The sequence below is a fragment of the Hoplias malabaricus genome, chromosome 6 (assembly GCF_029633855.1).
Source record: "Hoplias malabaricus isolate fHopMal1 chromosome 6, fHopMal1.hap1, whole genome shotgun sequence".
NCBI lineage: Eukaryota > Metazoa > Chordata > Actinopteri > Characiformes > Erythrinidae > Hoplias > Hoplias malabaricus.
This window is the reverse complement of record NC_089805.1, coordinates 29,397,674-29,534,621: the sequence shown is the minus strand read 5'-3', so window position 1 is coordinate 29,534,621 and position 136,948 is coordinate 29,397,674. Positions and strand designations below refer to the sequence as shown.

The 136,948-nt window shown below is 38.8% G+C and overlaps 1 protein-coding gene across 1 annotated transcript; it reads right to left on the bottom strand.

Annotated features, from left to right (window-relative positions):
* Nucleotides 1-18,526: 18,526 nt before the first annotated feature.
* angpt1 (angiopoietin 1) lies at nucleotides 18,527-104,391 on the bottom strand. The gene is made up of 9 exons (XM_066674445.1): nucleotides 103,959-104,391; nucleotides 71,053-71,208; nucleotides 70,530-70,651; nucleotides 65,677-65,909; nucleotides 52,084-52,211; nucleotides 48,548-48,649; nucleotides 42,698-42,864; nucleotides 25,303-25,433; nucleotides 18,527-21,349 (listed from the first exon to the last, which is right to left on the bottom strand). The coding sequence occupies exons 1-9, from the start codon at nucleotides 104,334-104,336 to the stop codon at nucleotides 21,186-21,188; spliced, it is 1,581 nt and encodes a 526-aa protein (XP_066530542.1). The 5' UTR covers nucleotides 104,337-104,391; the 3' UTR covers nucleotides 18,527-21,185.
* Between the last annotated feature and the right edge of the window lie 32,557 nt (nucleotides 104,392-136,948).

Sequence of the window (136,948 nt, the reverse complement as noted above, 5' to 3'; positions counted from 1 at the left end):
ATGCAGTGCAGTTTCTCACAGAAGACAGAGCTCAGGACACAAAGTAAGTATGTAAGCAGAGCCTCAGGGATGAGTGTTACATGATGTAGACCTCGTACGGTCATAGGGTCATCCTGGTCATGGGTCAATGCCATAAATAAATTTTTTTTTCTCAGCAAACTTGAGGTCATTGAGACTACCCCATTATGTACTCTATCTCCGGACAAAAAGCAGCAGAAAAAACTGTAATAAACACAAAAATACAAGCTTGGGCCAGAGAACACAGCTGTCCAAGGGTGGTCTTGTTCAAAATGAGACAGTGCACTCAGTTTTAGTTTATGGAGCCGACTATAAAAGTGACTGTTGCTGAATGAACAAGAAACATCTTTCTTTGGATGGGACTCAGAACATAGCTCTCTCTCTCTCTCTCTCTCTCTCTCTCTCTCTCTCTCTCTCTCTCTCTCTCTCTCATACGTTTTTCCACCTCAGCTTTCTACATCATGTATATGACTGGACCAAGTCATTCCTCCTCGGAGGAATTAATATGTTCCTCATACCAGCCTCATACCCAGCCTCAGGTGCTTTCCATTCTGGCAGAGCTCTAAACTGATTAATGGCCTTGGTCATTACGATGGATGGTCACCTTGTCCAGAAGGCCAGGTGTGAACTGACTCTCCATGACGACAACCTTTTCTTGGACCAGAACTTCCTGAGCCCACCTGGGCCGAGACCCTCTCTCTGTCTGCCCACACAAGCTTCAGGGGGCAGAGTGAGAGCACCTGTGCCCACCGGAGCATGTCCTACTTCCCCGCTTCTCCAGAGCTCTATTTGTCTTTCATTCCCTCTGAGCCGCTGGTTGTTCCTGGCCTTGTTTTGTTTGGCCATTGCAGCTAATTGAGCAGACTCAGACCTGGTTGCACCATCCTGACCCAGGAGAGGGTGGGGGAGGGGATGAGTTTGGGGTTGGTGATGGGGGTTTTTTGGCTTACATAGTTAAAAAGCCTGCAGTATAGTTTGACTTAGTGTAATTGGATTTATGTTGTGGCAGGCTGTCTTTGATTAAAGGGATCATTAAATGCTAAACGTTGACAAAAGAAAGTGCCAAATGCTTGGTTCTGGCTGGTGCTTTTTATATACATTATGTCATTAGTAGAAATCTAAGTGACCCCAGATTTTTCCCCTCAGAATTAATGATTGGAATCCAGGGCAAAGCCAGAAAGTGGGTTTAGGTCCTTCACTTTAGGGAGAACCAAATATATAACCATAAATAAAAGCTCAAATCCTGGAAATACATTTTTAACATATAATAAATTTTGGTAGGAGTACTTACAGGGATATAAATGACAGAATAAATCTTAAGGATATCTGAGCAATCTGAGCTCCACTGTAGAACTGCTGACTTCGTAATGCATTTAGACAAAATAATTCAAATGATAATCTTCAAATTCATGGACAAAGTACTATACACATTTTAAGCAGAGCTTTACCAATTTTTACATTTTTCCTGATGATGATATGACTACCATGTATTTACCAACCTAGCTTATTATTTCATACTCTACAAAAATATCTTTATTACTTCATAATCTATGAAGCTGTCTTTATTCTTCACAGGTAAAACTTACCACATTCAGTGTTCTCCACATCTATTCGACTGGAAACCAAAATACTGACTGCTCTGTGATGGACTGGCGTCCTGTCCAGGGCATGCCCCTGCCTTGCACCCAATGATTCCATTGAATGGATGAATGAAAAATATTGACTTTCCTCTTAGGCAAGCTTGCACTCTCTACTGGAGTTTCTTTGGTTTTCTTGCATGTTCTGCAGCATTCTGTGCCAGAAAATCTGTGTTGTATTCTTTCCAAGTGCGTGTTTAAACTGTGTGTGGTGTTAATTAGCTGATGCTCTGTTTGTATTTCCTATAATTAAGTGCATTGTGTATTGTACTTCTTAAAAAAAAAGTTACTAAAGATTACACTGAGTGTGTGAGTTGACTGTTCAAATAAACACAGAGCGATAACAAACATGTGGCACATCAAAGTGAACAAAAGTATGAACATTTGCATAATATCAGCACTTATTTATCACTGCCATAGAAAATGAATAAACACATGTTCATCATAAAAAAACCCAACTTATTTTGTGAGGGAATAGAGACAGATAAAGAGTGAAATGATACCAAATAAACTCTTAAATGTGAGCTTGAAGGCAGCTCAGATATTGAGCACCCCGCTGCAAATTTGAATAAGAAGCAGTTAAGAAAGAGGCCAAATTCAACTTCATCTCTAAAAACTGGGATTCACCAGGGTCCTGTTTAGGACCTGTGTCAGCAGTCAGCAGGTCTGTCTGATTCCTTGGTGCCGTTCTGGTGTGGTGATGTGGAGATTGTTTGTGTGTAGCTCTGTGCTGAGTATTGAGTTCCATTTGTGGTAGAACTACCTTATTTTGGCAGCAGAAGGGAGAAGCAGTATTAAAACATTTAAAAGCATGGGGAAGTATTATCAAAACTGTAGAAAATTCTCCACAGTTAAAACTGGACAGCAGAGCTACTGATAAATGGAAATAGCAGATGTATGATTCTTTGTTGCAAAGGTGAAGTCTCCGTGTCTTTGCATGTGATTACTAATATATCAGTCTACTTAGTTACGCCTCTGTGATGATGAAACACTGAGCCTGCTACAATGGCCTTGAATGGCCCTCACACATCTGTCCACAAAATAGTAGTGGTGTTCTTCTATGCTGTTACATTAATATAAATTCTGAATGCATTATTCATGGAGTTTCTTTTGATCTTGTGTAGAAAAAGCAAATGTGCTTGCTAAGATCTGCACTGTGTGTGTTCAGACATTCTCTTCTCATCTTAGATTTTCTAATGCTAATAATAATATGGTCTCATGAGCAATGTGGTGCTCACACTCAAATTCTCAGAGCAAATAGAATATATCTGTGCATGGATGTCGTTAGACCTACTTTAGGGGGCTGTAGCCACCCCCTAACTCTTCTTTAGCTCCATGGCTAAACTAAATAGATAATGCGCTTTTCATTGCTTGTCATCTTTATTAAGCCAATCAGCAGCCAGAGTTACATGTCCACTGTTGAGTGCTGCAGCCAATGGAGTCGCAGTGACTTCTACAGGGGGTCTTGCGGCGGCACTGAGAACAGCAGTTTAGAGCAGAAAAACAGAGAACTACAGCTCTGCTTTTAGACAGAAATAATATTAGCAGGAGAAACTACATTTAATTCTCCCTCAACCCATCTCAGATGAATTACACAAAAATCACATCAGATTAACAATATACTGCAGATTAGATTATATATAGATTAACAATAACATTAACTGACTATTATTAGATAGTAAGACAAATATGAGTCCTAAATAAGCAATTAATTCCATGACATTTTGACTGAACATATGATAATGGATGAGACTGACTTTTAGACTTGTAGGCCAATAAGAATCTTTCACTTCAGATCTTATTGTAATTAATGAACATTACTTTAATAATGAATAATACAGTTATTATTGTTGTTATAATCTGCTAATACAGTATTCGCAAAATACATGGACAGATTTTACTTTGCCATTGTTCTAAAAGGCTACTGGGAGGCACTAGCAGTCCTAATGGCAGTTGGCTTAATAAAGGCTTAATAAGCAGGTAGTGTCGCAGTCACACAGCTCCAGGGACCTGGAGGTTGTGGGTTCAAGTCCCGCTCCGGGTGACTGTCTGTGAGGAGTTGGTATGTTCTCCCTGTGTCCGCGTGGGTTTCCTCCTGGTGCTCCCGTTTCCACCCACGGTCCAAAAGGTGGTAGGTGGATTGGTAACTCAAAAGTTTCTGTAGGTGTGTGTTGCCCTGTGAAGGACTGGCGCCCCCTCCATGGTGTATTCCCGCCTTGCGCCCAATGATTCCAGGTAGGCTCTGGACCCACCGCGACCCTGAACTGGATAAGCTGTTACAGATACTGAATGAAAGTGCATACTGGCCCCATGCTGGCCTCTGCATTCCTTACTTTGATTTCAGAAAACTAAGAGCAACCCTGCTCACACGATGTAGAAAAGAAAAACATAAATTGAATGCCTGTTACAATCTTTAATTAACTTGAATTCAAGTTGAAAAGCCACTGATGCTCTATTTGAATTAGCAGTATACTAGCAGAGGAAACCTGATTATAGATGAAGGTAAATTAAACCTGCTGAAAAAGCCAGTTAAAATGTTCATGCATTAAACACTGCAGTATTTAGGACAGACTGAATTGTGTTTATGTTCTTTCCTGACGTTATGACTGTGTATTTTACAAATACCTGTATATAATGAGTTAATAGTTGGTCACAACTCAGTTGTTTATTTTTTTTTTTTTTGTGTAAATAGGGCAGCTCCTTGCTTTGCCTGTTTTATACCTCATCGAAGAAATTTTCTGCTATGAGGCAATTACCCTAGACCCCCCTGGTTAAAGCTTAGCTCCTCTAATCATTCTTCTCTAGTGACGGCCCTGTATCTTTGCCTCCAAACCACATAATCTGAGGCCAGGTATTCACCACAAACAAGGAAGATTAGGAGAAGACTGACAGTCACAGTTGCATTGGTCAAAATCTGCATACCTTTCCGATTACTTGAAGCTTGTTCCATGTTTTTGCACTATAATTCCGAGCAGGAGCACATAATGCTTTGCAAACCCATGATAAACTTGAGCATAAGCACTAGAAAGCTGAGAGAGCAAATATTTATTTTGTATGAGAGCAACGGAACTCTATGAGTGCTGAATGAATAGTGTTTTCACATTTTCAGAAACTATGCTCTCAACTTTTGGCATTAAAATTATATAGTTTACCCCAACATGGATTTATCCCAAATTCCATTTTCCTGGACATTCAGACATCGTCCTGTCCTGTCCTGACCCAGGAGAAAGGAAAGCCTCCAGACTGCCTCGACCTCCTGATAGTCAACTATATCAGTACCTCACTTCCTGCATTTAATCCAATAAAGCTCTCTTGCAACATGCCTTACTGATTGTGCTTGGCTGTTTCACAGATGCTCATAAATTAACAAAAGGGGCAATAAATTAGCTCCTATGTGAGTAAATTAACTTGTGCAGGGTCAACTGTGAAGTTTCCAAGAGATAGAGAGAGAGAGAGAGAGAGAGAGAGAGAGAGAGAGAGAGAGAGAGAGAGAGAGAGAATCCCATGTCCTGCACACACAATAATAAAACACACAAACACACACACACACAGAGAAGAGCACTTTGGCCAGATGGAATCATCATGAGAAGAAAGCTGTCCTGATCAGTTTAATTTATTAGATCTGTCTGTCTTTTTATCAGTTGTTGGAGTGCATAGAAGGAAGAAAGAAAGTGGGAGAACAAATGGTGGAACCCAATTTGGAAAGAACAGATTGTATTGTTTCACTCCACCACTAGAGTCTGGCACACTGAGCCTCAGATCACTGATGCATAAAGGATGGAGACTAACTAACCTTCCTGGTTTTACAGTTTTTATTTAAAGTGCATTGTAACAGGCATATATCCAAAGGGGGGCTGAGGGGTCATTTGACCTACCCCCTAAGAAACCACACACTTAAAGCATGTCCAAAATTCTATGTCAGGGTTCAACTTGAACAATTTGCTTGGTCAGGACACCAATGGTAAAAATGACTCAGGAAGGTGCTGTTTTGAATTTGCTTTATGCCTCTTTACAACTGGAAAAATGCTGTAATCCACGTATGTGTAGTGGATGGTGTTGTGGGTTGGTAAGTGTTTGTAGTGCAGTGCATGATTCAAAGTGTCAGTGAAATAGAAGTATCCAACAAAGTGAGGGTGGAACTTTGTGGGGCATTTCTGATCCAGGCCCTGAAGAAAAAGAGACAGAACCTCTACACTACTAGTCCAGAATGATGCTTGTGTGATCTCATGTTTATGAGCCTTAGAGGCTGCTTACTCACCAGCAATGCTAACAATACACAAGTACTTTATGTCATGGGGGGAGCCTTGGTCTAAACATTGAGAAGCACACTTGGGACCGAAAGTGTGGTGGTTCAGCCTTCTTGACCAACAGAAAAAATAAAAAAGGTGGGAATGAGGGAACAGTCATTTCTCCTCCTTCAACATCCATAGTTGAAATGTCTTTGAGCTGTGGCTGTGCACCACTCCAGGTGTGTGTTTGCTCTCAGCCACTTCTCACTAGGTTTGAGTTCACTGCCAGGCATGAGTTAAATATGGAGTCCAAATATTGTTGAACTGCTGTGCAATGATGAAAAAAGCACCTTTCAAATGTTCTAAAATGCATAGGTGAGATGTTTTTTCTTTTTTTTTCCCCTGATGGTGTCAATATTTTTTTATAATAATAATATTAATAGTCATCATCTTCTTTGCCACTTAAGTTCAGGGTCGTGGTGGGTCCAGAGCCTACCTAGAGTCATTGGCCGCAAGGTGGGAATACACCCTGGAGTCCTTCACAGGGCAACACACACACACTCACACATTCACACCTACGGACACTTTTGAATCACCAATCCACCTACCAATGTGTGTTTTGGGACTGTGGGAGGAAACCGGAGCACCCAGAGGAAACCCACGCGGACACGGGGAGAACACAGTAATAATAATAATAATAAATATTTTATTTTAAAAGCATCTTTCAAGACACCCAAGGACACTATACAGTAAATAATGAAAGAGGTAAACAACATAATATATATATATCGACTAGTGTTATTAATAACCAAGCAAGCATATGTACAATAATGTTCTAAAGGGTTGTTTTGAGAGGTTTAAGTCCAGTTTAACTCAAATATCTTTATTGGCTTGAGCTACTGATTCAATCCCCTAGATCACCGATCCACAGGGAATGGATTTATGAGTGTGTTCTTGAGTAAGCCTCCTTGAGGAGATCCATTACACAAAGTAGACCTCTGAATCTGTTCTGTGGAAGTCTACAGTTAGTCTCTTTAGGGGGGAGTTTGTGCATTGATCCTAAATCATTGCTTAAACTACCCTGTGAAGAACAATATCATAAAATATGCTGGTACATATGTACAAATGTACATATGTCATAGGAGTAGAGAAGTCTAATAGAGAAAACACACATCCAGGAAGGGATTCATTAGTTACTTATTCTTCTCTATCATATATATCAAGCATGTAATGTCAGTTAAAAAGTTCAGAATCCGGTGTCTAGACAATGACACACTTTTTTTGTTGTTTGGGATCTGAATGTCAGCAGATGAAACAGCTACAGAATGTGTAGATTATAATTGAATTCAGCACTGTGTGACACTTAACAGCTATCTGTTAAAGGGGACATATTATGAACAATCACACATTTTCAAAACAGACTTTTTTTTTGTAGGCTGGCAGTCCATATATCCTTTGGATACTATCCAAATCATTATCATTTAAATGAATAGAGTAAAAGATGTTTCATTAAGACACCAGAACCGTGTTAACTTTTGGAGAATTTTATATAAATTGTCCCCTTTTAAGAACATATTATAAAATGCCACAGAGGGAGAAATATAGCAGAAAATATATTAGCACAAAAACATACTATTTGTTTTGGGTTTCTTAATGTATACTAGTTGTTAGCAGTAGCCATACTATAAAAGTCTCAAAGAAGCTCTAGATTTAGGGGGCTTTTATTTAAAGAAGAATCTTAAAACTTAAATCAAAATTAATGTCCAAGTCTATCTATCTATCTATCTATCTATCTATCTATCTATCTATCTATCTATCTATCTATCTATTTTTATTAATGTTTTTATTTTTTAAATATCTATAATATCAGAGCATGTGGATATTTATTTATCTGTACCTTGTATAAATTATCTACATGTAATTTACAAGCTCTATGTGACTAGGTTCAGTTGAATCACCCTAAAAATTATTATTGCTGATGATGTAGCCTAGAACTGAAATTTGCATCTTTTTGTGACTGGACAATTGTGTGGCGATATCAACGAATCAGCTACATTTGGGCTCTGGGGACTTGATTTACATTTTTCCCTGAACTATGTCTTTGACTGCTCAGGTCCAACCAAACGCCTCAATACTCAGGAGAGAGTGTTTTACCTTGCAGCAAGACAATGAACCGAAACATGCAGCACAAAAAACTATGGGCTTTTTCAGGGCCAAAAAGTGGAATGTTCTAACTGGCCAAGTCAATCACCCAACCTGAACTCCACTGAGTGTGCATTTCATTTACTGCAGGCAAGAATAAATGCAAAAAGGCCCAGAAAGTAAAAGGGAATGTGATATAGACCTGGCAGAACATCTGTAGGGAAGATGTGAAGAGTCTAGAGAAGTCTATAGATCACAAACGTAAAGCAGGCTTTTATTATGTTGGGTGATTCACTTGTACTTCTCTGAAATGACCAAGCATGTACAGGAACGTTTATCCAGTTATGTTTTTGATTCAAGATGACAGTATACAATTCAGCCTCACAGTCATTGTTTCATTTCAGTGCAGAGGAGTATGAAATAAAAGGGCTATGATGTACATAATTATTCCAGATTCTGCAGAAACTTCTTTTTGGTGTTGCTGTCATAATCTCAGCATTGCTCAAGCATATTTTGTAGCTTGAATTTGAAAAGCGGGGTTAAATAGGTGTGACACTGGGCACCAGAGTCCTCACCATCAATGACACCTCATTATCTAAATGTAGGCCAAGGCTTCTGTGATGTATCTTGCACCAGCTGACACAGTAGGATGAATCATTTTATCATCTACTTTGAAAATAATGTTTTTTACCCGGTTTTCTCCCCAATTTAGATTCAGTCAATCACAATATGCTGCCAAGCCTACTCTGTTAAAGCCAGCACACGTTTCCTCTGAGATGTGTTAAGCTAGCTATCACTTCTTTTTGAACTGCTGCAAAAAAAAAATCCATTGCAAAGATTAAAGGCTGACTTATGCTTCTGAGTTGAAACACACTGTACCCTATGCAAGTATCCTAAGCCAATGCAAGCTTGTGTGTTGGTGTATCACTCTTTAATAATACACCCAAAACACAATGGCTGAATTTCAAATATCTTCATCCATTCTCTGAAGTTGAAGGTAAAAAAATAATGGTTTCTACATTTAGAAACTGCATGGATATTAAAGCTATCTATTTATATTAGGCTTTAAAAAGTCACAACATTTACATTCCTCACAATTTGCTGCTCTCCAGTCTGTTTGGGTGCTAGAAACTGGTCTAATGTGTTTACAAAGCCCCAGTGTCAGTAAATCTGTACAATAACAAAGGGTCTTGGTCAGGTATTTGTCTCTCTGCTTTCTCACAGCAGAGAAATGGCATCTGGAGGTTTTTAAGCCAATGGAGAGAACCACAAACATTGAAAAGCACAAACCAAGATGAGGATATTGCTCTATTCCTGCTCTATAAGTGGATAGTAATAACTTATTTTTGCTGTTTCGAATAACTTAAGATGGAACTAAATTTACTAAATACCTAAATTTGTGAGAGCTCTGCATGGACGTTAGCACAATGCTGCAAAACTAAACATCTTCAAACACTGAAAAAACGTACAGGTTTTTAGTTACATTTCAGCCACATACAAACAACAATTGTTTTTATTCCTCAAACATACCATTTGACCTTAAAAGAGCTTGTTTGATTCAGAGCTTCTGAACCAAACAAGAGGGTTGTGTTTCCCCACAACATTAGACATTTTCTTAAGCTTCATGCATCCCTGCCCAAAATTTTGCAAAACTTACTGTCTGAGTGCAGTTATTTTACATTTATTTTCTGCAAAATGTACTATGTAGGCAGTAGGCACTACACTGAGGCCAGACATGGTGCTCTACTCTGAAAGTAAAAGGATAGTTTATTTCATAGAGTTAACGGTTCCATTTGAGGATGCAGTAGATGAAGCATTCGAAAGGAAGCAGCTGAAGTATGCAGACTTGGCAACTGAGGTGAGGGAATGTGGGTGGCAGCCACTTGTAAGACCAGTGGTGATAGGATTTGTAGTCAAATCAGCCACATCCTTGCTTGTGCATTTGGGCATCAGGGGGCGGAAGGGCAGCTGGGAAGGTGTTTTCAGAAACAGCTGAAAGGTATGGTCAGTGGTTGTGGATAAGGACAGTACAGATTACTTGGGGAAATGCACTGTAGAGGTGCTACTGAGATTGTTAGTGATGTAGCATGTAAAGTTCACATGGAACTGGTGGCACTGACCATGCATTAACGGTGCCATGGGGCTAGTTGCAGCCTTACTCACCAGGGAGGCCAGTGTGAATTTACAGTTGTTGATGGTAAGTGGTAAGGTAGCACTGTAAACCTGGCTTGGAGGGAGGTTTGTCTGGGACGCCAGACTTCACTGTTGAGCCTTCTGGAGGTGTCATGGGCTTAATCCAGCGAAACACCAACAAGAGGAGGTGCCTACCTGATGACCCTTGTGAAGAGCTAGTGATACAATGGGTGGTTTGTGTATTCATGGGCTGGGCTCAATGAGTAAACATAGTTGTTAAGGACAGCAGGTTGCTGATCAGATCATAAATGGCCACAGCAACCTTAGTGCTGAGGTGTAGGATTCAACAGGAATTTTGGTGGCTGCAGGTAGGAAGAGAGTGTGGTGGGCCCTATGTGAAGCTCAAATTGATTGGCATAAGATATTTTACTTATCTTTTGCATGATTATAATTAATCTGCAAAATTCACGTAGACAATAGGGCACTATTTGGGACAGGGCCAAATAGAAAATAATTAAATACAATGCTGGAACTTTTTCCTGCCTGGTTCCTCATAGCTAGTTTTTTTTCACCAGAGATGGCAGTGTACTGTATGTCCTTCAAGTTCTTCCACATCTTCATACACTCTGTGACGTCCAAACAATTGTGTGAGGACATCTCTTGCCATGAATTAGCTGCAAGGGTGTAGAATTAGCATGGATCGAGGTGACATGTCACCACCAATATCCAGCAATTACTGAATGGTCCCCAGCAATAAGTTAACCCCCCACCACCCAAAAAAACAAAACAAAAAAACAAACAAACAAAAAAAAAACCCAAAAAACAAACTGGAGGTAAAACTTTCCCGTCAAAGACGAGTATTACTGTGCAAAACCCAGGTGCATTGTGGGTGACACATGGGTGTCAAAAGAGAGTGAGGATGGCAGCACAAAAAAGGAGCACATGAGCTATTTTTCAAAGAAACGTGTAAGTCACTTAAAGTAAAGTTTGTTAATGAAATGTGTCCATCATAATAACAGCAAGCTAAAATCATCTGTAGTTATGAATAACATGGTTTGGAAATTAACTGCACAACAAACTGCAAAAAGAAAAAAAAATGGCGGGGAGTGTATGTGGGGCGTGGGGGTTGTGTGTGGTAGATTTATAGGTCCCCACCAATGTCAAAAGCAAATCTATGCCATTGACTAGCTGCCATGTTTGTCCAACTGCAGACCAATCACAGTTGATGCAGTCTGTTTCACTGTGTAGGGTATGCGACCACGTTGTTGATTTGATGCGAAAGGATCAATTGGCCTTAACACCTTAACACCAACTTTCTTTGTTTATTATTTACGGTATGGTGATGTTTTAATATATTGAGTTAAATAAAAGCTATGCAGAAGGTTGACTTAATAACTATTTATATGCCACCAAGCCAGCACAAGTCCCTGAGTTCTCATAGTGTTTTACACAGTGTATATGAGGAGGCATGACATGTTTCTTTGTGTTTCACTATCCTTCCCCAGCTCTGAAATTTAAAGATCACCATAGGCCACTAACACCATTCCACAAACAAACAAACAGGGGTCGTTTCTCAGCACAAGCCTGAGTGAGGAAGGAGGGAAGCACTCCCCTGAGCCTTGCTTGTGGAGGAGAAGGGAGTAGAGGGGAGGGCAAGGGCATGGGGGGTTCCTGATAAACAGAGGCTTTGACGGCCCTGTGCCCCGGAGCTTAGCCGTAACTCATCTGGCCTTACTAATCTAGACAACCCCCCTCTTTCCCCAACACCCTTCCATTACCTCAGCCTACTCCTTCTTTCACACCGGTCCTCCAAACCAAACGTCATGCTCACTCTTCCTATCCATCCATCACGGTGAACACCTATCGGGCTCCTTAAAGCAGGGGTCCCGAAACTCCGACTGTGTGTTTATACTTCCAGTTCCTTTTTTCCCGGACTGCTTTGCGCTCAACGAATCAGGAGGTTTTGTTTGTGATGGACGTGGTCTCGGTGGGGAAGTCTCCAGGGTTGCTGCTCTATAGCCAGACCCAATCTATGTTTCTTAAGAATGACAGGATGGTGCCAGTAACCACCACTTGCACTTCCCAAATAAAGACCTTGGGATCAAGTACCGTTGGCCTTTCACTATGTTTTAAGACTGGAGGACTGTCTGTGTCGCAAGAGAGCCGTGAATTTTAATCAAGTTTTGTTTGTTTCATGAGGAAGAGGCCATTTATTTAACACCTGGTGCAGCGCCAGATCCAGAGTCAAACAGATATTATGCTATTCCAACTGACTTTAAAAGAAGCCTGAGCTGGAAAGTCCAGTAGTGCGAAAGGTCCCTAAGTGTAATGCTGGAAAGAACAGGCCCAGCAGTCTTTCAAGGAAATCTTGATAGGTATTGAGTTATCAGGATTGTTTGCTGTGGTTCTGAGTGTTGGCCACACGACACAAACGTAATATCACTGCTCTTGCTGTGGTCTGTTTCTATTCAGTGTTCTGTACTATTTTGACAGATGACCACTTCACCCTAATCTCGTTTCCCCTGGTAAACAGCTGCCTCGGAGCGTAGAAAATGATATTCACCCCCTCGTAACTACATTATCTCCTCCAGTAAATTAGATATCACAACATCGGCAACAACTGCACTGCTCGGAACAGGTTGAGACTGTATTATTGAAGTGAATATTACATTTTCCTAAGACACCATACACCACCCAGCTCGAGGGCACCCAAGTTCAGTGAAGTTGGCTCACACGCACTGCTGACATCAGAGGATATTCACATCAAACCCACACCACACTGATGTACTTCTTCCATTCTCTGAGTGTTTCCACATTCTTAAGATCTGGCCATTGAAAGATGATCGCATGAAATACCCAAACCTTTGTTTTATCTCTATCCAAAAAATAAAATATTTCCATAGTGATTTATAATATTTCTGTCAGAATTTATGTTTTCAGCTCTGCTTAATATTGCTCAACTGCTATTGAACTAGGGTAATGATCTGATCCTTGTAGGAAGATTGAACTGAGCTGGGAAATATCCCAAATGTATTCATTGATGTTGAGGTTCAGGATCTACAGCGGCACATCCAGTGCTCTAAGAAAACACCAGTAGGTTCTTTATTTAATTTACTAATTTTCTTTCTTTTTTTTCTACTTCAATTTATCGTTAATACTGAGAAGTTGCCATATTCCCTAACAAATACAAACATCTCTGTATGTAAACTAGAGAACTAAATATCTAAAAAAAAAAAGTTAGGTGCAGTCTTCCATTTTTCCAGAATAGTTTTTGTCTATTATTAACTTGCTGATAAAATAAAATAATATAAAATAGACATGTTTTGAGTTTGTCCTCTTTTCTGCAGATATGACTATAACTCATTTTGACCCCATCCCTGTAACGACTGAGAAGGAAAAGGAGGTGGACGTACATGCAGGGAAGGACTTCATTAACACGAACAAAGAGTAAACAAAACAAAACCATCAGAAAACCAACACGAGCAAGAAACAAACAAGAACAGGACTGAACAGAATGTGGACAAAAACCAAAAGGGTGTGTTCCTGCCTTATGCCCAGTGACTCCGGACCCACCGTGACCCTGAACTGGATAAACAGTTACAGACAATGAATGAATGAATGAATAAAAAGAGTTTTATGAAAGATTGTTTAAATATATATTGTTTGAAAGCTCCCCTCTCCCCTGAAATTATAGTGGGGTGTGCCACACATGTTTACATACCTCTGCTTTAGACCTATAGAATTGAGTGTCTCCTCTCTGTAGAAGAATGGACAGAAACTGAAACACTGACCTGTAGCTTTTTTAGATCTAGATGGTGGTCTACTGTGTCTTGCAGGGCTGTCAAGAGTACTGTTTTTCCTGTTTCTTTCCAACATTTTTCCCTTAGATTTGTTGTGTATGCAGTCCCCCCGTATATAACAACCTTAGAAATATCTACCATGCAATGGTTGATTTGACTGGAAATGAAATATAAATGAATATATAGAAGGTCTCTGGATTTTGCACTGTAACGCTGTAACTTATACATCTACTGTTCAGTGTGTTCCATCATATTGGTGGTCCTGGAGTAGCCATATATATACATGAGTCTCCCCTGTGCCCAGCACAACTAACGAAGTAATTATCAAGCCCTTCTTGAGGTGAACTGGATCTGTTGGAGCAGGGAAAACATTACAGTATACATTAAAGTGGGGGTCCTGAAGCAGGATTGAGAACCATTGATTTTGAGGTTTGGCTAAATGCAGGTTTGTGAACAATGCAAGTTGCTGTAACACACAAACATTGCAACATTCAATCATTATACAGCAGGTTTGTTCTATTTTTACCCATGTTCTCCACAGTATTTACTGTAGCTCCCCCACACCGGATCACAGCTCCAACCTTAGAGAAAGACATTTTGTATAATACCAACTGAAACTGAAATCCACTTTTGGCTCCATGTGAAGAATTTCTGAAATGGCGCCATGGCTGCCCCAATCCTAGCTCTCGTTTTAATGACAGAAAACATGGCAAACACACATATGTTATATGTCTTTGGCAGAGCACTACTAGAGACGACTACATTCGCAGCAGGTTCTGATTGTGGCTGTAAAGAACAGTGGTATGTGGAGTGTTTAATCTTTTGGCTCAGCAAATTGCTGTACCTGGTGTACATAAATGCCTTTAAAACCTACGTCAGATATATTCTCTCTGGAACGCGAGCCCTCCCATATTTATCTGCTGAGAATTAGATAGGTCTCATTCAGTTCCTTATAAGGTCAGAACTCGTTTATTTGTCTGGAATTTCATCAAATCAAAAGCTGTGGAAAAGGATTATGGGATAATTGGATCCCTCTTTTTAATGTTTTTGTCCAGATGGTTCCATTTCCGTTTTCCAGTTTTCTCGCTGATATTTTGGTGTGCTGACTCTCAGGGGGCTGGGATGGCTTTGTCCATTCACGCTGCAGGTATGGTCTCTGTCCTTATCTGATTTGGCACAGGGCCGGACGCTTGTCTGTGGGCCAGGCCTGCTTCTTCTCTGGGGCTCCAAGGGACCCTGAGTCCCCCATCCACCTTCTGCAAACAGGAAATGATCCGTCTTCAGAATAGCCAGTGGCCCATAGAGGCATGTGAGTCAGTCTTCGTGTAGCCATGTCTCGGTTTCGCGAGGCAGTGCAGAGGCTCGGTTTGGGCTCTGGAGCGCATCAATGTGTCATCAATTCAATATGTGAAACTGTACCCTGAAATTGCAAAGCATCCGTTTCTGAGCTCCTCAAGCTTCTGCCTTTCTTCCCTGGATTCAAATGTGCTTCAATCTATCATCTGCCATTGTGGGGTCAATGGGCACCTGAAGTTCCTCTTTTGTAATAGTTACATCTCCAGCATGCTCACTCCTTCATTGTGTATCTAGGGATATGCTTCCTACAAGCTTCCTTCAGTTTTGGAACTGGTCTAATGCCAGGATCAGTCTACATAATATTTTTGTCTTTCATGGTGGTCCCTATGTCAGATTAGGCAATATTAGTGCCATAAATCCATGCTGTATTTTGGTCAGGAGACAGGAAATTAGGGGTGGGTGATATAGACCTAAAATAATAACACAATATTTCACAGTTGTACTAACAATATTCTTGGCGATATGAAGAAAGACTTCAAGAACATTGTAACAAATTCAATATTAAGAATTTTAGTATTAATGTTACGTTTCAAACATTCAGTAGAAACAAACAAATAAAACATTTGGTTATTTTCAAGCTACAGCAACCAAATCTCTGATTTGGTATGAAATAAATAATGTAACAAAATGCTGAAATCTAAAATGCTGAAAGCACACATACAGCAAACATACACAGTTATTCAAACAAATACCCTTAAAGTGTCACAGTAAATAACAAATCAAAAACAAAATAAATGTAGTGCTTGGGTTAAGGTTCATTGGTTGTTGAGATCTCCTTGCTGCGTTTTTGACTTTCCTTATACTCAACTTGGTGTTTCTACTTGATCTGGTGAAACAGACTAGTTGGGTTTCCCAGTATTATTGTTAAAGGCTTCTTACATATCTTACATATTAACATGGTTTGTTGTAAACTACTAAAGTTGCTCCCCTTTTTGGAACAAACTATTCCACCAAAGAGCCATATTCTGCCATAATGCTTACTGTGATCATAGAGGTTATGTAATAAACATACACCACGCTACGTGCAACTGTATTAAATCATAACATACACAAGTGAGTATATGGCTAATATCACAATATGGATTTTTAGAGTGTTTTAAAAATGATATCAGTATTGCCATGAATTATATGATATGGCACAGCCCTACTGGCAACATTGCAGTTTTGATGCTGACCAATCATTTGTTTGCATTCTTGAGTGAGTTCATATGTCATTGTGGTGGCGGGTCAAGCAACAGTCGAACATGGTTAAACAAGTGCTGTGTGGTCCTGGCGGCATTCATTTCCAAAAAGGTAAAGATGAAGTAGAAAGAAATGACTGTGGACCTGTTTTTGGGTGTCAGAAATAGGACAGTATGGGATATCGGTCCTTCAAATAAAAGTTGAGGTCATGTGATAACATATCAAGGACCTCACAGCTGTAGCAGTTCTCTTTTCATGTTTAAATATGAACAGCAGAGAGGGCTCTGTCCTTCTATTGGTCAATATCAAGGAACGTGTCATAGCACAACACAGAAAAATGTTAAACATTTCTTTGATTACGTCACACAACAGCTGGAAAATGTGTTGGATATGACAAAATTGTGTCAAAATTGAGCTAAATTTGTGTAGCCTGATCCCCACAATAATTGTAGAATTTTCTGCACCTCAAAATAAACTCAGCTGCACATCCTCTCAGACCCACAGCACTGAGATCTGTCCTCAAAGTGGAAGGATGGTCAGAAACACCTCTGGGCTCTAGCGTCTGCGATTCTTGCCTGTGTTTGTGCCTGCCTTAATTCATCATGCCACCATCTTGTTGTCTGAGGGCTCCTGACGTTCCTCTTCTGTGTGGGCTTCAGCACTACATCTGGCCCACTGGCTTCTTTATTGTGTAACTAGGCCTGGAGGATGGTGGCTGTGTTCCAGAGGGGCTGGCGGGTCATTGCAGGTGTTGAGGGACAGGCAGTGGTCTGCAAGCACAAAGCGTTTGCTTAACCCTCCTATTAGGGTGGAAGAATGTCAGCTATGGAGCGACTTGGCCATCCTGACAGGATCGTTTGACACCTCTGCAATCTGTCACAGAACCAGCACACAATAGCAGCTCAGCTCAGGGCCCATCTCAACACCATCTGCTGGAAGAACCTGTGTTCTTGCACTTCTCCCTCTTTGTCTGAGTGTAAATATGGTCTCCAGAGGGAGGCAGGGTGAGGGAGAGGCAAGCTTTATGGTGAGGTTTAACCGTTAAACTACTTTCAAATATACTCACCATTTCCTGCATTCTACATATAGAAACCAAGCTGCGAAAGCCCCTTACATCATAAACATATGTGGAAAATCATAAAACACCTATACAGCGTAGTGCAAATGTCAGAGGCTACCTTTCATTCCATGGGTTTCCTGTCAAAACAGCCATTAAGCCATGATTCAGTGTCAGGAAAAAAACAGAAAACATAATCTCAACTACTAAATATGTTCTGTCGCAATGTTCTTATTGTCATTGTGTATTGTATCAGCCATTCAGTTTATTACAGCTTCAATTCTTTCAGGACACATGCTTTCAATTAATAATAAATGCACAGATATTTTAACACGTCCAAAGTTAAGTCTCAGAAGTTTAGAAGGTTTTCTGGTTCTCACAACTCAAATAATCCCAAACACATTCAGAGGTTTAGGTCATGTCTCTGGGGTGGCCAGTCCATTGTTCCGAGAATGCCAGCATTCTTTGATTTGCACATTTTCTTCTTTTTTGTCTATTTCCTTTTCTCAGTAACAGCTTCTTGACAGCTGCACATATTTTACACACAACATTTTAAGTAATTCTCTTACAGTGCAGTGATGGACAGGCACCTGTGGATTTTCTTAGGGCTGAAACCAAAATGAAGCTTGGTTTTTTTTTCTATTTCTCAAAGATGAAACAGTTCTGTAGCTGATGGGATGAGTTTTTGGGATCTACAGCATCTTGCAGGTGTATTGAGAGTTTCGAGCTACAGTTTTGTGAGTATTTTCTGTTATTTACTCTTCCTTCCATATGCAAATGAATAGATGTACATGCATTCATAAAATATTTCCTAAACAGTCAATAAACACTTAAAAACCATTTTAATGGTAAAGTAAATCACAGAGGGGCATTTGACTTTGGTAAAGAGTTGTAAAAGGAATATCCCAAACTCAAACATGAGACCTGAATGTGAGACTTTAGTGCATCACATGCATCTTTTTATTTAGACATCACAAAATTCCAAATGTTACAAAGAATGAAGTGTTTAAATAAAATGGCAAATGTACAGTTTTCTAGGAGGTAATAGTAGAGTCTTTGAAGGCAGCCTGCACTGGTATTATTACTATTACTTCTATAGAGCGTAGAGTATCCTATGGCTCTGAGAGAATAATAATAAAAAAAAACTCTCTTTCCTCAGGAAAGCAATTTTACACAAACACATTAAATTACAATATTTTACGTATGCTAATAAACGTCATGCTATTGTTTAATATGCTCCAGATGCTGTATGGCTTTTCTATAAACCCTCCTGTTTTCGGTAACCTAAAACAGATAACTGCATGTAGGTGTTCCACGCTGATAGTAATGCAATAAATGTACAGAGCTCTAACATGAGTCGTTCTATTTTACTGTCCTTCAGCTGGGACGTATTAAAATAGTATTTTTTAAAAAAACTTCTCTGATGAAAGAAAAACAGACTGGAATCTCCATCACTAGGGAGCTGTGTGTGTGTGTATGTGCATGGTGGTTCACTAACTAAAAATACAGTCTCACCACAGGCCTGCCAAGTTCCCAAAATAGACTGTAAAGACATAGATATAAAATAAACCTTCTTGCATTCTTAAACAAAAACATTTGCACTGTAGCCTTATTAAAGCAGCAATTATATACAGTTACAAAATAAAGAATATTTCATCACACAAAAATCAATCATACCTGTGTAGTATATAAACGCCATGTACAGTACCATCTGTCTTTCCTATTCTTACTGAAGGAAGAGGAGGCAACCTTTTCTGATGCATCTTCAGCACAGTGTCTCTTGGCTCCAGACCCTGGACAATGCCAAACTACATAGTTTTGCTTTTTTTTTTTTTTTTTTTTTACAGTCCCCCTGCATTCTAAGCATTATGTGTCTCAAGTCACTGAGGCGTGAGTTTAAGTCCAGTCACTGGGTTGCAAGTTAGAGAGGAGCCATAAGTCAGTAGGATGAGAGTCTGAGTTCAGTCTCTAGTCACTGCGATGGAAGTGGACTCATAAGTGGCTGTAATGCAAGTCTCAGCTGAGTAATGAGTCACTAGGATAGGAGTCTGGGTCTTAAGTCACTGGGATGCAGGTTCTAGTCAAATCATTAACCTGCAACCTACATTGAATGGAGTCAAGAGTCATTAGATTTGGAATCAAAGGTTTTGGGGTTTGAGTTGAGCCACAGTTAATAAGCTTTGGAATCTGAGTCAAGTGAAGAGTCAGAAAATTAGCGACTCAGGTGGTGGGTTTGAGATTTCAGTACCAGGAAGATTATATGTTGGCAGAGAGAAAAAAAAACCAAAACAAACAAACAAACAAACAAACAAAAACCCAAGCTACTTTTCTGAAGTAAATAGTAAAAATAAGTAAAGAACAATATAGAACAGAGCAGATACAGTTGAGTTTGTATCACACTTCACAGACAAACTACACTAGACTTTCTGGATCCTTTTACCTTATACAGTAGAAATACTAGGTGCATGTTACTGAAAACAACTGCACGGTACATGAAGCTTGTACCACACACCAATTATTATCTAACCGATGGAACTAACCTTGATGTTTTCAGTTTTCCTGTTTATATGCAGAAATGACTGTAAAACAGATTGAATTCCAGCAGAGAAATTACTAACCTGTGCAGCAGAGAAAAACCCAGGTCTGGGACTGATATAAACATCTAAATACACAAGCAGTCCCTGGCAAACATGTTTAAACACTGCAAAGATATGACATTTGTATGGTATTGTGTTGTATTGTTGAGCTCTGATCTTACTCTTATTCTTGGGTTTTCACATAAAGGGTTATGGTTATGATCACATCCTGTACATCTGAACCCTGGCCTGTATTCACATTGTAATGTCTCACAGAAGGTCACTAAAGTTCAAAGCCAATAATAATAATGCAGCTATTTCAGCTCGGTAACAAACACCATCTGGCAAAAGTACCATCGGCTGAACTTCTTTCTGTACTCAATCTTTCCGTTCACATTTGTCCATGTCTCTGAGCTGCTTGCTATTCTTTTCTTCTCCTCTTTTTTGAGAAGTATGTACAAAAAATAGTTGTGTAGGTATAAAAAAATGTAACAATAGTAAATATCATGTTCATATCCCGATGGTCATTGTGCAATACAGTTCTGTAAAGAAACGTTAATGGCTCTCTTTTTGGTTTTACAGAAGATTCCAGCTGCTGTGAGTTCATGGGGAAAGGCTAGCGAGCCAAATCAGCCAGAGGCTTAACAGATGGGCAGCAGTGTCCAGTCTGCTGCTCCTTTCAAAGGTGATGTGTGTCTGCCTCAGCAGTTCACAGGACATGAGTGACCCGCTAATGCCACTTCAGTTCCTATATCTCGAAACATAAAAATAAAAAGTGGCCAAGAGCGCTCCCCTGAATTCCCAGAGAGCTGCCCCTCTGCTGTGGCCGGCAGGGTAATAATAGGTCAGTTTTCTCTTTACTTAATGCCTGTTTCCATGAGAAGTGCCGGGTTATTAATAGAAAGTGAAGTGTCACACAGTCCAGGTGTTGAATATGTCACTAACCAGGCTATCTTAAAAAAAAGTGTCACTCAATTAATTCAAGGAACCACTTGCAGCCTTTTTAAAATTTTTTGGAGTATGTTCACACCTGCGTGGGGCCTGAGAGAGGCGCTCTATGAAGAGTCCAGTGGTCGGATCATCATGGTAGTTGCTCGGAGAGAGTAACTCGGCCCTTTGAAGTAGTGCCACTTGATGCCGTTGAGTTTGCCGAGATGTTGACCTTGCGTGTAGTACATCCCATTCAGGTTGGAGGGACCACAGGCATCAAACCACCAGCCTTTAGAGAGGAAGACAAAAAACGATGATTTCATCAAGAGGTTCAACAATGCCTGACCCATGCTGTGTCCTGGAAGTGGACAGTACATTATATTTAATCAAAGTATTAAGCTAACACATTCATAAAACTTTTTCTGTCTTTTACAGAATGTGTTCATATCATGTTAAATAGACCATCTGAAATGGATACAGTAACATTAATAAACCCTTTTAACGTATAGTACAGAGCAAAATTTAGAGACGATTCATTTAATTAATTTCAGGAAATGTTACTGAGGAGTTTAGATTCAAAATAATCACTTGTACATAAGGAATGGGAAAGACACCATACATTGACATCTACCACGTCAGTGTCACTGAAGCTCTGAGTCATACACCACTCAAATAATACATACTCAGTGGTAGTTGGCTGTTAAAGAAATGCAGAACAACATAGAACTACAAACTGCACCTATATGATCAGTGCAGATGATAAAACTGACATGACAAGAATTTGGCTGATCTGTGTAGTAGGGGGCAGGAGGTCAAAATTTAGACCAAGGTCTCTGTTGTAGGCCATTCCTGTGATTGTTCTTTGTGAAAACCAGTGGTGAGTGTGGTAAAGCTGAGAGTGAGTGGCAGCTCACAGGGAGCAACAGCTTTGGAAACTAACAAGTGTCCAAGCACTTAGGCACCGAGTTAAAATATCTGGGCATAACACTAGTATACAGTTCAGATAGAAGGTCAACATTATAGCACTGCTTTCAAATGGTCTACACCAAGCACATTTTCTAGCTGCCAAGTTACAATTCCAAAGCCGGCGTATTTCTTCACAGTGAATATGGAAACTATTTTAAAATGCTTTTCTTTGATGAAGACAGATTTCTCCCATTTTCCAGATATTCAGCGTCTTTGAAGTCGATAGATTGTCTTTATGATAATTCCAGTAGCATCTGAAAGCCAAAATCGTGCCATAAATCCATTGAACTTACATTGTAGAGTGTATGTTGTATCACACACACTTCTCAGGAGAGACAAAAAAAAAACACCAGCTGGAAATGAAAGCTAATGGGAACATTTCTGTATTCCTTTAGGACGCATAGATGCTGAGATGAATTGCTTTGGTAATTCAGATAAAGGTGCATTGGTAGCAGCCTTTATGAATATAAGAAATTTGAACATGTGTATTAAATGTTACACTACAGTAATAAGGTAGGATTAGGTATTAAAAATGATAGATTATGTATTTAGAAACAATTTTAAATGCTTTTTCAGCAATACGCATTGTTAGTGCATTGTAATTTGTGTTCATGATATATTATATTGTAATATATAAGTCCTGTTTTGTATAATGCTGTATGATGAATAATTCTCACGTTAATAAACACTTTGAGTCCATTGTGACCATTATTTGAGATTATTCTTTATTTTAATAACAGATGATCCAAAATGAAAGAATAACTTAGTAATATCTAAGCTTCCATTAAACTGACAGTTTATATTATGGTTATAATAAAGTATGTATATATAATATGACATAAGTATATTAATAAATATGTGATATGGTAACCTTGTGCTGGAGCTACAAGTAATGTGATGCCTAGTTTAACCTAAGGGAAATGTATTAAAGCCACAATCATAAATGCAGTGTCTATAAAATTCTTGGAACACATTTTAAAATGTCATAATATTTTAAAGCATTTTTAACATGAATATGCATTACACTACAACTACATTTATACACTTTATAGCTCTGTGTTTACCTATATATATTATTATAGCTCTGTTTAGTGTGTGTGTGTGTAAACTGAGACTGACAATAGAATGGCTACATAATGAAAATAACAGTACCGTATAGACAATGTATTCATAGACCGTGTTACTGGGTCTTTTTCTCTTCTCATTACTTTATTAACTATAGCACTGTTCTGAAAGCTTGTCCTTTGCATCACTTAACAGTCCATTAAACGGGACTCTTTTGTGGTGGTCACACAGACCAACACACACAGCCCGCAGATGCCTGTTGTGGCATGTCTCACTTCTGTGGGAGCTTGGCCCCTCTTCACAAGCCTAAATGCCACTGTCGTTTCTAACATTCTGACAGACTTCCAAAAGCCAAGAATGCTGCCCTTTTATTGGCCTGGGCCAACCTGACAGAGCTCTCTGATTGGATGCTGATATTTCTTGTTACCATGGTCATGTTTTTCAGGTGCCTGACTGGGTCATGTCTGTAGTCACAGCTGTGGCTGGACCACTGTGACCTTGTTAAATTATCTGGTCAACTAGAAGTCAAAAAACAGGACAACTGATGGTAAACCAGGGTAAAATATATGCAAAATACACTGATACTCTGAGTAAGCAAGTATGTTCATATTCTGGCAAAAAAAAAATTCAGCATTTGAATTAGGGCAGTATTAGCATTTGGCCCTAAATTCAGGCAATTGCCAACTTGATGCCTGGTGATCCCCCTCTTCTCCTCCCTTCTTTGTGCTCAGGGTGTTACAAAGCTCAGGTGTCTGTTGACTGATGTGAAAGATCTGGGGAGTTTGCATTCTCCTCTGGAGGATTGGGCTGTTGTGTTTGGCTCTTTGGATTATTGGCAGGTCAAAACAAAGCTGTAGGCTGTTCTCATGTGTTTTGTAAGATTCATATGTTTGCCTTCACCCTAATAAAACTGGTTGCACTGTGTGATTGGGGGAAACTCGTTGATGGGTTGAATCAGAAACTACTAACTATTCTGGGGATAATTTGGCTAAAAGTTGGGACTAGACATAAGAAGAAGAGATTGTACATTTTCATGATCACCAATTTGTCACATTCATTTCCAACCTGTATCATTTGGCTTGAACTAGCCCAGTTCAGCATTGTAGCTTTTGAACTACATATAAATAATTATCTTTGTATACAGTTGCTACAATTTCTCACAAGTTTGAATGGAAATAATTATGTTATGTAAAGCTTGTCCAACCTAGCAACAGTCGCTACCAAAAAATATTTTTTGTAGAGCATGGGTTGGATTGACAGATTGATGGATTCTGGGCAATTCCTAAGTAAATATAATCACTTTTATTTCAGATACTTTCACTGGCCTGTTATTGAACCTCCTTGTCCAGTTCCCTTTCACAACATGAAAACTCAATGATCCTGATCATATTATTTAGTTTCCAGTGATGACTCAATGTTAAGGCCCCATTTATGTCTTTGAGCATCTCATTATAATGTAGATTTAGGAGGACAGGACCTCTCTGAGTCAGCTATGCTCTCATTCTCAATGCAGTGATGTATCCCAGCTATCTAAAACATAGGAACTTCCTTGGGGACAAGGAGGAAAGTAAAGAATTCATGTTGTTGAACAGATACTTGTCATAAGGGTCATGGCTCATGTTGGTCAAATCATCACAGGATATAGAGGTCCACAAAGACCTCATTACTCCTCATTCAAAGCAACAGGCTCTTATTCCACTAGGAAGTACTTCTCTTTAAAAAATGTCATTGTTTAAGATTTGTGTAGGCCTTCTGCTAAATTCTACATATTGTATGCCAAAACTGCACGCTGAAGTTACAGTGGCATGCCTCAATTTGTACCCACTCAGGTGATTTATAATCATTTTAAAGGAAAAATGTAAAAAAGAACAACAACAACAAAACAATTAGGCAATAATGCACTTTAGATATTTCCAGACATAGCCTGACAAAAAAGTTTGGAAAGTGGAATTTTGGATATTGAAAAGAGTTACAGAAAGTGATGTAAATCTCATAATAGGAAATATATAGAAACTGAATGGGGAAAGGTGATACAAAATAGATTTATTAAAGCGATTCTGGTGTAACTGTAGTATTAAAAATAAAAATAGTAATTTTATAAAATAAATTATAAAATGAAGTAGTCTGAAAATTGATTGAACTGATTTAAATCTGTTCATCTTTTCACTACGAAACCAAACCAAAGTGTGATTCCAAGTGCACTAGTCTTACCTCCGGTCAGCATCAGCGCACACTTGCAACTGCAGTTGTCGTTGTCCATGTCTTTGGTGCTGAAGTCAGCTCCGTGTATCACCAGACTGCTCTGCCTTCCGGCTGTTCCGCTGTGGCTCTTTAAGGACAGTCTGAGAGGAGATCCAGGGGAGAGAAGGGAGTTGAGACATTGGTGCCATGACCCTAAGCTAACATTCTTCATACTACAGGCCTGCATCCCCAATCTTTTTGATGAAAGCGATTGGGGAGGAGAGGGAGGAGACAGTCAAAAAGATCTCAGTAAATCACAGCATGTTAAGTCCATCTGGCTCGAGCGCAACAGGAACAGATAACAGGAGACACTCATTATAGGTCTCTAAGAGGCCTGAGTGTGCTCTGAACCATGTCCATCCAGTGAATATGTGCCTAGTTCTTCTGCTTGATGTGTGTCTGTAGAATGTGCAAACACTATCGCTTCTTCATGTGTTCCAGTCTGACAGTGGTGGATATGAGCTTTGTATTAGGCTTCATCTGTTTGGGCCAAAGTTAAACACAAACACACACATAAAGCAGGAGTGCTGTGCTTGCAGGAGCTGTGGAGTGAGAGTAGAACATGTGGAAGGTGTAAATCAGGGGCCCTGAACAGAGCTGCTGAGAGATGCTGAGAGACAGGGGCAGGGGAGTGTACAGGAGACTGTGCTGAACTTGCAGATATGTTCACTGCATGTGTTGTCAGTAAATGGAGCATGCATGTAGGGAAAGTGTATGTGAAATGGTACACAAACACAAAACAAGTGGGAGTCATGTAGTACTAAGAAAAAACTTCTAAATATGTCATCACTCCCTTAAGATACGACTCACCAATCTACACAATATCCCCCTTATTCCCAAATGTACATGATTAGCCAACACTTGTTTGGTGCCCTTCTAATGAACTTTGAATTTTTACTGTTGAGCTAGAGCTATGAGTATAACACAGTTGCAAGTAAGAAAGGCGAGAAAAAAACATTTGTTTTTTGGCTGAAAACGGTCAAAAATGGTACTTCTGGGTTTCATCCCAAAGAGAAAAATGGCCCAAAATTAAAAAAAGGCCTCCATTTTCACCAACATCAGCCTTCAGTGTGGCAGATGATAAGATGCTTGCAGTGTTGAAAAAAAAATCTACAACCTGAATCTGGTAGCATCAAGGTGTAATGCACAAAAGAGCTGGAGATTCTCTGCTGACCACAGTTCTCACAGTGCTTGTTGACGTTTGGCCTTCTGTCTCCCAACTCGCCTTGACCTCATCATTAAAGGCTTTGCCTGGGCTACGGCTTTCTCTCATTCTTATTACCCACTCACTAGGGGCTTTCTGTCCAAACACGAGTGCTCAGAGCCAGCGTACAACACCGCAGGACCATGCCAGCAAAGAACAAGCAACACCAAATGAAACAAGCTCAGTCTCACAAAATGCTTTTCTGAAATCCAGGCCTCTTAATGGGAACGGACAAGAGAGAATGAGTGCTATAAATCCCACTTCAGATGAGGCTTGGATAAAGCGCAGGAAAATGGATTGCGCTTTTGGTGGTGCTGAAGGCTCTCTGTGATACACTAAGAGGGTGGTGATGCAATGTGAGGGATTGAGGAGCCAAACGTGTGGTTGTTATTGTGATGGCTTTGTGGGAGTTCTGTTGTTCTTCTGTTTGGTTCCTAACACTTCATTGATCCAGTGAGGTCTCCTGGTCACAGGTAACCTGATCACCGTAAGGTCATCCACTGTAAACACACACAGGCATGGTGTAATAAACCTGGTTTACATGGCAATTACAATGCAGCAAGAGACAAATGAGCTGCTCGTCTGCAGAACATCCGAAAACCTTCCTCTGTCGGAGCAGTGAGATTCCCGTTCACAACCGTGTTGACAACATGTCAGCAAACACTTCACTGTCCAAAGATGGAGCAACAACTCAACTTCTCAAAATCTCCCCAGTCAACAAGACAGCTTTAGCTTCAGGAGTGGAGTGCTTTTATATATATATTGTATTGTGCAGAAGTCTTAGGCACCAATGGTAATCATATATATTTAAACGAATGCCTGCTCAGTAAGTGTGGTGCATGTATAAAGTAATATATAATCACAGTAAGTACAAAAAAAATAATAATATAATATATCAAATAAAAAATAGAAGATTTTTTTTTCTATAAAGTTCTATGTGTGAGTGAGTTTAAAGAACAATGTTTTGTTCAGATTCTTATTGATTGCATGAAATTGTTAAATATACAGCTCACATTATTTTTAATCATTATTTATTAACCGGCAAAACTAGTTATTGGATGATAACCTCAAATAATATGGACTCCACGAGGAAAAACTTGGAAAAAGTTAAAGCAACACATTCACACACAGAATATCACACTTGAATAGTGTTATTTGGTTTAATTCAAATGTTGGGTGTAAGGGTCGATATGGGATGAGGGGTGCGGACTGAAGGAGGGCGGACGCAAACGCTGAGAACACAGACTTTATTTAACAAACTAAGCGAAACAAACACAACTCGACTGGGGCATGAAACGAGCAAGGGACAAGCACACGAAACGAGCAGGAGAAACGAAGAACACGAAGAACATTACAAACCCTACGAAGACCAAAGAACTATGAACAAGGTACAACACGAACGAAACAAGTAACAATGAACGACCCTAGGAAGTGAGGGAAGGGGACTTAAATACAATAACAAACAAGAAACACCTGAAACGGATAACAAGGGAAGAGACGAGGAGGCGGAACAAAGGCGGGGCATGAACATAAACAAAACAAAGCCATGTGCGGAGAAAACAGACCAGACGGGACGAGGGCGTGACATTGGGCGACAATTGTTTTCCACAGTACTTTACACACATATATATATATATATTGTGTGGTTACATTTTTTGTAGATTATATTGGGTTTTGTTTATTTTAATATATTGGGAATTATATAGACAATATAATATATAATATATATTGGAAACACCTTACTATTACGCCTCCTCCTAATCAAGTGTATTTTTGACTTTTGACTTTATAACTCATCTTTAAACTTGCACCATCCCTGAAGTACACAGTCAGAAATAAGTTCCAGTTCAGGTACACTTTGTTACTAAAGGGCAGATAGTGAAAATGTCCCTTCAAAATGAAACCCTTCCTAAAACCCAGTGCACCTTGAAGGTCCATTACATTCTCTTCTCCAGAATGAAATCTGAGTATCTGTACAAAAACTGTCCCTGTGTTGGTACCATCAAGGGTACATATTCATTCAGTACATTTTGTTAGGGAATATAACTGTGCCATATTTTAATTATAGAATTTTATGTTGTGTTGATTTCATATGCCCCATTTTATCTCCATGACTTTTAATTTTTTTTATTTTAAACAGTTCTATAATGAAAACCTACACACATTCCTTCTGGAGATGAAAATGTAATGTACATGTAGGGAATAGACCAGCGCTGTGTCCAAAACTGTGCCCTATTCACTATATAGTGCACTGTTTTGGGGTGCCACCATTTTGAAATAGTGCCCAACCTGAGTAGTGTACAACCCATGAACACTAACAGATATCAGATTACCCACTGAATTGTTTGGTAAAAACCCATATGGGGTAGTGTCTGAAACCATTCACTACCCTCCTGAATTCAGTTCCCTCTAATAGTGAACTATAATATAGAGAAGAGTGAATAGGGAGCTGGACTTTAAAACCACTGTTGTACCTTTAAAGGGACATTTACACTGTTTGCACTTTTGATGACTGTAATGTACCTGTACAGTTAAGTTTTCATAAATGGAGTCTTAAGTACAAAAACAGAATAAAAGTCTGTAGTTGAAATGCCATTTATAAAATCAATTTGAAATAGGCAGTTAATATTAAATATGTTACAATTATGTTCCTGAATTAAACGTACTAAAATGTACCACTGAAGGTCCCCACAGTGAGTTTTTCTGAAAGTTACTGTGCACTCCCCCCTCTAGCCTGAAATCTGAGAAATCCAGCAGATTGATGAACCCTAGTTTAAAAGACCTCCCGACTCTTTAAAAAAAACACAGACACACTCACACACATACAAACACACATATACATGTGTAACTAAACAGCAAAGACAGCAGACAAGCTGAACTTCCTCAAGTCTCTGAATTTGTCCAGGAATAAAAAGAATCCACTTCCTTGCGGAACTTTTCAGAGCAAGAGCCTCTGACCTCCCAAAGGCACAAGGCCAGGCCAGTTCCTGCTCACATGCATTCTCTCTATCTCTCTCTCTTTCTGTCTCTCTCTCTCTCTCTGTCTCTCACGCACACAGACACACACACACAAACAATGTAGCAGGCAGATAAAAACACTCCACTCCAGAGAAACTAGGTTCTACAGCTACTGCTCAGTGGTGATAACTGGAGCTCTCTGCTGCTGTGAAGGAATTGACCCCCCTCCTAGATGACCAAACTCTTCTGCTGTCTCACCTGCTCTGTTTGCAACTCACACCATGATTAAGTCCAAAAAACATCTGTGTAACTGATAGTGTTCCATTGGCCTCTCCAATCTTCACAGCCATGTCCAATCTTCGCAGGCCTTTAGGCAAGCTCCTGCTCAGCCACACTGGAACAACAGCAGGCTGCATGGGGCCAAGTCTTGCTCCAAGGATGGAGTCGGATTTTCTCTGCTTTTCACAACGGAGCCCCCCCAGGGAAGTGCCCTTGTGTTCGGCCATCTGATTTCTCTAATAATCCAGAGGAATTGTGGTTTGTTGGAGATTCCTTGATCACCGGATATATGTCGTTTATGCACAGTAAAGCTGAGTTTTTGCCTTGTTATTCCCGTCTGTTTTGAATCAGGGTTCAGTGACAAAAAGAAAATGTTCGGTTTGAAGGCAGCTGCTTGTAATGTGAATTGGAACAAACAGGCCAAAAAACATACAGTAAAAATCAACTCTGTGACTGACTTTTATATGTAAGGCACAATTAAGCATGAGTGGATCTTCTACTTATTTGCGTGGCTGCTTCTGTCTATTTAAAGTGAAGTTACAGTAAATTGCCTCTGCACCAACAGTGGTTTTCATAGGCAAAATGCAGGAGAATACACAGGAGTATATGTTTGTATTAGGAAAGAAGCAACCACAACACCCACGCTTCTTTCAGACCAATGGAGCTGCAGTTAGTTTCCCACTGCCTGAGTTCCACAATAAGAAGCCACAGCAGGGAATAGTAGCAAAGGCCTAGGCTAACTGTGGTTTGGTGTAGCATAGTGGGTACACAGATAGAAATCTCAATGTAATCTAAGTAAAAAGCCTGGAATCTTATTATACTTTCATTAAAAGGCAAGAATCTCAGTGCAATTTCAGTATATAATAGGAATCTCAATATTGTCTCAGTATAAAGGTGGAAAACTTAAGGTAATCAGAATATTATTAAAGTAATATAATTGATATGCCAATCTATATACCCAATATTGATTGCCTATACCCCAAATCAACCACAATCAGATCAAATCTTAATTAATATTTGCCATTGTCTCACAAACAGAGACTTCTGGAGTCTTATAATAATCGTAATGTAAAATTTTAATCAGAATATAATCTATTAAATCTAAGAACAGTCCTAGTTCTGATGCTGTAAATAACTGTTATTAATCTGAAATGAGCTACACATATCTTGTGTCTGATACTATTTCTGTTAAGGAACTTTAGGGGATCACCTTTAAGTCTACAGACCCATAAAAGTGCAAAATCTGAGCAATAAGATTTTCCTCTGTGGTGTCAGAACCCCTTTAAAACTGCATGGCAGGACTGTTGTAAACACACTGGCCTGAATGGTTATTTATCCCTTGTCTGAAGCCCAGCATTCTGCTGCAGTAGGATGTTTCTTTAATACTCTGACATTACCACAGAATCTGAACCCAGGCCTTAGGAGTGCAAGAGAAATAACTGCATAATTCTCTCTGGCGACAGTTATTGCATCTGTTTGCTTCTGCGGAAATACAGTACCTTAAATGTTCATTGTTACAGCTGCTCACAATGCAAGCCAAACAGTGAATATATCAGTGGAGCACTGGTGCAGCATTTGGAATGAGGCAGGGCGGTTGATTAAAGACACTGTAATCCAGATGGGAAACTGTTTCAATAAATCCTGCTGGCTGTATATGGGGTATCAATTTTTGTTCTTCTTTTGTTACATTTTTAGGTTTTCTTTCTTAGTCTTAGTGCAGAATCCTGAAGTAGGGCATCATTTGTGCTGTAAAATTCAAAATATAATGTTTTAATTGGACTCAAAAGTGTCCGTAGGTGTGAGTGTGTGAGTGAATGTGTGCGTGTCTGTGTTGCCTTGTGAAGGACTGGCGCCCCCTCCAGGGTGTATTCCCGCCTTGCGCCCAATGATTCCAGGTAGGCTCTGGACCCACCGCGATCCTGAACTGGATAAGCGGTTACAGATAATGAATGAATGAATGTTTTAATTGTGGATGATATTTTTCAAGATAATTCTACTGAAAGTTTCTTTAATTTCTGTGAAACATGTTGGGATTATTGCATCACGTAGTGTAGCTACCACTCAACTGCAGGGTCAAAGTTTCCTAAGGTGCCTCAGATTTAGTGCAAAGCCAGATATTTTGATGACATTGGCTGTCCACTACACAGTGTGTAGAGAGATAGTGGTTTCTTGAAAATAATGGCAAACAGTGTGGAAGCTGCATCTTGGTATGACATGCGGTTCCAAAGCAACAGCTCATCACATCCTGTAGTATGTTAATATACTGTGTACTAGCCTGTCAAACTCACATAATTAAGATTAATACATAGTATGTTCTGTGTAGTATTACTATGTAATACACAACTGGAATGCAGCCTGTGTGAGTGTGATTAAGTTTTAGCTTAAAGGGAACGTCTACAATTGTAGTACTCTCTGTTTGTATACATTCTGAGGATAAGTGTCTTTTAAGGTGGAACAGCGTGTTTGAGAAGAAGAAAAAAAAACAGCTTGTTGTACAGGGATGAAGTTTAACTTGTCTGTAAGTTTTTATTCACTGTTTGAATTACCACAGAAACTCATTTGTAACTGGAGTCGTTTAGTTTTGTAGCACTTTGGCAATGCAGTTAGCTGTCTCCAGTGTTTGGAGTGTTTTCCACCTTAAGTGATGTAAAACAGCAAATGTCAATATTACCCATCTATGGAGCAGTTGTGCACAAAAATCCTCATTTTGGTTCATGCTTTTCAATGTTTAGAGTTCTGTCCTAACATACGAGACTGAGCTAGTCTGCTTTTTCATTCATTTACAGACACTGGGGCTTCGTAAACACATTAGACTGGTTTCAGCTACACAAACAGACTTAAGAGCTAGCGAATGGCAAGGAAACATCTTCTGAATTTTACAAAAAGTCTTTTTTGATTACCGTCGTGAATTACGCCTTTCAAGTTTAGCTTTAGGTTAAGCCTTAGCATGAGTGTGATTAATTAGTTGCAATCAAAGCTGCTTTAACTAACTGACAATACTACATAAAACAACATAGGAATTCTGTTTTTTAAAAGTTATTATTTGTATTTATTTATCTATTTCTATGGAAGTTTAGTCATGAGCTCCCCCCCCGCCAGTTTCAGATATAATCACTGAAGATTATGAACATTAGCACACACTCATGGCTGTGTCAATTGTAAAAATATCGTGCGGACCACTGTGAAAGTCGTATTCATAATGATTTACAAAAGACAGACACAAGATCCTAGATCAGCCCTCTTACTCCAAGAAGACTGCTTTGCATGATCCTTGAGCTGGAGGACACACTGTTAGTCTTCACCCAGAGAGATTGCAGCTTATTTATATCCCCCATTCCCCTGCCATCCGCCAAGTCTCCCTCACAAATCCATATCAAACTGAGCTGGAGGAGACTGCCTGATTCCAGAGTGGATCTCTCCATTACTCTAAAGCAAGGTCCAGGGATTTGAGTGTTGGCTGGTTAGTGTAGAGTGATATTAAATAAAGATGTAGCGTTTGTTGTAAGAGTAAGCACTAGAAAGGAGCGGTGGGTGAGAACCATAGAGCTGCAGAACCTCAATTGTATTGCTGCATATGTCCAGGCACACGCATCTGAGGAAGTCTTATCTGTAAAAGCCACATCATAGACGGGCATGTTTTATTCAAGGCTTGTGCTGCTATTAATGAAACGCTGTGTATGCGCTGAATCTGTGGAGTGATGCACAAACACAACACTACAAACCTCCTGACTACTGCTTCTGGAATTTTACATCTGTGGCGCCGGACACTGCACAATAGCTTTCTTCGTTCAAACAGAGTCGGTGTGTAAACATAGGTTAGTTCTGCATGTCTCCCACCACTATTGGCATTAGAGTCAGTGCTGAGGCATTCTTCCCCAGTTTGGCAAATGATCAGCAGAGTTCCTTAAAAAACAACTCTCTCTTAGACCCCTTGACGGCCACTGACCTTTGGGTAACACTAATGTATTGACTGAAAGGTTTGTCTCATCACCCAGCAAAATACCGCAAAAGGCAGCTCCAGCCATTCCATCCGGAGTACTCACCACTTTGGCTCCAATATATCTCCACATCCAACCCTGTTTTCCCGGAATTAAGGTTAAATATGAGTTTTTTTAACGGTCAGAAACAGTGTGCTTTATTCAAATTCTGGATAGATGCTTATACTCAGCTGGACATAGGCAGCTGGACAGATGATTGTGTCTATGTAGAGGCCTAGCTGCCAAGCAGATATTATGAGAGTTTGGATCGCTTCAGACAAAGCGATTTTGAGACTAAAGTCAGCAAAAACAAATTGTTACACATGGAATTTCAAGATGCCGAACGGTTGGAACGAGGACTGTAAGTCGAGTCAGCGTATTCTCTCAGGAAACGGTATGGCACTTGCACTCAATTAACAGCTAGTTGTTGGAAACTCTGTACATAACCTGACCTATGTAATGCCTAATTATCCCAATGCCATAATTCTTGTTCCTCTGTCCTGTTCAATTTTTCTCCTAGTGACTCACAAGTATGTACTACAATCTCCACATATACATACTGCTTATTCCAGTCCATGCTCTCAATGTCCTTTTAGAAAGTGATTAACGACATGTGTATAGAAGTTTGCGGTTGACCAAAATACTGCAGAGTTATGGCAAAAGTATGAGGTAGCCGTGCCAGGTTTGCTGACTTTCCCATGCCTGCTTCTTAGGGTGAAAATATTCCTATTGCATTTACTTCTGTTTACAACAAAACACAATCTTCTCCTTAATCACACTAACCCACCTCACCTAAACACATGACCTCCTAGCGCCAGCACTCACTGGCTTGCTGCGCAAATCACCTCAAACTTGTAAATGAAAAGTCAGAAAGAGTTGGGCAGTTAAACAGTGATATAATGTATTAGGCAAGTTTTTTCTCTTGCCAGCGAGCGTCATCTTCTTTCATCTACCTTGAACAGAACACTCATTTACAAACTGTGTTGGTACATCTAATTCAAAATGACCTCTATTGCGTATCTAGCCCTCTAACATTTTACAGTATCCCGATTGCTTATACAGTTTTATTGTACACTGGCACACAGATCTCAAAGGCCACAGCTCAGGTTTCCTTTGCCTAAGCCACTGGCACAAAACTCTAAACAGACTTTACTGGAATTTATGCTTATTACAACACCTTAATCTCATTTATGTGTATCACTTCACACAACGTTTCATCTCAAAGTATAAATTTCCTGATAACTTCTGATTCCATCTGTTTTTCTTTTTTTTATGTAGATATATCCTGACTAGTATTTGGCCAATGAACATTCACACAAGAGGATTATATGTAAACATACACATGAATAAAAAGAGTAACAAAAAATGCCTCCCTTGCTAATTGCTGTTTAAAGAAACAGGTTCAAGAAATCATAAGGGAGTGGTTTATAATCCATATGTATATCTCAGGCAAAAACACCTTGCTATACAGATAAAAGTCCTTGGGCAAGACTCCTAATACTGCTTTCACTGATATCTGTAACTTTATTGAATTAGAAGCTGCTCACTAGGAAAGCATCTGTTGGTAAAATGGTCAGCAAGAATTAGTGTCTCTGGCACAGTTTTACCATGTGCACCATCAGAACCCATGGTTCTCTATTCAGCATGTCATACAGGACTACATAACACTACATGCACCGCAAAACACATAATACATGTCAAAAACAGATAAATATTCTTACATTAATAAGGAACCACATCAGTTTCCACTGTTGAGTAGATAGTCAAGCCAAGTTTTCTTCCATATTTACCACTGCTAAACCTAAAACACTTTCATCATGCCATTAGCCTCCCGTGACAGCAGTAACTGCCTGGCAGGTGATCCTATTTAAAGCTCTGGATGATGAATATAGTGCCAATGAGATACAGGGTTGTCATGTCTGAACCAGACATTCCAGAAGATTTTCCCAATGTAGTTAGGCCAGACAGAACATTGCATGTTATTTAGATGAAAGTTTAATACCTAAAAGAGGAACTGACACACCAACAGTAAATTTAGCTTTATTTAGTCTGCAGTTGGAAGTTATTCCTATAAGAGAACCTGTGTATTTCCAGGGACTGTTGCTACAGCTTCATTCCTCTTTTAGACAAAAAAAATACAAAGCAAAGCAAAACAATCTGCAGAACAATCCTACAAATTAGCACATATTTTATATTCTGTGTCAATTTAATATATAAAACAAAGCTGTAGTTGCTCTCATAACAAAACCTTATATTTTTACAAGGTTGGAAATTAATTTCATGGTGTATACAACACAGACAACTTCTTAATCCTTTCCAGTGATTTAAAAGTCATTTTCTCATTTTTCTTTCAAATATTTGTACATTTAATTTATTTATAACCATACTGACCATACTTTCGTAATTTGTTCCTAAAGCTATCATCTTTTTCTATTTTGGCACTTTATTTTTTAACTAAGTTGACATTTCTTTTCAACTAAATTTCACCCTGAATCTGTCCCTACAAGTTCTCAGTGTTTAGTCACAAAAAGTTTTGCAAAACATTGGTCTAACTGTTTATAAATTGCTGTTGCTTCAGCGATCTGAGACTGGAAACCCCAAAAATCACCAATATCTTTACTGTTTCTGGGTGAGCAGAATGGCCACTCTCCATTCGTCACTCAGCATGATGCTTAGCATGGGCATTACAGGTCTGGGCTGTTGGTGTTCTCCTGCAAGCGTGCTAAGCTGTCCAGTGGTGTCGTGTTAAAAGCAGTTTGAAAAGACATCTTGGAGGAAGCATGTGTTTGCCCTCACCTATCTAAGTTGATGGCTCTATGTGTGATGGGGGTCCTAGTCTTACATTGCCAGACTCTCTAGGGAGATTCTGGTGCCTTTTGATTCTTAACGAGACCAGGAACTGCCTACTATTGCAGGAAAAGGAAATTTGACTCACTTGCAAAATGACCAATCCCAAACCTGCTATTGTGGCCTAATGTATAGAATGGGGTCATCTCCCATGCGAGACCAGTGACAAACGATGCATGTTTGACAGTGAGGACAGCCAGTCAGAATGGAACTGGTGGAATTGTGACAGTGACCATTCTAACACATTAACGATACCAGACCCTCTGTCTACATGTGGGCAGAGCGTCTGTGGTTGGGGAGTCCTTGCAAAACATGGAACTGGCAATAACTGAATTGGGTTACAAGGTAAAATAGTGGGTTGCCATTCCTGTGTTAGAGTGGAAACCTTTTCTACACAGGTATCTACCCAAAATAATATTTTAAAATATATAAATCAATATGTTTTCACTGATTTTCACTTATGGCATTACAAACAACAAAGCTGTGATCTATTAAAATTTTAAAAATAAGACACAGCATTTTTCAAATGTATAATATTCAGGCTGTAGAGTCTTAGAATTTTCCCTGTGATGTGTGCAGGCAGACCGTCCGAAAATAATAACTCACTAATGTGTGATGTCTTATCTGGATCATGTGCTCTTTATCTTGTGGAAAAAGCCTTGTGTTAATCCAGTGCTGAGAGCTTTGTAAGAGAGAGAGGAGGATTAGATATATATATATGTATAGTCATTAACTGTACTCCATCATGCTGCTCTCACATGTGGCCAAGTCCAGTTCATTCAGACTGAGCCTGGGTGTAATTTGGAGCTCATTAACTGGAGGAGCAGTAATATATGGGACAGTTTGCTCTTGTTTGTGATTTAGGTTATGGTATATCTTTCTTCTGCTTCTCTGTGCAATTACTGCACTTCTACCCTTAGTCATTTTCCACTGCAGCAGAGAGAGTCATGGCGGTCAGGAGCAGACCTTTCCTGACTGGCAAACCTCCAAACAGTTATAGGCAAAAGTTTGGACACGTCTGGTCAAATTACATGTTCTGTTGGCTTTCTAAGGGAACATAACTTAAATGAGTAATCAATCATTTTATCCAATGATTCTTCTTCATGTGTGAGACCTGCCCTATGGAGCATAAACTGGTTTATTCACACTACCAAACAATGTGATTCTGCATCTCATGTGAGTTGTACTTTATATAAACAAGGGTGAAACTGTCTGGTGATACAAATTATTTCTTACTTGTGTAAGGAAACCATCAGTAATTCCTCCAATTATTCTTCCTCACATTATGAAACAACAATTATACTGACACCTAGTGGCCTGGATGTATCAGTCATCCTGTACCTAACTTTTTTTTTGTGATAAAAATTCACTTTTAACTTGATATATACAGGGGAAAAGCTTATATATTCCATTTTCTGTCAAGTTCATTTTCACATTTGCAATATTAAACATTAGAAAAATTGAATGCTTAATGTTTGTTAAATTTTTCAAATATGTCACAATAAACAAATAAACAGTTTCTAGTTATGATCTTGTAGAGGATGCGTGCTTAGGTTTTCAATCAGAAAATCAACACACAAGATGGAATTTGGAAATTATGCCAAATCTTTTGAATACCGATGTCAGCAACACTGCTTTATATGGTTTGTGTGTATGTGGATATGTGTGTATGTTTGTGTACACATTTGTCCACAAACGTTTCTATATAAGCATTAAATTCTCTCCTGTGTCCACTGTAACGATGTAGAAACTGTTATCTTTGCACTGATCCACTGATTGTGTGTTATACAATACTATATCTAAACTATAAACAGTTCAGTGGTTTGAAATTGATCGCTGAAGGTGCTTGAGCACAATTATCAGAAGCTAACAACCTCTCACACACTTTGTTTACAGCTAGGGGAAAGAGTTTGCTTTGGCTCACGTTCTGCAGGAGCAGTGTGTGATTATCATAACACAACAGTTTGAAAGAACAAATCTATTTATAGAGATCAGAATGTTGATTAGATTCCTGAAAGTCTTCGCAGGCACAAGGCTGTGGAGTGATACAAGAAAGAGCCCAGAACATTTACAGCATCTGACAGACACTGTTATCCAGATTGACTATACACTATTAGTCATGTTAACTAAGATGGTAGGCTAATCTAGACTGCGGAATGTTACCCAAGGGCAAGTTCCTGCTTGTGCTGGGAATTGAAACATGTCCTCCTGTGGGGAAGCAGAGATGTTCAGTTCCAGTCAAAAGTTGTATTTTGTGTAGGAGTGTAGTAATATACACATTTACGGCCCAATTAACTAAAAGTTCTATTTACAAGGACCTTTACAGAAAAACATAATGATTCGTAACATAAGCCCTGGCCCTCTCTGCCTACTTTACTATGACAATGTGACATTTCCATAAAGATCTGTGCTACTTCCAGGGCTGTGGCTACATGATATGTGCAACATGGTGGCATGGATAGCATAATCAAATAAAAATAACAAGTAGAATATTATAATGCTAAAAATAGTACTCATTATTCAGAGACTGCTTCTATTCTCAAGTTATATGAATGCTATCATGGCACTTTGTCATAGCTGTCAGAACAAACCCTTGTTGCTCCAAAAAACAACTTTACAGGAGATAAAAACAGTCTTTTAGCTTTCTATATAAGGTAATATAATTAGATTTTATTTAAAGTTTAGAATGAATCTCTGGATCAATTTATCATCGGAATTTGACATATATTCAAATCATATAAAACAAACAACAGGCTAAAAAAGCCATTTCACTTATTCATAACAGTTTCACTTCATTTATACCGACATGTAGTGGAAGGACAGGAGTATGAAGAAGAGTGAAATAGGGTTGGAGAGGAGGTTAAGTGAAGGGAAAAGAGAGTGATGTGGAGGCAGAGGAGGGAGAAACAGATGGAAGAGGAGGACAGCAGGACAGCACTGGTTTGTGAGGAATCTCACAGTATACTGGTCTCCCTTTTTCTATATTACACACAGAGCAGCTGCTACAACAAGCTCTGCTCCTGGACAAATATTTGTAAAGATATAGAACGGTTTTGATACAGTTAGTGCACATTCTTACATTGTGTTTACTTACATTTAAAGCCAATAAAGAAATGTAATTATGTGGCAAGTGTTTTTCACCCAACACCAAATCAAAATCTTAAATGTGGTTGCCATCCATTCTGATACTGTTTAAACTTGTTATAATGTATGGTTATGGCTGTGATCCCAATGATGTTTTAATGTCTGCCAAAAATGTACAACTTATCATTTATTTCAGCAAATTATTTAAATGGATAGCTGTAAACGCTGCAGAAGTGTATTTAATATTTTAATATACATTATATATTTAATATTTTAATTATTTTAATTTCTAAGAATCATCAGTCAACACACTCCTGCACATTTCCTGCTTAAGTACTGTACTCAGTTAAACACGCTGTGTGAAAATATATAACACTACAACTGGCTTGTGCATGAATGATTGCACAATATATATTTAATGTTCAATTTTATGAAATTATGTGAAAAACTAGCAAATAACAAAAATCCTGCTCTTCGATTTGTCATGAACATTTTCTAATTGAAATATCTTCCCTGTATGACATAAGATCAGAAAAACAACATGTAACATTACCATGGGTGTTCAAACTTCCTTTCACACATAGAATAATGTCCGTGTCAAGGTCGTATATATGACTGATTTTGAGCATATTCATTCATGTTCTTTTCATAATTCTACTTTCTAAATTTAATTGTAAATTACACAATATTTAGATCTACATTCTGACTGCTGGATATTTTTTATAACAGCACATTTTCAGATACTAGCACCTCAGTAAACTGGTTTGTAATTCACTCACTCACTCACTCACTCACATGCATACATACATACACACTCACATTTAAGAACTACATCACAAATGAGGTGCTTCACATCACGGTATGTATCCTAGAGATATACAATTTAGATTTTAACACAAACAGAAACACAAAATGGACAAATTAGTTAAATGTGCTATAATGAGGCTGAAACTGGTTTTGTATTGGTTACCTTCTTTCCCCTTTGATTACATGTGCAATTCTTTTCTATTGCTTAATTAAATCAGCAGATTTTTTTAATGAATGGAGAGGTGGGTGAAGCCCTTCTCAGTGGATATTCATGGTTCAGGTTTTATGTGACCCTTGGGGACAACTCAACCCCAATTCAATCTCCAATCAAAGAAACCTAAGCAAGTGCATATTTTCACTCCTAAGTTTGAGCCGTGAAACGCCTGTGAAAACCCCACTGTGAGGGAGAGCCGAGTGGAATGTGACGCTGTCATCGCTTCCTCAGTGAGGTTTACACAAAGTGAAAAAGACTCTAAGAGCTCAACTTTGGATTTTACCCGACACCTCTACTGAACATTACAGCTCAGGAAAGCTTGAGGGTATTAAAACACATGAAGTCTGATCTGTTAATGCCTGCTCTGTGAAGCCATCACAAAACCATTGCAAAAGGCATGTGAGGTGGTTGAAAAGAATCTACTTTCCTTGTTAAAAAGAGGACAGTGAAAAATCAAAAAGCTGTCATCAGTCAAATATCTAATCAAACACACACACAAATTTATTAATTTGTATCTAATTAATTAATTAATTTCTCTGTTTATAAACATTTGATCACTTGGGATGATCTGGAGGAAGTCTAACATCAGCCCCGGATGAAGGCCTGCTGGGTTTGAACCTGATTTACTTCTATTTGAGCAGGTTCAGAGCCTAATTACTGGGCACAAACAGGACAAGGGTTAGTTCCTGTTCAGGACACATTCACACTGCCACTCACTCACACATGCAGTCAACTGCACACAGCCAGTCCACCTACCAACATATGTTTTCAGATTGTGGGAGGAAACCCGATCACCTGGAGGAAAGCCCACAGACACTAATTTTACAGGTTTGTATAGACCAGTTAAAAGTTAGCAATGGTTAGCAGCACCATGAAGAAATTTTGTACTCAGTTATTTAAAAAAAATCTTGCTGTTGTTTGTGATTTTGTTCAATGCTCTTTAATCAACTAGTGTCCTCCACACTACCTGCTCTAAAAAGTCGTTCTGGTGGCCTTTAGCCAATTCTTAAATATATGCACTGCTTTAAGATAAAACATTTAACTGCATGATTTTGGTAGAGTTTATATTTTTATGTGGTGTTTTATTGAGTTTTGGTAACATAAATAATACAAGACAATTTCCTGACTCACCTGAACTCAATATATTCCATTAAATACTGAAAAGCAAAAATCATTTTCTGGAAACTCAGTTATTTATTTTGGACAACGCCATTTTCTCGTTCATTCGCTTTCTCCCGCCCTCTCGGACAAGGTGATTTTTACCGGAGAAGGCTGCTTCAGTTTGCTCCAGCCACACCTTATTGTGGATAAGGCACAAAAAAGCTACCAGGGTGAGGGTTATAACCATTTTCATGACCCAAATAGGTGGCTTATTTTATTGGTGTGTTTAGGTTTGGCTTTTTCTATTGTGTTGATGGTCTGTGTTTGGTGGATATAGGCAGAATTAGCCAGCTAGCTTTCCTTAACTCTGTAAGAGACAGTGTTACAACCGCTAAGAACACTTTTATGACCCTCAAGTGCGTTTGTAATTTAATTATTTACTCGCTTTGAGACTTAAGGCGCAACCGGTTAAAACAGAGGGAGAGGGAAACGGAGGGGAGAGAAGTTAAGTTTATATTCCTGTTTTTACGAAAGTTTGCGTGTTCTTGCATCATTGTTTATATTGTCTCACACTCGATTGACTGAAATGGAGCCTTATAACTGACATTTATACAGTACACATAATACGATTTTTTACTATGCCTGTCAAAGCAACTCACTGTACGCAAAACACTTTGTTGGATCAATGTAATTTTATCAGAAGCCGAAACAACTCAAAAAGACTGTCGCCAAACGTTGCGTTGATTTTTTTGTTGTTGACCCAGAGCTTTATTTTTTAGAGGGAACACTCTTTAAAATATCAAAACATTTTAAGCAATTTAACAAGTGATTCCAAAATTCACGAACAGTAGTGTATAGAGAAATAACAGGGTCAAAGAGTGGGGACTCTGGTACCTGTACTTGTTTTTCTCACTGCCAATTTGGAAATGGTCGTACTGCGAGAAGGCCTGCAGTCCGTCCCAGTCGGTCAGCTCCACACGCAGACTGTACGCCCTCTGACTGCTCAGCGTGTACACAAACTCATTCCCTAGCCAGTGCTCACCCGACACACTGCCAAAGCCCTGAGAGAGAGACAGACAGAGAGAGAGAGAGAGAGAGAGAGACCGGGTCACTTTAGGAATTCTGCAGGGTTAGTGAAGATGCCTGGAACAGACCATGGGAAACACTGGCCTTTCCAGCAAAGCAACAACAACCAACTCTCCATTTATCTTTTTTTTTCTTTCCCCCTCATTTTTCTAAGCTTATAATTGCATGGATTTAAGGATGAGTCGGCATATGATAGTATCAGTGCTCACTGACCTACTTTAGATCTTTATACTTGTATGAAAAATGAGGAGAAATATTTAATGATCCCGACAGTACTGCACCATATGCCCAAAAGCTTACAATTCGGAATTTGGATACTTTGAGGTACAAACATTCTGGATATTTTGGAAAAGCTGCACATGAATCTAATATCACCATGCCAAGTGTTGGCTAGAGGGATGTACATTTCCCAGAGATTCCACATTCTCTCTAGTTGTAGCAGCAATTTTTATTAATTAATTAATATTAATACCTTTGTTTTCAGAATAAATCTTTACTTTTTTTTATCTTTACTTGTCAAACAGTATAATCTACAACACAGTTTTTGTTTTTTTAACTCTTAGATAAGGTTGGATAGGGTTACTCTCAGAACTCAGCATTTCCATAGAATGTATTGTTGGTTTAGAGGCTGGTTGTGTATTTATTGTACTGTAAGTTAGGATAGAAGAGTCTGGTTTAATTGCTCGATGTGTAGTCTGTGCCGTGGTCAGCTGTACTGTGTGGTCCCGTAAACACTGGCTCTGTACTGTATGCTGTTCCACTGTATATTTGTATATGGTTTGTATAGAGATGACAGAAAACGTCTTCTTGATCTTGTTCTTGAAGATACTCCATCCAATCAGTAAAGAGTTACACAGACATGCCACAGGGAAGAGCAATCAAACAACAGAAACTATGTTTACATGCTGAGCAATAGCTCCATAATAGTCTCACTCAGGACCTATTGGCACTATGTACCAAAAATTATACAGTGTTACCTTCACACTCAATCTGTGTTTTGCTTTTGCAGTACTTAAGGAACTTGGGAAGAAGTGTGAAAAAAGGAAATCCTTGAATAGCAGCAATTATGAATGTATAATTTTTCCTTTGAATCACTGCAAAACAAAATGCACACAGTGGGTATAAACATTCCAAAAATGACAAGACAAAACAAAAGTAGGCTACATTCTAAGGAGAAAGACTCTGAAAACAGGTGCTCCAATTAGTTTTATGCTTGTTTTGCTATTGTGTAATGCTGCCAGCAAGTTGTGTTGTTACGAAACACTTGTTTGGACTGCATTGTCAGCCTGATTTTTAACACCCCCTCTGTGCAGAAAATAAAGCTGCTCCTTTTAAACAACACATTTTGTTAGTTATAGATTCCATGTGAAAGACAACAGTAATATTGCTTTTCTAAAAAGTGATTTGCTTGTAATTTGTCTGTTATAAATGGATATAAAGCTGGTAGTTTAACAGAGATGTAATGAGCCCAGTTGGAATTTCATAGTCTGACTAAAATGAACTTTTGTAACAATATTTAATATGTACATTTTTAAAAGGTTTTCTTAGATTTAAACACTGAAAGCTTACGGGGCACAGCTAATGTAAAATATCACAATCTTTATTTTGAAGGTTGTACATATAGTGCTAAAAAAATTAGACTTAGGATCTAAACTGCAGATATTTATACAGTAAGCATAGGTCGGTATTGCTTGCACTTATTTTTGGGTCTGAAACAGACATTATTAGTATTTTAACGAAAGGAGAACTTTAGTTAAAACATTGAACAAGGTTTTAAACATCCTGAAAATGTACAGTAATAAACCTAGATGTTTGGTCCAGTTAGTACTATATTGCATGCTATTGCTGTTGTGTGCATGTAAGCACAGTAACTTGCAGGCTACAACAAACCTGAAAACCTGAAAAAGTCATTTAGCAGAATTATTAATACAGAAAACACAAATCACTGTCCCAGAATCACAGTCTTAGTGATATATAATGCTCTAGACATATGTAGAGGTTTGCAGTGCTTCTCCAGGCCAGCCGTTTGCTATTCTCATTTGTGTCATCACTTTGTCATTACTCCTAATCTCCTAATATAACAGACGAGACTCCCTTCTCAATAGAACTGCAATCGCTTCCCCTGTGTGTACTGCGCAGGCCCAGCTCATTAAAGCAACTGGACAGGTTTCTGAACCACATTGTAATGCAGTGCAGGTGTTAGCAGCAGTAATTACATAGTCGAGCAGCAGATCAGAAGCACAGCCTCCTTCTCAGACTGGACTCTACCTGTTCATGACGCCCTAAATCAGCAGCACATGGTGCTGGAACACAGAGCATCTTTTCCTACATTCTGCCTTTTTAGGGGAAATCAGTGAGCAATCCTACAACACACACAGAGAGAATGAATGGCTCACATCCTAACATTAAGCACAGGCAATATGGGTTCTGCTCTTGATCTGGTGCCACAGGTATTTTGTATGATGAGGATATTACTATGTTAAGCTTTAGAAACTGTAATGGTTCATTATGTGAAAGCATGCACATGATCATGTTTGGAATGATGAATTACAACCCCGATTCCAGAAAATTTGGGACACGGTGTAAAAGGGACATAAATATGAAGAAAACCAGAATGCAATAATTTGCAAATGTCACTGACTCATATTTTATTAACAATAGAACATTGAACATATATCAGATGTTGATAGTGAGACATTTTAAATTTTCATGAAGAATATGAACCAATTTAACCCTTGTCCTAGTGTCCCAACAATTTTAGAATTGGAGTTGTATATCTTACTCAATAACTTTATAACATAAGTGTTGATTTTTTACTTTTCACATCTGTATAATTAATTAATTAATGTTTTTAAAATCTCATTCGTTTTTTTTCTCAAACTGCTTCATACTCTTCTGTCGGATCCTACACATCCTGGACTGTCCACCTCTGGGCACCACACACAGTCACCAAATGGACATGTTCCCACATCCAATCCACCTATAAGCCTATGTTTTGTTGGACTGCAAGAGGAAACCCACGCAGGGAGAACATATCAGTCTCCTCACAGAAGAGTAATTTAAGAAGTTCTTTGAAAAGATATTGTTTTGTATAGTCTTCGCAGAGTGAGGTACTCGAGGCTCCTATTCCAAAGCCAACTCAGCTGCACTGAACATGTGCTGTGCCGGGGGTAAAAACCACTGCATTTTTTTTTTTTTTGGACACTGAAACACATGGAAACATGGGCAGACTTAAACTTGTCCATACATAATACATGAAATGTAATTTATTATTTTTAAAAAACAGGTAATTAACTATGTATTAGATCTTAATTACACATAAATTGTTTAGGAAAATAACAATACTATTAGAAGTAATTTAATGTTGTTATTACTGTGGTTTTGCTGAGCTATTTAAATGTGGTTAATTATATTAATCATTTACAAATTATGTGCTGAATAATATCTGCATTTATACACAAATGACAAAGATTAAAGCAATTAAAAAATATAACTATGCAGTTATTATTGTCATTTTGATAAGCTATAAAAAATGAAGTTCATTATATAACTATGTCATTAATTATGTATTAAATATTATTTTAAAACAGTTCAAAAGAATTCATAATCAATAATAATAATAACTGGTCTGTTATTAAGTGCTGGCTCTAGATTTGGAGAGACCTGCGTGTTTATGCACTTACGAGGGATTATGGCCCGAGTGGTTTACGATGTAAGATGGGACATTCCTCGGGTCTAAGGCAAGTCCTGCGTGGGTGGAATGACATCGATTCAACAATCCTCTCTATATGAGCCTGAGTGTGTTATTGAGGCGTGGGCTCAGTGATTGGTTTTTAAAAGCCAGGCCTCGCACCCTGAGCACAGAGGAGATCTGGAGTAAAGCAGACTCAGAGTGCAGTTCACACGCAAACCCACATCATTTCTCATGTGAACTTTGTGAGTAACCCAAGTGAACAAGAGGGGGGATCGATTGCTATTTAATATTCAGAAAGGGCCGTCCTCTTGGGTGTGTGGTTGTGGATAAAACACTGGTGGTGCAATAATCTTCTCTAAGGTTGCTATGCATCACCTCACTAATAGACAAAAATAGCCTCCTTTCCAAAATTGTGCTCCTTCAAAGTCCAATCACTGCCAAAGTCAGAAATATGTTTCCGCCATCTGAGCAGTTACCCAGTTCAGTTCTTGGGGTGTTTATGACAGCAACAGCACAAATATATCGTGATGTTTCATTCTGTCAAAAACTAAAAATTCCAATTACTTATTGTATGTAGTTCTTCTGAGAAATGTTTACATTAACATTGAGGCTCTTTTAATTTTAATGAGGCCCTTCTCACTTAGAAATATGGTGCCTCACATCCACTGATAGCTTGTTTAGGGAAACAATGCTCTAGCTCTCAATCAGGGACAAATGGCTACTTGTGGATTTGAAGGGGCCAGTAAGGGGGCCAGAGAAAATAAAATTTCAGAAGCCATATCCAAAACAGTGGTGCTTTTTAAAAAAATCTTAATAAACATTAGTACTGTTTTGTGTGGCAGCTATTCTGATTCTGGTAATTGTCCTCATCTGTCCATTAAATGAAAGCAATGGACAGATAAGGGGACACTAACTGTTCATAAAGAGCGCCATAGACTGTGATCAAAAGAAAAAAAAAAGATCAAATTACAAAGTACATACGATACAAATGTGAACTTCATTGTTCAGAAATCCCTTTATAAAATGGGATCCAAAGAGATTAGTTACTACATCATTCACCCTAATGATAACTTTAGTGGCACTCCCATTAATCAAAGATATACACGGGACTGAGTGTCCACATAATCAGTATTCCAGGCAATTTCTTGGAGGTCAGCTGTGATGTTCCTTCGGCTTTGGGTTGAGCTCTCCAACTTCCAAGTCTACAACAGTTTACTCTCTGTGCATTTTAAACAATAATAAGGGTTCACACGTGGGCTCACACCTCATTTTCTTTTCTTAAAAAAACATGAATGAACCTAATTAATTAAATTAACTAAATTCACACTGGTTACAAAACAATTGTTTATTATAAGGTACTTAACACCTCAAATTAACTGGAAGGGCTTCTGGCTCAGTGTAGCAGTATGACTTCGGAACTTAATGGGGTATTAATTAGTTACAATAAATACAACTCGGCACTCAGTGAATAAAAAACTGCTAGTCTTCTACCTCACACTGCAACAGCCCATAATGTTTGCTGGAGCCACACACTGCTTGAGAAAACCCTCTCCATTTCTCAAGGTTTGACTTATGTCTATATCATGTGTGTAAAAAAAATGGAGCCTGTGGCCAAGAGTGTGATGTGCAGAACAAACGGCTATTGCATTTGGACTTCATGGAGGTTTCTCATCAGCAATGGAGAGCAAAACTGAGTCATGCCCTCTGGAGCTTGTGTGCCAAAGGTTTAGTCCAACGTTACTAAGTGGTCAAGCACCCCCGCCCCCTTCCCCCATAATAAAGATTCACATAAATGCTGGCTCTTCTATTGGCCTATTTTCAACAGGCTAAATCAAGCCCAGCTGAAATTTTGCTGATATATGACCTTCATGTGCTGTCTGTGAAGGGCTGAACTGCCATCATTGCTATAGAGAGGGATAATATAAACTCATGATAGGTTAGAACTGACATGTCTGGCAACGTACCATTTTGTATTCTTTCCATGATTTTTGGAAGTCAACGCTGCCATCCTCTCGCCGCTGGATGACTGTCCATCCTCCACCAGCAGACTCCATGTTGCAGTACACCTGTTTACACGCAAAAATAATAAATGTTCATCAACAGGATCCAAGCACTAGTTTAAGACAAGGAGATGCTGTATGTAAATTAAATGCAGATGACAATGATTGACACGTACTATATATTATTCAGACTGGACTGCTATGATGTTTTTTAAAAGACTCTTCTTTTTTTATCTTAATTACACAACAAACAATATCAGTGTTAGGGAACAGTGTGACCTACCTAAACAAAGAAACACCATCTTCAGGAGGTGCTAGGTGTAACAATAATATTTAAAGCACGTTCATGTAACATATTATTGTAATTCAAAATTTAAACATTAGTCATTTCATGGTAACCGTCGTTATAACAACTGTCATTTTATTCATATAAAAATAACTAGGAGAATGAAGGGAGAATAATTTATTTGTCACAGCGTTCATTAGGAGTTTATTCAGGGTAAAAGGACTGCAAAAGTATGTGCATTGATTTGTTGATTTGTTCTGTTCTTGGGGATAGTATTGTATCCAAAATTATGAGTGTCAATTATACGTGTAAATTTACATAAATGAGAGAAAAATGACAGAATGGAAACTGAAATATAGCCATACTGAATATATAGCCAGCCTATATTCAGCTCTTAAAAGCTATATTGATGATAGGAGCAAAGAAATGTGCAGTATCTGGGTGCCACACTCCAACACAAAGACAGATGGTGAACTTTCAGGAGCAACACACATCTCGTCACACATCTACACTAAACATGCACAGAAACAGAAACACACACACACAAATACACAAAATAATCACCCAAACGCAACCAAAATAAAAAAGTCTCAAAGACAGAGAAAAAGAAATTAATGCTGAAAATCACATAAAATATGGAGAAGCAAGGCATGCTGGGAGCTCCCTAATGAGTCTCGGCTCCTCCCAGTGTACAGCCCATAATAGTTTGTGCATTTAACAGTTAAATAATGTGGGGTTTTTTTACAGTAAAGAGATGTAGAAAATTAATGTTTCGGCTGATAAATGTATTTACAGTATTTCACTGTTACAGAAAATGTTTTCAGTTTACAACCATTTACAGCCATTTCACAGTAAAATTTACAGACATTTTTTACAGTGTAGAGAGGTAAAAACAACCAACGCAACATAAATAAATAATTATAGACTGACAATGAACATATACTGTAAAGTGTACAAATGAGACTGAAATTGACTAACATTTAGATTAAGACTTTTAGGGGAAACCTTTCTTTTGTTGTGGTTACTTCTCATCACAGCTTAGAAAACTTAGTCCATATTGACTATCTGCTTAGCGCCAATTAGAGCAGGGCCAAAGACCAAGCCTAAGATCAAAGTGGAAACATAAAGGGACACATGCCTGTAATCCAGCTGTGTGTGGATTAGTGTAGAGCAGTAAGAGGTGAATCTGTGACTGCTGATTTTACACACATCCAGCTGAACACACATGGAACATTTAGAGGACAATTACCCAAGTACAAGTGACTGGATCTGAAACAAGACACCAGGACACATGCCTGTACACACACACACACACACGCACACGCACACACACGCACAAACACACACACACACACGCACAAAAACACACACACACACAGACACACACGCACAAACACACACACACACACACGCACACACACATATATATATATAAGCACAGCACTTACAGCATATTTTCCCTTAAGCGTAATTTACACTATTAACCTATAAATTTCAACACATATAACCCTTCACTCTACACAGTTTACCATAAAGGGATTATCTTTAGGGTCCCACCAGTAGGACCTTGAACTCCTAAACTAACCCCAAATATTCTTAAAACTCTGGAAGCCAAACCAGTCCCAAGCCAGTCTATATTTCCATTCACTACACCTGGACTATAAACCGTTGATCCCCTGGGTCATCGGAGTGGTCAGCAGGAATAAAACATAACTTGAAGCAGTTATGAGTCCTTGAACAGGACTGGAAACTTCTGATATAAATAAGTGCTAAGTATATTGCACACAAATTTGGCTCTAGCCCCATACGCAGTCCCCTCCACCCCAGCCTATATCCTCTGGCTGCACTCTGTTGAGGTACTGACCACCTGCTTCACCCCACTGACCAAGCCAAAAGGATTCTGGGCACTCATACCTCTCTGGATCAATATAGCCATGCTGGCTCTTCTCCAGTGCACCGATACTTGGCGCTAGGGCTGGAGACTCTGGGAGAGCTCATAATAGATCTTTTTCTGATCAGGATTGCAACTGCTATTGTAATTGCAGTTGTTTTGTACAAAAATACAGTCCAAGCCTGTTTTGAGGGGGTCATATAAAGTTGTGATGTCATTGAACATGTGTTTGGTTGCTTCGAATTGGTGGAACTAATCTATGGGCAGTTCACGTGTGTCACTGAATTATTGGGTTAAAGTGGGCTAAACTTAAAAACCATGTTAAAACAACACTGTTGATGATGTGGGCTTACAATAAGAATTGCAGCACTTGTGATTTGAGAATTGTTTAATTGTGTAATTTGTTTTATTGTAACAACAAATAATTTCTCAGCCCCGTATGGCCCTAACGTCAATACTACAAATCAGCCAAGGTTTCTGTGCTTTAATATGTTATTAATTCATGGAAGGCTTGTTGATGGAAGAGGTGAAAAAGGTGCAACAAAACATGCTGAAAACCAGAATCAGACTTATAATTGAGTTAAATTAAGTTGGGAAGAAAATAAACTAAACTGTATGGTGCTTGAGGTCTTGTTCTTGAGCAACATGATAACACAGAGTACACAGCTCAAGCTGAGGGTTTCTTACAAAGTAGCTATTGTGCCTATAAAATATAGGAGGCTGGTTCAACTTAACCCAGGCCAGAAGACTCACTACCTTTTCTACTCATTGTATATGTTCTCAGCTCTGCTTACAATATTGTTGCACTTTGTAGTTCTTTAGTTACAGAGCGTAATTTGTTGCTCTGTATACTTTCACCTGTATTCCTTTCACACTGTTCTTCAGTGGTCAGGACCTCCACAGGACCAGCAGAGAGCAAGTATGATTTGGGTGGTGGATGATTCTTAGCATTGCAGTGACACTGATATGGTGGTATGTTAGTGTGTGTTTCGCTGATATCAGTGGATCAGAAAAAGTATTGCTGCTGGACTGGGTGACATTGTGATAAAAACTTCAGCAGTGTTTGATGTACTTGACTGGCACAACACCCCAGATCCTGTAGGGTGTATACAAACTATAAACAAAAAATAGAACGTGTATCTATATGGTGGTAAGTGGAGCTGATAATATGGACTCATTAGAAACAAGAGGTGGCTTTAATATTACGGCTAATCAAAATATATAAGATATTTGAAGTTTTCCTTTTACAATTACTTGTAGCCTGTCAGATAAATAGTAATCCGTTTATTTACCACACACACACACACACATATGCAAACATACCTTCTTGGTTTCCTGAGGGCTGCTGTTGATGGTGTATACTCCGTTCTTCCTGACGCCTGACTCGTACAGATCAGCACAGTCCCGGAATTTCTTCTCTTCATCAGCTTGCTTCGTGCTGTTGGGCACCACTGTGGACACAGGAAAATCTGTCCAGTTACTCCCACATTCAGCACAAGAGTAAATCTCTGATCTCAAAACAACTCAATTTGATTTGGATTCTAAGGAAAACAATTCAAAACACTTCATCACAATTGGATTAGATTATCACCACTGGTGCATTTCAACATGACAAAAGCATTTAAAATACACAATTGGGACTGGCGAGAAAACACATATCAGGAAATTTACTAAAACTATCATAAGCAAACACTTGCATTTCTGTCCAATTAGAATTAATTCTAACATCTCAGAGTCAATGCAGTTCAACTGCAATCCAATGCCACGTTTGTATACTGCATATGTTTAGTGAATGGGAACCGTTCACACAAGCAAACATTGATGAACCTGGAAATACCACTGCTGCCCAGGGACGCAAAAGATGGTTTTGCTGAGGGAGCTGCAGCATTTAAAACTGTAGATAAGTAAAGATGTGTAGATAAAGTATAGATAAAGTATGTGTGGTTGTTTAAGATGGAATGGAGCTTGGTTAAGAAGATATATATATATATATATATATATATATATATATATACTGATTTTTATATATACTGTAGCTGTTGGGTGTTTTCTTACATGTGAATGAGAAATGAGGGAGGTGGATATTGCTTGAAGGCAATGAGGAGGTTGATGGTGTTTGAAAGCAAGGCAATGCACACCTCTCTCTCTGTGACTTACCAAGATGTGGCTTTGGAACAAGGGCTGAATGTAGGGGGTGGGACACTTTCGACTGACACCCTGTTTCCTGCAAAGTCACGCATTCCAGCTTTAAATGACAGTTGACAATGATAAGGCTAGTTGGACAGAATATGGTTGTATAGCCTCCAATGCTGTAATCTCAATATGAGTCAATATGAGCTTTCACTACTAAGCCTTCCATTTCACTAGCTTCAGCTCTTTTGTCTATTTTCAGACATGAAGAACCTCAAGGAACTGGTTTGTAACTCACTCATTCACTCTCTCTACTAAGAACTGAGAATTCACTCTCTCTGCTCTTTGGGGACCATGCAAGAACACAGCTTGTGCATGGCTCCAATCCATCACATATCCATGCAGTCACATCCAAACCTGTGGAATATTCCACAAAGCTTATTCACCTGCAAACATGTGCATTTGGACTGAAACCCACACAGGCACAGGAAGAACACACCACACTCTGCACAGACAGTGACCTGAGGATGGACTTCAGTAGCCAGTTGCACAAGCTGAGTGTACGTACGATCATAAGTTGGAGTGTAAAATCCTTCCTAAACTGTACGTTGTGAGTAGCTAGGTTAAAACTACTAAAACACAGAATTCCTATTGCACAACCAGGCCCCCAAGATTTGCCTTCTAAAGCCTGCCACTGGAAGTGAGCAGCAGAGCTATGAGAAGACCATTTGAGAGTAGTTCACCATTTACTTCCATTCATTTCAGGATGTCTTTGAACGAATAATAAAGGTATTTCCGAGCTGTTTCAGGTAACAACACCGCCCAAGTTTGTTTCTACAGAGAATGGACTTTCTGTTATTTGAGCCACAAGCTTAACAATCTCTTCAAAAGTTTATAAATTAATGTATTTCAACAACAACGCTAAAGATGATGTGATAAAGCTTTGACTCAAAACACTGCGCTGTGATGTTTGAAGAAGCTCAGTATAATACAGAAGCAGGAGATTTGCCCAGCGCTGCTCCAAACAGTTTGGAAACTTGTGTCAGTATATTCTCTTGATCAAATAAAAGTGTATATTTATTTTAAACGTTTCATGAATAAATAAAACTCAATATATGATAGACATCTGCTGCTATTCATTTTATAAATTATTGTACTCATGCATGGAATTATTTCCCATAATCTTTAATTGACTTGTATTCATGATTTCTTTTGTGACGTTCAAACATTCACACCCATCTGATTCTTCACTGAACACCTGTTTCTCACTTTCCGTGCTGCCTCTTCTTCATTTAAGGTCGTATTATTTTTAATACAAAGGAGACAGTAAAGCTGTGTGGGGCCATTTTGTTCTGTTGGCGCTTGGAAAGTTTTAGATGTTTAAACTGTGATTCTTGTACACAACATACGGTGCTTTATCCCTCTCGCCCCTCGCTGCCGTATGCTTAGCTGAACGTACGTGTGCTTTTATGTCCTTTACACCTTTATTTGCTACACAAAACATGGGAATTTCTTTTTTAATACATCCGAGAACTTACATTTACGTTTCGGCATAGCTGCTCGAGATGAGGGTGGGTACATGAGCTTTGCCTGACGTAAACAAGGACTACTGACGTGCAGACTGACCAATTAAATGTTTACAGAGAAGGTTCTCGACCAGTAACGGTAGCTCTACAGTCACACCGTCCAATCCGATTTTAGGCTACTGCACCACGCCCCCTTCTCACTCAAGCGAACCAATCGGAGTAGGGGAGGGCGGGTCTAGTTTGTGAAACGCTTCTTGAAATTCTATGTAAGCTCAGGGGTCGGCAACCTTTACCACTCAAAGAGCCATTTGGACCCGTTTCACACAGTAAAGAAAACACTGGGAGCCACAAAAACCTTTTGAAATTTTACATGAAATAACACTGCATATAATAGGGTTTTTGCCTTTGTGCTATGTATAAACAAACTATACTGTGTTACATTTATGAAATTAATGAACGACTGCAGAAAAATGAAATAACATTTCTTCATGCAACAAAACATTTTTAACTCAGAAAAAAAGACATTGGGTTGACGGTTAAGTAAAATAGTCAATGTCTATTTGAGTCCTTGTAGAAATGGGAAAAAAAAACACCAAACTTAAATTATCCACAGGCAGCAAACAAAAATGCTGTCCTCTCTCTGCGTGCCGTCATCCTTTTACTGGCGCCGTGCAGTCAGCTGCCAAAAAGTTCAAGAAATCGCACACTGGTGGGTGTCGCACATTGGAAGTTGTGACGTGTATTAAGAGAGACAATATATTTTAAATATTAAAATATTTTAGAAGTTACAAGATCGCCAGAACCTTCATAGAATTACATTTTGAAAATGAACGAACTAAAATAAAATACATTTTAATTAAATACACATTAATTACTTTCAAAAGCTGAGCCAACATCTTTTTAAGTCTAAAAAAGAGGACATGTCCAGGTAAAAGAGGACGTCTGGTCACCCTATGCAACTGGACCCCAGGGCCCTAGCGCTATGCTACGTGGTTGCCACACAACAAGAAGTCCCAACGCGATGCCAGATTTAGTGTTATTTTTCTTTTCACTTCAAATATCAAAACAATACGCACCTTGACTTGACCTATCTCTTTCAATGCGTGACAACATTACATTTAAAACATTTGGCAGATGCTCATTCTTTTATATAAGGGCTGAATATTTGATTATGTTATATATCAGAGGTTGGCTGGATGTTCTACAAAATCCATACAAATGTAAGGAGGGTGTTTCTGCTGATGGAAGGCTTCTGGAGCCAGAGCAGAGAATGTTTCAGCAGTGACATCTAGCAGGGATTAAATATATAGAGTTGTGGTTGGCAGGGAGTGTGTGAGGATGGACGGGAAGGGATGGAATGTGTATAAAAGCTAATGCCACTGTTTCTGTCTCAAGGCAGACGTTCACAAATCAATCGCACTCACAGACTGTGAAAAAACAGCGCCTCATGAGAAAACACTCTCCTGCAGACATTCTGCAGACAACATACCCCAATTACAGAGCTAGAGTTCCTCACATAAAACATTAATTCCAGCCTTAAGCTTTCCCCTTTCCTCTTAAAAAGCTGGCCCTAAGGGTATCACTAAAACCATAAAAAATTCTCTGTTGAAAAATACATAGTAGAATTTTTATATAACTATGTAAACATTACAAATTAATAAAGCTATATAGATTCCCAAAGTGTGTATAGATGCACAGTTCAGTCTGTACAGATGAGATAAAACATAAAGGAAGAACTCTCACTGTAAAATTCAAACAATCAAGAAAACATAACATTAGTTTTGCAAAAGAAATAATTAATTAAAAATAAATAAAAACTAATAAAGTAATTTCCACCGGTCACACAGTGACTGTTCATACCGCATAAGCTTTTTCCCTTCTTCATATTACAATTTAGAAACAGGCTGTCATGATTACTCAGGTTGCCTTTGTCTTATATTACCAAAGGTGGGTAGAGTAGCCAAAAATTGTAATCAGAGTATTGTTTCTATGACTCAAGTAAAAGTAAAAATCACCCAATTTATTACTGTAAAAATTACTTAATTAGGGTAAAAAGTACTAAGTGAAAAAACTACTCAAGTACCGAGTAACTGCTGAGTAACCTCTTTGTTTAATAATCAGGCCATGAAAAAATACACCTGTATGCACAAAAATATAAAACAGAAATAAATAAATTCTGACCGGAGAATATCTCTTAAACAACTAAAACAATAATAAATAAAATCTTTATAAAGTAACATAAATTTAATTCAGTGACAATAACTTATTTTATGTAGAGTTAGGGGTGCTGTGTCTCTTTGGGTTGTTCTGAAATGCACACCGTTGTATAAATATGTATATATGAGGCAGATAAAATAGAGAATGTTGTTAAATATTTAGTTGAGCTTTAAGGTAAGACAATGAAGAGCAAGAGATTGCAGAAGTATGTATACTAGGTCAGGAAACATGACAATGAAATATCTGCCCCTAGCAGTGACCAGTCTGAATACTAGGACACAATCAGTATTGTGCTGGGACCTGGGTGACAAAAAGAGGCAACAGCATTTGCTGAGACGAATATACAGCTTTTAAAAGTTACACAGACAAAACAACAGCTAAGAAAACAGCTAAAATCTAAGGACATAGTCTGAAACAAGGTAGGCAGACTATATTATTAACCACTCAGAGGACAAGGACAGCACTGAACCATGACTGGAGACTACACAGACACAGAGCTTAAATAACAATAGCTAAATGTATGCGCCTGTGAGTTGCAGTCACATGACAGACTAACATGCCCTCAGGTGCATGGCTGAGAGAGATAATAATAATAATACAAACCGGATTCCAAAAAAGTTGGAACACTAAACAAATTGTGAATAAAAACTGAATGCAATGATGTGGAGGTGCCAACATCTAATATTTTATTCAGAATAGAACACAAATCACAGATCAACAGTTTAAACTGAGAGAATGTATCATTTTAAGGGAAAAATATGTTGTTTCAAAATTTCATGGCGTCAACAAATCCCAAAAAAGTTGGGGCAAGGCCATTTTTTACCACTGTGTGGCATCCCCCCTTCTTCTTACAACACTCAGACGTCTGGGGACAGAGGAGACCAGTTTCTCAAGTTTAGAAATAGGAATGCTCTCCCATTCATGTCTAATACAGGTCTCTAACTATTCAATTGTCTTGGGCCTTCTTTGTCGCACCTTCCTCTTTATGATGCGCCAAATGTTCTCTATAGGTGAACGATCTGGACTGCAGGCTGGCCATTTCAGTACCCGGATCCTTCTTCTACGTAGTCATGATGTTGTGATTGCTGCAGAATGTGGTCTGGCATTATCTTGCTAAAAAAAAATGCAGGGTCTTCCCTGAAAGAGATGACGTCTAGATGGGAGCATATGTTGTTCTAGAACCTGAACATAGTTCTCTGCATTAATGATGCCTTTCCAGACATGCAAGCTGCCCATGCCACAAGCACTCATGCAACCCCATACCATTAGTGATGCAGGCTTCTGAACGGAGCATTGATAACAACTTGGGTTATCCTTGTCCTCTCTGGTCCAGATGACATTGCGTCCCAGAGTTCCATAAAGAACTTCAAATCGTGACACATCTGACCACAGTCTTCCATTTTGCCACACTCCATTTTAAAAGACCCCTGGCCCAGTGCAAACGTCTGAGCTTGTGGAGCTTGCTTAGAAATGGTTTCCTCTTTCCTCACTGTAGAGTTTCAGCTGGCAACGGCGGATTGCACAGTGGATTGTGTTCACTGACAATGCTTTCTGGAAGTATTCCTGAGCCCATTCTGTTATTTCCTTGACAGTGGCATTACTTTTTGAGGTGCAGTGACATGAGGTGCGGCCTTGACCCTTACGCACAGCAATTGTTCCAGAGTCTCTGAATCTTTTGATGATGTTATGCACGGTTGATAACTTAAAAGTCTTTGCTATTTTACGCTGGGTAACACCATTCTGGTATTGCTGCACTATCTATCTGTGCAACAATGGTGGAATTAGTGATCCTCTTACCATCTTGGCTTCAGAGAGACACTGACACTTTGAGAAGTTCTTTTTATACCCAATCATGTTGTCAATTGACATAATTAGTGTTAATTAGTGTTCCAGCTGTTCGTTATATGCTCAATTTCCTTTTTCCAGCCACTTTTTCCTACTTGTCCCAACTTTTTTAGGGATTTGTTGACACTGTGAAATTTTTAATCAACATATTTTTCCTTTAAAATGTTACATTTACTCAGATTAAACTTTTGATCTGTCATCTATGTTCTATTACGAATAAAATATTGACATTTGCCATCTCCACATCATTGCATTCAGTTTTTATTCACAATTTGTTTAGTGTCCCAACTTTTTTGGAGTCCGGATTGTAATAATAATAATAATAATAATAATAATAATAATAATAATAGCTAATACATACATAATAAACAACAACAACAACAACAACAACAATAATAATAATAATAATAATAATAATTATTATTATTATTAGTAGTAGTAGTAGTAGTAGTATGTATTTATTTATATAGTGCATCAGAGAGCTTAACAAACATCAGACAAATGAGAAGAGAGGTATCATGTATTAAATAAACATACAAACTAAACTAATTTTGATAAATATAGCAAATGAAAGAGAAATAGTAAAAGAGAATAAAGTAAACAATAAAGAAAACAGAAGACAAAACATGGGCATCTATAAAACAAGAAGAGACAAAAATCAGGCCAATTTTTGAAGCACTACTGAAGATGTAATAGGGATTTGAGAGTGATGTGACATTAGAGATTACAAACTTTATGCCAATGAGTAGAGCTTCAGTTTTAAAAATCCAACTCAACCTCTGTCCCATGTCATCCTGCACTATTGCATTTTACGTCAGTGCTGTTTATATTTGAGAGGAAGCACTGCCTGAAAAGAATGGAGAGTCTCTGAGAGTCTTCAGGACGGAGCTCTGGCTCGATGTTATCGGTCAGATCTCTTAGTCAGTGAGTGACACGTTTCCAGTGTGAAAGGCCTTTAATCAGGGTGCTGATCTCTCGCTCTCTGTGAGGAAGCGTACCGTTCAGATGGGCCTTTCAGAGCTGGCAGCTGCCTCCTTCTCCATCTGCACATAATTACCCCTTGCCAGTATTTTGAAACCAAGCAAGGGTCTGCGGACAAAATACTACAAGCTATAAATTTCAAGTTCCTGTTATAACAAGTGGTTTATATTTACGCGTCGGGGTCCCGCTTATGTCGCTGAGAATTCCTTCCAATCCCTTCCCTCCTTCCCTCCCCTCAGAAGAGTGGAGGCTTAGCTTTCACACCATTGTTTTGGCTTGTTGGGCCAGTTCAGGGAGAAGAGATGCCGCTAAGCTGGACGTGTCGGGGGTCTTTAGGCCTGGCTTTGATCCCTGGTGTGAGGCACAGAGCCAGGGTCCAGAAGAGCTCTTCGTTAGGGGCCGTTATGCCTCTCTGTCTCCAGAAGGATCGAGTGTCAGTGACAAGGATCCCCCGCAGTGACAGGTTCACGGAGTGGAACACTGCGCTGTGGAGTCTAACACAACAAGAAGCCAGAGCTGTCTAACAGCAATTTACCACCACACACGAGTTCAGGAGATGTCCACCAGAAATTTACCACCACACACGAGTTCAGGAGATGTCCACCAGAAATTTACCACCACACACGAGTTCAGGAGATGTCCAACAGAAATTTACCACCACACACGAGTTCAGGAGATCTCCACCAGAAATTTACCACCACACACGAGTTCAGGAGATGTCCAACAGTTGCCTTGCCATGAGCATGCTGGCCAGTGTTCAGCCTCACTCACACTCACCTCACAACTTATGTAGGTGTAGCCATTCCCAAGCTGCCTTCTGAGGTAACTCCAATGCTATTGCTATTTCATGACTTTTGGCAGGTCAGCGTATATTTGGTAGTCATTTATATCGCAACATATTTCATCACATATCCAATGTTTCTGCTGAAATGATGCGTATTTATAGGGTTTTGTTATGACTAAGGCCAAAGATACTGGATAATGCTCCATCAGAGCAGAGAACACAGTTCCACTGCTCCACAACCCAAAACGTCGGTACTGTAACATCCTGCTGTGCTTTGGTCTGATTCTCCACTGTCCATGTTTTGATGGCTTTTGTTCTCTTCCCTAGACCTGCCCCTTTATCAAAACCACAGTGTGTTCACTCTGTAGCTCCAAACTCACATTATTATACCCAGGGGTTCCAAAGCACTCTGTTTCTCTTGAGCTGTGACTTGTATTGCTGTTTGTTACCTGGCTGTGGTGATCTGTGTCTCTGCCTTGTCCACTAATGTGTTAAGTAGATGTTTTGTAAATAAGATCTTTGTGTTTTGAGTTCTGAATTTGAGTTTTGGATTTTTTTTGTTTCTTTTGTTCCATCTGTGTTATGCTATGAACTTTGCCTGTAAATACTGTTCGCACTTGCACTCTGCCTCCATGCTTATTTTGTTATAGACGCCTGGCATTGGTCATGGTGACCCAAAGCTAATGTGAATCTGATACAAAGCATCCTATTTCATTTCATGCTTCTCTGTGGAGATTATAAGCAGTGTATGCACACTGGAGTGTTTCAGTCTAGACCAAGTTTTATACAAGATATATGTAGAATATGATTCCTTTAAGCTTCGATTAATTAATATCATTTGGGACCTTGATCCAAGTTTTTTAATGCCATGGAGAGTTTAAAAGAATATATTCACAAACACGCGGTGACATATAACCATTTTGATGTTAAACAACTGACAAAAGCTGTAAAAAAATAGTGTTTATGAAATGATATGATGGCATCATGACAGGGATTCCCATCAATAAGCACAGTGCCCTAACAGAAACTATTTAACAGCTTGTGTCCTGGCCCAGAGAAGTTTTTCACACACCATTATCTATTTACATACGAATTCTTACTGATTCAGTAGGGACTTCTGTTCAGGAGGGAGTTTATGTGAAAAGCACAAACAGGAGAATCCATTTGTATAAATCATGACTTCAGACAAACAAACTCTCCAAAACTCCAACCCTCGCTCAACCCAAATAAGCGTAAATAAGAATTAAAGTGCCCAAAGAAAACCATCTGCTGAAAAAAGGCCAAGCAAGGACAGAGGTCAGTGCTGGCCACTGGTGCCAGATACTCACTTGGCTTATAATTTAGAACTTGTATTAATATCTTTTAACTGATGGAAACATACCCATAACTAAACTGACTAAGATCAAAGGATAGAGTGGAATTGTTTAGTGGATCTAGCCAATGAAACAGCCAACTACAACATCACGTAAGGCCAAAACATGCCATCCTAATAATGGAGTGTGCCCCACATGATCCATTTCAAACATATTAGTTTGGAATTGCATTCAAGTGCCACAGCCAGATATAGTATATTCCTAGAGAGCCAAACCTAGCGACTAAAAATCATATTTCTCAGAGCTGAGACAATGCATTGGAGGCTGTAAAGTTGATTGATGCTATTCATTAAGTGGAATAACACAATATAAATGAGAAAATCATATTTAGCAACCAGGGATTTGTTAAGGCTGCTCAGAAACTAGGCTCAATTACTATTAAAAGCATGATTAGGCTTACTGATTTGTAATGTGTTTATAAGTGATAATTATGTTACAAAGATGAGCTCACCACACTCTGAAAACAATAAAGACCAGAGTCCCATAGAGAGCCTGGGGGAAAAGAATGTTAATCCGTACAAATGTGACTTAAAAAATAAATAAATAAAATGCCTGTGTATCATGGCAGGCATGCTATAAATGACATGCATACTCTAATTATTCAAACTCAGATTTATCCTTATCTGCTTACAATAACATACATAGGTTATTTCACCCAAGAAACTCGAAGCATTTTTCAGGTTCGGCTCTCAAAACAACAGCTAATTCATTAATTCATGTAGATCCCAGATGACGGGGTTTTATACCCCACAGCTCTAATGACATTGCTGGAAAATGCTTCTCTGTGCTCCCTGAGAAACGAGCTTTAGCGCTGGTTTTGAAATGCAGTTTAAAAAAATAAAGGCCCATTCTGAGTCATGTGGGTCCAACAGGCGACCTCCGAACCTTCCTTTTAACCTCCCAAGCTCACACTGTCCTCACACTGTCCCGTTGGGCTCATTAAGGTTTGACTAATTCAGCCAGAGGTGAAGAAAGTGACCTCTATATTTGAGCCGATGTTCCGTACAGCTATGTGAGAGTGAAATAATAACTCCAGTGTAGCTACAGTACAGCTAATTTTGCATATTCACTAAACATTATATATATTTTTTTAGATGCATAACATCCATTGTGTTTATGAATGTGTTTACAGGATGACGCAATATCAAAGTGTTCGATTTTTCATGTGTCTGTTATAAAAACCACAGGATAAGCTCAACGTACATAGAACCACTTCAGTTCAGTATGTTGTTAAACACTGAGTGTGGTAAAATTAATCAGCCCTGAAGATTTCTGTGTGCTCCTGGGTTTTCTGTCACTGTGCAAAAGAAGAAAGATGGTGAATAAATTTTGTGAGAATGTGCACAACATCAGAAATGTATTCAGGTCACAAAGAGCTTATTATTGGTTTGTTTCATAAGAAACATACATTTGTGTGTAACATGACTGTAATAAGAGAAGTGTAGATTAAAAGTACAAAATATTGCCATTTCACCATTCTGAGATATAACCATTTATTTATTTATTTATTTACTTATTTATTTTTGTAAAAGTTATGATCATTATATATTGGTGTATATTGTATATTATATATAATGTTTTGTTTTATAATGCGTTAAAAGCAGCAAAATTCCTTATTTAATTTATCCTTGTATACAATGAGTTATTCTCATTTAAAACCTCAACACAACAAGAACCAAGGGCATACACATTTCATATTTACTTTTTACTAAGCAGTTCCTATACTGCTTCAGCTGCAGTCCAAGCCACTGACATGTGTTACATTTTCTTCAGAGAATGCAGAAGTCTGGATAAAAGAGTCATTTGGGTGTCAGCAGAGTGTCCTAACGGCAGAAAGAGCAACAGGAAGTGGGCTGTCTTGTGGTGGCCTCTCAGCAGGAAGTGGGGATTGTACTCAGACGGCCGTTTCCCTACGTTTGGGACGACAGTCCCAGCTCAGACATCCAGAAGAAATCTGCTGTGACGGTGGGGCAGTGAGCAGTCAGGGGTCAGACAAGGGAAACCAGGCTAATGACCTGTTGGTAGCATAAAGCCACCGCTCCAAGGAGCAGGGATCATATTCACCAGCCCCCATCACTGCAGCGGGGAAAGATTATAGTCCTGTAACTCAAACAAGATGCTGTCTGACACCTCAGCCACACAGTAAAACACAGCAGTGTGCTGAAGCGTGATAAGCTCCATCCACTACTACACAACATGGACTCACTGAAGCATATCAGGACACGAGACGCCCACCAGGATGAGGCTTTTATCAGTGGCACACAGTGCCACAATGAGTTATGTTCCACCAAACTGTCCTTAATGTAATACTTTCAACCTTTCAATGTCATCTCTGTGACTGATCCATGACAAACAAGTCAATAGAAATCCAATACGACATAAACATTTTCTTCCACCTACACACTTAAAAATAATGGTTCTACAAGGGTTCTTTATTAAATGAAATGTATCTATATAGAACCCTGAACATCTGAAGAGTTCTATACACTCACAAAAAAGACATGGTAGAGGTTCAATGTTGGTCACTAAAGGTACAGTATAAATATACATTTAAAGGTACAGCAGTTGTGTTAAAGTTCAGTTGTTCTCTCTAAAGGTTATTACAGTCTCTTCTCCAGTAGGTGAGGTGAATGTTTGTAAGATTTCATTATATAACTGTATAAAATAATAATAAAAAATAAAGTCCTAGAGATAAAATTGGATGTATGAAATCAACACAATTATAAAATTTTAAATTATTACTGTATAAAGTACAATCATGTTTCCTAATTAAATCACATCTGAGGAACACTTTCATGATGCAAAGAACCCTTTAATCATACAAAAGGTACTTAAGTATTTAGAGTTCTAATTATTTACCAAAGAACCCTTGTATAACCATAATTTTTAAGTGTGTAGGTGTATTGTAAAGTATTCAAGGTCTCCTGTTCCATCTCAGTTATGATACTGGGTTGGATAATGTGAAAAATAAACCATAAAAAAATCATGAACATAGTAACATGTACACAAAACCACCACATCTTTTCAAGCTGCCTCAGATGCAACATCACTGTACAGGTGAACACACTTGCAAGAGAACATTATCCTTCAGTTACCAGTTGCATGGGAGACCAAAGCCCAGTGTACAGCAGTGTTTGGGGATTTTTGGGTTCTTATTTATCTGTCTATTATTCGGTTAAATAGATGTTCTGGAGCAGAAATCACCACTCTGGAATTTGTGGACCTTCTTATTCACTTCTGTGAGCTTTCTGAGTTATCCTCACCTGTGTAATATATTTGGTCCATATGTGTATATAAATAACAGTGAGCATGCATATTTGCAGTACATCTCTCCATTGTAAGTACAAGGCACTGTACGCCTGGTCACTGACATCTGATGTGAAGAGCATTCATATTAAATGTATAGCTTGTAACTTAATTTTCAAACAACCTTTTTTAAATGACCATCTCTGGCACAGAGTTACATAACAGTGTATAGAGCAACTTTGGTATATGAGTGGTATTACTGGTGAATATATTACACAGGGATAAATAAAGTAGTTGTGTATTGTATAAGTACGCTCTCCTGATCAGTATACAGGCAATCAGCAGGTAGGTGTGGCAGTTTTCATATTTAATCCATAGAACCAAGGCTATTAATTTGTAGTTAATTACACACACAAACTTATGCTGCATCAACAGCATCTACTCTTCTGTGAAGTATTTACACTAGATGTTGGAACATTCCTGTGAGGATTTGGTTGGTGTAGTGTAGTGTAGCGTGTCACATTGTTGCTTTCCCCTCATTAGACTAGGGTTCAGTTCCATGTTCAGGTAAGCACACTAAACAAAAAAGAGACTATGTGCTAGACATGTTTGAGGGCATTTTGCACATTAACCTTAGTGAAGTCAAGTACTGATGACTGATAATTAGCTCTAGATCACAAAAGCCACTCCAACCCATTCCAAAAGCACCAGATGGTACTCCATCATTCCAGAGAACACACTTTCGGAGAGCTGTACACCCCCCATCTCCAAACCTGGCATTGCCCAAGGTAACATTACACATGTTGTATTTTACCTCCGTCTTTGGAGCACAGGCTGAGGAGGTTGTGCACCGTGTCCATCAGATCCTGCTGCTGTCTCTGCAGGGCCGTGCTGTTGCCCGTGGCTTTGGCCAGCTGACTCTCCAGCTCTCGGATCACGCTGCTCTGGCTGGTCACCAGATTCTGCAGACTGCTCTTCTCCTCCTTCAGCACATTCAGCTCTTCTCTGTGCCTCACTTCCATCTCCTGCATCTTCAGTTCCAGAAGCCTGGGAGCAAGCAGAGACAGATTGAAATGATCTAGTTGGTACCGGGTATCAACTCCCTGCCCAGGTAAGTACACTATTTACACTAAGTACATTAAATCCATGAGAGTCCTTTGTATTATAACAGTACAATTGGCTCTGGATAAGATCATCCATACACCATAAAAGAGCTAATCCTAACACCACTCTAAACTCAAAAACAATCATGGTCTCTGAAAAGCTTCTAGAAATTCAGAAGCCACATCCAAAAAATATATATATATAAATATATAAATAAATGTATCAACTTGTGAAGTATTTGACCAAAACCATGCAGTTTCTCTCTCTCTCTCACACACACACACACACACACAGGCATGCATCAGGACAAGCATGGGGAATGTATTTGAGTAGGGGGCAAACATGTTTCCTCCGTGACCAACCCACGTCTTCTTTTCTATCTACTTCTAACACAAAGCCACTGAACAGCTTAAGGTGCTAAATGAAAAAGCAAACTGCCCAGATCTGTTACATCAGCTGCCCCTGCTAGGAAAGAGATGGGGGTTCATCCTACCCTCCCATAAACTTAAACCAACTGTGGTGTCCAGGACTCCTCAGACATCTGAGGGATGATAACACCAATACTAAGACTGCTGCCCACCTCAGGTCTCCTGGGGGTGACATAAGTTTAAACTGGTCTGTAATTAATATTGAGAGATAGTAGTAATTCAGTAATTAGTAGTTTAGTAATTAGTAGTTTAGTAATCAGTAATTCAGCAACTCTAATGTTATTACAACACTGTGATGGATGGGCACCCTGTCAAGCATGTGCTCCTGCCTTGTGCTCAGACAATGAATGAATAATCTAACTACAACAATTTATACTGTAATGACTTTGACTGCTGAAGTTGGCCTCCCCAAGGTTTACGAAAGAGAACCATGTTATACAAAATTGTGGTTTTTGAAGCGGCAAACATCTCAGCACAGAACAGAGAAAAAGAAACAAAGAAAAAACAGACTGTTGGTTGTTTAGGAGCTGATTTCCATATTATGGGTCAGAGAGCAGTCATATTTCAGTTTTTCATGACACTGGCCCCATACAAATGCCTTAAATTACTGGGGATAAATAAGAGCTGAAATCATTTCAGTCACATAGCACACTCTCCGAGACAGAACAGATGAGGAGAAGATCAGGGCAGCGTTAGGACAAAGTTAAATGTGGCTCCTCATTCACCAGTTTCGTATTAGAATGAATCATTTAGCTACCACAACCCTTAAGGTGGGAAATGCTGTCAAATTCGAAGCTAATTCCAGCCTCACTTTTGTTTGCTTCTCCATTACAGCTCTACTACAAAGCACTAACACTGAGCTGGTTTGTCCATTATGTTTCTCTATGTGTTAAGAGTAACATTATGAAGTTGTATTTGCATTTGCTCGCCATCAACTCCTATCCCCCCCAAGTTAAATCCAAATGCAGACCAATTCAAATTTCTGGCAGCAACATTAATGACAAACCCTATTAGTACAGACTGAAGCTGTGAGAGTTAGTCTGATACAGTTCAACTGCCTTATTACTCACACACAACAGGGGGTAAAATTGATTTGCTATGGTTATAATCGGCTGATAAATATTGTTATAAATGGAGTCAGTATCCATGACTGATACACTGCATAAGCAAACATAATTCCTCCATTTACTTTTGGGGCTTTTTCTGCAGCCAAACAACACTGCCTTGACTTGGTTTTTTGTGCATAGGACATATAATAATCTAGATTTTATGGCCTAATCAAAAACATATTTATGTATATCATGAAAATGAAGTTCTGAATGATGACTGGTCAGTTTGATTTAAGTTGGTTCAGCATGATGAATATAATGACATCAGCAATGGAAACTGAATACAGAGCGCAGATGCTGCAGAGTAGCTTTCTTTATGATGATGATGATGAGGAAATATGAAATTTCATCTGCGTTTTTCAGCTGCAGCTAGGTAACTGAGTGGGGTGCACACAGACAACGATAGACAAGTCCCATCAGGCCAATTAACAAAATGCTGGAAAGCCATCCAAGTGATATGTATTGCAAAATCATTAAACATGCAGCAGTCCATCTAGGAAAATATATCTTCATAAAGGTTATATTTAAGGGCAGAGTAAGGGACATCTTTCATCCCTTTGGCAGGACGCATTGCATTGCTCAGTATGGGACCAAGAACCGTCTGAGAACTCAATGTGTGATCAGTTGTCGAGAATTGAAAGTTGTATTGTGTAATGGGCCATTCTGTGTTTTTTGGAAGAAAGACAAATATGTTTTTCCAAGTCTAAGCAAGCCTGATTTAGCCTGACTGTGAACACAGCTTGAGGGGAACTGTTTAAACAAGTAGATCACCAAGAAGTGCTTAAAGATCATCCCCAAACAAAACTGACTAAAGCACATTTCTTGGATATGATCTGTCTGCATTGCTAACTACACTATAGCCAAATGTATATAGGCACCAGAATGACACTAGCTTGTTAAAATAATAATAATAATAAAAATATATAGAAAATTAATAGGGAATAAGTGGTGAAATAATGGATTGAACACTCAGTGAGTTGAAATATAGAGTCTACAGCTTTGTTCCTGAGCTGTTCCTTTAGGCTATTTTCATCTGACAGTAATAGCACTAAAAGATGACCAGAGCCAATCTAACATGTCAGAGACTTCAGATATGGACTTGTAGCAAATGTGTCATTCTGCAAAATTTATAGTTACTGATGTATTCCACACGGCTCATTCTACTGCCTGTGTTTATCTATGGAGATTTCATGGCATAATTAAAAAGGATATTCATATATCTTTGGCATTTTATGGCATCTACAATTATGTAATAAATGGCAGAACACTTTTTACTGCAAATTATTGATTCAAAATATTGATCTGTTTCGTATTTTGTGATTGTGCAGCCAAAGCAAATACTGATATTACTAGCCCATGTCATATAATCCCTGCCAAACACTGTGGGCAAAAAGGTTACTTTCACTGTAAAAATGGTTTATATATTTATACATAATTTTGTGAGTTACCTTAACTTAAATTCAATTTTGTGATTTCAAATGGATATGAGTTTTTTCAGCCTTTCAACTCAAGTTTTTTAATAACTCCAATGAAGAGGAAGTGGAGGAGTGAAATGAACTTGAAAATGTGATTCATGGCTATGAGCGGGGCTTTGGTACTCTCAGGAAGACAACCCAGCATGTACTTTTTCACTTTTTTGAGCTAAACTTTTTCACTTTTTTGAGGTTTTATGTTCATTGTTGTGCAATATATATGATGCTGTTAGGTTGTTCTTTGTGTATTGGTCTTTATAGTGAGAACTGTGTTTTGTCAAAGCCCTCACCCTCAGAGTGAAACACTGCAGCTTTGGTGAGGTTCCGGTTGAGTCTCTTTGCAAACCACGCCCAAATGCTACCTATCGCTGGTTCTTATTCTCTGATGTTCTTTTCAGAGAGTTTTAGTAAAGAGTGTTAAAGGCGACTATGACGCTGGACCTTCTTCTTAACACCGATGGTCACAAATAATTAAATTTAAATACACAATGTCAGTGCTTATTTTTAAATACCTCTGTTGGAATGAGTCATGTGTATTTACAGCGTATGTAGTTAAGTTGAAACAACAAGCAGTTTAAAGTCAAAATAAAAAATAATTCAAAGCCAGACTTGACTTAAAGTCATGAGTTGAAATAAATAGTAATTCTAATTGGATTTATCTTAAATTTTTAAGACAAATTTTGAACACGCATTTTTGAGTTGAAGGTGGTGAATTTTTTTACAGTGTAGAGGTACAGTTTGCTTACCAATGTAAATCTTATTGTAATGTTCCACTGACATGTAACAGGGAGAATAGAATATTTGTTGTTGCAACTCTGTGATCAGCAATGCATGATCCACACTATGTAACATTTGGAAGAGGGAAGGATTTCAGGACAGTGCTGTAAAACTGAATCATACTCATTCATTTATTCATTCATTATCTGTAACCGCTTATCCAATTGGGGGTCACGGTGTGTCCAGAGCCTACCTGGAATCATTGGGCACAGGAACACACCCTGAAGGGAGCACCAGGTGAAAAACACTCACACATTCACTCACACACTCAAACCTATGAGTAGCCAATCCACCTACCAATGTGTGTTTTTGTACTGTGGGAAGAAACCCACGCGGACACGGGGAGAACACAGACAATCACCCTGAGCTGGACTTGAACCCACAACCTCCAGGTCCCTGGAGCTGTGTGACTGCGACTCTATCTAGTGTTCCTTTGAGGCCCCCTTCTGTGCCATAAATATGTAATTTCACAGGGGAAATGCATGCATTTATAGCTTTTTTTCAGTCCAAGCAACTTAAAGAATAATATTTAATATTTAAATTCAACATTGTAATATCATCCCTAAATTCCCAGTGTGAGCCACAAGTATTCAGAAAGTGAGGTCTAATCAAAAGAAATACTGCCTGTAACAGTAACTGACCATTCTTCAACAAAAATCACAGACTTAATAGTCGCCCAGTCTTACATTGTCTAAACCAGGGGGCTATCTGTGGTTTGTTTATCCCATAATTGAGGCTACTTTTCTAAAGTGCTGCTCAGTGTGTGGGGGTTCTTACCCGTTCTTGTCGTGCAGTTTGCTGATCTCATTAGTCTGCACTATGAGTTGTTTCTCCAGCTTGTTGGTGGATAGTGAATTCTCCAGCAGCTGAATCTCCAGCCTGGACGTCTGGTTCAAAACCTAATGCCAAGTGAAGCAGAACAGCCAGATTAAAATAGGGCATAAAGTACAGGACTCATAAACACACGGCAGGTCAGCACCTCCAGAGAGGTCATAAACAGGAGAGAAGGAGCTACTGCTGCGTTCCTTTACCATACGGTAGCACTTAAGACCAGCAGTTTCCCCAAGCAAACCTTTCATTTGACAAATCAGCAAAAACAGGCAATGCCATATTCCTGAGTGTCTCATTCCAATTCACATTAGGCGTCAAGTGTGGTGGGAACACAAACACACAAGATGCATAATGGGAGAACAGAGGCTTGAATGCTTTCCTTGGCGTTTTACTGGGGATCCTGCAGAGAAAATTAAGAGAGGACTAGCTCAGTAAGTGTAGCGTGGAATGGATCCTAAGAGGGACGTACCTGCGTCTCCACGTCGCTCAGCTTGCGGGTCTGCTCAGCCGTCTGGGAAAGAAGATTGGTGCCCATTTCCAACATGGCCGCTGTGTGATTGTGAACTGCGCTCTGCTGTAACTGGGCCATCTCAGCTTTCATGCTCTCCTTGATGTAGTTCTCGATCTGTTCCAAAGAAATTAAACAAGTCTGATCAACCAGGACCCCAAGATTTACTTGAATTCAACAAGATCTAATGTTCAAGTTTCCTAGCTCAGTGTGAGGCTAATGACAATTGAATAAAGCTTGCATTGCCCACGTCTTAAATTTAGCGCAGAAGGCACTCTTAGTCAGGTTCATTATCATATTACCATGGTAACAGTCATTTTTATAGTTCTTTATTTATATATTTTTAAAGGATTTGAAAATGCCAGCTGGCCTTTATTAAGAAAGAACACTCAGCAGAGTGAGCTTCACTCAAATCAGGGGCGTGGCCTCTAAAGTGGACCTGGAGCTTTTGGGATGGTGCTGTATGTGACTTGTAATAATTCGACTGTAAAAGTGATTGTTTTGTTCTGTTCAATAAGAAATAGCCATTTTGTATGATTTAGAATGTTTAGTAAGTGAGGAATCTATAAGCAAAATGTGTATGTGTGATGGAGTGTGTGTGGGGTTGGGGGTTTGGGGGGGTTAAAAATATTCTTATGAACAAATAGGGGGCACTGCAGCAAAAATAAATAAATGAATGAATTACTTAAATAAATCAATCATAAAAAATGGGAACCACCAGAAGAGCGACAGACAATGCAGGCAACCTCTGAGTTGATGTAACACAGCAGTTAACATTCTCCTCCAAGCGTGCTGAGCTGTTCAATGACAGCTCTTTTTGAAGCACTGATCAGCTTCACGTCTCAGTGAAAGCATGAGCTAGCCTTCAACCCCTCAGTCTTGTATTATTTTACCATTATAGTCCCAGCAATGGGTGGAAATGGAAATGGAAAATTGAAAGAAATATAACCCTTCAGAATAATATTCTTTTCCATTAACCTCTCTGCAAAGTTTACAGAAGGTTTTCCTTCTTCTGTGAAGTTACCCTTTGGGAGAATTTTTCCTGAGAGGGATGATATGCATATGTATACGTATAAAATCTACCATGAAATCCCATCATGATTTACATTCCAGTAGCTGGAAAAGCTATCCAGAAAGGACTAACCTATGTAAATATTCCTTCAAACCCTGACTGTAGAGTCTTAAAACACTTTTATCCCCAGACAAGAGAGAGTGTTTGACATCTTTAAAGAGACCAATAAAATGAAAATGGACACCACTTGAGCACAAGGACACTGAAGTAATGGACCCTATCACAACCTTGAGGAACAAAAAATAGGGAACAAGCGGCCCAAAAAAAAAAAAATCAAAAAAAACACACACCCACTCTTTAATCAATGGATTCTTCCAAGCTGCCGTCATTTCTAAGGAGCTGCTTATCTACAGTATAGAGGAATGATTCACCCTTACATTGGCCCAAACCCTCAAACCCCTTTCAAACAGCGCAGCCACACGGCCTAAAAAGCTGAAGATGTAGGTGGAAGCAGATGTCAAGTCATTTGTTAAGAGGGGGAAGAGATGGAGATGTGCAGATAGAGGAGAACTCCGGAGCTTATCTTTAAAGCCCCCTTTCATCCTAATCTTGCGGCTGGCGAGATGACAAGGCCAGAACAAGGTTTACGAATACAAAGACTACTTATGTGGATTAAACCCCCGGAGCAGCTCACACACTTACATCACCCCAGACCTAACTGACCATTTGGAATGATTCATCAGCAGGATTGTCTCTGGACTCCTCATGGAATTCAGCTGAACTCTATAGGAGGGGTTCAAAGGTGTATCACTAATTCTCCAAGCTCCAAATCTTTTTGATGTAAGCCAACTATTCTGTACCAGCATCATGACACACCCTTAAAGCTTTACTCATCTGAGTGTGATGGCAAATCACATGTCCATGTGACTCTTAGGCCAATCACTAATGACAGCACAGTTGCCCACTCTGTGTTTTCACAAAGTTCCTCTGGTTGCTTTGCTAATCCTCAAAGATTTCATTTACACACACAGACAAGCCCTATCATACACTCATCTACTGGATCCAGCAACATTTAACTACTTTTGCCATGACTTCAGAGCCCCATCTTCCATTTATGTCTGAGTCAATTGGAGCTCCCATTTATGATTTTAACCATGTCCACTTTTACTGCAAGGAAACAAACTGAGAGCAAATAGTCCAAAACTGTTTTACATTTAGTGTAACAACCCTCCTATGACCCCACTGACATTCACATTTATGTGTTTCCTCTTCACGCATTTCACAGACTTATTCATTAAAAGAGTTCACAGAAAGAGTTTGAAAAACTTGTGCAAATTAACACTAACTTACAGCACATCTGTGTTTCTTTACTATGATTTACATTTTATTTATTTATTTATTTTGCTGTATTTTGGGAAGATTATTTAAACAGGTTTTACATATTTTACAGGGTTTTTGGCATAAAACTAAGGATACAATATAAATAAGAATGACATTGAAATGAGAAAGTATCTTGAATATAAACTGTGTAAATAACAATACCATTTTAGGTAATTACATGTATATAAATAATAATTTATATGTATTTGTAATGTAACCACATATTTAAAAACATTTGTACAATACTAACAATGTGTAAAAAGTATGCTTATTATATGTATATTAACATATTAATGACCACAAAAAAATTAAACAAAATGCAACTTGAAAAAAAAAAAAAATAGGAAAGCTAAAAACCACTCAATTGGTTTTTTATGCTTTCCCACCCAACCCTTAAATTTCAGTCCAAAACTGAGTTTTAATATATCCAAACTACATTTCCCACCACATATTCTGTTTGGTTTTATACAAAATGAAATAAAACAATGAAAGTTTTTTCTTCTAAAAAAATGTTTGCCCATTTGAGCCATTTGCATACAACCTTTGAGTTATTAAAATATAAAATATAAAAATATAACATATAAAATATAAGATATTTGTAGCAGTGGGCGGCATGGTGACGCAGCAGGCTGTGAGGAGTTTGATGTGTTCTCCCTGTGTCTGCGTGGGTTTCCTCCGGGTGCTCCGGTTTCCTCCCACAGTCCAAAAACACACATTGGTAGGTTGATTGGCGACTCAAAAGTGACCGTAAGTGTGAGTGTGTGAGTGAAGGTGTGAGTGTGTGTGTTGCCCTGTGAAGGACTGGCGCCCCCTCCAGGGTGTGTTCCTGCCTTGCGCCCAATGATTCCAGGTAGGCTCTGGACCCACCGTGACCCTGAATTGAATAAGCGCTTACAGATAATGGATGGATGGATATTTGTAGCAGTAGAAAATCAACTTAAATATGACATTTTTTCTGCATATTTTGATCCTCAATTTGTCTTTATTTCTTGACTGAGTTATTCCTAACTGTGTTTAACATATTGGCAAATATAAAACATTTCTGTAACTGTGTCAATGATTTATTGAATATAAATAAAAACATAACATTAGGAATAATAATTTATTTAAAATATGTTTTAAAACAACACACATATTAACTTATTTCACGCAAGACCTGTCCCAGAACCAGAGGTTTACACACAGCGGTACAGTATATCACATAGTGCAAAATACAACTGATCCAAGCAAAAGCACCCATGCATGGGCAGTTGACAGGGTAGTGCTGATAGTTGTCTCGTAACAGGGAGCTTAACTTGGTTGAAGTTGCTGTGTGAAATAAATGACTTGGCAAAGCCAGTCCCATTAGTCTAAAGAAATGGCAGCTGACTGTTTGAGTTGGAGAAAATGGAGAAAGCAGTCACAACCACAAAGCCTGGACAGCCAGGAGGCAGCGAGAGTATCTGGCAGCCATATAGTGAGTGCTATCATGGACAAAGGTTGCTTGGGTGAAGGAGGGTCACTCAGTGATATGCACCAAATCACAGGAAACAACTTCAAAACACTGGATACCATAGGAAAGGAAATGAAAAGCTATCACCTTGCTCAAGTCCATAAGGTTGAGATTTGGGTGGTGAGATTGACTGGGGAGAGAGCAGACAATAATACAGGCAAAACACAGACAGTTCATTTCAAATCCAGCTTGTCACTGCCTTTGCCATCAGCAAAGGCCTGTCAGAAGGAATTAGAGTTGTACTGTGATATTGCATTGGCTATAGTAACAAAGTCAGCTGTGCCATTGTTTCCCGAACACTTTGAGCATGTAGCAGACATTCTCTGGCTGTGAAGCCATGTTAAAACTGATATAAGTGTCACTTTCCAATAAACTTCCAAACCTAAATGAATGTGATTGGAAAGGAGCTCTGGGTCAGAGGAGCATGAGTATTAGAACTGATTTAGCTGGAATTTAATCAGTAGTTCACTGAGGCATATGAATTCAAGTATGAAGCAATATTAGTTTCATACTGAACTGGTCCAGGCTGCTTTGAAATGTGTGCTCCATTAAACCCCATCTCTCTAAGGATGAGTTGTTTTTGTATTAAGGCCATCCATTTCTAGCAGGTAAAATATTTTGTTATGAAGGGACACATCCTACATTTGATATTTTTATGTTTTTTTCCTCCAAGGCCCACTTATGGCATCGATGTGGCTTACTGTACCAAAAAAACATCATCCTTCACTTTTACATGACTTCTCCTAATCCCTCAGAATGAAATAAACTGTTGTTGATACTGTGCCGTGGAGACTGATGCATGTAAAATACCTCTGTTTTGATTGGCAGCCCAGTATCATGCTTCATTCATAAAGCAGTCCAAAGTGAAACACTCCTTATAACTTCATGTGAACCGGGCAGAGTTAAATCGTGTGAACTGAATAGGGGTTTTCACCATTTTATAAGTGAAAAAAGTGACATTTTCCTAAGTGAAACAAATTAAACACAGTTGCTATTTATTTTGGCTTAAATATTGAAAAATATATGTAAAAGATTTTATTAATCTTTTATCATCATCAGTGATTTCATGTATAAACAAATTGAAATAGGGCATTTTCTTCTATAAGTTGTAATGCATAATTGAATATGCAGAGTTTAACATACTGAAAAAAATTTAATCTTGAAATTAAAATAACTCTTGCACAGGCCAATTAGTCAATTCATTAATAATTACTTTGGCCAGAGTTGCCCAAACTGTTGCATTGTGTTGGTGGAACTATACATCATGGAACTTGTAGTGTCTTCCATACTGTTCATTCTATAGTAAAAGTAATAGGGCTTTTATCGTAATTGCAGAGACGTACAGCAGAACTGTGCCTTCGCAGGCACGCACACACACACAAACACACACACAGTAATTCACTATGTACTGTGAGCACACACACACCTGGAACAGTGGGCAGCCATCTCTGGGGCTGAAACTGTGAAACCCTTAATTATCTGCTTCTCTCTACACAGGGGAGTCTTGGACAACGCAGTGTTAGCTTCTTTTGACCTTGAGAGTGTTCCTGTGAGCTGGTGGGCCACAGTAACTTTAGCTTAACTATCCTGAGTTGAGTCTCTCTCTGGGAATGTGTCTGAGTCACTGAAGGAAAGTACCAAGGAGAAGCAAGATTAGACAAACACATACATCACGTAAAATACAACTGAGGAAGCTGTAAAAGCTCCAGAGTGGGTGTCCCATCGTCCCCCGCTTCAACCACAAACAAGACCCCTCTTCCAGAGACAATAGACACGGTGGAGCAAGAGAAACAACATCAGCTCCTAGTTTTCATTATCACTGCTCACCAAGCAGCTCAGAGCCGTGTTTACTGTGGCGGACATACAAGAGTGATTCAGTTTAATAGTGTGGAAAAAAACTTGATCGTGTGAATTAAACTGCAGCCCTTAAGGCGCATTCGAAAACCTGCAGTCGGCCTCACACCAGGGCAGAACACCACCATTACGTGAAGAAACACAGTATGTGTATTTTATATACATTTCTAATACTTTTGCATAGTGCGCATTTTGAAAACAAATTACAGGTGACGTATAATGGATATTTAATGGACACCCTTATATTTTCTAATAAAATGTGCTAATAATAATAATAATAATAATAATAGTAATAATTAGGGTGACCATATATCCTCTTTGCCCTAAACATGTCCTTTTTTGGGGGCTTTTTTGGTCTTTCCCTGTCGCATTTCTTGCCTTTATCCCTAAATCTTTCTTTGAAGTGTGCACTTGAATCATGTTGTTGACAGTTAAGCAAAAGGGCTGAAGTGTTCATGGGTTCAGGGAGTAGAGAGCAGAACTGAGACCTTCACACACCTTTGTGCACCTTCATGTTTATATGTTTATATGACACGATGCCTTAAATATAATTCACAGTGATTTTCAGCCAAACTCTGCTCAACATTAGTGTTTTACTAGAGCCTTGAACAGAAATGTTTTAGAAATCATTGCGGCAATTTACCATAATCTGTTCTTCATGTGTGGAGGCATTTCTGTGACCCATGAGCCTTTCGTTTTCTGCTCTATATATTACAAACCTGAAAGTCATCTCCTCTGTCCCTGTAACAAATAGATGGGCACATCTGACCATTACTGACTTTCTAAAGAATTTATATGCACAACTTTTTGTTTAACATTACAAACAAACAGATGAAATATCTGGATTTTTAAATACAGGACACCACAGTATGAGGCTGTGAATTATGTTACATACAGAACTGTTTTTTTAGGCATGACCTGATACATATGAACTGTAAGTATGTCTACAAAATGTCTGGTTTTCAGTGAGGCCTTGTTCCTTTATAAATTCTATATTAATTCTTGTTGATAAAGTGTGGCACTTGCTTTTGGCAATCTTTAAAAAGGGCCCCGTTCAGCTGTAATCGCTTCTGTCATCAGAGAGTTTTCTGTTGTAAATGAGTCACTTCAATATTATTTCAACACAGTGACACAATTTTGTAGCTTGGTCTGAACAAAAATAACAGACTTTCCATGATCCATCAATCAAATTTTCCACCCAGTGCAGGTGTTAATCTAAGCCTTGCTGCCATCTCGCCCCAAGTGCCTTCTTTTTTGAAACCCAAAATATGATCACATTATAATATGTCGTTAATATTTTGTGTGTGTCTTAGATTAATATAAAGCCAGTGAGCTGGTATTTTCAAACTATATATATATATATATATATATATATATATATATGTATCATACATATTTTGTGTCTGAGAAGCTTACATACAAAACAATAACCTGTTGCTTGTTCACAGTATTGTAAGCCTGACTGAAGATTCAGACTCGTTGCTCAAACTACATCTTCATAAGTCTTTAATCATTCAGCCCTCTGGGTTTTTTATTTGGATCGCTGCACTGTAAAAGCGCTCGTGTTGAAAGCTGCAGCCGTGTTTCGGAATATTGTGTTTCCTGAAGGAGTTTCTCTCAGTGAAGAATGAGCTTGGAGTTTCTGCTTGTTGTGGAAACTGGTAACATGTTCAACAGAACATCACACCCTTGTTAAATTCACACTCCATCCACTCCATGCACAATGTCATTTAGTTTTTTTTTTTTTTTCATGGTCATCAGTGTTATCTGATGCATTTTTATTGTCAGCATAGCCACTGAGCATAAAGTTGATTTAGTAAACTAGCCTTCACAGCAGGCCACAAAGAAATAACTAACATCATGTGTGCAAACATTCTGATAAACCTGAGTTTATGTAATTAGTATTGTGTCCAATAAAATCTCATGTGGCATCAAATTGAAAGCATTAGTTTCATTATTAATGGTGTATATTTGTGAATGCATGCATATTAAGCTGCTTTGGTGGTTTGTTAAAACAACAACAAAAAATCTCTTTGGCAAGTTACTGTTTGGTTCCTAGCCTTTGCTACTTTAGTGAACGTAACGTGAAATGGCATGTCCACATACATTAAGCAATAAGAAATATTGACCCCTAAATATACCCACTCTCAGCCCTTATTAGACATGTGTAAGAATTACTCAATACAGCTACAGAGTGAAATTAAAAAGGATGCTCTGAAGCAGCTGCACATGAGTCTAATGATAGTGTAAAGCCCTTCCAGAAGAGTAGAACCTGTCACTGCTTAGGAGAAGAAACTACCCATCATTTCAGAAGACATTTTAGGTGCTGAGGTGGCCACAAATTCCAAATCTCCTGTGCACATAGACAAGCACGAACATTCTTGAAAGTGATCTTGCTTCTTGGAGTGAGACCCTTCTCATAGTCATTCTGCAGGAATTTGGTATGATCAGGACTAACCGTCAGTGGACCACCGTCAGACTTGGCTAAACTGCACCTGGGAGGGTTTGGCTTACATCTCTCAGCTGACCACCAACTGGGGGTCATTTGAAATGAGTGAAGGTCAAGCCTATCAGTGCCTTCAAATCTGACCCATGGGCACTGCTGTCCAGATCAATATCACCAGCACAGCTTTAAACCATGGGAGTTCAGCGCTTGACTTGAAATTGATTGTGTTTATTTGCAAGGTGGGAAGGTGAGGGGGACATCTTCTGAGAAACATGAGATGAGGGGAACTGCAGGTTAAGCACAAAAAACACTGGTGAATTGAATGTTAAAATGTTCTATTCTGTAATCATTAATTAACAAGATACTTATAAGATAAGTATGTGTCATGGTTGTCATAGTTACATTTAGATCATTTAGATGATATGCAGAGTGTCTTAGAACTTGATTCAAGTTTCAGATATCCTGTTGCCTGAGCTAGGAATCGAACCCTAGTCTGCCATGTAGAGATTGTCAGTTATATCTACTCAACTATTCCAACCACATATTAATATTACTTTTTGATTGTATATGTTTACATGTACATTTTTGGACAATGGACATGCTTAAATTCAAACTTATGGACAATTTTCCTTCTCCTGTGAAATGATTCAGATGAAATGATTCTGACTGTGAGCATATGTGTACCCCTGTTTACTGAAATTTAACCCTTTTAAGCACTCAGAGAATCGTCAGGCTTGTAGATCCATACACTGAGAAGCAGCTGCTGATTTACTCTTCTCTCTTAACAGTCTATGTGTGTAACATAGATCCACAGCTGTGATGGAGCTCCAGCTCAGAGGGTTGAGCTCTAACAGAGAGGAGGCTCTGGCTTATCTCTCCTGCTGCTCTGAGAGAGGAGAGAGGCCTCTCTCTTTCTCTCTGGCAGGGTTCTCCTTTAAAAACACTGAAAATATGCTAATGGCTACAAGAAGTGAGTGATTACTGCTGGCTGACAGCACTGTGTAGAAACACTGGCATTGTGCTGACTAGTCCAATAGACAGATGTGAAGATACCTCATCATTTATCCTCTCCATAATCATTATTACCAGCAATACAGGCTTTGTTCTACAATTGACCAAACACATATCAGTACATGATCAGTACCTGGCCTCACGAATGTTCTCATGGTTGAATGCAATCAAACCTGCAAATCAGTGTTCTAACATCTAGTCTAAAGCCTTCCCAGATGAGCTTTGCCACTAGCCAGGCACCGGAAGTAGCGCTGGAAGAAACCAGAGCTTTAACCAAGGAGACATAGCTCAGAGCCAAGCCCAAAGCTGCACGGTTTGAGGATGGGATGCAGCCACATGACTCTCCATGTTCAGTTCCAGCTCTGAGAACCTACTGGCATGAGCTCCATGAGAAATTCCTGGCAAAGGTGTGCAGATAGGAATAAAGGGCTGGGGTGAGATGAGGAGGGGTAGAGGAAGAGGAAAAAAAGAGAGACTGTGACTGATTGGTTTGTTTTGATTATGTTGTGTGTGAATATAAAATCAGAAGGCCAAACCGCTCATTCCTTGGGTGGTGAGGGGCTTACCACAGGGGCAAACTCACCATCAATACTTTCACTAAATCAAAAATGTTGGATCTGCAAGCGCCTACCAACCTTTAGCTATGTAGCTACATGGGTCCAGACTAATTTTTTTTACAATGGCAAGAAAATTCAAGTAACTATTCAGCTTTGCGATAAAGAGAAAAAAAAGGTGACCTAGCATACCAGCCTGTATTCTTGACTAAGCAAAAACTGAATTCTATTCCACTGCAGTAAAATCAGGAGTTACAATACGGCACGAGCCCTACATCCAGCAACAGTAAAAATATTTAAAGTCTATAAACTCTAATGAGGACTTTTGTGGTAAACCAAGGGTAACAGGAGATCAAGGTAACACTCCATACAGTGGCTGTGAAAACAACAAATCACGGCAATGAGAGCTTTAGGGTGAAACCAAGGGGCTAGCAGTTGCTATTAAAGTGGCTGTATATTCAGGGCTTTGTTGTAAGACCAGAAAAAGCGAACAGGTGACACTATATATTTAAGATAGCACACCATCAACTCTAATAAGGGCTAGACAAGTGTCATTAAGACTACATTTGAAATTTACCACATGCCTTTCAGCGAAAGCAAGGACATGTGCTGAGTTCACCGAGTTGGACCAAACTCTGGCTGTGTTTTAGTGTGTTATTATTTTGTGGGCTCCTATAAGACTGTTTTGTGAGGGTCTATATAACTCACTCTGAGCCTGGGACTGACATTGTGTGGATGAGGATTAGAAGAGTAACACTCCGGCTGGGCCAGCAGTTAACCTTTACGACCTGAATCCCACGGGCTCGCTCCCAGGCATTCATTCAAACACAAGCATCCCACTAAGCCCCCTCAAACACACTCACGCAAAGACACAAGTACACACACACACACACACACACACACACTGTGTGATAGTCACCCACCAAACACACATATAGACATGTATGGGAAGCTCCTCTCTTCACTCTCAAGCTGCATTCACACATTTCATGTTAATTTGTCATCAGTCTATTAAACACAGAAAACCTCTCTCTCTCTCTCTCTCTCTCTCTCTCTCTCTCTCTCTCTCTCTCTCTCTCTCTCACTCTCTCTCTCTATGCAAAAACTCAAACCCCATTCTGCTGCGTCTAGACCAATGCTATAACCCACTGCATGACACCAACCACTACACACACACACACACACACACACACACACACACACTCACAGACACACAATCATACATGAATATACCCCCCCCCCCCACACACACACACACACCCAGTACAGATACTAATCCTAATTTCCCAGTGGACTGGTGGGTGGTCAAATGAGTGGTTTCCATTGTGCAATGTGCCATGTTGTTAACCTGTGATTCAAACACTGAACCCATACACACATTGTTCAAGTGCCAAACAATATTCCACGACACCACTGAACTGATTTCATCTTGTGACATTTTCCAGACCCTTTCCAACAGCTCCATTGACATACACAAAAACAAACTTAACCAAGCATCTCACACAGTCGCAGCAATTTAAACACATGCCCCAGAACACACGGGCACAACCAGTCCATGCACTTTCAGCTTGTCACTTCTTCCAGCATACAGCACTCTGACAACTGTAAAGACCCTGAAACAAAGCATTCAATGGAAGTGAGGGCTGTTTTATTGTGAACACAAAAGGTCTGGAATTCAGGGGGGGTCAGGAAGAAAAGCTGAGAAGAGACGAGATCCCGGTTTGATTGAAACACATCTCATTTGCATACAGGACAATAAAGGTTTTTTAAGCTTAGGTAAGCATCAATATCTGTGTCTGTTCTGGTTAGTATCTCAGTCCTCTGAGCACTGCACAATGGTCTGTGGCCTGCTGTTGGAACAGTTATTTGGGAACTAGTAAGGTCACACTTAGCAGAAATTTTTTTCATGTTTTTCCTCCCGCTGTGAAGTAACCATTTCGACAGATAATTTTTTTTTAAGTGACAAATAATTGACAAATATAAACATGATGTATATTCAAAATATTAACAACAACATTGCAAAATGTCTAACTAATGATGGCTTTAAAAAGAATTTGCTTCTCAATGCACTGACTATAAAACATAAAGTATGTATTTATTAGATCATATCATACTGGAATGACAAGGTTTAATCATATCAGACAACCTAGCAGAGCAGGCAGAGTGGGATTTAATAGCACTGGGGTAGCTCGGAGAGTGGGCAAGGTTAGGCTTGTTGGCACTGGGGTAGTTTGAGGTGCAAATACAGTGAGGTTTAATCTTGTGAAGTAAAAAACTTCTGAAGCCATTTTGGATTTATTGCTGTGACATCACCAAACCCTGAAGACAGGACGTTTGCTATTAATACTATTACTGTCATAACCCCCAACCCCTGACAAGACTGAAACATTAGCCTGAAGATGGATATGTGTTTAATTACAGGCATTAAAATGGTTAGTGTAGTACACAGCCTGATATAGTATCATAGATTAAACATCATGGTTTATGAAGTGACAATGAAAGTATGCCTTATAAAGCCTGCTGCATAGAATACACTAGCCAGGCATGATACCAGCACTATGTGACAAATGAAAGACTGATAAGCAAATTACCCTTTAAAGACAAATGGCCTATCGAATGTCTTGAGTATTGAAATATACGCAGCAGTGCTACATTTTGTCTTCAGCTTTATAAACCATGTAGACTGTGAAATATCACTGAATGAAGTGCACTGTAAAAGAGTGCACTAGATATGAAACACTTTTTATAAATCATAGTGTGGTCTTGTTTAACACTATGTCATATTTTATGGAAGCTGTTTATAGAACAATAATTCCGCAGAAGGATAGGACATTAAACATCACGGTTTAGATTGATTTCACATGTTTTCAAGACCAAAGCAAGGTTAAATAATGTTAAGGAGAGTCCAGCTACTAGAGTGGGAACCGTATTTACACAAATCACAACAGACCCTTATCTACGTAACAACAGGGAGGAAGGCCCCCCTTCTGAAGACAGATATAATGTTCACCCTACAGCATTAGTGCATCTTGTAAATCTGCGTCTTACTCCACTGATCATCTTTCTGAAGGTCTCGTTGGACTAATACTTTCATCTCATTCATTCTCATTAAAAGAATCATAATGGCCTCCATGGTTGATACAGTAAAGTCCAGTTGCTTTTAGACCCCCGCTGTAACTGGAGACCTCAACTGCTTTATGGTGCACCCACATACACAAATCTCATGAGAAAAGCACTTCAGTAGAACAGAATGATTTGTAGCAGCTGCACATGAGCCTGAGGTCACGGTGCACAATGTTTAGCACCTGTCAAGGTGCTCGTTATCCTTATTAAAGCCCCTCATCACAGAAGAAATAATAGATGAACAGGTATTCACAGCTCAAGAAGCTTTAAGCTCCCAAAGTCATATTTATGTAGATAAAGCCAAGCAAAACCTCTCAAAGACAAAACCATGGCATCATTTAGAGCAAGGTTTCTCAATCTGTAGGGGGTGGACCACTAGTGGGCCATGAAGCACACTCTAGTGGTGTATGGGCCCATCCTCAGGACATGTAAAATGCTTTGCAACAACTGATGGCAGAAAAGAGAATCACACCATTAAGATGCAGGAGCTTGGCAGAAAAATGCATGATGCTCTGCTCCAGGAGTACTGTAAGGAACCGAAGACAGGTTGGGCTAGTTTTCTGACATGTTACAAGCAGCTAATACAGCAGAAGAAGCAACGACAGAGAACAAAAACAAAACATGGTTAGGTTCTGATATCCTGCTTTAAAACTACAAACTTTTTTACTTCATAAACTATAGTGTTTGCTTTGAGCCTACACTGTGTTCTCAGAACAGAGACAGAGAGTCCAAAAGAAATGTTTACCTTTCGCTATTTTTGATTCCGGCAGCAAGAGGACACTAGGCTTGTTATTATTATCAGTAAATCTGTAAATGGAATTGTAGAGCTGATCTAGACTGGGTCTGTTTGGACGTTTATGTTAACATGTGGGTAACCAATATACATATTATTTATAAATTCAATTAATCCTTTTTCACATATGAACTGCATTATGAATGGGAGAGTATGTAACATATAGACTGGAGAGAATCAGGTCCTTTCAGATATACAGGACACACTGGGAGAGTTTCTGTATCAGATGAGTTCTCGCAGTGTAAAATATTACGAATGCTTCAGGCATAGGGTAGCCCTTCTACAGCCTATGCATTAGATTCAAGCACAATTCTCCAAAACATTTGGTGGCTCTGTTCTTCCATGCACTCACTCAGACATTACCTGGAGTTTCCACTAGGGCACTAACAGGATAAAGTCTGGATAAAGTCAAGAAAATATGTTACCATTTTTTGGGCTGCCATGAATTTCCGAAAGGGGCTTCAGTAATACATGTTAAATTTGTGAATTGAAAAAAGAAGAAGAAGAAAAAAAAAGCATAAGCCCAGTAGCACTGTGACCCTGAAATGAATTAAGAGGATGATGAGAAAAACAGGGATATGTGAGGCTTTTAAAAGACAATGTTTATTATGATTTATTTGAAGCTTGTAAATCATATTAACATTTTTCTTCATAAGAATTTTACACTGAAAACTTGGAAGTCTGATGATGAATCTGTAAATAACACACATTTGCACTCAGTTCTGTACTCTTCATGACGTAATGCTTACGGACACCTGCACATCCGAGAGTTTTTCTGAAGTGAATGTATTAACAGTTTTTGTCTGTTTTTTGCCACAAAACTTCTTCATGTTGGAAAACTGCTGTCAGGATTTGCTTGCTTTCAGGAGCTTTACTGATATTAGAGGATTAGTTCTGGATGATAGACATCACTCCTTCTCATCCAATCCAATCCAAATGCAATGGCTTGTGATGTACTCAGGGCGGCACGGTGGCGCAGCAGGTAGTGTCTCAGTCACACAGCTCCAGGGACCTGAAGGTTATGGGTTTAAGTCCTGCTCCGGGTGGCTGTCTGTGAGGAGTTTGGAGTGTTCTCCCTGTGTGCGTGTGGGTTTTCTCCGGGTGCTCTGGTTTCTTCCCACAGGCCAAAAACACACATTGGTAGGTGGATTGGTGACTCAAAAGTGTCCGTAGGTGTGAGTGTGTGAGTGAATGTGTGAGTATGTCACCCTTTTAAGTACTGGCCCCCAATTCATGGTGTGTGCCTGCCTTGCGCCCAATGATTCTGAGTAGGCTCCGGACCCACCAAGAACCTGAACTGGACAAGCAGTTACAGACAATGAATGAATGAATATACTGCACTCCAGATAACACAGTTCCAGTCCTTGGGGAAAAGGGGGTCATACTCCTCCATTAATTAACAGAAGAGCTTTTTTAGTTGTTTGATATAACTACAAAAATAACATAAAAATGGTAGTGAGGAGGACACCAAGCTTGATATACTTTAAACTGATTTTTAGAGCTGTTTCTAGACTGGACTAATTTGGAGCCGTCTTAGTTCTATGATTCTAGGTAGATATTCAAAAGCAATATCAAGTATTAAGTGAGAAATACATTCTTAATAGCTCATAACACAAAACCTCTGTCCAAAGGCAGCCAAACAAATCCTCCACAGGGCTGTTCAGTGCCCTCCACTGTTTAGCTTGTGACTCAAGCTGGACTCATGTTCCCATTTTGCGTCTTTCATGTGAAATCACACAGTGGACAAATATTTTGCAAACCAGATTGTGTGTATGACTGTATATTTGCTCAAATCCTCCAGTTACAAGGGCCCTCTCATTGGCCCTTCATATCTGAACATGTTCCTTCAAAACCACTCTGATTAATTACGTCTAGAAGTATGGGAGAGGAAACGTAAGCATTCACCCGAGACAATGCAGAGGGAAAACAACAAACAAAACAAACTTGGAAGCCAGCCTTGCCCCCACACATAAGCTCAGCAGCAGGCCTCTGGCTTCCACCACATTTCCAGAGCAGAAAAACCTGGGAACATTTCTACAGGGATGCAGTCCTGTAGGAGTGTGAGTGTTAATTCTTTAATGTTCCACTGGCAGTGGTGTGGTCTAACTGGTCCAGGATCACACAAGAAACGTATAAACTTCAGAATCTTTAAAAGCATTGGCTTACTGGACTTTAGGGCCATTCCAGGTTCTGTTCTGGGAAGATTTCATGTGATATTCTTCTTCTTCTTCTTCTTCTTCACTGATATTATTGATATTAACTCTGCTACTCTCCTTATTACTTCAACAAGAATGGGGAATGGGGAGGCTAAATTGCTGTAGGCTGAATGGATGAATATGTGTAAAGGTGTTCAGGGTTCTGAAATCACAACAATGACAAAAACAGCTACTTTCGCAGCTACTTTCTCTGTACCTGGGCCCAAGAGTATACAGCATGTTTTCAGTATTTACAGCTTCTTACATTTCAGGAAAAGTAAGGAAGAGGAGTTCATCTTACACGCCCATTAAATCCAATGCTGTACAGTATCAAATCACTCAACATTTGCGCATGAAAAAAAATAATAGAACCCATTTACATTAACAACTATACAAACAGAAACTCCCTGTCAAGTCCCATATGGAGCATTTCCCATTTTTCCCAGATATCTCATAATCACATCTACAGTGTCTTACATCAGTGTTTGGCTCTGAAACTTGGCTTGTCTCATCCCAAACAGTGGGCGAGAACGAGACACACATCACTGTTTCCCTGCTGATTATAGTCAAGGATCAAAACACTGGACATAACACAGGAATCTCTTGATGATGACAAGTACATGACTTATAATGTAGTATAGTAACGCCTGTGGGGAGTAGTGAGGGTCAGTTTCAGAGCACCAGGCTAGCGCCTCAGATTAAAGCAGCATTGAGTATTTTGGTATATCACATGACTTACCAAACATTTCTCCATAGAACTCCAGTCAAGTTATATAAGTGATACTGTACCAAGTAGAATTGGTTCATATGGGACCAGTGGTGGGTAAAGTAGACTAAACCCAGGGTTAGGGCTTTAGTTTGGCATGTTCTCCCCAAATCTGCATCTTCTTCCCAGTCCAAACACACACACATAGTTAGGTTGATTGGCCCTGTTAATTGGCCACTTCATAGGTTTGAATGTGTGATGGTCTGAGCTGGACTGCTGCTCCATCCAGGGTGTGTTTGTGCCTTGCACACAATGATGACGGTAGGTTGCTGAGTCTGATCAGGAAGAATTGGCTACTGAAGATGAATGAATGAATGAAGGAAGGAAGGAGGAGGACAGGAAGAATGATTCAAATGTACATTTATTAGCCCTGATACTATTTCTCATTCATTTCTTTGCCACATCTATGCAATTTCTTAAAATATGACATAATATTCAACTCTGCAGCTTGAAGCCAGGACCTGCTAAGACCAATGTTGTCTTCAAATGCTATAAAGTGACTCAACAAATTCCTGTGGAAATTGTATTATTGTGTCTATTTTCAATGCTCTGTTTGTGAAATATACAAATCTACAATCTGAGAAACACTGGAGTACATTATGTTTTGTATGTAACTCTAAAAACTCAATTTCAAAGTGTAGAGAATCTTGTTTATAAGCAGAGCACACCACAGAATATTCCTGCATAGGAAAAAGAAGAGGGACATGAAAGGTAAACCATTTTCATTGCTTTTTGTTTTTATGTGGAAAGGAAAACATATCCAAATTTTCTTGTTTGGTTTCACCAAATTAAACCAAAATGCATGAGCGTCTGCAGTCTGTCAATTTTCTCAAATTTCTGATGTAAAATGGCTGTTTCAACACCTTGTCTGTGTTTGGTTTGAGTATTTATGCAGCAGGGATGGTTCAAGCAAGTGGGCCATAACGTATTTCTTCATGTCTGATATTAGAGAACATGAAAATGAGCTGACTACACAAACTGAAGCCTGTATAATTTTCCTCCTTCCTCTGTCTCTTTTGTGGAGCTCCTGACAGAGCGACTCCAGTGGGCTCGTGTCACCAAGACCCCCTCTTTTCATGTGCCTCAGCCGATGTTTATTTTTGCTTTTGCAGAACCGAAAGTGCAGCAGAAGTGTGTGTACACACAGTGACAAGCAGGGGAGAGATCAAATGAGCTTAAGTAGCGCCAACAGCCACGGCCTTCACGGCTGCAGTATTCACCCAGATGACAGCAGGGGGACAAGGGCCAACATTTCAGAACTGCTTATGGTATTATGCTGTCATAACAAACTATAACACATTATAAAAATGTGTTATTAAAACTACTTGTGTTTTTCTTTTTTTTTAAGGTGTAACAAAAAATTCTTGGGAAGAAAGAAAACAAATGAGTAAGAAGGCGGTTTCAGTGCCATTTTGTCCAGAAATTTTACACATAATCCTGTCATTAATCAGTGGCCCACTATAGCTCCCAAATGGTAACAGTGTTGAAGTGTTCATCATCAAGATTTTAGCTTCTTATCTGTTGCTGGGCGTCCAATGGAACTGGACTTGCCCTCTGTAGGTAAAGATGGTCCTTTCTCTCTCCCATTACTCAACATGATGCTGTAGCTATAGTCTGTTAGCAAACAGTACAGACCATGATTTTGGGTGTTCTCTTCCAAGTGTTTACCGCTGCCCAATGACTTCATGTTAATGGACATTTCAAAAAGTAGCAGCAGCTAGCACATCTTTCTGATGAAGCATGTGTTGAGCTGCCTCCCTCTAGTTTGGAGACACTGTATGATTAGAGAAGGTCTAGAAAATGGGCAGCAACAGATAAAATTGGTGATCAAATTGAATTATAAAAAGTACACACAACTGACCAAGCTCTTGCTAGGCCTCATCTCATCAGAGCTGCCAGTCAGGCTTCAGAGAGCAAGGCATCTCCAAATAGCCCCATGCCCTCATACTGACCGTAAATGACGATTTAAATCCAGTCGCTTGGCAGGAGTCTGGCCTTAGACACTGCCCAGAGATCCATTCACACACACTCTTCTCTCACTGACAGACTCTGGGAGAAATGTGTTACATTCAAACACCCCACATTCTTTTATCAGGAGGACTGCATTCCTCAGATTTGGAGGCTGGTATATGAAGGCTGACACCTGTGTACCTTTCACTTTATCACCTTAATTAAAGCTACATCTTGTAAACGGATGATGATTCTACTCTCTTCATGTAGAAGTTGATCTAGCATAGAACCTTCAGACTTTATTGGAACTGAGTGCAGTCCTTACCTACACTTCTAGGTCTATAACCCCTCACCTTACCATAAAGAGCTCCCATCACAACTGCAATTGAGCCTAAATTGCCAACAGTTGTGGCCGTTTTGAAGGCACAGTGGTTTTCCCCCTGATAGCTTAATGTGGGTTGAACTTTGACACCAACCATTACCCCCGATTGGTGCTCTTTGAGCCGACAATGAAAAGGGGGATGGTGAGAGGGCTACTTCTCTATGGTCAGCACTTTAGCTGCAGTTGGTGCTGCCCGCCACGCCTCTGGTAGCATGTGGAATGTGAGAAGGCTGGACATGTTCCAGGCCGAAATAAGTACAATACTGGCATGGGTTCAGATCCACTTAAAGTTGAAGGTGAAGAGGTTTCGAGGCATTTCTCTGGTCACAGCACCAAGCCACTGAAGAACTCTTCAGATTAGATGGACATAGAGCATATTGTATTCTGCAAAAGCCTTACACTTGAGCTAGTCAGCAAATTGTTTTAAGCTGTGTCTTCTGAAAGGAAGTACTTCTTTTCTCTTATAAACATTAGAAAAAATGATACTAGATGAAATCACTTGTTTTCCATAAAATCTAGTTCATATCTTGCAAACTGCCACTGGATTTCTGTAGTGTTTCCAGACATTGCATGATTTGTTCAATTCTACCAACAGAATACTGTTCAAAGGCAATGTAGATTTTGTGAAGAATTAAGGTTCACATTTGTTGTTTGAGCTATTTAGTTTTTATATGGTTTATTTCATTGACAGTTAGCGGTCAGAATCAATTAAGCTGAGTAATACATTTTAAACAGCAAAAATAAGTCAATATTACCCACCTGTGGAGCAGGAATATAACATCATCCTCAAACCTTTAAATGATTTTAAAATATTCTGAGGTCTCTCCACTGTCCAAATGCCTCCAGATGCCATTTCTCGGCTGGGTCTGAGCCAGCGTGCACAGAGTGTAGCATTATACGAATGGGGAGCACTAGCTAATGTGTGGATTTGGGGATTTAATTAGGAAGAAAAAAGGGTCAAAATGAAAAACGTTAACGAACTTCTTCAACTTTGTTTTATTTTCATTTGCTCTGCTGAAATAATGGCATGGCTGAGCATAAAGTGAAAAGCCCAAATAGTACTTGAAGATAGACTCAAAATTACATCAGGCTCTGACAGTATGTGAGATACAGAGTTGTGTCCAGGAGCAGGTCTATGAGAAGTGGGTCAGGGTCAAGCAGATTTCTTTACTTGTACTGGCCAACAAACAGTTACAGAGTTACAGTAAAATCTGGTAATAATGCTGCTGTTGCTTCAGTGAAACAAAGCAATGTTGTGTTTTACAACCACAAACATCTCTGTACTAATCCTCTCCTCCAAACTGCCTTCTTATTTTCTCTCAACTTTTTCCCCTTTCTGTTTAACAAATTACGCCTCATTGTATCAGTTTCTTTTTTCCCCTTCCCAATCTCAGTTTCATAAACTATTTTTTTTTTTTTAATAATGATCATAAACTATCTGTGTTTGTAAAGTGGTGAATTTTCAATTGTGGAGACAATCAAGCATATCACTAAACTGATAAAAAAAAAAAAAAACTACTCCCAGAGCCCTGAAGGGAGTCCTGCTGAGGAAAAAGACCTGTGGCTTAGAGACAACACAAGTGCTTCTCCAACAGAAATGTGAGAAAGATAAGAAAATAATCCGTCTGTTACTCACAGGGGGAATGTGTATATCACAAACTTCCTTTCTCTCTCACTTTCTCCTCTCGTTCCCCCCACTCACTTTCTCTTTTCCCTTTACACATTTCCTAGATCCCCTCCTCTGTTTCTCTCTCTCATTCTCCCTTTACAAGCACATATATTTTGTTGCCGTCCCAAAAAGGAATGCTTTCCCAAAATGGTCATTTTAGAGGACAAGCCAGAAACATTCTGTAATATAAATAATATAAATACAAACCCAAATAAAAATAATGTTTTCTATGTTATTTAGAAGCATTTCTATTGGTCAATCTGTCTTTATATTTGCTCGGCCTAAGAAGAGCTCAAATGCTCAAATGATGCAACAAAAAAAAAAAATGAAAATTTGAAAAAAAAAATGAGATGGATGATTTTTTTGGACAGTGACGATATGCACATGCATGCAGTCATGTTTCAACCCACCCCCTCCTCTTCTTCCTCTAGCACTTCATATGTTTTCCCACAGGCCGGGTTACATTTGTGTTCATTACTTATTCATCCCTCTCTCCTCAGTGACATTGTCATTTGGCCCAAAAGCCTTTGGTCACCACCTTTTAATCTTTGAGTGTGATGTTTTCATTTTCAGTTGTGGAAAACTTGAAGGACCGGAAAGAGATAAAGCATGGTCCCGCTGAAAACTGTAGAAGCCTCACACTCAGAACGGAACATCTGCACTCCGCTCTGGGACATGGACACACACGCACACACACACACACACACACACATTATGGGGCGTCAGTTCCATACACTCACTTTTCTGCATCAGATTAGGATGTGTCAGGGTCTGATCTATGAGGGAAGACAGTTTTGACTCTCAAAGGAGATGAATATGAACAAACTCCAAGTCTTTGTCAATGAGTGTATCACAGATACAGTAACACACTTTTTAAGTTTAAAAGGTTCCTGGCTTAATTATACATTTACACTCAAACACAGTTTAAACAAGTCATATGGTAAAACTGGAGAGCACCAAAACTTTAGAAAGGCTCCACAGAAAGACACTTATCTCTTTCACAGAACACTTTTTATTGTTTTATTTATTCTGGAACCATTATTTTGAAGAATGCAGGGTAAACAATAGCTGGTAATATGTTTTTCCATTATGCTGAGGTTTATTAAAAGTTCAAAATGTTCTCCAGACATCTTATTTACTAAAATAGATGTGTGACACTAGGAAAACATTTAGAGTCATTTTGACCATTGTGAAATGTTAAGATACAATCTTTCATTAACCCATAAATAAATAAAAACATCATGTCTGCCAATCACTGAAAATGAATGTCTAACTTATTGGTACATTGTTCTAAAATATAATTATATAGGGTATTTTGGAGCCTTTCTATTTAGAAAGTAAAGTGTCAGTATCTGACTTACTTAATTCGCAATACCTGCAAACATCAGGCATTACCTTGTCAATGTCTATAAAATTCCATATTCTTTTCACTTCATTTCATCTGATTGGGGACTGGCCTTTTTTGTAATGAGACAGTGTTCTAAAATTAATTGAAGGAAAATGTATTTCATTTGACATCTGAAATTATCAAAATCTATGCAACTGATTCTCCACAACTCCAACAACAGCAACAGCTGATCACAGAAAAGATGACACAGTGCCAAGTGAAAAAACATTGCAAACAGAACAAAACACCAGATGTCTGTCCAACATTTCCCAGAGACGTGTCAGAACAGTACATTTATGTTGGAAGTTACCTGTGTAAACAAAGGTTTAATCCCAAATCACTCCATACTCCCTATGTAGTGGACTATGCAAGTCATGAAATGACTAAATCTAGACCTTAACAATGCATTATATATTTCTAATATAGCATCATTGATATGTATTCAAATGTGGGAATCTGAAAGCTAGTGCTAGCTGCATGTATACTGTGTAGATTTATGACTTATGTACGTCACTATATAGGGAGGAGACAAACACTGTGTGGACAGGGCCTACGTTTCTCATGTGGAATCAACTGAATAAAATATCTTATGTTGTGTTAAATTAATTTAATATTAATTTATTTAATTTGACCTGATGTCTATATTAATTCTGACTGCTGTGAACAGTATATGGATCTTTTAGACTTTTGTTATGATCAGTCAGGTTATTTAGCATATTTTGTGTGTATTTAGTCAGACTTTGCAAAAATTTTTCTATTTAACACTAATGTAAACACTAAAAAGATTGTTTCTAAATCAATTAATCACATAAATTACTTAAAGTAATTAATGTAAAAGAAAAACCTTTTTTTGCGTACTGAACTGTTTAACTGTATGTGCACAGATTAATTAGTTAATAAATTGTGATTTTAATATAGAATTTAAATGTATCTTCCTGAAATGTCTTATGGCAAACTCTATCATGATAGGATTATTATTTTTTATATTTATTACAAAGCTATTATTTGTTATAATAAAGTATGGAAATTTCAAAAATGTCAGAATGACCACAATAGCTCTTCTTGTAGTCTTAGAATTTTAGCCCCATATCATAAGAGACAGCCACTAAGATATTTTTCAGAAAAAAATTAAATGGTTCCAAATAAAGATGTGGATATTTTTCATTCATTCCTTCATTCATTCATTTTGTGTCGATTTCTAACCAGAGCATGGTCAATCAAAAATATTTTATACTTGCATATCTCATATAACACAATGGTTCAACATCAATATAAACTTGTTTATTAAACAAAACATGTTCTTCTTTGGCATTACTCAGAAAATGTCCTTACAGTTTCTGAGATTTTAAGATTGTTAATGGAATGGTATGCAACTGGCAGATCATCATTTAAGATCTTGACAGTTACAACAGTGAAGATTTACACTACATCCATTCACCACTCAGTGCTCATCCCTGGAGTCTGACTTCATGTGTGGAGTAATGAGATTGTGATTGGAAACAGTGCATGATCTGAAAGCCATTGTTTGTGTCCAAAGAGTTTTCAAACTCATCAAACTATCAGCATTGACTTGAAGCCAATATGTTTTGACTCTTCGGTATCTGCTGATATGTCTAAATGGGCTTTTCTGCTGAATTGCTAGGCAGCTGATGCACTGCAGGGTTGTTGAACATTTGCCCAGTCTTTATTTGAAGTAGCCGTCCACTCTTTTTACCAAGATTTAGATAACAAAGCCCCTGTCATCTGATCACACTGGAGAACACAGAAATACAGTAATATATCTATACATTTTATTGAGCCATTTTAAAAAGTAAGAGGTACGATATACAATGACATATATATATACATTAATCTTCACTGATGTTTATCTTCACCGTGGTCTTAAGGCTAATATCTCAGGTTTGGAAAGTCTAATTCAAGTTAAAGTCTTGTCCATTTCTTTACCCAAAAAACGATACCATCTGTTTATATTCCCCTCAGAATAATGAATGTAACTATGAGGCATTATAAAATGGGGTCATACCTCTGTGCCACCGGCAAGTCAAACTTCAAGGTTAGTTCTGCTATTTGCTAACAAAGATGAATGTCATCTAAATGCCACTTTGCACCTTTATTTTGATATTGATACACAGAAAAGAAAAATGAAAACCATTAAGAAATGAACACACTCAAGGGCATAAGGAAAGCCAAACATATTTCAGGAAATTCTCTATTTATTCGACACACTTTCTGGCCGGGCCTTGAGCAAAATGTTGTTGGAGTAGATAAGTGAACTGCTTGCTTGCTTAAAAAAATGTAACTGCAATTAAATCTAAATCAATTCTGAACAGAGCACACACTGGTGAGTGATTAATTAAACGTATGCAGAAAATTGACCGGCGTGAGTGCCTGACGCTGATTATGCAAAGGAAACTGGAGAACCCTGGAGTCGTCTGGGTGCAAAACAAAAGGGAAATGAAACCTTCTCCTTCTTCAAGGGTGTCAGGACTATGCTCTTTCTCTAAACTTTATCAGAAACAAGACCCACATCTCTCTTGAAGACTCCAATGACATAGGGTTTCTGGTGAGCGATTTTTAAAATGAGTGACCTACTGATCAAGATGACAAACTTTCACAAAACGTTCCCTTCTTTTTCTGAAAAATGAATAACGTGTATGACCCTGGCTCCAGTTTTCACATCCATTTTGAAAGGGGTTGAAAGTGCCGTAATGAATTTCCTCACTTAGTCTCTGGTTCACTTATTCCTAAGTAGTTCTGTTTTGATTTCACCTTATGTGAGGATAGAATTTGAGGCTCAGACAGACCTCACAGCTGCTGTGATGAATGTGCCACTATTCTGGTTCCTCTAAAAACAGGAAGGAAGAGCTTTTCAGTCTGCCAAGCGTCGCCTAGCTCAGCCTCATTCAGTTTGTTGCTTTTGGCCAGCACTATCAGCGAAAACAAACTTTGATACAAAGGAAGTCACCCCTAAAATAGCTTGGTCTTGCCTTGGTGTTTTAGGCATTCTGTGTGGCCTTCAGAAAGTCAAGTCGCCAGTTGAGGAGTGGAAACCTGTCTTTGTCAGGCTTTAGGATTAACCTCCTTACGCCTGCTGCCACTGGGCCATGTCTAGGGAGCAGAGGCACAATGTGGGTTCTCTTGCAGCAAGGGTCTGAAAGAGCAATTTTATATCAAGAGCGCAGTTTGGCAACAGGCATGTTCTTTGGAAACTCAAGCTTGTAAAACGTTTTTTTTCTGAGCCCAGAGTGTGAAGATCTATCATTTAGATTCACTGAGGACTTCCACATGTCTTTATGGCAGAAGCTTGTACTCTAGGGCCAAGCTCCAGTGTTTCACTCATTTCCTTCAGTTGGAGAAAATAGATTCACTGGACATGCTCAGATCCAGCCTACTTAGAGATACTAGCCCCTATTAAAAGAACAGCCCTAGTTTTATACCTTACCCCAACAAAGGTGTCTTTCCCAAACTGATCTGACAAAGAGGCTCTGAAAGTCTTTCAGGAACCTCCATGAGTGGCTTGTTTCCTGTACCCATTGATAAAAGATCATTTAATCCACAGCAGTCTGTCTTCGGCCCTTCTTCTGTCGTAATCCTTGGACAAACAGAGGCCACCTTTGACTGGGCCAGAATGTTATCAGGGGCTTCTCTTCTCCTCAGTGGAATTCCAAAGTGGAAATGATGCACTCACCACTCAGAAAAGAGATTTAATGAGATTTCTCTCACAAAGTTAACTTGAATTATTAATGTCACTGAGTGAAACAAAGTAAGCTGTGTTGTCCACTTTATTTGCTGCCTTTTTCATTGGCACCCCTTATTCGTGTCCTATTGTACTTGTTTTATTCACACTTCTTGTACACTCTTTCCTCCTGACCTCCCAGCTCTTCCATTGCATTTTCCTTATATGCTTTGGAATAATTCAACAGCAAGAAACACTTTTTTTAACTTTCCTTGAATGTTATAGTTGAACATATCCATAGTAATTTCCATGTTTGAATAGTAAATAAAAATGGCTATTCCTGTTATTTAGATTTTATTCAAATCCCTGGTGTATGGTTTGTATCTTAAGCTAATTTTATACCAGATGAGGTTAAAGTACCACATACATGCCCTATGAAACACGCTGTTATATTAATCACTGTAGATTTTCACAGTAACCTCAAAAAGCACAAAAACACATTTTATATGTAATTTTCATGCATGGTGAACAGCAATCTAGCACAACTGATTTCTAAGACAACTGCTGTACACTGTAAAAACTGTCTGTGTATTTTACAGTAGAAAACTGTAAAACTATGACAGCAAATGAGTGTAAACTCTAAAAAGGTTGAAAACAGTTTCTGTAACAGTGAAATCCTGTACATTTTTTATCAGCCAAAATACAAATATTTATATATATCTCTTTACTGTAAAAAACAAAAAACAAACAAAAAAAAAACATTATTTCACTGTTAAATGCACAAACCATTATGAGTGGTACAAGTGTCTAAGCACTGGGAGGAGCTGAGACTCATTAGGGATGTCCCAGCATGCCATACTTCTCCATATTTTCTGTAATTTTCAGAGGTTTTTTTCTGTCTTTGAGACTTTTTGATCTTGAGATGCATTGGGGTGATTATTTTGTGTATTTGTGTGTGTGTGTGTGTGTGTGTGTGTGTGTGTGTGTGTGTTTCTGTGCATGTTGTGACAACAGCAGGTATTGTTGGTCAGGAAAGTTCACCATCAGCCTGTTCCGAGTGCTGGAGTGTGGCACCCAGATACCACACATTTCTCCTTTCAGCAATATATCCTTTTAAGGGCTGAATATAGGATGTGGTTTGGCTATATATTTAAATATAGCTATATCTCAGTCTTCATTCTCTCATTTCTCACACAATTTAAATGTTAATTTTATGGTGAAACCATGTTTCTTTGCTATATTTATGTAAATGCTATGGGGTTTTCATGGTGTATATCTGTATTTTAACTGAAAAGTACTGTAAACAAAACAGTTCTTAAATGTAAAATTTATGATTGCCAAAAATGTGACCGTATATTTTACAGTGAAATTCTGGTGACCACAGCTGCCAGGTTTTTACTGTAAATTTTACAGATTGTTTTTCTACAGTGTACCTTTAAGGGCATCTGACTCAACCCCACTCAAGCCCCTGTTCTACACGTCCAACAAACCGGCAACTATCTGCTGTCTTTCATCAGCCTGTGGATGGAGAGGTATTAGGACCACCTCAGCCATCCAGCAGCAGTCAGGACATACATGATTAAGACAGATAGACTTGCTTGGGACACTTAATCTTGTGTGATTAAGTATGTTGACTGAAATATGTTAACTGCATCCTCATGTTCCTCTCACACAATTAGTTTGAATTAGCAGAGTGGGCTTGATCTTCCTCTAATGCAGCCTGTAGTTGTGCAATTGCCCCATGAAGTGATTACTCTCAGAAATGTTAGTTTACTTTATCCTCACTGGAACTAAGATGTGCAATTGAGCGTGTGACCTAATATCACTATTATTGTCTACTAATGCTTAACAACGGCTTAGAGGAATTTCTTTGGCCCCTATAAGGAATTTTTTAAAGTTAAAAAAAGAAGAAAATACTCACTTGGAAAACCCTACAAGCCTCTCTTCAGGATTTCTTTGCTAGTTTGCCTCATGCTCCTTTTCAATCATCAGCACATTTGTGTTGTTAAGAAAATATGGGATATTTTTATTATAATTGGATTTTGATGAAAGCCTTTGACTCTTTTTGAGCAAAAAGAACAAAAAATCACAGGACATTACTTGATGTTGAAGCACAAATGTAAAAATTTCAGAAATGTAGATGTACACCACATGGAAATGTAAATAGTCACTGTTACAGTACTGTGCAGATCATCAGTCAGAATGACACTGACATATTAAATACCAACAATAATTTTTTAGGGGATGTGGCTGATGGGTTAGATAGGGCGTTACCTTGCATACAGAAGAGAGAAGTTGAACAAAAAAAATTCCAAAACTGGAGGTTAAATCCTACATTTGTGAGAATATAGGAGCCTAAACAATCATACGACCTGGTAGAGCACCAAACTCTCCCCATCAGACACAAGAAAGAGGAATCTCAGAACAATTGCCTGGCCACACAAGCATCTACACCTCCACATCACCAAACATGTTTCTGATTACTTGGAGTCAGGGGTCGACATGCCATCTATCGCCCGCTGCCCATGGTCACATCATTTTACCTTTTGGACACTAAAAATGCAAAGGCTCTGACCCAAGTGGCCACTTAACCTGGAGATAATTGATTCTTTTTTTTTTTTTTTCAGATTAAACAAATCATCATATTGCTTTAATTTCTTGACATTCGCTATCATATACACCAGCAATAGCAAAACTAATTACTAATAAAGTAATTTTACTGGATTCTTACCTAATGACATAAAGTTAGATTTTCTCTGAATTTGGCAGCTGTAAAATTTACACCACATAACTTTAGCTAAGTAATGTTCTACAAGGCTTTATGACCAGTGGCTGGTCAAGCAATATAAATGAATCACAATGACTAAAAAAGGTATAATAATTTTAAAAATGAATAGAAACGTCAGTCGTCAAATTGAAGGGAGAATTAAGAAGGGTGAGATCTTCTGTTGAGCATGGTGCCATTTTCTGGCAAACACTACAAGCTCATTCTTAACCAAGAGGAACACATCCAGAAAACCCAGCTTTCAACGAGAGTGCGACACTGCTACAATCTTACAGTGCTTAATTTGTGAAACACGAGGAAAGGGAACACAGAGTGTGGAGTGATCCAGCAAGTGGGCAGAGAGTAAAAAGGTCCCAGAATGTACACACAACAGTGCTCTAAGTGCTCCACCTTCTGCATTAGTCTTAGACTAACTATATCAGTGTACACTAACTATATCAGTGTAGACTAACTATATCAGTGTAGACTAACTATATCAGTGAAAAAGACTTAAGTTACTTACCTTTTCTAATGCTCCAAACTACTCTCCAATGCAGACATATCACCTATAAACTCCACTTAATTTTGTGATTGCCTTCCTTTTCAGTCTACCATTTTAAAATCTTTTCTCACTTTTTCTTACTTCTGTAATACAACAAAGATTTTTTATTAATATATATTTGTTTTTTTTGCCATTTCCAAACTTTGCCTCACCTCGCAAAACATGTCTGATGAGTTTATTACACATCAGTTAATTAAGCACTGCAATTAACATCCAAGTAAATGAGCCATTTGGGGTTTTGTAAAGTATCAAGGGGTACCGCATCTTGTTTCAGCAGGACTGGTCACAAATTAAGCACTGGAGTGCAATATCTTCAATCTAGTTTACTACGCTGTGACCTCCTTGCTGCTGTTTTTCTTGATGCTGAAATTCATAAACCTGTAGTTAATTTTACATATTCACAATGCACTGTAAATTTGCCATTGTTTAATAACATAGCTGATAAACACTAGAGTAGAACAACATTAACAACCCTCAACTTTCAAGGGTTTATGTAAGTGCAAGAGTTTATATACAGTAATGCACAGGTTAGTGACCAGTTAATCCAGTATAAGAACAGTGTGTTTTAAGCCTGAGATGTATAAAATGAAGAATGTTTTAGCTCTTTTTGTATGGGCAAGGTGGTATTATGACATTAACAATGTTGGCAAAAGCTCTCACACTCCCACAAAAATCTCTCATTAGTCTAGAATCCAGCCCATTAGCATGATAAGACTAATGGAAGTCTTGAGTTTACCTACAGATGTGCTTCCAATTCACTTCAGAGATAATCCAATATGACACAAGGCATTCATTCCAAAAGGAAGGCTTGGACATTAAATATTAAATGAGATTTGTAAAGCACTCCTCCAGAAAATGAGTCATGCGTTTACACTACATGTCCAAAATATTTGCGATATCTCTAATAATGAGTGAACTCAGCTACTTTAAAGCACTCCCTCTGTGGGTACAGATGTGCAATTTTGCACAAACGGTGCAAAAAAAAAAGAATGAAGTTAAATGTGTTGTCTTGAGGTTTAACAATGCTGAGCATGAACTAGAGAGGTATAAAGCTCCCCAGCATTCGACCATGAAACAGTGAGGCTGTGTTTTGGAGTGATGGAGCACCAGCCAATGCCTCTGGGGTGAACTGAAGTGGCATTTGTGATCCAGAACTAATCATCCAACATCCGGGCCTGACCTCACTATTCCTCTTTTGGATGAATGCTGTCAGATCCTCACAGACATGTTCCATCATCTCATGTAAGGACTTGCCAGAAGAGTAGAAGCTTTATCAAATTAATAACTTTAAATAAACTGTTGGAAAAACATTGTACATTGTAACATTAAATTGTAACATTAATCATGCACAGGATTGTAAACAAGCGTTTTTTGCTTTTAAATTCTCATAATGAATTTGAATATGATGAGCAAATGTTTTTTTTTTATTTTTTTTTTTTTACTTTATAAGCAGTTTACTCACTCTGTACTCACTCTGCATTCATTGGACTCACTCTGCTCAGTTAATTAAATCCCCTTTTAACAAGGTTTAATAACCCATATATTTACAGTATAAAATCCACAGAGATCATGCTTCATATGGGACCAATCTATCAATGCATTTACTGAAACTACTACACCTCAGTGCTAATGCACTGCTCTTGATATGTGTACAAAATGTGCTGCTTAATGTTAAACATGCCATCAGAACAATGTAGTTACTCCATTCACTTTGTCAGGGGCAAATCACCATAGCATCCACAAGCAATCCATCATAAACTCTGCACAATGTATACCAAATAAACCAGTCCACTCTGGCAATTAATCATACGTTATATAACCTTTCCTTTCCAAAACTGTAATACTGATGTTAAAAATTGCACTGATTTTTAAAAATATATATAAATAATTGTTTGCCCTGTGCATGTTTACTTTCAGAGATAACTTTCCCTCTCAGAGAACTTCTGTCTCCCTAATCTACTCTAGCATCAAATAATGTAGTATTTTATTCAACAACCACTGCTGTTAAGCATTTATTACAGTGTTATTCAGCACATGCCTTTTTTAAAACATAAATATGTTAATAAAAAATTACAACAAAGAGAAACTGGAATTCATTCTTGTTTTACATAACCCTGTGAGGGCATGCACTTTTAAGTGAAATAGTATGCTATTAAAATGAAAAATATTTATATGATTGGCCAAACGCCTAAATAAATAGAGCTGCTTCACTTTGTAATGAAAACAAGCAAATATGTCACAAAGGCATTCATGTGTCCAGTCCTAAAATTTAATAGAATACTTTCTTAGTGAACATTTATTATTCAACCAGCATTTCATCACTCTCAACAAAAACATGTAACATTATTTAAATACACTTTACCCTATGTTTACAGATACAATCATTATGAATAGACCAACTAAATTTACTGGGGAAAAATCTTTCATTGCAATTAAAGCATCTTTTTTCATCCCCAGTTACTGTGATAGAGATACATGGTTGAGTCTCGAGAGCAACTGTGTGAGAAAAAACATTATGCCTCAGAAATGGTAACATTTTAGGAGAAGGAATAATGATCTAACCTTTCAATGTGAGACAATGTTGCAATATATACCAAGCAAATGTGTGCCATTTGTAGTGGTCTGTCGTATTAATCATGTGGTATTCACACAATTCAAAGTGTAACTGGAATTATCAAATGACAACAAAAGACTACAAGCAACAACAGAGATATGAGGCTTTCTTCCCACAGATATGTTATAGAATCTTGTGTTTTATTTTATGTCTGCTCATGACTGATGTCAAATTTATATTCATTATGTGTTACCTGAAAAACTACCTCATTAAAACACATGGTGATTAAAAAAGAATTAGAAAAGAAAAAATTCAAAACAGACGTTTGCTTTGATTAATGAGTGCACAGTTCCATTCTGACTCTCATGAAGCAGTGTCATGATAAAGGGAGTGAAAGTTTAAAGAGGAAGTCACATTCCCTTAACTCTCGTCTCCAAACACTCCCAGGGATCTCCTTCACTTCCTGTCATTAAAGAGACAGTGTAGGAACAGCCTGCGGAGTGAGGGACTGACCAGCACCCGTGCGACGTGTGGAGTCCACCTGGACATCTGCGAAAGCAGGCGCTGCTGAAGCGAGACGCCCCTGCCTGGCGGTCACGCAGCCCACCGCAAGCCACAGGGAACACACACTAGCTCAGAGTTGCATGTATAAATCAGCCGCTCGACAGTTCTAGTCACAACTGTAACACTATTAAAAAGAATGAGCTTTCCTGTGAAGCACTTGTCACAGCATGGCAAGCATTTTCAAAGCCTTACAGTCACAGTATTTCCCTCACGGTAAAAACCGGCACCAAAAATATCAAACACTTAATCTAATAGCTTTCTGTCAACATGAGCCAAATCAAAACCGGGTGGGGGAAAAAGCTGCTTAATCCCGCAGTCATATAAACAGAGAAAGGCACAGATGGTCAGAAAGGCAAGCAAAAAGTTATGTGTCTGCTGAAATAAACTGAGTTCGCAGACACACTTTGGACATGTGGTTACAGGAAAAACATTTAACTGCTACATGTGGAAGTCCTTTAAACTTTACAATGGTACCTATTGCAAAAATGTGACTTTAAGGGACCCTCAATTCCCAAGATTTTTTAGGCAACCAAGTGTGGTTCTTTTAAAGTATCACTACTACACATCCTAAGCAACATTGGAATGGTATAATATGCTCTAATGATCTAATCCTGTTCAGCATTTACCTATACATACACAAGAGACCCCTTCTCTGAGGGCAAGTTCCTTGCAAATGTGATTCAGTGTTACAATGAATCAATCCCAAGTTAACCCCAGACTTAAACAGCCTCACCTTCTGTAACCACTGTGTGTAGTTCTCCATGACGTGCTCCAGCTGTTGAATCTTCTGGCTGGGAAAGTCAGGCTCAGGTGGAGGGGCATCCCTCTGCAGTGCGTTGGCATTGTACTGGGTGCCTGCTTTGGTCTCCCGGCAAGATGTCCCCCCATTTCCATCACCTTCCGGGAGGATGAAGGTGTAGGTACACTGGCCATGCCGGAGCTGGTGGTACCTGCGGCTGCTTGAACTGCTGCTGCTGCTGCCGCCTGTGCCACTGGCCTTCCCCGAGGTGCCCCGTGACCCTTCATCTGTCTCTTTCTTCTGCTCACAACTGGCCACCACCAGCAGAGCTGCCAAACACGCAGCGCGGCAGGCAAGCCTCCACCAGAGCATGGCAAGGTGAAGTCTGTGAAATAGGTCAGTGATACTGAACTTGTCTTCTTTGGTCCAATCTCCTTGGCCTTCTTGGTTAGCCCTGAATCAGGTGGTGTTCTCAGAAGCTTCTCAGAGCATCCAGAGATGTAGGGAAAATGATGTATGTCCGTGGGTTCTGTCTAGGCCATTAAAACAGACCTGAATTAAGATTTCTTGCTCAAAGCTTCTTGTTTTGTCTCTTGGGGAGTCCTGGATCAAATGATATTATAAGCTTCTGAGGGAGTCCGTTGGCCTGGGGCTTGCTGTGGATACGTCCATATAGGACATCTTGGAGCAATAACGTGTGGAGGACATTGCCAGCCAAGTCCTACACCTCAAACTCCTGAGGTGTTTTATTTAAGCATCCAGATTGTCTTCTTGATGAAACTTCTTGAAGAAAAGAGATCTGTGCACGTGTTGCACATTGACAGCTTTTATATGGGCACAGCTGTGCTGCTGAGGCTCCAAAACAAGGCTTCCATTAAGTTGCAGACAACAGAGAAAGTGAAAATTGTGTCGTCAGACCTCCTCTGGTGCTCCCTCACTCTCTCTCTCTCTCTCTCTCTCTCACTCTCTCTCTCTCTTGGTGCCGCCTCTGCTCTGTCTGTGACCAAAGCGACTGCGTAAGATTCTTTGCTGTAGGCTTCTAGCACGCTCTGCGCCTGCCCCTCAGAGTGACTGGGGAGGAATGTGTGTGTGTGTGTGTGTGTATGTGTGTGAGAGAGAGAGAGCGAGAGAGAGAGAGAGAGAGAGAGAGAGAGAGAGAGAGAGAGAGAGAGAGAGAGAGAAAGAGAGAGAGAGAAAGGCAGAGTGAGGCAGAGAGGGACCCCAGCGCAGAGGATGTTCTCAGAATGTAAGGATCGTTTTACAGGCTCTCTGACCCTGGGCTTGTGTGGTAGCCCTGCCTCCTGTGCGCTGGGCCCTGTCGTTGCTTCTCCGTGACCAAATACAACACAGCCAATGCATTCCTCATGAACATCCACCCGCTCAAATCATCTGAAGCATAAAGTGTTGGTATTTGTAACCAAACTTGTCATTCGGCATTAGCCCCTGCTCCTTAGCTTCCCTGTAACTCTAAACACATGGCTACTCGAAGCAAAACATTTTGAGCAATTAATCTATCTGACTTCATTTTCACCCTCCGAAATTGTGAGAAAGTACGAGACGCCACATGGAATGTGACATTGTGAAATCCAGCTCCTACCGAGAGAAGGGACTTAGCCATGTTTTTCCTTTCGTCTTTTCCATCCTCTGCCGTTTTCAGGGAAGCCAAAGTGAAATGTAGCAGCGGCCCTGACGGAACGTCTCCATCATGAGAGGAGACAGCCGAAAGCCGGCCTTCTCCAAGAGCGGCACTGTGGAGAGCGGGGGATTTGTTTGGGGAGTTGTGGTTCTAGATCAGCGCGAAAGAGCTGCAACAGTCAGTATACCTTGGTGAAAGATGAGGGGCCAGGGGTCAAGTTCCAATTAAGGCTTACTGCCTTCACACCCCTCCTCCTTCTCCTCCCTCCTCCATTCTCCTCAAGAATCTGCTTTACAGATAAAGGCCGGGACGGCGCTCGGTGATGTGCCGTCTGCTCCGGGGAGACGTCGTGCATTAATTCACGCCGCCCTCTCGCACTCTCCAACTTGCAGCCTGAGATAACAGGCCCAGAATAAACCCTGGACCAGCCTCCAGCTAAAAGCATGTGTAAACATTTCTCTGAAATCTGGTGCCTGACGCCGTGCCCCTGTGGCCAGTCTAGGGCCCACTGTCCCGCCGCGGTATCTGTAACGAAACCCCAATTTGGGACCTGTTACGTAAGCTGTGTGCGAAAATGGCCAAATCCCATGTATTATGAAACTTTGTCACTAATGCTGGGAAGTCTTCAAGGATTTGGAGCTTGTTTGCCATGTACCCAGGGTAGCATTAAAAGCCTAAACAGCCAGTGTACAACATACTTTTATTGTTGCTCATAAATCAGTTTTAAGTCGACGCTTGTTTTGACTCCGCAAGTGAGCAGAGCTGTATTTGATGGTGTTTTGGCTGAGGCGTTTTCAGTCTGATAAGCAGTGGAGGTGGTTGGGGAAATGCCGGAGCTGTCCATATTTACACCATGTTAATCGAGTTGAACAATGTAGGACCCAAATTTTGCAGAAGAATGTAAACATAGAGATTTCAAGGAACTAAATCTCTGCTGGAGGTTTAACAGTTGTGGTGCCAAATGCTTACTTTAATATTCCACTATGGCAATATGTCAGCCATCATATCTAAGAAGAGTAAAGGCCTGTACAAGACCTGAAGAGGTCTTCATACCAAGTCCAACGTGCTTTTTTTTAACACATTGAGAATTCCAGAAATAAACAGCTATAAACAGTTGCTATGTAGCACTAAGCCACACACAAACAATCTCCAGCCCTTCAGCTATTCTCCACTATATATTTTCATTAACACTGACAGTTATATAGTCAAGATCTTACTTGTATAATAATTTGTGCTTAAATAATACATGTTCCCTCTCCACCCTGTTGGAGATGTAATTAGCTATTTTTTTAATGATGTTTTAAACTGTAAAGGCAGGAAACAGATAATTTTATGTTATTCTCTTTATGTCAGACATCACTTTAGTCAATGTGAAAAACAATATTTTAATAGTTTTTATTTTTAATTAAAATATTTTAGCTTTATTTTCATTTTAGATCAAGTTTATAGGGTCATACTGAGCCTTAAAAGGAGCATATCGTCATTGTGCAATAAAAAACATGCATCTCCACTTTCTATATTTTTTAAACACAGCAGCTGTCCTTTACATTGTGTGAAAATTTCATGGTGAATGGACCAGAAGAAATGCTTGAAAATTACTTAGAAAAAAATGCTTTAATATTGACTTCCACTGAAAGTTAAGAAGCTCTTTGCCTTCTTCTGTAAAGTTGCTATTTTGGCAGATATATCTTTTTAATTGGACGGTGGCGATATTGATTTTCCACGTGTCAACACAATTTATGAAACATCTGTAAAATTGTTCCTGTTCCTGTTCCTGTTCCTGGTAATTGGTCAAATTACCACAAGGATCAAACCACACAGCACAATTCTTCCCATGTCTGACATGCCTTGTTCAGAATGACAATTACAGTGCCTGTCCCTTTAAATGATAACAAGCCACTGCTCAGTTCCGTGTGAGAGCCCAGCAGTAAGCCCCTGAAGCTCTGGTTCTCTTTGTTCTCATTTTCATTCATATTTATTCAGTATTCTTTTTTTCTCCAGACTTGTTGTGTTTGTTTTGCTCCTGTTAACCCTTTCCCTGCTCTCTCACATAAACGTGGGTCTGTGATTGGTGAGACTCATACAAGGAGGTGGGTAACTAAAATATTTGCACTCTACATAAAGACCAGCACAAATCAGTACAACTCATCTTATCCCACTCCACCAAAACAGACTGGGTTCTTTATTTCACAGTTTGTATGTTGTTAGGAGCTCCAGATGTGTAAATTATTATGCACATGAACTCAAAAAGTAATTTTCTGAAAATAAATTATCCCCTTTAAGAATTTTATTATTGCCATATCATAAAATACCATATACATCAGCTTTGTGAATTATATTTTATATGGTTATAAATTAATATTAAACATATAGACTATGCTTCTATACATAAACTACTATATTTTTAGGTCATTACATTTCTCTGTTTACTAACATAAAGCATTTGGCAGCCAGTGTCTGCCAGCTTCACATTAAGAAATGCAATTTAAATTAATTACATGGCTGTGTGCACCTCTTAAAGCATCACTGTTTTGATGCATTGGAGACACAGCACAACATTTACTCCCCAAGCTTTCTTAGTCAATTGTAGAGCTGAACCACTGCCAGTTCACTATTGAAGCATTTATATGGTTAATTAGCAGAAACTAATATGTCATTCCAGTGCATTCTTTGAAACTCAATAGGCCAGTTCATCCGTGTCATAGCCGAAGTCTTTCTCCGACCGGGTTCTGAGTTTATTTCATCAAGTCCCAAAGGGACTGAGCACATTCCACAACAGCTTCATTCAAACCTGTCACTCTTAAAGCACTTAACATCTCATTTGATAGCCCATGGAGCTTGGAGAGCTAATTTCATTCAGTTGTGGGTGGTATCTCAAGGACTGACAAATGGTGAAGGTTTGAACTGAGGGGACTCTTAGCAGCTTCTATGAAACATCATCCTTCTATCAAAGTCTTCCCATGGGTGTTTGATCTGGTTAACACTCATGCTAACAAGCAGCAGCAACTGGACAAACAAAATCACACTGTTTATTGGAAACATTTTCATTCCAGTTTGGACTGGGCCTAAGATGGCATCAGCCAACCACTGGAGACTTTACTCCTTATATACATAAATGTATAAATGTTCTTAAAGGGGACATATTATACACCTTTTCCACAAGTTTACAAAGTCTATCATATATTTTCATCAAATTACCACAAAGATCACACAACACAGCACTGTAGTTATCTTGTCTACACAGCCCTGTTCCGAACAACAGGTTACAGAACGAGATTGTTTTCTCCAAATGTGAGACAGCCAACAGTGAAGAGTGAGGAGAACAAATAATGGCTTTTAGGTTTTTTTTTCTTTTCTGTTTCTTCTACATTGTTGATTTTAACCACTTAATCAGTACTCTTATTTTGCCCTGTTTAATATTGTCTTTGCACACTCCCATAAATGCAGGTATGGCCTGTGATTGGAGAGACACAGAGGAGGAGGCGGGATGACTCTGAAACACCTGCTATCTATGTAAGGCGATGCACAAAATCAGTATGTTTCATCCTATGTTGTCTTACACCACAATAACTGACTGGGTTCTTCTGCTTGACTGTGGGTTAGAAGGAGATGCAGATCACAAATTAATGTGCAGAAACTGTGTGTGTGAGTTTTCAATATATACATTTTTCATAAATAGTTCTTGGTATAAATATATGCTTTTAGACTTTTATCTAGTTTTTTTATAACAGTATACACCATCTCATGTTTTAATGTGGTGTTTCATACACTGTATTTGTAATTTACAGTAGCCACACGCTAGAGCAGGGGTCATGAATAGGCAGATTGCAGTCTAGGTCCAGATCCAGACACTGTCCTATCCGGACCTGGACCTGTAACTGATAAACTATTGGGATATTGTTAAATTTTGAACAAAGTGTTTGTTTTAAGTGGTGTGACACTTCTAGTCATTATGGTTTAGGTTTAGCACTCCAGGAAACTACCAGACTAATCACATGTTTCTCACACGTGAGGCAGCCTACTCAAATCTGTGCATTATGATGAGTGTTGTGACTTGAATTAGTGACACACACAGGGCAGGGATCCAGACACCGCTGTCCTGAGGCCAGTAAAAATAGCCCAAGGGACGTGATAAAATCTCTTTTGGGACACATTTGGGACCAAATTGCTGTGTGAGTTAAAACCAGAAACTTCAATGAGAAGGGAACGTTTACTGGTTGAGATTCTCATAACGATGAACATGCATTCTGTTTACAGATAAAGTACCATCTTTCAGCATAAAGTCAATGTTTGCTGTTAATGGATAAAGTCCTGCCCTTCAACAGCCAAGCCAATCAGACTGCTGGTTATGTAAAAGCAGTAAAATCAACTGCAACTACAATGTCATTAGGAACTTTATTTAAAAAGTGATTTTTTTTTCAAACTCATTATTTTATTTGTAGATTTTTCTTGAAATGAGAAAAGGATATTTTATTTAGAGTATTTGTTAGTTATAATTGATAAATATTAATATATTTAATTTAAATATTAATATAGGCTTAAATATATTGAAATGTAATTGAAAGTGTAATTTGATTTGACATTTACTTGTTATCTACATAAAATAGTGCTATAATTATAATGCAGTTTTAATGTGCTATCACTGATCATAATGCAAGTTATATATTATGTCCTGGACCTTGGCTTGGGAAAATTGTTTCTAACTGGACCTTTGTAATTTAACCCTGCAGATGGAACATCAGAAAAGCATTCCTCAAATGTATTTCAGTTAGGACCCTGCGTCGGCTCTGATAGACTACAAATGTGCCTGAATGCAGTTAATGACATTCCATCAAGCGTCAAAAAAACATTTCAACTCTGACTCTGACTCCGACTCTCACATGGAGGCATGTCAACCAGTAGAAATGAGGGTGGGTGGGCCACAGACTGACAACTGATGGAAATCCAAAATGGAGGAAAGGCTAATAGGGGCACTGTGCTTTTTCCCAATTCTGTTTGATGCCATATAGGCTAGGGTGAACAGACATCCTCTTTTACCCGGACATGTCCTCTTTTTTAGACTTAAAAAAATGTCCGGGTAGAATTTCACAAACATCCAGGATTTTGTTTTTCTAGAGTTTACATAGAACTTCGAGAAGTGTTTCATTCACAAACTAGTCCTGCCCTCCCCTACTCCGATTGGTGTGCTTGAGTGAGAAGGCGGAGTTTTGAAGTAGCCTAAAATCTTATTGGTTGATAACTTTCTCTGTAAACATGTAATTGGTCAGTCTGCATGTCAGTAGTCGTCCAAACTATAATATAAAGATTTAATTCGTCGTGTAGGAGCCTGGCACAGAGTGTCTGTGTATTCTGTTTTGGATGGTCTACTTTGCTTCCAGTTGTCTTATGTCTCATTTCCCGCTGGATTTTGCGCTATATAAACTCTTCAGCCATTTACATGCCTTCTAGACACATCTACCGCTACGTTGCTATGTCTGTGATATCTAGAATGCAGGCACCATAAGAAGGCTTTGTTAAAAAATTAACATGACATTACCAGAAGAATATAACTTGCCACAGGCTGGACATGCTGATAACACATCCCTAAGTTAATAAGGAAATAAAGGAAACACCTGTGACATGTTTAGTCTGCCCCATCACCTCGGACTAATTCTCTGTGGCAGGGAACACCAGTGATTCTTCATAGCGGCTGGAGTGGTACATGCCTCAGAGAGTGATGTCATGGAAATGTCATGGAAATCAAAGAGAGTGACACCAGCCACCATTTACTCCTGCCCTACAGGGTGAGCCTCAGGCCAGCCCCTCAGACAGACCCTACAGCACATGCTGGGGTCTGACCGCTGTCAAAGCAGCCCTCTATCTCCAACACTGATGCCAAAGTTCAGGTCAAGTTTACAGAAAAGCTGCACAAGTACCTGTCTGTCAAACACTCTGCCTTGTCCTTTAGTTCATCTCCTGCTTAGCTCGAAGTCTTAAGCCTTGTTGGATTAGTTTATCAGGGGGACATCTGCAAACAGTACTCTCACACTCAGAGGGCCATAAATGAACACAGGACCATTTTCTAGAGGGTTGTGTTTTCACCAGACAGCATGTTTGGGTCATGTGGTCATATGATTTAAAAAATAAAACAAGCATTACACCTGCCGTTACAGTGAACATTTTATTTTTCTCATTATTAGGATGTTCTCCCAGGAAGCATATGAGATAAAAGTTTTACCATCTACACCAAGCAAGCAGTTATAGGAACAGTGAGAAAACACTTACCTGGTCAATGGGGCAATGATAAAACTGCAGAGATAAACCTGTAAAAACAGCTGTAAAAAATCGCCTGAGGACACCACGTGTCTGGCTTCAGAGTGCACAAATGTGACGATGCCATGGAAAAACATAAAATTAACACTAAATTAATAATATTAAGGATAAGAAAAAGGCAACCATAAAACCCTTTGAAACCACTGTAATTGCTGGCAGTTACAGAATGGCACTGAGTCAAAGCCCTTTCAGCAAAGTCTGCACTGAAATTGGCGTGGTTTCATTTGATTTGTTCTGCAAAGGTGCCACAGTTTTTAGGTGACAGTAAATAAAGCATGTTTAAACTTTAAATAGACCTCTGAGGATGCATGCTTTTGCAAACAGTGTCATACCCATATAAGCTAGGGCTGGTCAATAATTAATTATCAATATATATCACAATATAAAATGGTTCAATTACAATTATATGATTTTTTAGACACATTTTCAATATTTCAGTATATTATTTGCAACATCTGTTACTGACTGATGGTCGTTAGTGTGCTGCCCTCAGTTCAATGCACTTAATTTTAAAGTTAGTTTAAAAATATAAATATTAACAAAGCCAAAAATATTTTTGTTTGATGGTGATATCATGTGGCTATCAGTTCATAGCAGTTTTTCTGTGGCTTTTTTATTGTTCATATCGATATTGGAATTATATTGTATTGACCAAAATTTAGAAATATATTGTGATGTTATTTTCTCGCCGTATCACCCAGCTCCAGTCTAAGCAATTTTTAATGAGGTAAGTATATGGCATTTTAGGAATCAGAATCATCAAAAGCTGTAGGCAAAAAAACTTTTGTTTATTTGTTTATTACACTTGTAACATAAGAAGAAACATAAAGTGTAAGACACTATCAAATAGAAACATTTTACACCTTGTCAGAACTGACACTCAATGTTACATTTACAGTACCCTTAGCTATGGAACATAATTGTACCTTATTCCATTATAATTGTAGATTTTAAAACTGATATTAAAGATTTTAAAATTGTGTTGATTTCATACACTTAATTTATTCTCCAGGATTTATATAAAATTCTTTTACTTTTACACAGTTCTATAAGGAAATCTTACAAATTTTCAAATGTCCTTCTGGAGAAGAGGATGTAATGTACAAACCGGATTCCAAAAAAGTTGGGACACTAAACAAATTGTGAATAAAAACTGAATGCAATGATGTGGAGATGGCAAATGTCAATATTTTATTCATAATAGAACATAGATGACAGATCAAAAGTTTAATCTGAGTAAATGTAACATTTTAAAGGAAAAATATGTTGATTCAAAATTTCACAGCGTCAACAAATCCCTAAAAAAGTTGGGACAAGTAGCAATAAGTGGCTGGAAAAAGGAAATTGAGCATATAACGAACAGCTGGAAGACGAATTAAAACTAATTAGGTCAATTGACAACATGATTGGGTATAAAAAGAACTTCTCAAAGTGTCAGTGTCTCTCTGAAGCCAAGATGGTAAGAGGATCACCAATTCCACCATTGATGCGCAGAAAGATAGTGCAGCAATACCAGAATGGTGTTGCCCAGTGTAAAATAACAAAGTTATCATCATCAACGGTGCATAACATCATCAAAAGATTCAGAGACTCTGGAACAATTGCTGCGTGTAAGGGTCAAGGCCGTAAAACTCTACTGGATGCTCGTGATCTCTGGGCCCTTAAACGTCACTGCACCTCAAACAGGAATGCCACTGTCAAGGAAATAACTGAATGGGCTCAGGAATACTCCCAAAAAGCATTGTCAGTGAACACAATCCACCGTGCCATCCGCTGTTGCCAGCTGAATCTCTACAGTGCAAAGAGTAAGCCATTTCTAAGCAAGCTCCACAAGCTCAGACGTTTGCACTGGGCCAGGGGTCTTTTAAAATGGAGTGTGGCAAAATGGAAGACTGTTCTGTGGTCAGATGAGTCACGATTTGAAGTTCTTTATGGAACACTGGGATGCCATGTCATCCGGACCAGAGAGGACAAGGATAACCCAAGTTGTTATCAACGCTCCGTTCAGAAGCCTGCATCACTGATGGTATGGGGTTGCATGAGTGCTTGTGGCATGGGCAGTTTGCATGTCTGGAAAGGCACCATTAATGCAGAGAACTATGTTAAGGTTCTAGAACAACATATGCTCCCATCTAGACGTCATCTCTTTCAGGGAAGACCCTGCATTTTTCATCAAGATAATGCCAGACCACATTCTGCAGCAATCACAACATCATGGCTACGTAGGAGAAGGGTCCGGGTACTGAAATGGCCAGCCTGCAGTCCAGATCTTTCACCTATAGAGAACATTTGGCGCATCATAAAGAGGAAGGTGCGACAAAGAAGGCCCAAGACGATTGAACCGTTAGAGGCCTGTATTAGACATGAATGGGAGAGCATTCCTATTTCTAAACTTGAGAAACTGGTCTCCTCTGTCCCCAGACGTCTGTTGAGTGTTGTAAGAAGAATGGGGGATGCCACACAGTGGTATAAAATGGCCTTGTCCCAACTTTTTTGGGATTTGTTGACGCCATGAAATTTTGAAACAACATATTTTTCCCTTAAAATGATACATTCTCTCAGTTTAAACTTTTGATCGGTGATTTGTGTTCTATTCTGAATAAAATATTAGATGTTGTCACCTCCACATCATTGCATTCAGTTTTTATTCGCAATTTGTTTAGTGTCCCAACTTTTTTGGAATCCGGTTTGTATCTTTAGGAAACAAAACTGGGTTTTAAAGCCACTGTTGTACATTTAAAGGTACATTTACACTGTTTGTACCTTTAATGATTAATAATTTACCTCTACTGTACATGTTTTGACAGTGTATTTTACCACAAAAAAAGATAATTTTCTATACTTTTTTGTAATTAAAAGATAAACAGTTTCGTAATGATTTAATTATATTATGAAAAGCATTGATATAAAGAAAGGTTCATTATCATATGCTTATATTTAACATTGGATCTTACCAAAAAGTCAAAACTGCCGACTTGAACCTGACACAAAATATAAGTTCAGTGTAAATTTATCTCATGGCACACCTCACTATGTAAATAAACATGTAAACACACAATTTCAATTGAACAATGTTTTTTGAATAGTCTTTTAAGGATTTAAATACACTACAAAGCACATATTGCATATCATAAACCCTGAGGGCCAAACCTCCTGAGTCTCTTGTTGTATTTTCATCCAAAAATGTATTTACTTGAATAATATTAAATATTTTTTTTGAGCATTTTTTGAGCATGCTAATATATATGTCCAGCAGAGCTGTCATGTCTATCAACTCAGCTGAAGGAAAATAGCATAAGTTTGAAAACAGATGGTGTGGGTGTGATTATATGATGATTATTGTACCACAGGGACCTTCGTGAGATGACCTGTTAAAATATTTAAAGGAGACACACTTCAAAACCCAATATATCTGCCCTTGTCTTACATATAACCTTATCCCCAGTGCCTGTTATCAACTCAAGCCAGCATTTCCTCAGTACTTCTCTTATAACCTAACCTGGCTAACGACCACATCAGTTATAGGGGTCTATTTCACAGCAGCTTTGTAAGGCCTCTCTGTTGGGCAGCATTAACGTTTCAAAGTCTTCCATTTATAATCAACAGGTTTAGTGTCAAGCAATGAATCCTTGTACAATGTGACTTTTCATGCAAGTCAAAAGATCAACAAAAATATAATGTTCTCCATTGCCTCTGTATTCTAAATCTGCACTACATTCATAAAGAAACTAAAACATGATTGAAATCAACATAATTTATATACATTTGATGATGTATTCATGGAATGGGGTCAAACTAGAACATTTTGAAGTCTTTCCTACCATTGGAAAGAGAAAAGCTCTTACAACTTTGGTGTATAAACTCACATGTTGCGGACCAGCCAGACTCCTCCAGCACAGAGAGAAAGTATAAGGTTCATTGCTATCAACTCCACACCCACAGTGCCAAAGTACATGGTTTGTAGTTATCAACTCCACCAACAAAGTGAAAAATGTCATGACTTGTAGCTATAAAGTCCACAACTGCCATGAGAAAGGCCCCAGCTCATGGCTATCAACTGCACCACCACAGTGAGAAAATCCATGACTTACGGCTGTCAGTTCTGCCACCATGGCTTTTGGCCCAGTTAAACCCTGTTACCATTAAGAGCAACTCCGCTGTTGCGGAGAGAACATCAATAGCTTGGACTGGTGATGAGAAGTCTCCAGCTTACAACTAGTCAGCTACGACACTGAGGTCCTATCAAAATCATCTCCCGTGATATAAAGACTCTTGACTGGTCATCGGTCAGCAGAGAGATTCTGAAACCAAGTGAATCAAAAACATACCATAAAAACACAAAAGCAAATAGAAATCCAGTGTAAAGGGCCATCTGCAACTGCTCCTGCATTTATGCACACATACAGTGTGTGGACCACTTTTCTTTACTGACTTAATTCCATTCGCATGTGTAGGTCTCTGCTTTACTGACCTCAATCCAGTCCAGGTGCTTTACTGATTTATGGGCAGTCGCATTCTCTAAGCTAAATGTTCATTCAGAGCCAGCGTGTTTAAGTTCTCGGCCCGGTTAGTGTTTGTAATCTGTCAGATCAGGACTGTTCATGCTTGCTGCTGTGCATTTCTTATCATTCCAGACCACGGGAGGAGCTTCCCTTCACTAGAGTGTTTACAAAGGATCTGGCAACATACCTTATCTGACCCCCACCCTCAGGTCAACATACGCTTCCTTTCTTCAACAGTTCCAAAGACCTATAAACCATAAACTGGCAATGGCATGTTGCTGTTAGTATTTATGTTCTAGACAGGAACATGTGCAACAGCATCTGCAGAACACAACTTCCCTTGGTTTACATCATTTTGGCTAAGATGCTGTTCTTTGTGTATGAGGACCTGTGTTTTGGATTCTGCTAAGACAACAGAGCCTTCAACAAACAGTGCTAGAGGGCAGTTTGCAAATGAACTGTAAAACTGGATTCAGCATTGGAGTACAGTGCAAGACCACCCTTCAAGTCAGCTCCAGTTAAATGGGCATTAAAGGGAACATATCATGAAAAATTTTTTTGGTATCTGAGGATTCTACCAACACACAAACTGTGAAATAAAACTATCCAATTAAATCTAATTATTTTGTTATTATTTTTATTTTATGTTTTATTAATTATTATTATTATTATTATTATTATTATTATTATTATTATTTTGTCTTTTTGCAATGTGCCTGAAGACCGAATGCATGGGATAAAACAAGTCATACAGATTTTCCGCGGTCTTACATAGAGAGTGCTGGGCCCAACTTTTGTGGGAGCATAAAGATCAAATCTAATCTAATCCAATTTATTTATATAGTACTTTTTATAATGATGATATTGTCACAAAGCAGCTTCACAGAATTCCGGTAAGACAAAGTTTTGACATGAAATGTAAAAATGTAAAAATCCAAGCCAAGGGCGACAGTGGCAAGGAAAAACTCCCACAGCTGAGGAAGAAACCTTGGGAGGAACCAAGGCTCACAAGGGGTGACCTATCCTTCTCTGGTCAATCTACTAGTAATAATATGAATAATAGTTAGGAGTCCATGAAAACATCAGTGTTAAACTGTTTGGTGTTTGTAAAGCAGAAAATGTGAACATTTCCAGAGTGTGGCTAATGACTTCAACAGATCTGACTATGACAGCTTTAACTAAATGGAGAGAACCATAAGGACACACAGACGTGGGAGCATCCTGACACACTGGCATCCCTCCGCTCCACCGTCAACAAACCTGAGTGATCACGTGAAGCTGCAGGACTATAATTCCCTGTGTCCATGGATCCGCTGGTTCTGCTTCCTTTATCTTAAATGCCAAAAGCTAAACTTAACAAATGAGATTTTAGCCTACATTTAAACATTGCAACTGTGTCTCATTCCCGAACATTTTCCTGAAGATCATTCCAGAGTTGGAGGGCTTTATAAGAAAAAGCTCTTCCCCCAGGTCTTCTGGATTCTGGGAACTGTTAAAAATCCAGTACTCTGTGACCTGAGTAATCGTGGAGGCTCATAATAGGAAATAATATCTTGAAGGTATTCAGGAGCAAGCTCATGTAGAACTTTATACGTTAATAACAAAATTTTGTAATCGATGCGGAATTTAACAGGCAGCCAATGAAGTAATGATAGAACTGGACTAATATGTTCAAATTTCTAGTTTCAGTGAGGACCCTGGCTACAGCATTTTGAACTTGTTAAAGTTTACTTACATTTCTACTTGTGCATCCTGACAGTAGTGTGTTGCAATAGTCAAGCCTTAAAGTAATAAAGGCATGTACGACTGTTTCTGCATCCTGCAGGGATAAGGCATTTCTAATCTTGGGGATGTTGTGAAGATGTAAAAAAGCTGTCCTAGTGATATTGCCTATGTGCTGATCAAATGATAAATCTGGGTCAATTATGACACCAAGATATTTTAGCTGCTGAACCAGGTTTAACTGGAAAGTCAGCAAGATTTAAAATGAAATCTGATCATTTATTTCTTGCCACTTTTGAACCTAAAAGCAGGACCTCTATTTGTTGCTATTTAGAAGGAGGACGTTACACAACTTTTACACAGTCTTCTATTTTCTTTAATCTTTGTTTGTCATCAGGATTGGCTGAAATATACAATTGCGTAAGTCTGCGTAACAGTGAAAGTTAATGTCATGGTTTCTTATAACTGTGCCTAGTGGTAACATGTATAATGTAACTAATAATGTTCCTAAAATAGAGCCTTGCGGAATTCCAAATCTTACTTTTAGAATAATTTGAAAATAAATTTTACTTTTACTTTTACGAATTGATATCGTGCCGTTAAGTAAGACTTGAATAGGGCTGTCCCTGTAACTCCAACCATGTTTTCTAACCTTTCTAGGAGAATATTGTGGTCTATCGTATCAAAAGCTGTGCTGAGGTCAAGAAGCACCAACGTGGGATACGTGGCCTTCATCAGAGGCAAGAAGATCATTTGTTATCTTGACTAGAGCTGTCTCAGTGCTATGATGTGGCCTGAATCCAGATTGGAATTTTTCATATATATGATTCTTACGTAGATATGAACTAAGTTTCTTGGGCCATAGCCTTTTCTAAGATCTTGGATAGAAATGGCAGATTAGAAATAGGCCTGTAATTAGACAGTGTACTAGCATCAAGATTTGGTTTCTTGATCATAGGTTTAATAACTGCTAGTTTAACAGCTTTGGGTGCATGGCCCAGGCTAAGGGATGAGTTTACTATAGTTAAAAGAGGATTGATAATAGCTGGTAGTACTTTGAGTAATTTTGTGGGAAGTGTGCAAGTGGTACAGTTTGCGGAAGTGATAATCTTTTCTAGTTCTAAATGTGGGAGTGGTTTCAAGGTTTCAAGTCTTTCTTTTACAATTACGTTATGTTTTATAACAGCCACATTGGGTGGCAGCCAGGTCGGATTTAATACTGTGGGTTGAGTTTGTTCTCTAATATTCTCAATTTTATTATTAAAAACGTCCATAAAGACTTTACTGGTGAGAGTTGCCGATTAGTTGTTCAGAACCTGCCTGTTTACGTGATGTTTGCTTTAAGGTACGAGTTTTGTCATTGTACCATGAGGCGAGCTTTTTCAGTCTCATACTTTTTCTTTTAAGTGGTGCCACATTTTCTAATGTAGATTGACAGTTATTTTCTAAGTAATCAGGTAGTACATCTAGCTCCATTGGGTCTGATGGAGTGGGAACTGGTGTTGATAGTTCTGGGAGGTTTTCTATGCAGTGTAGGGCAGTAGATGGTTTTATTATACGCTTTTTAGAATAGCGAGGGCATGTACATATATTATGGCTAAGACCTGCCTCACATGAAATTAGGCAATTGTCAGAGATGGCTGAGGTAAGATATTAATTTTGTATATGTTAAGACCTAGTGTCAAAGCTAAGTCAAATGATGAGGTCTTACTGAGCCAAACAAACACAACAGAATACAGAGACATACGTCTACTGATTAGAATCAGAACTGAAAGAATTAGAATCACTTCGATGGTTACTGAGCTTGCACACAGAGGAATTTGTTCTCTGCATTTAACCCAATGCGTGCAGCGACACACACATTTGCATACACACTAGTGAACACTAGGGGGCAGTAAGCACACGTGCCCAGAGTGGTGGGCAGTCCTAGCCACCGGTGCCTGGAGAGCAGTTGGGAGTTCAGTGCCTTGCTCAAGGGCACTTCCCTCACAACTAGGCCGCGGCTAGAGAAAACGAGAACAGAAAAGAATGAGAATCAAGAGAAAATGGTTGACAACCAGAGCTTCTGCACCTTGATTCTCATTCCTGGACTCGAATGTTAAACTGTGGATCTTTCTCATTTAAAGGAACACACATTGAAACCAATCATTCAAAACAGCAATGTTCAGACAGGGGGAAAACTGTTAACTGCTGTGTTATTTCAGCTTTGTGGTATTTTGAACAAAGCATGTCACGTATTTCATTAAGACCCAAGAGATCTGTGTTAACTTGTGGATGAGTCCAAATATGAAGGACTGGTGCCCCCTCCAGGTTGTATTCCTGCCTTGTGCCCATTGATTCTGGGTAGGCTCTGGACCCACCACGACCCTGAACTGGATAAGCGTTTTCAGACTATGGATGAATGAATATTTACTGTGTGCACCTGTAGTTTTTATGACCCTGCATTCATGCTGTAGCAACACGATTCATCAAAATGTCAGACATCATTTTCTTCTTCATTGAGAGCTGATGATTTCATGGCGACAACGAGCATCATGGAATTTGCCAACATAAAGTGGCTAGAGTCAGTGCTGCAACGCGTTTGAGCACTTTATGTAAATTAGGAGCTTAGCAATGTGAATCAAGCAGGATGCTTAACCCCATTACTCCGCCATGACATTTGATTCAATAAACCCATGGGAACCAGAAAGCAGCTGGAGCATAAATGGCAGGCGACAAGAAGCGAGAAGTAAACATAGGACACACCTCCAAAACTCCATGTAATCTGAAACTTGTGAAACACATTCAATGATGTAGATGTCTGAGCTCTGTGGCAGTCACTTCGTTGTTCAATTCACAATAGCAGTTTCTTTGTTGTGTTTGCCAAGGTTCTTCTTTTTATTTTCTTATTTCAGAAACATCCTTTCAGACTCACAGCATTGAGCTGCCTTTTTACATTATCACACTGTTCTAGTAAGTTATTTTCCTATTTACTCTGGTTACTTTGGTTCACCAACACTTTCTAAACGTTCTGCCCACATTTAAATATTTCCATTGCTCTCTGGTGCTTGCTCATACTTGATTTAAACAGATCATATTCATCTATTCTTAGATTATGACAGTGTTTTCAGTTGATCTGAGAAGAGACACTGCATTACAATAAAATATTTTAAAGTATTTTAATGTAATATTTTTACCATTCTGTTGACCCCAGGACTCAGCTGACCCCTGGTGACACCAGTCTGACCAGACAGTCTGTCCTTGTCCATATCACTATGTGTCAAAGTCAAGGCATTTTTATGGCATCGTAAAGCTAACCCCTCTGTAATCTGTTTGCAGCTAGAGAGCATTCCACCTTTCCCTGATTACACCCATAACCCTTTTAAGCTCTCAGATGCCACGGTCTGATAAACAACCACCACCACTTGTCAAGCATCCATATCATTACAAATGCTGCAACATAATCTTCAGCGAGGGCAGATGGGGAAGATGCAGTTCTGTCTAAAACACTGTTTGACACAAATCTTGACATAAAAGTTGCTGACTGGGGCCTTTTGTCACGGTTATCCAGGAGGGAATCGTTTATGTCTCGCATTAGGCGATGTATTAAGAATCCTCAGCTATCTTCTTACTCCAAGTCATTTCCTCTTGGCCAGGCCCTTTGTGCTCTGATTTCTAAATGCTTGAAACACACTGCCATTTGTCAAGAGGGATTTGTCTTGCCTTTAGTCCTGCTCGTCACCGCAGGAGAGAAGAGCTTGACGTCATACTGAAACATGGTCCTTCTCTTCAAGGCTGTGAAATCGATGATGCTGAACTCAGCTACTTTAATGTGCACCCATTGTGGACACAGACGCTCAATAGTGCACACAAAGTTGTTTTTCATTTCCATAGAAAAGCACTGACCGATAAGAGTCGGTTGCCCTGGAGCAGCTGCAAATGAGCTTAAGGTCACTAGATGCAATGCCAATGGTTGGAATTGAATTAAGTAGAATTGCATTCTCAGGGTTGATGAAACACCATCTAACAAATTTGAGATGAGTTGGAGTGGTGCTATTGATCAAGAACCAATTATACACCATCCATACATGAACCTCACTATGTTCTCATGACTGAATGCAATCAGATCCCTATAGCAATAATTCAATGTATAGTTAAATAAAGGCTTATCCAAGATTACAAAAGGGACAAACTTCCTAATAATACTATAAAATATATTGTTTGAGCAGGGGTCCACAACATTTTGGTCAAATAGTGTACATGTATCACTGAGTGAATTGAAAATGTAGAATATAATCCAGTAGACTATGTCTATACCCTAAATATTTCACTCATGTGAAATAAAACATTGAATGACAAACTTTTCCTGAGTTCGGAAGACTCCAAACTGAAAAGGGAAGACATGCTGATTGGTTGCCAAGTAGACCTTGGTGTCTATTAATGCTATGATTTACAGCGATTTCTGCTTGGCTCTGTACTGTTTGCCCCCTTTCCACACTTGAATTTGTTCACCATACAAACCTACAGTGCAAGATACTGTCAAAACACATAGTGAGGAAATATGGCCTGGCCCTGGACTTCTAAAACAAGATCGGTCTCTCAGCACTGGCTTGAGACCTGTTTTGGGAAGCTTTTTTTTTTTTTTTTTTTTTAAAGGAAATGGCTAGATTGCTGAAACTATTTAATATTTACACATCCACTGAAAATGGATGAAACAAGAAATGTGAAACGTTTTTAATAATTCAAAATAGTTCAGTAATACATAGGTTTCATATTGATTTTTTTATTACCGGAAGTTTGTGAATATGCTAAAAAATAAAAAGCAAGGAATACACTAGCAAAAATGTGCCACATAAAGACAAACAAATATATGTACACCTAGTAAAACATCTGCAGAAGTAAATTATCATATAAGAATTCATCAACAAGTAATAGGTGTAGTGGCTATCAAGTAAAACAGATGACGGTTCAAATGATTGTCCAATAGGAATCGAGTAGATATTATATCTATTTGTCACTGGTCTATGAAGTTTTGATTAATAAAAAGGATTTTTAGTAATAAAATTTACTGCATTGCTGACCTGCTTTATTCTCTGTATAGATGATATGGGATGCTCAACATGGGATCTTCAACACAGACATCTTTTAACTAATACTAAGTGTTCTTATTCAACCGTGTTGAGTAGTCTGAAAATTGCATCACACCTTGCTCATGCTAAGCTTCATCCTCTTAACTTGGTAACCCTATATGATGGGGAAAGCCATCACTGGTGAATTGGAACCAGCCATGCCAATACTGAAGAGAAAACTGGAAAAAGGCAACAGGATTCAAAATTTCAAGTATATCCAATTCCAGGCAAAATGTAGGGTCCAATAACTGGAAAATGGCAGGAAAGAGCTTCATTCTGAAAATTGGTTTGTTCTGAGGGGCTTGTCTTACTCTGGCTTCAGTAAAACTGCAGGCCTGCTTAAGTGGACCATATGGTGTGTTGCAAGGATACACTGTTTTCTCAGGCCTTTACATTTGGATGATGAATTAGGTTGACTAATGCTAACTCACTCAATCTTCCCTCCCTGCTTTTGCCTCTTGACATGAAGAATGGAAGTGAAGAATCTGATAAGGTTCTCAAATAAGAAGCTTTCTTTCTCTTCGCCTCGATCAATTGGCCGAAGATTTTTCACTTGCAAGGATTTTGATATAGTGTTGAAAATAACAGATTCCATTCCATGGTTTCTCCAATCTGTCACCATGGTCAGCTCTTAATGGTCAAACTCTGTGGGAGACAGAAAAAACACACAATTCATTCAGCAAGTCAGGTGTCAAAGGACACAAGGATCAGAATGATGTAGCCTAAACGTAGAATCCAAGATGTTTTCAACATGTGTTAAAAAAAATCGAATCTATTATATTTCTGTTTAGTACAGGGTCAGTGGTATAAGACCAGGTTGTTTATATATGACACAAAGCAAAATTAGCAGTTTCAGAAATTGAAATCCTCCCTCCAATTTTATTATATCATATGACTATACTTTATCCAATCCTCTCTTTGTTTTCCAGCATGTGAGTAAACATTTTTAGTTACCAATGCAACATGCACAAGGACTGCTAGCATCTGAAAGACATGGTCAAAGCACAGTAATATTAGCATAGTTTAGGAGCATTTCAATAACTAAATACATTTACAAATATCTTGAATTATATTAAGGCAGCCCAAGTAATGAAAAAAATAAAGTTGCTATAAGAGAGCTCCAGGACCCTGTGGTTGTGGGATAGAGCTCCACTTCAGGTGGGTTCTCACTGTGTCTGCGTGGGTGTCCTCTGGATGCTCTGGTTTTCTCTGACAAGGCTGGAAGGTGGATTGGCCATTGTCCCTGCATTTTGCACTCAGTGATTCTGAACTCGATAGGTAGTAATAGACAATGAATGAATGGATGCATTACATTAAAATATGAAAACTTTTGGCTTTTAAATGTATTAAACAAGACTAATTTAGGTTTAACAATTAGTTTACATTTTTTATGTTCGGTATAAATCATCAAATTTGATGGAAGGGCTGTCTGTTTCAGTTCAGCAATTTCAGAAATGTCAGTGTAGGTGAGAGCAGTGCAGATGTGGGTTATCCTGAAAATGTAACCAGCCAGTCCAGCTGCGTTTCACTCTAAAGAAAAAATTCTAGTCTGGCTTCAACAAAATGAACTCAAAAAGTCAAAAGAAAAATGCCACCAGTATAAATGGTTTATCATGAAGAAATAAATTTAAAAATGTATGGTTCTATAGTGACATATTAGACAATGGAATAAGTGTAAAATTTACCAGTGTTTCTAAATTTAATTCCTTCATTCATTGTCTGTAACTGCTTTCCCAGTTCGGAGTCACAGTGGGTCCAGAGCCTACCCAGACTGATATTATTTATTTATTTATTTATTTATCTCAACAAAAATGTAATTGTATCCATTGAGGCTCTCTTGGGTTGAGAAGAATAGAAGCTGTTAATAGAGCCAAACGGGAGATAAGTCTCATTTTAAAGGCTAAGCACCAGCCATATGAAAGTGTCAAACAAATAAATACAGTGGAATTTGAGTTCCTAACTTGTGTTTATTGATAGTCAGGAAACATGTTATTTCTTACTAATTCAAGGAATAAAAGTTTAAAAGACCCTTGCAAGGCGTTTTGCCTGTGACGTAGACGGTGGACAACAACTCTAGAAGTTGCACTTAATTTAATGCAAAATGACAAAAAGGTGTGCTGTTTTTGACTGCAATAATTCAATGTACAGTGGGACATCTGTGCACAAATGGCCTAAAGATCCCAAAATATCCAGAAAATGGACTAAATTTGTCAGCTTTAAACGGGCACTTTGGAAAGGACCATCCGCTCACTCCGTTTTCTGTAGTGCTCGTTTCACTGGCACTTTTCCAACAATATGGGCATGTAAGGAAACCAACGAAAGGTGTTCAAGGGCCTCTGTAACATGGAGGAAAACAGGATAAGGACACTTACTTTGCCTGATTTAGTTGGTGTTAGTTAACGTTAGCTTGACTTGCTAAACTTGGTGGCTCAGATTATACTCGGCTACGTAGCTGCATTACGGAGGTTTATAGTGTCGGATGAATTCGAGTTCGACTTCGATCACATTTACAAGAATAACGGTACCTCTAAATTTGAGTTTAGTTTATTGCTAGGCTATTGTCATGAATAATGTTGGTTATTTAGCTAGCTAGATACTGTCATAACAGTCAGTCATAACGGTGTTTTACCGCGGCGTTGTTCAGCTGTTGTCCACCAGTGACGTCACGGTTGCGTTCAAGAATTTCGATAGCGAGCTCGGGTTTTTCCGTCAATTTAATAAAATTGTCAGTTCTAAAGCAAATTAAGCATGCTATTTTCATTTTAATTCATACTTATATATGTCAGTAACTAAAATAATGTGAAATATTCATGGATGTCCATTAAGTGATGCTTAGCCTTTAATATATCTAAGTTTAGAAGAAACTTAATTGAAATTCTATTATAGTACTATACATAGTTGAGCATGTTAAGAGGGAGCCGTGGGAGGGGAAATGAAGCACGATGTGAATCTTTTTTTCATACTTTCTGTGAGTATAAGTGCATGGTGAAATGCACTCAGAATTTATATCTAATAAGACCCAGTTAGCATGTTCTTTTAATTGTGAACTCTGTTCAATAGTTTCCAAGTTTCATATTACAGGTTTTTTCCTCTCTCTGATGCAAGTTTCTCATTTTGGAGTAACACGTCAGCTAGGATATGTTACAGAGATCAAGCAACAATACACAGAAATTACAACGGCACTTGTCCAATATTAGGTATTGGTATTGGGCCAATAGCAGTGGGAAATGCTGGACTGGATATGGGAGAAGAAAACAAATGGACCTGATATGATACTGTAACAAATATAAACTGCAGTAACTCAGAACTGCTTGTAGTGCAACATAGCCAACTTAAACTTTGCTCATTCAAATGCATTAATGAGGGATTTACTACATATCACAATAACACTGGGCCTTTTGATGTGTATGGATGAACACATTGAACTTGGAGATATTAAACAACATTAAAAAAATAAATACAATTTAAATTAAATAAAATAAACATACTGTGATATAATAACAGAAATATAATAATAATTATGCAACGATGAGAGAGATGATGTGTGTGACTTCAGTAGAGAGAAGTGGTGGTTTTAGCCATTAGCAATTGTTTACAGATACAATGACTTTTGTTAAATTATAAACATTGAACTTGGCTCAAAATCATAGTTATTTTACATAAAAGCTCTAATTTTAATTGTTATATTTATTTGTATCTGGTCAAAACGGGTTGTATAAGTCATGCTGATGGCTGTGTATTGCTGTTTGTAGTTAAATGTTTGAGGAACTTGTGCAAGACATAATAATAATAATTTAAAGAAAGGAGCTACAATTACATATAACTTATTTTAAAGCTTATTAGTTTAAAATATTTAATCATTGTTTGTATCAGAAAACTAAAAGTGGTATTGTGCCATCTCTAACAGACATGTTACTCACAGTACCAGAAGCACTGTTATTTCATAGGAAAATATGCTGGTAAATGAGCCTGAACATTCTTCTGGTTATTTTACTTTTCCATGCTGGTTCTGGCCAGAATGTATTGTCACTGTGGATAAATGTATATGTATATATTTTCTGGCCCTATGTTAGATGTATGTTCCACTCCTACAAGGAAAACCACAGCCTGCACATACAAGCACTAACATTACACTAACGTTACTCTTCATGTTTGCTTTTTGCTGTAATTATTTTCAGTAAGCCTTTGAAAAAGCCTAAGTGGCGCTCATTACCATTACTCACAGCCGAGCACAGAACCTCCACCACATCCACACGCTCATTATATAATTATAGTTTTAAAAAAAGTAAATAAATAATCATCATCAAGGAATGGTAATATGAAACATAAGCACCTGTGCAGAAACACAAGCATGATGAATGTACACTTAAAGCTTCCAGCATGCGTTATGTCGTCACACTGTGTAAAGGTAAATATTTATCTTTGGGGGGAAAAAAACAGCCCTGTCTACAGCTGCCGCATCACATCTGGAGAGAAGTACGGAATATGGACTGATTTTCACGTTTCATACACTCACACACAAACTATGTGGCCAAATGTTATTGGATATATGTTTATCCACTGTTTCTTTTGAAATGAAAGGACTCCTCTTGCTGCAGTAACAGCTTCTGCTCTTCTGGGAAGACTTTACAATAGCTGCAGAAGCAGTTCCGTGAGGATTTCATAGCATTCTACTGATGTTGGATGAGAAAAGCTTAACCCATAGGTATTAAATTGAACTCTAGTTTCATAGTGCTGGGGCCTTTATACCTGGCTAATCATTAGGCTCATGTACAGCTGCTCCAGAGCAGCTCATTTCACTTCATGCATTTCTACAGAAATTTTACAAGCTGTGAATGTTACAAACTGGACTTTCACAATGGATGGTTTCAACAAAAGTGAAGTGTTTACCTACCTTGGGGCATGTAGCTTACATCCAGGAGATGATACATGCTGGCAGTGGTCTGGGCTGGACCTTAGCTAATGGAAATTGCGAGGTTATTGGGACAGAGGTGCGCTGCAGGGAGGCTGTTGGCTAAGGGAGAAAGAGCAGGGAGATTTGTGGATCTGTAAGATTTGTAGATCTACTGCTAGACTCTGCAGGAGGGCTTCTTTTCTTACTGTATGGAAAAAAGGAAAGACAATTCCCTCCACATGGAAAATTGCAATGTAACAACAGTTTGATTCAGAGTTCTGTCTTCTCCCTCCAAGTGAGGCAACAGAGTGATATTTTTAGTCTCCATTGTAACACTACCTTAAATGACTTTTTCCCTTTGTCCTAGTTGACTGAGAAGTTATATATATTTTTAACTAGATTTTTATTAGCCACAGTGCCTTGCAAAAACATTCAACCACCTTTAAAGTAATCACATTTGTGTGGATTAAAAATGACATGTATACAGATTGTTCCAGCCAGTATTTTTGTTGCAAACCAATATGACCATAAAGCACATTTTCAAAGTCAAGAGTCATTACTGATCAGCAGAGTTGAACCAATAATAAAGAATGCAGACTCTTCAGACCAGAACTTAATGAAACTACCTTTAGCTGTAACGTTTCAAGTGTGTGGACCATGTTTCAACCAATTTTTGCACTATAGGGTTGATTTTACACATTTCTCCAAAGCTTTTGAGAATTATTATTGCTTATTATTTATGTGAGGATATTTTTTTTTCAGATTTACATTTACATCATTAAGCAGAAACTTTTATCCAGAGCAAATTTAAAAAGTGCTTAGTGTACAGACAGAACCCTATTTATTCTTATTCTTCTGCCTCAAAACCAACAGCACATCCCAAACGGTAAGGCCTAGAGATTTGAAACTTGGTAAATAGGTAGCAATACCCACTACTGTCGCATGAGCTCTTCCCGATAATTTTAAACCATCGATTCATCATTCAGTTTTAACAGGATCTCCCCAACAAATGACACTCTCACTCTTATACTTTACTGTAGGGATGGTGATTTTTGAGGAATGGTTAATATGTGTTTGAATTTAGAATTCTGGCAAAAAGCTCAATATCACCACATCTGACCAGAAAGCCTTATCCAACAATGAAGTTGGGTCACTCTTGAGCTTTTCAGTAAATTCCAGATGTGCTTTGATGTGCTGCATCACACCAGTCGCGACCACTGAACACTGTAGCTCCTTCAAAGCGATTGTTGTCTTCTCTGTGGCTTTCCTCAGAAGTCAGAGCGCCTGTAGTTAATATGGTCCACTCACCATGACATAAACCATCAGCACAGAATGTACACAGCATTGCTCCGAGATAGTCGAGATTGTATCCACAGTAAATATTACAGTGCTCTAATGTAAAGATGGCAGGTAGAAGAAGAAGAAACACAAGTTATTATTTTCTCTTTTTTTTTCTTTTCATTTTTCCCCTCAGTTTGCAATGAACACTGTAAGTTTCACGTTTAATTATTCATTACATTTATTGTTCCAGTACATGCAACTGATGTTGAAATCAAAAAGACTGCTATGAGAAATATGAAAAAATATTTTTTACCGTTTATAAGCCCTTGAAAAAAAAAGTTGTAACTGAATTCCCAAAGGTTTTATAGGAGCCACTCTTTCAGAGTTCAACTGAAATGTTGTTTTCCACAGTTGTGTCAGTGGATAGGAACAAGGTGTAAGATCCTGGAATTTTTTCCATGTCTGTTAAAGCAAATGCACTTTATCTGACCAAGCCTCTGAGAGAAGTCATGGCCAATCAATGAGTGTTTTCACAAATCATTGTCACCCATTTGCTGTGTTTTGACATATCATCAACACTGCAAGCTCCATTGTACATTCTTTCAATAATCTTCACTGATTCGATTCCTTTGCTTTTGTTTTCGTTCTTTCTCCAGCAGTGCGTCCACCCTAGCAGGCTAGCCATGCTTTTCGTGAAATCATTTCAGTCGCATGATATTTTTATTTCCGCTGAAACCACATCAGCTGGACAAGAGGGCAAAAGAAAAGCCAGTAGCTCTGTTTCTTTGGCCTTTGGATTGCTGAAAACAAATACAGTAACATGAAAATACATTAAAGACATAAAATCCTGCTTCTAGTGTAAACAACATGATCAGCAAGGCTCAATTAACCCCTACTGAGTGATCACACACTGCCCCAGGCTTGTGGGCTTCAGAGAAACTAATTACCTCATTAAAACCAGATGAGTTTAAGATTTATTTTTGAGGGGACTCTTTTAATCTTTTCTCTTGGTAAGGAATTAATGGTTCTGCTTCTGCAAGAGTTTCTGGCGAGACTTCCATGAATAGAACCAATTAAAGACATTGTTTTATGTGTCCAGGAAGTGCTAGAACTGAACTATTTGGAACTTTTCTTTCAGCTCCACTGACCATACAGGAGCACTTGGTAGTTCTACAATTATAGACTGCATTCTTTCAGTTGTTGTACATATGTTGTTTGCCCACTTTTAACCTGTTCTTCTATAGTCAGGTACACAGGACCCCTGCAGAGCAGGTATGATTCGGGTGGTGGGTCATCCTCAGCGCTGCAGTGACACTGATGTGGTGGTGGTGTGTTAGTGTGTGTTGTGCTGGTACGAGTGGATCAGACACTGTGGTGCTGCCCAAGTTTTTAAACACATGTCCATTCACTGTCCACTTTGTTAGACACACTTACCCCACTGGTCCACTTTGTAGATGTAAAGTCAGTGACAGTAGCTCATCCAATCAACAGCCCCCTGTGTCCACTGATGAAGGACATTGTTGGCTGTATATTTTTGGTTGGTGGAATATTCTCAGCATCACTATAACAGCATCTCAAATCTAATATATATATATATATATATATATATATATATATATATATATATATATACATTATAATAATTCAATAGTGTGTTTATGTTGCCCTTGTGGGCCGTGGTGGACATAGGTGCAAACAAATTCTGGCAAACTCATTTAATTTGGCAATATGGCAAACCATGAGTTAAAATGAGTAAAGTAGAAGAACAAAGTAGGGAATATAAGAGGCGGTAAACGCTGGCCAAAATATGGTAAAGGGAAAACATTTTGATAAACCATTGTGTGAACACAAACTGAGTCTGAGATGTAATGTTTAAACTCAGTCAAAGACTGTTGTGAGTGGTCAGGTTTGGCAGGTTCAGACAAATATATCAAGCTGGACCAAGTGACAGGGTTTACTTATAGGACAAACTATAGGGACCCTGTTAGAGAACTCAAGTTCTCCAGGACAAAATCATACGCAGAGTGTGAAATAATATGTCTCGGATGCACCATTTTAATTCATGTGCTTACAAATTCTGTACATTGCAAGGTGTCACTGTTCTATTTTACAAGCCTGAGCCTTTAGGCTCTTGGGTTGTCAGACATTTTTAAGAAGTGGCCACCCCTCACTCATCCTGTGGAGCTTCTGCTCATGATGCACTGGGGGATTCTTACAGACATAAGCCAAGGCCAAGCAGACCATTCAAATGAACTGAGCTGTTTATCAACCAAACATATTTCTGTGATAGGGCTCCCATGCAGAAAAGCTTTGTATCTGACAGCATTTCAGTGTCGTCTCATGAAAAACATTCAGAGCGGCCAAAAAATTCCCTCCATTCTTCAGGTCAAAGAGGAAAATCTCAAATTTGAATGCAGTGTGTTTCGTCAACATAAAAGTAAATATATATATATAAAACACATGCACAGCGTTGAAAGCAGCTCCATCCCATGGGCTGACAAGACCTTCTTATTACTACAGACATTTATGGGCCCTCACAAACCAAATGGAGGTGGAAAGATGGGGAAATTGATCCCAAGTGTATTATGAGGGAAAAAAAAATGGGGTTTCTCGGTTTGAGAACACCAAGCCAGTCTGATTGCATCAGCATTGGCGTTGTGTCTTTTATTGCTCATGCACAGTGAGGTCACATGAGTGTGACACTTTTCTGTGAGGCCCTTTAAACACCTAAGAGAATTAAAACCATTAGCCTCACAGCGCAGCACGCAACACACGACGGATCAACACGTCTCAGCCCAAAGGCTCCGTATTTGCTTTGTGATTTTAGAGGCCATATATCAGCCATCACCTGTCTAGAACGCTAAATCTGCAAAAAGCCAGGGCCAGTCCATCTGGACACAGAAAAAGGGTGAGTTAAAGAAATAAGTGACAAGCTCTTGCTAGGGTCAACACTTTTACACGTCCAGGGAATGTGCCATTTAAGATTCATTTGTTAATTTGTGTCCAGTAAGATTAAAACTGATTTTCAGTTCTTAAACACTGACTTCTACAAAGCTAATCTGGTGTCAGTCTAGTATGAAAAACATGCAGCTTCACATATAAAGCATGTCACTTTGCTGCAAAGGGTTAAAGGTCAGGGGGGCTGACCCCAAGGCCTGAGGACAGAAGCACATTTGCGATTGCTTGACTAAAGGTGTCGGACCACTGTCTATATACGTGTCACGCACTGATGACACAATTAGTGAGTAAAAATAAATGAAAACTGATTTGGCCAAGAAGCAACAAAGGCAGCAACACATGGTGGGTGACCTGCTGACCTCCAGTCTCACTGTCTAACAAGCCTGGCTGCTTGTATTTGTTGATCTTAGTTTTCCAACAGTTTACAGAACAGGAGACTGTTCAGAGTGAGCATTTCCTAGTTTTCACAGATGTGCAAGCACACCGTTGTGTTAAAGGCCTGGTAAACTCTTTCTGATATGGTGCCCTGGGTGAGCCCTCTCATAAGTATTTATTTTTATTGTTTTTGACAAAGTGCATAAGGAGACTCTTTAAAAGATTGTGTCCCTAAACACACTGCAACAACAATTTTGTTAACCCTTAACAATGCAGTGCCACAGACGAACCACTGGTAGAACTTTATGATACGAGGGCAATAAAGATATGTCTTAAATAATCCTTAACAATGCACAGAAGTGAAAACTAACATTGCTTTAGTATTAATACTAGTTAAAGTATTAGTTTTAAAGCTTAATTAGCCACATTCATTTGATTAATTCAAGGCTCATAATATTTAAAATATTTTTTTAGTTACATTTAGTTAATAATTACCTGGTTAACTAATTCTTCAACTGTCTTAACTATCATAAATGAATGTACCCTTATTGTAAATTGTTACCAAACAACTGGTAACAATAAATATATATACATTAATACACTACTCACTGTTAATATATATGTTTCATTATGCTGTTCAATTACTGTTCATAGTTTTTCACACCACTCCACCTACCAGCCTGTGTTTTTGGACTGTGGGTGTAAACCAGAGCACCCAGAAGAATCCCACGCAGACAGGAGGAGGACACACCACACTAGTCAAAGACACTGACCCGAGTATGGGTTGTATATGGCTCTATATACTATCTTTTTTGTTAGTGATTGGATCGCTAAAAGCTTGACATGGTAACAACAGAAGAACACTTTTTTGATGCTATACAGAATCATTTTCAAAACGGCTTTATACAGAATTATATATAACACATTTGCCCTCAATCTGAAGAATCATTTCTCCATGGAACAAACACTTTAAGGAAATGTTTCTTTACGTTTGATGGTTCTATGCGTAACCGTTTCCTCTATGAAAGAACCCTAGAAGAGCCATCTTTCTGAAGAGTGTAAGGCACTGCTCCAAGAAGTCTATCTGACACTTTTGTGAAAAAGACTTCTCTATGTACTGAGGAGACTTTGGATCTAATTGTATTTGACACACAGAATGGGGCTGAAGTACAGCAGCCAGCAAAAAAGACAAGGTTTTTAGATAGTTTACATTACTGATAACACCTGCGACATGATTTCTTTACACATAATGACTTACATCCTGTGTAAAAGCCAGTAACACCTTTTTCGATACATCCTGACTGGCTTTGAAACCGTGTTAGAATTCATATTTTCACAGAATTGGTTGGAAGCCAGGTCATTGAATTTCAAATACCTCAATCTCACTATAGAGGAAAATAAGACATATGATTGAGGAACGTTTCTAAGTTGGAGCCAAATGCAGAAGAGTGATGGTGAAGGTGAGATGTTTTGTCTTATGTAGAAGCAGTCCGCATGCCAAGAAGTTTAGGGCAGATGAAAAAACCCCACAACATTATTAGAATTACAATTAAATAAACAGAACAGGGAGGGTCATGTGAAGTCAGCCAAAAAATCAGAGTATATGGCTGTGTTTGTTGCCATGACAAAGCGGTAAGCCTGGGCCAGTGCTCCCCAAGGCCCAGAAAATGCATAATTGCGGTCTTGGGCTTTTATTTGTGCAGTGAAACACCTCAGTATTCCTATATGCCTTACAAAACAGATCCCCAGCTAATGGAGTGTGATGATATCTTTTCATCATAAAGCATTTAAAAGCACAAATGTTCAGTGTGATTCCCTGTACTCATCTAAATGAAGTGAAATGAAACGTGTGCATGAGATTAAATCAAATTAAGATTAATGACAAGCTCTGGCCTCTGCAGAGCTAGCACTTTATGAGAAATTAAATAAACTCTTCTTTGAACAATCTCATGTTCTTGGCTCTTTAACTAATACTTCATTTCTAAATTCTAGAGCCAAATTTTCTCTGTCAGGTGTAATGCCTTCTGGTAGAGTGTAAGGTTTAATCACTTAAGAGCCTAAATCTGAATGTACACAGGTCTTATTAAAACTGATTGGAATGTTTGTATTTGACTATTTCAGCCATGGAGCATTTTCCTCTACACTAATTCATTCACTGTCTGTAACCGCTTATCCAGTTCAGGGTGGCTGTGGGTCCAGAAACCAGCCAGAATAACTGGGTACATAACAGGAGCACCAGTCAATCACAGGGCATTAACACACTCAGATATGGACAGTTCTTGCATGGCAAATCCAACTTCATACCTGCTTTTGTGTGTGTGTGTGTGTGTGTGTGTGTGTCACTTCCTTCTTTTAGATCAAGAACAGAGCCAAAATATTTCTTCCACACTGCTTTCATTTTCATGATATATATGTTTAGGACCCATTTCAAAATACAATATTCCAAACACTTCATAATTTAGGAAAATGTAATATTAAAAATTTATATTAATATACTGCACAGCACAGAGGGCATATATACATATGTGTTGAAAACCTGAGTGATCTCTTCAAAGACAGAGTGGATCAACAATCACACTATAAAATTAAATGCTACTAGTCACTAGATGTTCGCTGTTGACTGATATATACCCATGAATTTACTGGGACTCCCAATATATATGTAGCTCAAGTGAAATTAAATGCAAGCTTTAAATAAAACCAAATTAAGATGAATGAGGAAATCCATCCTCACTTTACAAGAATTAAAACAAATGCTTTTGGGGGTCATAGGTAAAGTCTCCCAAAATAGTGTGCTAATAAAAGGGTGAAAGGCCGTGACTACTGCTCTTCTGTGTTTATCACTCCCAGACCTGCATCAGTTTCAGAAAACATCAGCTCCACTTTGAAGTGAGGGAGACTCTCCAGTTTGAGTGGAATCTAAAAAATGCAAGGAAGACTCTCTCTCTTTCTCTTTCTCTCACCCTCAGCCAATGTCCACAGTGTGAAGGGGCAAGCGGGTGACTGATTAACGGCTTGGAGGCACTGGTAATGCACATTTTGGAGCACGCTGGCTAAATACTCGCTCTGTTTGTCTTGATCCGTTTGAAAATATTTGCTCACAATGTCAAAGAGCGAGGAATTGGTGCTGGTTTTATGAGTTCCTCGAACACATTTAAAAACACAACATCGTACAAAGAGCAGATGTTAAGTGTAACCAGCTCGGCCAATGGTTTTCAACCTATAGTCTGTAACTCTTATTAATGAGGCAGCGGCTGGACAAACAAGTTCTTTGATGATACCTCAGTAAATGCAATGGATATGTATCAACAAAATGTCCAAAAATACACAAAGTGCACATTAACATCCTTTCAGGAGGACACCTATATTTTGAACACACTGTACAAATCCTGAGAATGTTCTTATAATAAAATATGTCTGAATTCACACTGAGCCCAGATAACTTAAAGATCTGCTTGAATGATTAAATAAAATTTAATAAACTGACTATGCTATTGGGAGGCTTTTAAAATGGTTGGACGAAGGCTTCGCAATTCCATCACAGTTACAAAATTATACATCTTTAGTTAAAAATTCTATAGTGTACAGAAAGTGTTTTATGACTTCTACCATAAGCAAACCCCTTTGGAAATATAGAAATATTTCTTTGCAGAACCAGTCAAATCAGTTCTTCATTATTGAAACACCATCTAAGTATCCCAATAAATAAATAAACAAAACAACAAAAGCTTTATTTTTAAAGATTCGTGTAAAGAAATATATTTACCAAAGGATATTTGAAGAACATTTTAAAAGGTGTAATAAAAATATAGTTCTTAAAGTATAATTCATATTTGGAAATCCAATATTATTTTAAGCGTATATTATTCAGCAATTTTATATCGATATACTTAGTAACTAATCTTTGAAAGTTTTATGTAGTCTAGATATTTTGATATAGACTTACACAGTTAATACTCTGACATTTCAGTCACACAGCTCCAGGGTCCTGGAGGTTGTGGGTTCGAGTCCCGCTCCGGGTGACTGTCTGTGAGGAGATGGTGTGTTCTCCCCGTGTCCGCGTGGGTTTCCTCCGGGTGCGCCGGTTTCCTCCCACAGTCCAAAAACACATGTTGGTAGGTGGATTGGTGACTCAAAAGTGTCCGTAGGTGTGAGTGAATGTTTGTGTGTTGCCCTGTGAAGGACTGGTGCCCCCT

What these genes read in the sequence shown, in the direction of transcription:
- angpt1 (XM_066674445.1), bottom strand. Translation starts at nt 104,336, where the DNA reads ATGCTCTGGTGGAGGCTTGCCTGCCGCGCTGCGTGTTTGGCAGCTCTG. An exon ending in AAACTGCACGACAAGAACGG is followed by an intron (nt 65,910 to 70,529) that starts GTAAGAACCCCC and finishes GCTTGCTCCCAG; the next exon opens with GCTTCTGGAACTGAAGATGC. An exon ending in CATGGAAAGAATACAAAATG is followed by an intron (nt 42,865 to 48,547) that starts GTACGTTGCCAG and finishes TCTCTCTCTCAG; the next exon opens with GGCTTTGGCAGTGTGTCGGG.